The 130,557-nt window shown below is 39.7% G+C and overlaps 3 protein-coding genes and 1 pseudogene across 10 annotated transcripts in view; all 4 read right to left on the bottom strand.

Moving 5' to 3' along the window:
* Positions 1-25,694: 25,694 nt before the first annotated feature.
* Positions 25,695-28,674, bottom strand: LOC140785598 (cation/H(+) antiporter 28). The gene is made up of 4 exons (XM_073133509.1): positions 28,489-28,674; positions 27,349-28,371; positions 26,627-27,223; positions 25,695-26,433 (listed from the first exon to the last, which is right to left on the bottom strand). The coding sequence occupies exons 1-4, from the start codon at positions 28,672-28,674 to the stop codon at positions 25,807-25,809; spliced, it is 2,433 nt and encodes an 810-aa protein (XP_072989610.1). The 3' UTR covers positions 25,695-25,806.
* Positions 28,675-30,234: 1,560 nt separating this feature from the next.
* On the bottom strand, positions 30,235-30,558 carry LOC140785596 (photosystem II 5 kDa protein, chloroplastic-like). Its single transcript, XM_073133508.1, has one exon. The coding sequence runs from the start codon at positions 30,556-30,558 to the stop codon at positions 30,235-30,237; it is 324 nt and encodes a 107-aa protein (XP_072989609.1).
* A 6,936-nt stretch (positions 30,559-37,494) lies between these two features.
* Positions 37,495-76,842, bottom strand: LOC140785583 (uncharacterized; annotated as a pseudogene).
* Positions 76,843-124,844: 48,002 nt separating this feature from the next.
* Positions 124,845-130,557, bottom strand: part of LOC140785824 (nuclear transcription factor Y subunit A-1-like) — an 11,041-nt gene continuing 5,328 nt past the window's right edge. For 3 of the 8 annotated variants that reach the window (XM_073133859.1, XM_073133858.1, XM_073133860.1), the window contains exons 5-7: positions 129,745-129,906; positions 125,254-125,677; positions 124,845-125,153 (exon numbers count right to left, since the gene is read on the bottom strand). In XM_073133859.1, the coding sequence (XP_072989960.1) occupies positions 125,264-125,677; positions 129,745-129,906 (576 nt within the window). In that variant the 3' untranslated portion in view covers positions 124,845-125,153; positions 125,254-125,263. Of the gene's footprint in view, positions 125,173-125,253; positions 125,678-129,744; positions 129,907-130,557 lie in introns of all 8 variants that reach the window. The other 5 variants (XM_073133866.1, XM_073133865.1, XM_073133862.1 and 2 more) reach the window with 3 other exon arrangements.

The following is a 130,557-nucleotide window of genomic DNA, read 5'->3' as shown; positions in this document are numbered from 1 at the left end:
ATAATTAATTCCTTGATGGTCAAAAGTTACAGGATACGGCAGTGAAAATTAAATGGACTAGCAATAGATTTTATTTTTTTATTACTAGAATGAAGGGGCAGAAGTGGTTCCCCAATTAATATAATTGTAATTTCGGGTTTTTTTTACTGACTTAGTTCGAACAAATTTAAAAAAGACCACGCTAAAATAATAGAATTAATATTTATCAAATTACTTCATTTACTAATTTAGGTCTAACAAACTAAAAAAGACTTTTGTGTCTTTTTCTGTTCATATACCTATTTCGTCAATTTTCTTCCTCCTATTTTTTCACCATTTTACTTCCTTTTATTCTTCTACCATGTTCTCCTCTTATTCCTTTTTCATTCTCTATTTTCATCAATAACAATTCAAATAATCTTTTTTTTAATCTAAGATTGTCTTATTTGGCAATCTGAGGAGACAGTTTCTTCGTTCAACATCTCTCATCTTATTCACTGTTTGTCTTTCTCATCTTATTCTTTGGTAATTAAAATATCCTTAAAGACAATCTAGGGATCATTGTAATGTTAGCACAAAGATTTCAAAGGTCTTTGATGTATATTTATGAAATATAAGTAGATTACAAAGGTAGATGATGCACATACATAATGTATACTATATTGTGTTTACCTGAGACTATTAATTTGCAGAAAAATATCTTTATTTTTAATAATAGAAAATTTGGGGTCTAGAAACTTAATATGTTTTTATCTATATACACATCTTTTTGTAATAAAATACATATAAATCATATAATAGATGCGCAAAAAGGCTCATTGTTGATTTAGAAAATTAGAGAGTTGTTATGCAAATGATTGGTCTATTTTCTATAATGGCAGATGCACATGTAATGCATGAAAGTTACTTGGTTCTCTATACGAGCATGCACTTGTTGCTATTCGATTTAGGTGACTTTCATAATATAATTATTGTAATAAATGGTTCACCACAAATTTATTTAGAAATATATTCTGATTACGTGCCAGCTACCACCTCTATGATCGTCCAGTTTTGCCCCTTGCAATAAAGGTGAAGCTTAGATGTAGATAGAAAAAGAGGTGGCCATCACTTAATGAGGCTCATTCTGGTAACAACAAGAAAAAACAGAAATTTTTTTAATTTGTCATGGAATGGACATAATAAAAGATATTGCACCCAAACTACGCCTGTTTAAGAATTGACATAATCACACTTCAATATTTTATCAATAATCTGTAAAGAAAGAAATATTTGAAGTAATGATATTATATATGTGTTGTCTTCATGTATATCATTTTCTGTAATTAAATTAATATTTTGATGACAATATAATCTTGCTCAAAAAATGGTGTATCATCTATGCAAATGTCGTCAATGTTTGTATTTTATTTTGTAACTTTTTTTCACTACTCTAATTTTGCAAATATTTCTCTACTTGAAATTGGTGAAAAAGTTTTATACATCATATATATAAATTCTGCGCACCGTCTATACGAAATGTGCGCTTCTAAATTAGGTAAGGTATGCATTCACAATAGTGAAAAAATATTATGCATAACTATTGTAAATTATATACACCGCCTATACAAGATGTGGGTTTTAAAATTAGACAAAGTACGCATCAAGAATTCATAGAAAATGTCATACATACTTATGTAATTGCAAAATGTGCGCTGCATCATTAAGATATATATCAAGATTTAATAAAAAAATGTCACACATTTCTCTGATGTAATTTATATGCATCGGCTATACAAAATATACGTTGTAAATTTTAATAAGATACGCATTGAAATTTTTAAAAAAAATGCCACACATTACCTATGTAATTTATACATATCGACTATACAAAATGTACGCTACAATTTTTAATAAGGTATGAATCGAGATTTTGAAAAAAATTCTATGCATCACCTATGTAATTTATACATATCGATTCTGCAAAATGTATGCTGCAATTTTTAACAAAGGTAGCTAGATACATATTTTTGGGTTTCTCTTCAGCTTAGTATGAAAAGGTAGCTAGATAATACCAAATCGGTAGCTAGATAATACCGAATCATGAATCAGATTAATCTAAACCTTTCCAGAATTTAGTATATTAATTAAACTTATCTCTTTCCATAAAAACTTAATTCAAAAGCAATCCAATATCACTATTCCTAGTAAAACTGACATCAGAAGTTTTAAATCAATTAAGATATTATAACAAATTATCCAACTTTCGGCTATAATAAATAAATATAACAATCTATTAAAAGAGCCAAATACTACATATCTATTTTAAATCAGTTACGGTAATTGTTAATACTAGTAGTGAAGCTACATGTCTCACTGCCTAATAAGTATCCACCTGAAACACAGTATTTTTATTATATATTCTTCATAGGTGAAAACAAAGTTTTATTAAATTCAGATATGAAACAAGATCTTAGTTTTTCTTTAATCTAATTGCACATGATTAGAATGAAATATAAACTTATGTATTACTTTAACCTCAATGGACAACTCATTTTCTTTATGGATGATGCCTACTATTAGATGGCATTATAAAAATATCACAATAATTACACGTAACACCTTTTAATATCTGCTTAAGGCCAAATCTGTTTTCACAATTGATAAAGGTACTACAATATTAACACGACAAACTTGCAGCTATTTGAGCATTCACTTTCACTATAGATTTGATCCAAAATAATACTATATAGAGATCAACGGTAAGAAGATAAGCTTACTAGATTACAAAATAGTAAAACTGTTGTTATAGCATTTGCAGAGAAGGCCATAAGAGAGATTTCATAAAAAAAAAATACTCATGACTAGAACGCCCTTCAATTACGTTATAACGGTATCAACAATACACTATAGTACCTGAAATGAAGAACAGACATCTTCGACTCATGTTGGAAAAGGCCACAAGAAACAACTACTGACCTTGTTGACAAATCACGAAGTCTGGAAGCAACTTCAATAGCCACATGTTTATATTATATGAAGACGCACATATGATCCCACTTGAGCACAATCATTTGTACTGCCTTGATCTAATTCTAGAACTTTTGCAAGGACATGCTTCTGTGTTCGCATAAAGCTATCGAAAGAAAATTCTAGCATACTCAGGTGGCAATGATTTATGCCATTGATACCATTGATAAAGACAAGGAACAAAGTCGTAATAGTACTTGAACAGTAAAGCTAATAAACATACTCACTTTAGGATCCCATGATGATGTCCTAGAGGACTTCGGACCTCTGTATTTAGCAAAATGTGTATTAACCGGAATATCCAATGGTGTATCTACTTAGTAAAAAAAGCTTAAAATTATAATTCAATAATAGGGAAGCTTATTTTTACCAATTGGAAAACTGAGGGGTTTTTTTGGTGCAAATTGCCAGATGTTTAGAGAAGTTTTGCCAATGAATCATAAATATGCAAGTTTTCTCACAATGAATACATTAAAAATAGGTTTTGGATGCATATAGTTGGCTTTGTATCAAATCCTAACCAAGCAGTGAATTTCATCCTTATTCGGCCATACCAACAAGCACACACTAACTAACTTTAGTAGAATTAGTAAATACATTTTTCATGACTAAGGTCATGTGATTAACTCCAACTCTAAATAATATTATTGTGGAGAAAATTGTTTAGTAGTTGGTGGTGGCTTGGCTCGATTGATAGCTTGGTGGTGCGGTTGGCTTGAAGAGTAACTCGGCAATGCGATGGCTTGGAGTAATGTCTCAATAGCGTTTAGTTCAGAGCACACAGTTTGAAGTCTAAACTAGATGATTTAATATATTGATAAAATACTTGATGGGGCCTTAGTGTCTTTGTATCTTGGGAGGGTTGACTTTTTATCCGGCCCATATCTAGCATTTAGATTCTTGAATGATTAAAAAATAAAATAAGCTCTATGGGCGCCCAACTACACAAAGCCATGCTAGTGGTCGCACTGGGATTCCTCTGATTGCCTTGCTAAAATCTCGTGTTGAAATGCTATCGATATATTACGCGCAACACATTGTATTCTTGCAACCCTTTTGTAGGAAATCTTATTATAGATTATTAAAAAAAGATTCTATAAATAGAGGGATAAAGATAGTGAATAAAATATCTTGAAAACCACTAGAAAAGAGAAAAACAATAGAGAGCGAGGAAAGAAAAAAGAAACAAAGAAAGAGAAAAATATTAAGAAAAAAGAAGAAGAAGGAAGCAACTATGAGTAGCTAATCATACTTTTGTAGCTAAGATATGCCTCCTAGCCTCCCCCGTACCTTAGTTAATTTTCTATTTTATTTTCAATCTTGTAATTATAAAATGCTTACATAATTTTAATGGTTGATTTATTCTATCTCGTGATCTAAATATCTTAATAATTATGTTCTTAATATGCTCAAAGAATTCGTCATGCTTTTTCTATCAATATATTTATAGATAATTATGTGTGGATAAGTTAGTCTTTATTTAGTAGTTTGCTCCTACATTGCATTGTCACCTCTAGGTATGTCGTTGGCCTTAGACTCCGGCTAAATTGAGCCAACTACATGCTTAGTAAATGACAAATCCTTTGATAAAATTATTTTAAATTTTATTTCATATTATAATTCTAAATCATTCGCTTTAGATCTTGGGATGTGAAATCCCCAAATTGAGTTATAAAGGTTGAATTTAAAGTTATTAAATACACTTTACTTCTCATATTTATGCCCCAAATTACTATATTTTAAAAAGTCTTACGACTAAAGCAAGACCGTTAATTTTTTCATCTAAATTAATGCCAAAAAATTTAAAAAATTAAATGAAGGGCCGAATTCCCTCCATTTAAAATTTTTATGGACCAAAATGCCCTTCTCCTCATGTATAAGCATTTCTTCTTCTAATATATATATATATATATTCTTTTCTTGCTTTCTAGATTGTGCCAAATATATAGTAAATTTAAACATAAGTTTTTATGAAGTTTAATAGTTAGTTTACATATAGGAATAAGACAAATATGGACCAAAAATATTAGATAAGAAATTCATCTATCTTAACTAATAAATACAAATGGGCATTTTGGTCATTTAGATGCGCTCCAATAACTTTGATAGAAAAACTGATGATTTTATTTTAATCGTAAGTTTAGGTACTAGTTTGAGACTTTTAATATACAGGGAGGTAAAATAATTTTGAAAATAAGTTAAGGGGGATAAAATGTATTTAACCCAATTAAAAAAATAAAATCTAAATAGTTTGAAAGAACCCTGACGATTAGTCACTCCGTCTTCACAATTTATCTTACTTGCTTAGTATTTTTTTTTTTATAACAATAGTAATTTATTTAGTATTTCTTTGTATCATTTTTAGCATATTCTTCGCCACTATTGCCTTATGAATTCAACAACTCTATTTTGTACTAGAAATAACTATTGTACTTATAGAGTATTTTTTAGTGCGAGTCAAGAGTCGCCTCAGAGTCTTCATATCCCGAATATCCAAATAGGTAGCAAATGGCATTCAAAAACTCATCCCATTCTTAGAACAATCGATCCCGTTGGGCTAATTGGAACCACCGTATAGCAACATCCTCTAGGTGAAAAATAGCTAATAAGACCTTTGAATCTTCTAGTGTGACTTGCTAGGAGAAGAATTTCTTCGCTTGATAGATCCAATCAAGCGAATCACCACTATTGATTTTCATAAATTCCAACCGCGTGTACAACCTTGGATCGTTAGTTTGCATGCATCCTTGTGTCCATCATCCTCTCAACCATGGTAGGGCTCCTTCGTTGTCCTCTAGTTTGACCCCATGGGTCGGTATCCTCCGCTCATGAATCTTGTGTAGGGTTGTGCAACTCCATAGTTGTAGGTAGCAAATCTTTGTTCTTGTGGGTGCACCGGTTGCTTACTGCTCTAGTGTTGACAACGATTTCTAGGGGGTGGGAAAGACTTATCATCCTGCTTGGATAGCAGTTGAGGTGGCGGTATGGCGCTATGAGGCTGCGTGGTCGTGGCAGCCATCATCGATGATCTCATCGTGTGCTTGGATCCACCATTGCTTCTCATCTCAAGGAGGATCCTTGAGTTCTCACCTTAATTGATCTTAGCTCGGTGAAAGCCATATACATCATCGCCATGAGAGAGGAGAGTTCCAGTGCTGATGGGGTTGAGGACATCTCCTTTTGATACTCACTAATATGATTATTAACTAAATATAATGTGTATCATAATTGATTAATTATAATTTTAAATATTGCATATAAATGTATCTATAATTTATGCATTATGATTAGATCAATACATATAGTTATATTGATAATAATCTTATATTTATGTTTATATTCTATCTAATTATTTTTAGTATCTTATTATTTTCTACTATTTGTATAAAAGTAAATACTATCTTATATATTTTATTTTTATATAATTTGGACAATGACTATTTTACATATGATTAGTTAAACAAGAGTCAGAATCACAAAAATTATTATAATTAGATCTTTTATATTTTATTTATATATATATATATAGCCTACTTATTTTAAATTATATATTTAGACTATTTTTATGTAAAAAGAGAGCTCTGTCTTAATGTAACTCGAAAAAAACAGTGGTATACAATGAAGAGATACAAGGACCACCATGCTTATCCACTTTCATAATAAATGAAAAATCATTTATTTTTATGTCATAACTAGCATTTTATAATAATAGTATATTTATAGTATTAAAATTATATTTGTAATGTAAATCTAGTTATTTAATAAAAGTAAAAAGGAGTGATTCTAGATATAATAAACCGTCATATTTTACTTGAATGGACTTTAATAGGATAAACGATTAATTTTATACTACCAATATATTTTTAGATTATAAACTCTTATTTGAGACCCTATGGATCGTGCTACTGACCAGTTGACGTTTAATTGACAGACTGAAATTTGATTGACAGATGGGAGGAATATATAATTTGTGTTTTCTTATTAGATAGTGAGTAGTCTTTTAGCCTCTAGCATGATATTATGATACTATACAAAGATGATTATAGTTGAGTATGTTTTATCATTTATTTGATTAAACTGATTTTGGATATGAATATACTAATGATATATAGAGATGATCGAAAATGATCAGAGATGAATAGCTTATTTGACATTTGATTGATAGATTGATATTTGATTAATAGATGGGAGGAATATATAGTTTGTCTTCTTATGTGATAGTGAGTAGTCTTTTGGCTTCTAGCATGATTATATGATACTAGACAAAGATGATTATAGTTGAGTATAGTTTATCATTCATTTGATTAATCTGACGATATGAATATGCTAATGATATATAGAGATGATCGGAAATGAATAGCTTATTTATGTTTTATGTTGAGTTGGTCTTTAACATGAGTATGCATGTGATAGATATATGATTAAAGACTACATTGCATCATATTTCTCTTGACTTCTTTACCGCTTAAATTTCTTAATTGCATGATTTATTATAGTACTAGATAAATGCACATGATTTGTTATTTCGAAAGAAAGTATAAAATTTGACTAATATAATAGTTGATAGAAAGAGTGAGGATACTCAAGTGGGCACTAGGGATAGGGTTGTGATACACCTTGTTACAGTCCTTTCTTATTGTGTTAGTTATTTTTTTTATTAAAATAAATTTTCTGTAGGTTGCGTTTGAATGCGGAAGGGAGAGCATTCGAACGCCTTTGCAAACACTTGCATCAGGTTCGCAAAAATAGAGAGCGTTCCAATGAGGTCGGGCGCATTTGAACGCCGCGTTCGAACGTCTACATTAGGTTTGCGTCAATAGAGAACATCTTTTGTGCGTTCAAACGCAATCGAGCGCGTTCGAACGCGATCGGTGGGAATCCACTAGAATTAGTGTTAATAATTATTATTTTTGCTTGTTGGCTAGCTTCTATAAAAGTGTGGATGAAAACCAAAATTATAATGCTTAATGAATATTGGTTTCTTGCGTCCTCTATCATCTCTCTAATCTCTCTACCCTAATCTCCCTCCTCCCTCTTCACCAACCAGCCACCTCTACCATTGGCAAGGTCTCTCCTAATTTCTAATCTTCCTCGTCTATCGAGTCTTCCCTCTTCCTTGGGATCTCGACCACTTTTTCCCATCATTTTTATCCCTTAAGCAACATCAACCATCCACCCTCATCTCCTTTATTTTCTATAACCCTAACATCCGCTCCACCCGTCACCACCACCTTCATCCCCACTCTATCGTACTTTAATCCCAGTTTTAGTTCAAATCTGCGAAGAGCATATGAAAATTTTGCTGCCACATTAAGCAAGATAATTCAGAGGACAACCATATTGGAGTACCAAGCAGAATTTAAAAGAGTTACTAGTTGTTGCGAGCCACTTTGGCTCGAATCGACATTGATGAGCATATTCATTTCAGGGCTACGGGAGGAGATATAGGTGGATGTTCGTGCTCTCTGTCCTACCACTCTTGAGGAGGTCTTTGAGAAGGCCGTGACAATGGTGCAAAAGCACAATGCTCTCAAGATGGCAACGAAAACAAGTTAGGGCAACCGAGATGGGCGGTTTGCGCCTAGAATGTCGGCTGAAAATTCTACGAGTTCAAAGATAACGGCTGCTAGTAATAGAGAAAAACCACCTATGAGACCCTCTTCTGATGTTAGAGGAGGCACAAGACCCCCTGTTCAAACTCTCACACCTACCTAGGTGGAGGAGCAAAGAGAGAAGGGTCTTTGCTATCAATGCGATGAACATTTCACCCCCGGTTATAAGTGTTCCAAACCGATCGGGAGTGTGATGCTCATCGACGATCTCAAGGAGGGTAATAAGGTTGTTGATGATGTCCATGAGGAGGCCATGGAGGAGGGTGCAGAGGAAGATATCCAAACTGAATTATCGATGCATGCATATTCGGGTACTTCCACGCCGGGGATATTACGGGTGGATGGACTTGTTAGAAATTATTGTGCACACATCCTCATCGATTTTGGGAGTACACCCAACTTTCTAGATAAAAAGTTAGTGAGAAAGTTGGGCTTGGATGCTGAATCGACTATGGGGTTTGACGTTGCTATTGAAGACGGCACAAAGCTTCAAGCGGAGAGCTTGTGTTGCCAGGTTGGTATACGGGTCAAGAACACGACATCATTGTGGACTTGTATTCGTTGGCACTAAGAGGAACGGACATTGTCCTTGGCACTCAGTGGTTTCAAAGCTTGGGACCCATCACTTTTGATTTCTGGAGCATGTGGATGAAATTTAAGCAAGGAAACAAAGATGTGCGGCTTGATAGCATTCGGTCTCTGTCGATTCCAGCGATGCAGCCGATGGTGGGGCTGCTTTGTGCGAGTGATTTGACTTATCTTCTTCAGTTAAGACTAGCAGGAGATGAGCCTCTAATGAGTCCAGGGACTACAATTGATTTGTCTAATTTATTAGATAAATTTGCTGAACTGTTTGAGAAGCCAAAGGAGTTACCACCAAGGAGAACGACTAACCATCGCATAGAGATTATGCTTGGGGCTGCACCTGCGAACGTGAGGCCGTATAAGTATCCACATGTGCAATAGGAAGTTATCTCTAAGATAGTAGCCGAGATGTTGGAGTAAGGTCTTATACAACCAAGTCATAGCTCTTACTCATTGCTCATGTTATTGGTTAGAAAAAAGGATGGACATGATGTTTTTGTGTCGACTACCGGGAACTAAACGCTGTCACCGTGAAAGACTGGTATCCCATTCCAGTCATAGAGGAGCTGCCGGACGAGCTTGCATGGGCGACCATAATCAGCAGGCTTGACTTGAGGCTCGGGTATCATCAAATTAGAGTTCACTCGGCGGATGTGCATAAAATTGCATTTCAGACTCTAAACGGGCACTACGAGTTCGAGGTGAAGCCCTTTGGTCTCACCAATGCTCCAGCTACTTTTTAAGGCCTCATGAATGATATATTTTGGCCTCTACTATAAAAGTATGTCTTGATATTTTTTATGACATTTTAGTGTACAGCATGACTGAAATGGAGCATTGGCGGCATTTAGAGGATGTGCTGAATTTGTTGAATAAAACCAGCTGAAGATTAAGAAATTCAAGTGCCTCTGGGGAGTACCACAAGTAGAGTATTTAGGCCACATCATCATAGTGGAAGGAGTGGCGACAGATCCTCAAAAGGTGGCGTGCATAATCGCTTGGTCGATCCCTACTTCCACCACAGCTGTGATTGTGGGGATTCTTGGGGTTGACTAGATATTTCCGCTTCATCGATGGGTATGGCAAGATCGCTGCTCCTCTTTCTTCTTTGCTGAGAAAGGACTCTTTTATATGGATGGATAAAGCTACTATGGCCTTTGAAAAACTGAAAACATCAATGACAACGACATCCATTCTAACTCTTCCAAACTTCACCAAAAAGTTTGTTGTGGAATGTGATGCGTCGGGAGTTAGCATAGGAGATGTACTAATGCAAGGAGGACGTCCCATAGCTTTTCTTAGCAAGGCTTTATCACAAAAATCCTAGTAGGTGGTGACAAAGTTGAGGCATTATTCAAACCGATTAAAGGAGCCTTCCATGCTTTATGGGACAACGTATTCACACTCCGGCACAACAGAGATAGGTTACAAAATTACTAGGGTATGATTATTAAATTTAATACAAGAAAGGAATATAAACGTATAGTGATGGATGCACTATCTAATAAGCTCATATACCAATTTGATGAGTTCTTGTACCAAAGATAGGCTACGAAATAATTCCTTCAAGATCTAGATGTATTATAGGAATCAGTCTGTGCAACCATGAGAAAATATTCGTCAAATATTCTCCGGTAGTTATAAAATTAGGAAACTAATTGGGTTAGATCCGTAACTTCCTGATCTATAATGTATTTATGCCCTTTGTAGATTCGAACTATAGCAGGGACGAAAACACAAAATAATGTGGCTGATGGTGGTGGTGACGGGTGGAGTGGATGTTAGGGTTATGGATGGTTAAGGAGATGAAAGTAGATGGTGAATGTGATTAAGGGATATAGACAAAGGGAACGTAGTGGTCGAGATCCCAAAGAAGAGGTGTGACTCGAGAGATAAGGGAGATTAGTAGTTAGGAGAAACCTTGTCAACAGTAGAGGTGGAAGAGAGAGTCTAGAGAGAAGATAGGAAGCAAGAAATTAATAATTCAATTGCATAATAAAGTTGGTTGCCATCCACATATTTATAGAGGCTAGTCAATAAGTCCTAAAATAATATGTAATTCTAATTCTAGAGGATTCCCGCCGATCGCGTTCGAACGCGCCTGATCGCATTCGAACGCATCCGATCGTGTTCGAACACGTCCGATCGCGTTCGAACGCACCAAAAGCTCCATTTTTGTATGTGCAAACGCGATGCAAGCATTCGAAAGCGGGCGTTCGAACTTCCTCGATCGCGTTTGAATGCACAATATGCGTTCTTTGTATTTGCGAACCTGATGTAGGCATTCGCAAGGGCGTTTGAACGCGACCGCTCCTGCGTTCGAACGCGACCTACGTGAATTTTATTTTAAGAAAAATAAATAACTAATATAATAAAAAAAAGATCCTAACTAAGTGTATCACTATCGTGCCAACCCGATACCGCCGAGCCCGTAGCCTATTCTTCTCCTACTTTTCTTTTTTTTGACGAGCTAATGTATGCATGTATATCTGACCCAAAATGTTTTGAGATTATTACAGGAGGTGTTGGATGATCGAAAGCGCCATCCAGAGTTGGAGAATCGAGGCGGTTTACTGCTGGACTGTGGGTGCATTCGGGTGTCCACAAATGATGGATTGCGGTATAAAATTGTTGGAGCACTTCCACCAAACTCCAGAGGCTGGTCATGAGGGTGTCTTGAGGACTTATAGGAGGATATCACAGAGTTGCATGTGGCTAGGAATGAGGCGAGATGTGAGGAGTTTTGTCCGTGCTTGTGAAGTCTGTCAAAGGATTAAGACAACCACATTGAAACTAGTCGTATTACTATAGCCTCTACTGATACCGGACTATGTTTGGGAAGATATTTCTATGGATTTTATAAAAGGTCTTCCACTGGTACATGGTTATTCTGTTAGTTTTGTGGTGGTTGACAGGTTGAGTAACTATGGACACTTTTCTACATTGTCACATCCATTTTCAGCCAAGTTAGTGGTCGAAATTTTAGTTAGAGATGTTGTTCGGTTGCATGGCATGCCACGTACGATTGTCTCGAATCATGATCATGTATTTATGAGCGACTTTTGGATAGAGTTTTTCAGATTATAGGGCACTCGATTGAACTTCAGTTCGGCCTACCATCCAAAGACGGACGACTAAAGGGAGGTGGTCAATCAAGGTTTTGAGCAATACTTGCGGTACTTTATTGGAGAGATGTCGAGATGATGGTTGGAGTTCTTATCATGGGCGGAGTGGTCTTACAACACCGCCTACCACAGCAGCATTGGCATGACTCTGTTTGAGCTGGTGTACGGGCGCACAGCTCCGACATTATGCGGTTATAACCCAATGACATCTACAGATTGGACGGAAGTGGACTTAGCTTTGATGGATAGAGATGCCACATTGAGGAGGTTGTGTGCCCATCTTAAACTTGCTCAAAAGTGCATGAAGCAGGTTTATGTTCGTTGCCATTGGGAGTAGGAGTTCGACATTGATAGTTGGATGTTCGTGAGGGTGTAATCTTATCGACAGGTGACTTTGCGTCCAATGCGAAACTAGAAGTTAGCACATCGCTACTTCCCATTTCGGATGTTAGAGCACATCGGTTCAGTTGCGTATCATTTGGAGCTGCCGAAGGGGTTGAGAGTGTATCCTGTCTTCCATGTTTTATTGCTGAGGGAGTGGATTGAAGATCATGAGGTCATTGGATTAATTCTACCGGAGCCATTGGAGGAGACATAGATCATAGAGCTAGTTCGTGTAATTCCTAAGCGCCGACGATGTCATGGTACCAGATTAGAGATGGAGGTTCTAGTTGACTAGCTTGGCAAGCCATCTGATGAGAAGACATAGGAGTTGGAGACGGACATCTTGGAGCATATCCCCGACTTTACACCTTGAGGACAAGGTGGGGGAAGTGTGGTGAGCTGATACACCTTGTTAGAGTCTTTTCTTATTGCATTAGTTATTTATTTTCATTAAAATAAATTTTTTGTAGGTAGCATTCGAATGCGGAATACTCAAACGCCTTTGCCAGCACTTGCATCAGGTTCACAAAAATAGAGAACACGAAATGTACGTTTGAATGTCTTCATTAGGTTCGCATTGACAAAAAACACCTTTTGTGCATTCGAACGTGATTAGCGGGAGTCCACTAGAATTAGGGTTAATAATTATTATTTTGGCTTGTTGGCTACCCTCTATAAAAGGGTGGATGGCAACCAAAATCATAATGGTTAATGAATATTAGTTTCTTGCCTCCTCTATCCTCTCTCTAGTCTCTCTACCCTAATCTCCTTCCTCCCTCTTCACCAACAAGCCACCTCTACCGTTGGCAAGGTCTCTCCTAACTTCTAATCTCCCTCGTCTTTTAAGTCATCCATCTTTCTTGAGATCTTGACCACTTCTTCCCCTTCGTCTTTACCCTTAAACAACATCAACCATCCACCCCCATCTCCATTATCTTTCATACCCCTAACATCCACTCCACCCATCACCACCACCTTCATCCCCACTCTACATGTTTTCATCCCAGTTGTAGTTCGAGTTTGGTGAATATTTTCCCTCGGTTGCGAGGACTAATTCCTACAATCAATCCAAATTTTAAAGGGATCATTTCGTAGCCTATTAGGTTGCATAGGGATAATTTGATCGCTTGATATATTTGTGATCTTGTGGTCTTAAGTCCGAGGTTGGTAGTCTATTTCCGCTATAGACATTCGAATACATGTCAAACGGTAGGACATATGTGGCGAGTTATTCCCATGTGTGTTTATCATCTAGATGGAGTACTCGGTCTGGATAGATGTGGATATATCCTTTGCGGATGGTAGGGTATGATTATGACTGAGATACCTTTAGAAGATGGTAGGGTATACTTTGAGCCTTCGATTGTGATGATGAGACTAGATACTAAATATTGATCATGTATGATAGTCTAGTATGATAATATTATTCAGAGTTGACATTGATGATTCAAATACTGAGAAATGTATATGATTCTATAATCATATGATATGCATGATTATTAAGTGGATATCATGCATCATTGTGGTATCATCTAATATCATAGTATGGTCATGGTCAAATTTTATCATATATATTATAATTGAGAGAGAGTTATGATGATCGTATGACTAGAAATTTTATGTATTTAATAAGAATTATAAATTTGATCAGTCATGACATGATATTTATTATACATTTATATACTATTAAGGATATGCTTATACATTAGTTTATGAAATAATGCTTCTTTCTGATTCATATTATTTAGTATATGATCTATTCTTTAGTTGGCATCACTAATTCAGGATAAGGTCTATTCATTGAGCCTTTAGTTCATGACTCTCATTATTTTTCTTTTCTAACACCTCAGATGTGAGAAACCTGATAATGTTTGAGATATCGTGAAGAGAAATTAGAGTAAATATGAGGTGAGCTAGACGTGAGATAAAGTAGAAGGTAGCTAATATAGAAATTGAGTTATATTGATGTATATTTTTGTATTCAACTATATTAGACTATATTTTGTATAATAAAAATTATTGTACAAGCTGGACGATATTGTATTAGTTATATTTGTTGTACTTTGATAGTTTTATGTGGCTTATGTAGGTCCTGGCAGATTATATAGTTGTCTATAATGATTATTGTGGATTTGAATATTAATATGTTAACATATTTATTTAGATGATATCATGAATTATGTTGAGATGAATTATGTGAGTATATGTGTATCTCAATCTGATAGCTCGCCTGTCCTGTCATGTGCGCCGCTCATGCTATGTGGGCATGTGGGCGAGCACGTGTGCGTGCCAGCAGGTGTGTTAGAAACTATTATAGTTCATTTATGTAGAATTACTTTTATAATCTAGTAGATCCAATACCACATAGGGATGATTTCAAGATATATGAGGAACCTGATATTTGAAGACAACATGATGTGATCTATATACGTTTTAGATGAGTTAGATCATATATTAGTCTACGAATAATGTAATAATCGTGATGATAATTATTGTATGTCATTATTGCATACTTTTACATGTAGCTATGTAATTGTTAACTACTTACTACGTATCCCTTTATTCATGACAGACTTCGTGCACATATTTATGATACATGGTAATTTTGATGACCATGTTATAAATAATGTGATAGGAGACGTTGCACCACCATGTTATAAATAATTACTCTACCTTGCAAGTGCCTTCTTGATGGACCTTCACAAGCTCCAAAAGGAAGAAACAAAAGGAGAAGAACTAACCGCTATTTTTTGATAAGTTTGGAACTCTATAAACAAATTATGTTAAGATAATTTGCCACACTCAAGAAGGAGAAGGTGAGTGATAAGAATTAATATATTTGCCATTAAACTAGGGTTTAGATAAAGATTTCGTAACTCTTAAGCAAAAGTAATTTTTGAACTGATTTCATATCCATTCCACTTCCAAAATAAACTCTTTTCAAAGGCACAGATTTCATTTCTCAAAACCCGATAAATGGCCACTAAACAACATTAAAGGCTAGCACAACTTACTAAGACAAAAGGAATAAAATAAAAACATAAATAAAAGTGTGCTGGAAGTAAATGATCACTAAATTTATTAAATGACCATCACACTTACTAAGTCAAAGGAACTAAAAAGATACTAAAAGATGAATGAAAATTTACACTTATTCCACGTTCTTTTGGTCCTAAAAGGGGTTGAATAAAGCATAAATATAACCCAAGTTAATTACTCTCACAAATAAGCAAACTGGTTACTTTAGACTTAATCTCCACTTTATTCTTTGCTGAGTCTTCTATACCATCTATTTTCTCAACAAAGGGTTGCTCAAGAGTAGTTTGGAAAGCATTGGACTTAGAACGAGTAATTGGCTCAAAACTAGTAGCCAGCGACCCAACATGAGGCACATCACTTTTACTCACTCAGTCTAAGGTTAAGTGCAATATGTATTAAATTACTTATATTATTATTAGCCCACATTTGAGGTCACATATCTTGTGTGGCTAATAGGTTACGAAACGATTCCTTCAAGATCTGAATTTATTGTAGGAAGCAGTCCAAGCAACCGAGGGAAAATATTCACTAAATATTCTTTCGTAGTTAAACAATTATGAAACTAAGTGAAATCGATCCATAACTCCCTGATCTACGTTTTTCATATTTATGCCCTTAGTAGATTCGAACTACAACTAGGATAAAAATGCGATATAATGCGGATGATGGTGGTGGTGACGGGTGGAGTGGATGTTAGTGTTATGGATGATAATGAAGATGAGGGTGGATTGTTGATGTTGTTTAAAGGATAAAGACGAAAGGAAAGAAGTGGTCAAAATCCCATGGAAGAGGGAGGACTCGACAAACGAGGGAGATTAGAAGTTAGGAGAAACCTTGCCAACGGTAGAGGTGGTAGGTTGGTGAAGAGAGAAGAGGGAGATTAGGTTAGAGAGGCTAGAGAGAGGATAGAGAGGCAAGAAACTAATATTCCATAAGCATTATGATTTTAGTTGCCATCCATAACTTTATAGAGGCTAGCCAACAAGACAAAATAATAATTATTAACCATAATTCTAGTGGACTCCTATCAATTGTGTTCGAGCATGTCCGACCGCGTTCGAACGCACAAAAGGCGTTCTCTATCGATGTGAACCTGATGCTAACGTTCAAATGTGGCATTCAAATGCACCCAACCACATTCGAACATTCATTTCACATTCTCTGTTTGCAAACCTATTGCGAGCGTTTGCAAAGGCATTGGGACGAGCCCCCAACTGTGTTCGAATGCGACCTGTAGAAAATTTATTTTAATAAAAATAAATAACTAATGCAATAAGAAATGACTCTAACAAGGTGTATCAATGGCATTTAGATGATTACATTGCCATGTATAAAGACTAAACACTTAATGATAGTAGAAAGATAATTGTGCAATACTTTAGTGTTACCGATAATAAAGGGTTAGGATGTCCATCTTGAGTTGTTTGATCTTGATTTTATTGTGTGTGATGAAAGGTGGGGAGATAGACTTATGACTAGGGATCCTTAATCTAGTGGCCACAAATAACTAGTTTTATGCAGCATCACCAAGCATGTATGGGTGATATTATTACTAGGTGTCTATTCCTCCTTTGTGTGGAGTTTGTGTGAGCAATATAATATGTGATTTATGGCTTTGTATGAGTATATAATGAATGATCCATTATTTATGACTATTTGAGCAAAAAGAAATTTTATATGATCTTATAGCTCTGTGTGAGCTTATTATCTAGTTTGAGGACTTGATTAATGTTAAGATATTATATGTATCTTGTAACAAAGTGAGAATCTATCAAAACTTATATCAATTATGTTTTATTTTATTATTGTGATACTTACTAGTAGGCATCAGAATGTTTGTAATGCATTTACATCACTCTTAGACTATCTTGGATTATCCTTGCTAGCTGTATAGTCACCACCTTCTAGTGGAATAATATTTTGGAAAATTTGCATATAACACCCTATCTTTTAACAAAAATTATGGTTTATACCTTACATTTTTACTATTTATAAATCGAGCTCTATAATTTAGCGAGTATGTGCAAAAATTACCCTACTACTAGATTTGTTAGTTTAATATAAAAAAACTTCTAAGTTAAGTTAACTATACTAAAAAATTTATGAAAATACTCTCAACCAAGTCATACTAATAACATTTTAGGCATTTTAGAAATAAGGGCATTTTAGTCTTTTAGAAATAAAATACATTTACTTAACAAAATATTTTCATGGTGTTAGTTCAAATAACCTAGGGTATTTTCTACACGTATTCGCTAAATCATAGAGCTCGATTTGCAAATAGTAAAAATATATGGTGTAAATTGTAATTTCATTAAAAAATAGGGTGTTATATGCCAATTTCCCTTTTTCTTCAAGTTTGATGACTTCGATATCGTAGATAATGAGGATTACTTATATTTCAATTAATTTTCTATTTATTATATATGTTGTAAACAGTTCGGATATGGATCAGATAATGCTCAAACCACATCCAGATCTATATTTTTACTCTGGATACGGATACAGATATGGATATTGGACGGATAGCAAAATGCAAAACCATATCCTAACTAAACAGATACGGATATTTTTCGAATATGGATCGGATATTAAACGAATACGAATACGTATCGGATATGGATCGGATATTAATCGGATACGAATACGAATACGTATCGAATATGGATCGGATATTAATCGGATACGAATACGAATTGGATACGAATCGAATCTTAATCAGATAGGAATACGAATCAAATCTTAATCGAATACGAACACAAACTGGATAAAAATTGAATTATAATTGGATACGGATACAAAATGAATCTATTACTAGCATCTATACATAAGATAAAGATCACCATATCCATGAAAAAATATAAGATCACTATGTTCATGCTTAGATATAACAAAAAGGGGATAACACTAAAATTCACTACAAAAGAAGATAACACTATAATTCACTATAAAAAGAGGGATAACACTACAATTCACTATAACATAATACCAGAAATTCCAAAAACATAACAAATTAGCATCTAGTGCAAAAATATAAGATTACCTTGTTCATGCTTAGATACGACACTACCATTCATTAGAAAAAGAGGATAATACTATAATTCACTATAATATAAAAGCACAAATTCTAAAAACATAATAAACTAACATCTAGTGCAAAAACATAAGATCACCCTATTCATGCTTAGATTTAACGCTACAATTCACTATAAAAAAAAGGATAACACTACAATTCATTAGAACATAAGACCACCAATTCCACTACAATTTCACAATATTTCATGACATATATGCTTAGATATAACAAAAAGATGATCAACTTATTCACATAGTAATAATAACTATACTATACCAAGACTTAAAAATTAATGCAAATACAACAAAAAGATCAATATTCCAAAGTGACCACCAATTCCACTACAATTTCATGATATTTTACATTTTTCTAATCTTCAATCAACCCAACTGAGTAGTGATACACTTTGAAGAGGATCTGCAAAAATAAATGAATGACATTAATTTAATTGTTGAACTAAAAATCCATGAATTGAAACATATTAAGTAATACCATTAATTGTTCATACAATTTCATATGCAATTCAAATTCAATTTAAACATAAAAGATTGCATTACCTTTAATCTAGTGAACATGCCATTGATTGTATGTTGGAAACTGAAACGTGCCCGGATACTTCAGATTCTTCAACATCCTTAACAATTGATGCTACTTCTCCTAATAAGAAAAAAAAATCTATTAAAATTAGTATTCAATACTAATTTATAAAATTTAAGAAAATGAAACAACCAGTACCTTTTCTTGTAGATCTTATCCAATCCTAAGTGTATACTAGAGCTTCCATGGCTTTAGGATCCAACCTATTATGATAAGCATTTATTACTCGACCACCTGCTCTAAATGTAGATTCAGAGGCAACTATGGCAACTGGAATTGCTAACACATCACGGGCAATTCGTGATAATATAGGATACTTTGCACCTTTTGTTTTTCACCAAGATAGTATATCAAATTTAGTATTATTACGTTGCTATAAAAGTGAGCCCTCTTCAATATATAGATCCAAATCTGTCTTAGGAGATTGATGTTGAGATTTTTCAATTAAAAATTACTCAAATCTTCTATTTCTATCCTCATCAAACTCATCAAAAATAGCCCCACTACTTTGGAAAATTCACTCGTGCTTACATTCACATAACGTGAAAATTTAGATGCATATTCATCATGCAACTTCTTTATGATTTCAGGAACTTCCTCAAGTTCCTTAATACCACGAAGAGAATTAATTTGAGGAAAGTCAAATTTCATAATACTCATTTTATACCGAGGATTTAGAAATGAAGCCATAACTAATATAAGATTGCATTGCTGCTAATATTTGTCAAATTTCTCTTTCATTGATGTTGTCATAGAAAGAACAAATCCATCCAAACTTCTGCATCATTCTCTAATTTGCAATTGAATATCTCAGAATTCTTTGAAAAATAAGTTAATAGTTGGATATGAAGTTCCTGAAAGCAATTCCGTTATTGTATAGAATGTTTTCAAACATTTGCATAACATTCTAGCATTATCCTATTGCTCATTTGTTGGACATGCAGCAAATTTAATTGGATCAACACAGTGAAGCCTCTTAAATGCATTCATATAATATATAGCATCTATAAACATCAAATAAGTAGAATTCCATCTTATAGGTACATCAATAGAAAAAGCTTTATTTGTAGCTAAATTATATTCCTTTGCTTTCTTTTAAAAATCCTCCCACTCCAAGGGTGAATTTCTGAGAATTAAAATGATATGACGAATATTTTCCATTGCATCCTTTATTTTTTTCAAACCATCTTGCACAACTAAATTGATAATATGCGTGGCACATCTGATATGAAAAAATATGTCACTACAAACAAGAGATTGTTGATCACTGAGCTGACTAACCACATCTCTAACACAAACATCATTAGCACGATTATTATCCTAAGTTAAGGAAAGTAGCTTCCAATCAATATTCCATTCAATCATATTCCTTAGAAATGCTTTGCATAGATTTAACCTTGTATGTCTCCCTTCTAAATACATGAAATTTATAATTCTTTTTTGAATTTTCTAATCATCATCAATGAAATGTACTGTAGCACACAAATAACCGTTGTTCTATCTAGAAGTCCAAAGATCCATAATAGCATTCATACGGCATGAAAGCGAACCAAACATATCATATACGTTCCTTTCTTGCTCAACATATAACTCCAAGATCTCTTTTCTAATAGTAATCTATGACTTTGTTGGAAAAGCAGGTTGTAGAGATTTTATAAATTCAAGAAAATATTCATGTTCTACAATAGAGAAAGGGTATTCATGCATAACTATTGTGGTTAGAAGTTTTTTTACACTTACTTCCTCTTTATATTTGTTTGACTTTAAAATTCCATCTTCTCTGACTCTTGCAAGATTAAGTAACAGTTGTCCTCTTTCTCTACCATACTTATTTTTGTAATGGTTCCTTAAGTGTGTCGTTCCCATAGAACTTTCTCCATTAAATTGCTTCTGACAAAATTTGCATACTGCTTTACACTTGCTCACTGTTTGCCCATTGATTACTTTTATCACTTCAGCTTTATCAAAGTTATCCCAGACATCTAATGTCAATTTTTTTCTCTTTGTTCTATCATCTTGAGTAACATTATTACTGGTGTCATCTTGAACTGACGCATTTGTAGAAGCCATTACAATTTTCTCTACTACATTAAAAAATTACATATGCCATTAAAAAAATTGTCAACTATATTATCTTAGAAATAAATTTCACAAAACATGTTCCAACTACTGTAGAAAATCATAATGTAATAATGTTCCAACTACTACAGAAAATCACCTAAATTTAGTACATGATACAAATAGAGGAGAGTAAAATTAGAACTCCTCCAAAAAATTAGAAATAAGTCCAACCTATGTACAGATGACAAATCGAATTACAACTACTCCTAAAAATTAAAATAGACATCAAAGAAATAATATGTACATTTAAGATATAAATAAAAAAACAAATAAAAATGCGTGCCTGTAATGAGGAAGAGAGATGAGGATGGCGTCGGATGGTCGGAGTCGTCGGAGTTACCGGAGTTGATGATGGTCCAAGGAGCACTGCTAGTGTCGGTGGAGAGCGTAGTTGGGTTTGGAAGGCATTCTTGCCGAAGGGATCGGATCTAAATCACTCGTCGGTGTGTGATGATCCAAGCGACAGAGATCGAGGCGAAGGTACTCGGCGACAATGGTGATGATTGGAGGGTTCAATCCGCTCCAAGATTAGCTGCGAGATGGTGAAGGAGAATCCCAACTTCGTCAGATTAGCTGCGAGGTGGTGCCATCACTGTCGTGGAGTATCCCAACTTCGTTAGAGAGACCGAGACAGGGATGGGGGTTGATGTGGTGAAGAGATGGTGAGAGTGCAGTGGCTTGATGTGGTGAATAGATGAGGGTTGACTGTTGACGAGTTACCGAGTTAGGGTAAGTTCATGGGTTGGGTGTGGGTTTTTTGTTAACGGGTCGGGTTAGTTTTCAAGGGTAGGATGTTTGTTAGTATTATATAGTATACGAGTATTCGGATATCCGATATCCGAATCCGTATCCGAACATATATGATATATCGGTATCTGAATCCAGATTAGGATATTTTAATAAATTGCTATCCGTATACGTATTCGAATCTAGACCAGGTAAAATATTTGGACCCATATCCGATCCGACTCGACTCGATTAGCGGGTCAGATCGGATAAAATCCGATCCGTTTTCACCCCTAGTTGTATGCAATGATAAAGGTGGGGAGATAGACTTACGACTAGGGATCCTTAATCTAGTGGCCACAAATAACTAGTCTTATGCAGCGTCACCAATCATGTATGGGTGATATTATCACTAGGTGTCTATTCCTCCTTGGTGTGTGGAGTTTATGTGAGCAATATTTAATATGTGATTTATGGCTTTATATGAGTATATAATGAATGATCCATTATTTATGACTATTTGAGCAAAAAGAAATTTTATATGATCTTATAGCTCTGTGTGAGCTTATTATCTTGTTTGAGGACTTGATTAATGTTTAGATATTATATGTATCTTGTAACTAGGTGAGAATCTATCAAAATTTATATCAATTATGTTTTATTTTATTATTGTGATACTTACGAGTAGGCAGGCATCAGAATGTTTGTAATTCATTTACATCACTTTTAGACTATCTTGGATTATCCATGCTAGCTGTATGGTCACCACCTTCTAGTGAAATAATTTTTTGAGAAATTTGCATATAACACCCTATCTTTTAACAAAAATTATGGTTTATACCTTACATTTTTACTATTTGTAAATTGAGCTCTATAATTTAGCGAGTATGTGCAAAAAAACCCTACTACTAGATTTGTTAGTTTAATATAAATTTTTTTAAAGTTAAGTTAACTATACTAAAAAATTTATGAAAAATACCCTCAACCAAGTCATACTAATGACATTTTAGGCATTTTAGAAATAAGGGCATTTTAGTCTTTTAGAAATAAAATACATTTACTTAACAAAATATTTTCACGGTGTTAGTTCAAATAACCCAGGGTGTTTTCTACATATATTTGCTAAATCATAGAACTCGATTTGAAAATAATAAAAATATATGGTGTAAATTATAATTTTGTTAAAAATAGGGTGTTATATGCCAATTTCCCTAATTTTTTTCAAATTTGATAACTTCGATATCGCAGATAATGAGGATTAGTTATATTTCAATTATTTTTCTATTTATTATATATGTTGGACTGGATGAGTGGTAGCCCCAGCACGGACATTACTTTTGGTTGTATAGATATGTATTATGGGAACTTATTATGGTCTATGGCATTGCGTATTTTTAGATTTCTTTGCTTAGATTATTTTAGTAAATTTTGGCTCTTATTTTAAATACTTTGTGGAAATATTGTCAAAATATGTCATGTGAAAACTATGTTCCACCCATGTGGGAAGCACGTATATCTGGTGGTTGGTATTTCAGTACTTAGAGAATCCATCAAAAGAAACTCTAAGTACTTAAATTACTTTCATTATCTTATGTCGGCATCTTGACATCTTTAGTCTTGTTGGTTCTAAAATAGTTTGTTGAATTTACTTTTCTTCTCACATTTTCTTTATTTATTTGCACAATCTAATCTTCAAAAACTACGTGACTAGACCATATATTTGAATTACTTTGTACAACTCTAATACATATGATTTTGTTCAAAACTATAAAATAATTGCACTTACAGCTCCAAGAGAGCTCACGAAGCAAGGTGGAGTATTGAAGATATCAAAGTGATGCAATGGTTGTCATGGAAATTTTTGGGTAACAAGCTATTGGGGAATGCAATAGTAGTAGATATTCATGTGATGGTAGAGATATGACAACATGCGAAGGTATTGGCTCTCATCAAAGGGTTGTCAGTGCTCATAAAGCCGGTGCAAGCTGAGAAAGTTAGATGGTGTCTTACTTCTCTAAGTTTCAAAGGTGAACAGATGATAAAGCTTGCAGGTGATGAGGAGATGGTGAATTGGCGAATATGCTATCAAGGTGGAGATTGATAAGTTTGGAATATCATGCTTACCATTCAAATCTTGTACTCATTTGAAACCTATGGAGTGAGTTGTATTGCTTTGGTTTCAATTGACTTACATGGTTTAGGTTAAGTGGAACATATATAAGGGAGCTTAGGTGTACCTAAATATAAAATTGAGTTGCTAGGCAAGAGAGGGGGTTTCTCTTTTGGTTTAGAGAAGAAAGAGACTTAGGGGTTTGGTCTTTAGGTCTCCGTCCAAGTTTTCAAGGTTGGTTGGTGGCGGGAATGGTGACAGACACTCGAGATACAGAATTGCTTATGAAAGTGGAGAAAGAATGTTTTCCTCTTGGAAGTTGTATGCCCATTATAGTCGAATAGCATGGGCGGAGACACGTATATGGTAAGGGAGGACCAAGGGCCCCCCTAAATTTGTTATTTTTTATATTTAGTATCAGATTTTTTTTAAAAAAAATATACTGATAGCACTAAATTAAAAATACTTCTATATAATCTATTTCCAAATAAGTAGATTTTATTATTAAAAATAATTATGTAATAGGAAATTAAAATTTGATTAATTGAAAAACTTTAGATATGTTCTCTTTTTTATACCTAAAATATTTTAATTATATTATTATAACAGATAATATTTTTATAAGTATTTATATATTATTATAGATATTGGCCCTCCCTAATTAAACTTTGTGGTCCACTCCTGTCGAGAAGTGAGATCCCTCAACTTGTATCTTGTATTCTTGGTAGGAGAATCGTTCTTCTTTTGTGTCCATTGACGTAAGCCGATTCTGGGTGAACTAAATATATCTTGCTCTTGCATGGGTTTTCATCTTTTTTTTATGAACTTGTATATCGTGACTGTGGGCGTTGCTAGAGTCAGTGTTGGATTGGAAATATTTACTCGTGGTGTATTGAAATGGGCCTTGCTCCTCTCCTATATTCTCTAAGGTAAGTAATATATGGAGCATCTGCTATGAAAAAGGTGAGAGTTGCTACTAGTATATTGATAATTTTATGTGAGAAATAACTTGAATGACTTCCAAACAATCTCCTCTCATTTCAATATGTGAAAAGTATTTTCTTCTATTCAAATCTTATCGTCACTTTCTTACTTGTTTCCTACTCTTCATATTTTGAAAAGTCACTGTTTAATGGTCCCTTTGGTTTCCGGTAAAGAAAATTCTGGAGTTGCCAAGCTAATTTCTTACTCTTAATATTATACAGATCCCTAAAAGAGGATATCATAACCTGAAACCAAACTTGGATTTGATGATTAAACTACCCACTTTTTGCCACCCATGCATGAGAATGGTTCACGTTGTGGGGTGTTATTTACTTTATTAAGTGTATTGCAAACAAAGGATCTTAAGAATCCAGACTCCAAAATGTTAAACATCCACACGCATCAACAAATATTTGATAAAAAAACAAAACGTAATTTACTTACTCTATTCCTCAACATTTAAAAGGGCATGAATTCCTCGTCAATAACCTTAAATTGCTTCCTGGTATCATGTTGCTGGACGATAAGGACCGACGCTGTGACTGAGAAGTCTGACGAAGCGAGGATGTCACCCACTGGACCAAGTTCCGGCAACTCTGCCCAATCTGCAAGCCCATCTGTGAGTACTGAATTGCGCTCCTTTCCACGACCAACCACTATCAATTGATACTGTCCTTCCAGTGATTGCAACGTCACCACCAACTCCGCACCACCACCCACGTGCTTTTCCATGTACCCTACCTCCTCATTAAGCACGTACCGCTGGTAGAACTTCGTAAAGTACTCGTCATCCGCTTGCATCTGCATCTCCTCTTGTGAGGCAGCCACCAAAATGCGATGGCCTACTTTCATACGAGCACATGCACGTGCGTGTGCTGTGGTGTCAGGGAGGAACCGGATAACCGTGAGGCGGATGCCAGGATGTCGAGACATGCGCACTGCCAATGTAAGCGCCTCACGATCATCAGGGCCGCCGATGAAGAGGACCGCCAAGTTTTGTATTGCATTCGATGTGGAAATTCTGCTCGGTTGTCCTAGACCGCGGTCAATCAAGATGCCAACAGAGCAGGTAGCATGTTGGAAAACCTGCGTGCATGATTTATATATATATATATACACACACACCAGACATGTTTAGAATCTTACAATGAATTAATGTTGATCCAATTATCAACATCTCTCAGCAAGAGGACCTTAGTTCGAAATTTTCAAACCCACTAAAACATCTATATATGTGCATGCAATTGATTAGAACTAACTAATAACACAGCTTAATTACCTTTTGATTGACTTGCCTGAATCCTGCATGCCCTGCATCCATTGAACCATCCGTTCTTTGGCTCTTGTGGAAGGGAAGAATGATGAGCGCCGCCATGACGTCCTCGGCGCATCTGCAGATATCCCGGTGCATGTCAGGGAAGGAGGAGATGGCAAGAAGACGCCGCACCTTCACGCCTTCACCACTCTGTAGCTGGTAGACCTCGAGCGCCTCTTCTATCTGCCTTCGCATTTCAACGATTGACTCATCAGACACTGCCACCACGTCCATCCCCTCCCCTTTCACCAGAGATGCAGCTGCTCTTTCTGTCAGTTCAACCATGTCAGTCGCATACACTATTAGCTCTCCTGGCCCAGTCCCCCACCTTAATGCCTCTATTACGTTGATCATTCTAGGCATGTTGTGTCCACCATGAAGCCCCACTATTATACGCAACTCAGTCTCCTGGTTGTGAAACTGCAACCCCACTAACCGTCGTTGCATCCTCCGTCTAGCCCATGTCGCTATGGTGAATCCCACTAATGGTGTTATCACAGCAGTGCCCAAAATCATAAATAGCAGCACCAAGAATGATTTGTCACTGATAAACTTCATATCCTACAAGAGTAAAATCATTAGGTTGTTGATTGGCCCAAAAGTTTAAGCTATTGGGTAATATATCTTAAATTACACGAAGATATAGAAATCAGATTAACATGAACATTCTCAAGGAATAAGCATACCATGGCCTGGTATGCACAAAAGAGGTGGTAGTGTCCCTTCACATTGAGCAGCAGCCCTATGGCCAATGCCTCCAGCCAATTAAGACCCAATAAGAGCCCGGCAATTAGAGGCCCCATGACCTTCCCAAGGACTGCAATGGTGCTTATAGTGAAAAGACACTGCAACGACAGCGAAGTATCCATTACATAATCTCTATTCAAGCCATCTGAGTAGGCATCCTCTATTTCATCATATCTTAATGAAAGGCAGATGTAGCAGAGGTAGAGAGGAAACATTAAGGAACTAAGGATGACATTGATATTGTTGATAAGAACTCTTGTAACCCTTCCTTCCTTTGGAAGAGCTAGACCAACAAGAAATGCAGTCATGTTAATGTCAAGATTAAACCAGCTGCCTATACTGCATAGAAGGAAGACGGTCAGCATTACTACTAGCGTATCAATGCCTTTCATCTCCTTCCCCTCCGGGTTCCGCTCATTGATCCACATGAACATGGGTCTGATCAGTACCACAGTGAAGAGCATCTCGCCGGAGATGCCGAGGATGTAGAACAGGTGGCTTTGGTTTTTGTCATTGACATGCCAAAGCATCGTCCCAAAGCACATAAAGAAGGTGGAAACAATGTCGATGGTGATGCCGGCATTGATGGCAAGGCGGCCGACCGCTGTCTTGGAGATCTTGAGCTCCGCGATGAGACGGGTGAGGATCGGGGAAGATGTGTTGGCAAGGGCGGCGGTGAGGCCGAGAACCACTGGCAGGGTATCCACCTGGAGGATGCCGACTTTGGGGACCACGAGGATCCGATAGAAAACCGGGGTGATGAACGTAGTCGAAAGCAGGCTGGCGAAGCCGATGAGAGCCTCGGGACCGGGATATTCAAAGACCGAGAGGGGATCCATCTCTAGGCCTAGAGTAAGAAGGTAGGAACCCAAGCAGGAGGTCCCCATAACGTTTAAAATAAATAATATATTGTCACGGAAGCTATCTCGAAGCACATCGACCTTTCCTATCAGCAAAGCAATCTGCAAGAAGCGATTACGTACGCATTGTTAGTTACCAATAAATCTTTTGGAGACAAATGACTTCCCTACTGCCAATTATTTTACATAGACTTAATTAAGTCATTACAAGAAACTAACAAGTAAGTCGCTGACAAAGCGAGGCTGGAAAAGGCGCCGGAGAATCAAATGGAGGAGCTTGCCGGAAATGAGGATAAAGACGAGATGTGCTAGGAAGATAGAGTAAGCTGCCGTTAGGGTGGATCTGCGCATAGCACATTCTTGCTCCTCCTGCTGGGTCAGATTAAATTGCGCCGCCGACGACATTTCCCGCTTGTTGCCCCTTAATTGATTCTCGTCTTTGTCTCGTTGACAGCGGGCCAACTTAACAGTCCTCTCCAATATAGTGATCAGGCATACCTATCTATGATCGATCCGTGAGATGGAAATAGAGGAAGAGCAGCAACATGCATGGCTCGAAATGATATGCCAAATTGGCCTGTGATGATATTATTCCACGGATCGGCCGGAGATTAATTTTCGTTGACGCACTTGCTTTCTTTCGATGCCTCTTCTGAAAGAGAGACCTATGGGTGAGAAAGATGGTTGTCTTGGTACCAGTTGCGTTTCAATGGAAAGGTAAGGCGTGAATTTGTGGTGGAGAAGGTTTGTCGGCCAAACTGCAGAACCTTATTAACAGTGGTTCTTCTATTTTGCTCTGCGGGAGGATGAACAAAAATAGACAAGGGAGCATCGATCGGAAAGAACGAATTAGTCTCAACAAACAAAAGACGACGGGACATGCAGTTTTAGTCTACGTCCGGTACGAAGCCAATAGAAGTATCCTTGTATCTCTTTGACACCGTTCGATGCTACATAGCTCGCCCACGTACCTTTCTGATCTCCATCTCCCGATGCCTCCTAATTGGCGCTCGATCGTTGGTAAATATTGGGATGAGGAAGTACAGGTATCTTTCACTTTTCTATCTCATTAATAGTTTCGATGAAGCGACTGGTGCAGGTAGTTTGAGCTACTACAATGCCTACTGCTGTGGAGGTCGTTTGAGCTACTAGATGCTACTGCTAGGAGTGGCAAAAATTGATAATTTGACAGATAATTCGGCTCTTAATCGGATTTAGATTTAGTCTAATTAGGTTCGGATTATAAACGGGTCAATGGCCTAACCCACTTAATAATCGAGCTGTATTCGGGTTTATACTATTTACCCATTTTGATCCATCTGTCGTTTAAGTATTGGGTCAAATTGGGTCAAATTGGGTCGGGTCAAATCAGCATGCTAAACCACTAACTCATTATATATATATATATATATATATATATATATATATATAAACCCTAATTATACCTACCAAACTTATGCCCTTTCCACTCTCCCTCCCCCTTTCCAGTCGCCTAGTCGCCTATTCAAAAGCTAGAAAGGGAAAAAAATCCCTTTCGACCTGATCTGCTGCCTAGCACCTATCACGGTGTCGCAGTGTTTCCGCCCTCGTTGGATCTCCTCGCTCCATTGGAACTATCTTCCTCACGCCGTTGTTTAGTATTAAATGATATCTCCATAACTAAGGTATAATTATATCTATTACAATCATATCTAAGAGAGAAAATTTTAAATAATCTACAAGTTATAGCTGTTATATTAAGATTATAAAATTTAGAGGAGTAATAAATATTTACTAAAAAAAATAAACCAATACTGAATTACTCATTTTTTTGCCAAATTATCCCAAGTAACTTCACAAAGACTTCATAAATCAGCAAAGAAATGCTAGAGCTCGGTAGACAAATCAACCCACCAATCCATTAAGACCAACAACTAAAGAAGCCCATATCATGATTAACAGATTAAGACATGGAGGAGCCCTCAATTAATTGCGGCAAATCTTGGCAGTCGGCATGGTGACGCAGACGGGAGCGTAGAGTTTCTTCGCCTCTGCAGTCCCTCGTTTCGGCTCCTCCCCTGCGGTCGCCACCCCTTCACCAACGAGGGATATGGCGGCCGCAGCAGCGGCGAACATGACGGCACGCCTTCCGCTATCCTCTCGACTTTCGGCGTTGGGCTTTGCGGCGTCTTGGAATTGCACTTTGGCGGCGGCCTTGGCCACGACGATGCTCCGGCGGTGATTGGTCGATGGCCGGTCGGCGATCCTAGAGCCGCCTAAGAAGGAAGCCATTGTGGTGAGTGATGCCATCTCTGCCTTTGGGTATTGCAACTGTTGCGAGCTTTAGGTAGTTAAGTGGTGAATCCTTGGAAGAGTTGATGCTCCACGCCTGGAATAAGAGTGGGATTCCAGTAGTAGAGGATAGGGATTGGGAGATTGCCATTTGTTATCTTATCCTTTGAATTTATTAGGCCAATAGACTGTTTGCACGTCGCAATTCTCCTTATCGTCCTAAGAATGAGTGGCATCGGAGGGCTGATCACAAGTGAATGGAGGAGATATGGCTTAATACGCCACGTAACAGATTGTCTGAAAATGAGACTAACTTGAACTGCCTTCCGTTCCGAGACTCTCAGATTTGAGAGGTTTTCCCTTTATGATTAGTGTGCTAAGAATTTTTTATTTTTGTTCTGTATTATACTTGTTGACTCCAAATTAATGTACTCCTACTTAGATTAATTAATTAATTATCATTTCAGAGGAATACAAATCTTCTGAAATTTTTATCTATGATTTGATTAAATCTCACCCTAACTTGTTCAGTTTGGGCAGGGACCTAGGCTAACCCTAGCTTGGGGCAAACGTACAACTTCTAGATAGTAGAGATTACTTTTTCAATTCTTTTTATCATTCAAGAGCTCTCTAACTGTTGTAGGTGCATCTCTGGGCCAATTGTTTGTAGGTGCGCAAGGCCTCTTCATGTCCAACAATTGGTGCATCATAAAAGTCAGATATTAAGGTTTGCCTAAGCTTTGGATTAGTGGGCACCTGAATCAACCCGTGCTGGAGCAAGAGTCCTTCACGGTTCTCGAGTTCTGGATGGCTCGATGGGTTCTTGGCCAACTCCTCCACCAATTGGATCAACTCTGGATCATCTTTCTATTACAGTTGCCCTCGAGAAAGATGATCGTCTATCGATTTGTTAATTTGGACAGAAATCAACACGGAACTTGGGAAGGCAATGGGAATCAATCCAATTGTTGGAACGATCTGAGATTTGGATATGTTGTTCCATTGGAAGTTAAAAATTCAACGCAATCAGAATCTCATCGATTAAGCTAGTAGATTGAAAGATATGAAGGAAACAATGGCCAAATGTAAGGAAGTGGCAGGATGGACGTGGATTATGTGGTTAGGTTACGGGAGATGATGATGGCTATGGTGGATGGATTAGTACCTTGAACAAGATGAGGGGTGGGAGAAGGGAGGTATGGCTAGTCACTGGAGTGAGGAGGGAGAAGTGATAGAGGATTAACCTCGGCCGTAGAAGAGAGCACAAGTTGGATTCTACGGGGAGAAAGGAGGAGGGAGAAGTCAGCTCAAGCGTAGATGCAAAATAAGTTCTAATAATCAATAATTGCAAGTTGGCCATTTTTTCACATATTTGGAGGCTAGCCAATCATCGAAAAACCATAAACAAATCAATCCTATTATGACTCAACTTATCTGTCGTGCGTTCTAATGTCGCCCCCCCGTCCAAAATCAAAGCTCTAGATGTGCGAACGCGAATCAGGTGTTTCAATGGCAAAAAATTATGCTTTGGATGTGGAAACATGAATCAAGCACTTGCGTTCAAACGCACCTACCAGAAGTTATCTTATTTTCCTAAAACATAAACAAAAATTGATATAATTTAAAGCGGTTTGATCATGTCCAATATGTATTGAAATTAAGAACTACAATAACCAACCATGCTTTCCTCACCTTGTCCTCAAGGTGAAAAGTGAGGAAAATGATCCATCAAGTCATCCTTCATCTCCCATGTTGCCTCGTCGGTGATCGATCCAAGCTACTCCACTAGAAGCTCCTTCTTCATGCTATGGTGGTAATCTCTTTGTCTCCTCCTCTGTCTCTTCATCAATCAACATCACCGTATCAGTCGGCCGTGCACAACGGTATCCCGAGGTGAACTTCTCGTCACACCTGAAGCACAACCTCTTGGCTCTTCGCTTCTCCACCTGCGTAGGTGTTAGAGTTTGCATAGAAGTTTTTAGGTGCTGTTCTCACATCATTAGAAATGTGAAAAGGTGGCCGCTATCCAGTTGCATGCAAGTAATCCGAGCCATCAAGTGCATGCGTCAGCTTTGGTTGTAGCTTGCTACTCCATGGTTGCCTCAAGTGCCCTCTAAGTTTCAAATGTTGGTCATCTATTAGTAGAGCATCCTCTATGGCTTGCCTTATATCTGTAGGTCGTAGCGCTTGTACATCGGCTTGAATGTCCTCTAGCATAGGCTAGACACTCGTTCAAATTCCTCTTGGTAGGCTTCCACCATCACCTTCTGGACCGACATCATCAAGAGAATATGGAAGTCTTCATAGCCTGACGATCCAAACTGTTTGTAGACCATAGTGTGTTGTAGTTCTTAATTTAGGTGCATATTGAACATGATTAAACCACTTCAATTTGTATCAATTTTGATTTATGTTTTAGAAAATAAAATAGTTTCTAGTAGGTGCGTTCGAATGCCATCCATTTGAACACAATATTCAAATGCTTGATTCGCATTCGCACATACAGAGAATGCATTTTGGCCGTTTGAATGCCTAATCTCGTGGTCGCACATACAAAGAATGCATTTTGGACGTTCGAACACGATTAGAGTGCATTAGGATGCATGACGGGTAAGTTGAGTTGTAATAGGATTTGTTCAGGATTTTTGGATGTTTGGCTAGCCTCCAAATATATGGAAAAGAAGCCTCTTTGGATTATTAGTCATTAGAATTGGTTTTCATCTAGGCTTGAGCCATCTTCTCCCTCATCCTTCCTCTCTCTTGGTATCCAACCTGAATTCTTATCTACGATCGAGGTTTGTTTCTCCCTCCTTCCTCTAGTGACTAGCCAAACCTGGAAGCTACCTTCTTCCGCCTCATCTAGTTCCAAGCACTAATCCATCCACCATACCTATAATCATCTCTCATAACCCAATCCACATATTCCACATCCATCCAGCTACCTCCTAACTTTCGATCATTATTTCATACTCACAGAGGAACAATATATCTAAATCTCAGATCGATCTAACGATTGGATGGATTGAAGTTACCTTCATAAGTTCCAAATCAGATAGAAAATCATCTTCACCAAAGATGACCGTAACAAGTTGGTATTAGAAATAGCTTTCCTTGGCTCGCATCCACAATGACGTAAACCACTAAATCCATGGCGGCTCAAAGAAGAGAAGAAGAAGTGGAGACATCCACGCACACGGGAGAGAGAAATTTTACAAATCCAACATCGGGCAACGAAGGGTAAGAGGACCACACACACAACGTTTCCTCCTCTATCTACCATCGTTGACCTAAACATAGAGATGCTATCAAGGTCCATTAAAGCATTAGGACAAAACTTCTTCACCATCCTTGCCCAAACTATCAGAACCTTGAGTCAAACGATTGCGCAACAAAATGTCAAGTTGCTGCGGTCAATCCAAGAAGGATCAAATTGAGGACCAGAAGTACCCAAGTCTTTCAACCCCGAAACTCCCATGATGGTTCCACCGATTAACCAAGGACCACGGAGGGAAACCACATCCTAACTGAGGAAAGAGGAGCCTCACCAGCGAGCACGGTTTGTCAACAAACAAGATGATGATCCTTGGATTGAGAGGGAAGAACAAGAAGATAACATCATGGGGAGGCCAAGGAGGATGATCCTATTGATGATAATGATGTTGTAGAGAACATGATAGATGAGTAGAGATAGATCAAGGTGGAAGATACTAAGGCGGAGGAGATTAGAGCCAGATTTGCAACACCTCTGAAGACCCTTCGTGTGGACAGTTTGATAAAGAAGCATACAGTGCGTATCCTAATTGACATGGGCATCTACGAGTGCACAATTCAGTTGGAGTTTCTAAATTTTTGAGGTGGTAATCTAGTTGATTGGCTATACCGTGCCGAATAATTCTTCATCTTCCAAGGCATGGATGATGACCAAAAGGTTCTTCTCTCATCCTTCCACCTCAAGGATGCGATGCTATGGTGGTTCCTGTCGACTACCACTCATAGGCCGATCGAAACGTGGCAGAGTTTCATCGTTTGGTCTACCAATGGTTTGGATCGTTTGGCTGTGAAGACTTTCATGTACAAAGATGGTCCAGGAGATGACTGTGAGAGCCCACTAAGACGAATTTGAACGAGTGTCTAACCTATGCACACCACCATGGTCGGATATTTAGCTCAAATCCACATTCATCGCTAGTTTGCGGGAGGACATTTAAGCCAACGTACGAGCGCTAAGACCTACAAATCTAGGGCAAGCCATAGAGGATGTCTGCTCATGGAAGTCAAATATCAAGCACTTAGGGGGCACTCGAGGCAACCATGGAGTAGCAAGCTACAACCAATGCTAATGCAGGCATTTGATGGCTCATATTACATGCATGTAGTAGCACAGTGGCCACCCTTTCACATTTCTAATGATGTGAAAATAGCCCCAAGGATCCATATGAAAACTCTAACACCTAGGTAGAGAAGCGAAAGGCTAAGGGGTTGTGCTTCAAGTGTGACAAGAAGTTCAACTCGGGACACCGTTGTGCACGGCTGTGATAGGTTCAGGAATAATCAGAGTACAAAATATGAAGATCAGCCCACATTCTTCCTAGGGCAAAACTTTTGAGGAGATCTGTGGGAGATTTAACCATCCAATAGATCTGTAAGTTGGAAATATTGTTCCTCTCAAAATAAGGGATCCAACACAACTGAGATCACATTGATTGGACTTATAGATCAAAAGTTATGGGGAAAATACTAACCATGGGTCATATGGTGGTGTGAGGAACACGGGTAATGGAATAGGGAAATAATGATTGGGTTTTATGGAATATGGTGGCTCTGATAGTGGGTAAGAGTGTTAAGCTAGACAAAAGGGGAGAGAGTAGACCGATCCTTGAGAGGCAACGGGGCATAGTCAAATTGAGAGAGAAAGAAGATGACATCCAAAATTGGATGTCGTTGGAGGGGAGAGAGAGAGAGAGAGTTGGGAAGGAAACTTTAATATTTCATCAATAATCCTCAATTACATTGCCTTCCACATATTTAGAGGCTAACCTATCAACAAAATAGTTAAAAGATAACCCTAAGATAATTAAAAGATATCCCTAAGATAATGCAGCTCGCCGATTGCGTTCAAACGTAGCCGAACGCATTCGAACGCAGCCGAACACACGAATGCAGATTTTGCATTCTCTGTCTGTAGGCATTTGAACAACGCATTCGAATACGGTCAAACGCACTAAACATGTTCTCTGCTTTTATGAACGTATGTAGGCGTTCGATAGTTGCGTCCAAACAGAGGAGGTCACGTTCGAACGCGACTGTCAGAAATCCTCCAGAAATCCTATTCTTCCCAAAACAAAAGCTATTTTTAAAATAAAAAATAAACAAAAGTCATAACTAGCTGAATCGTAACAGCCCACAATGCTTCTTCCACCTTGCCCTCAAGGTGTGAAGTCGGAAAATCGATTGACGATCTCAGACTCAAGCTCCCATGACGCTTCATTGAATGGTTTGCCCAACCATTCAACCCAAGATCCCCGTCTCTAGCCTCAAGCCATGTCGCCTCCGTCATCGTGCTAGTATAAGTATCGGCCCCACCTGTTGCAACTCCTCGGGCTCAGGTAGAACCAACCCCGCAACTTGATCTGGCCTAGTCATCGCTTTCATCAACAAAACATAGAACACTAGGTGTACTCTAGACTCCTCTGGTAGCTCAAGCTTGTAAGTGACTGGTGGTCACAAACTCAAAATGGGCCAAAAAATTTGAATGCCAATTTCTGGTTCTGAAAGGGACGCAAGATGATTTGATGATAGGGCTGAGCTCGTACAAACACTATGTCGCCCACACTAAACTTCTTCTCGCGATGATGCGGATCATACATTTGTTTCATCTGATTCTGGGCTGCTCTCATATGTATCTACAACCTCCTAAGAGTAGCATTAAAATCTATCAATGCCATATCAACTTCAGTCCGTTCCGACGAAGCTGCTAAATCATACCCCCATAACGCCGGTACCGCTTGATCATATACTACCTCGAATAGGGTCATGCCGATGCTATTGTGATGAGAAGTGTTATATGACCACTCAGCCCATAAGGTATCCAACTAGCATTTAGGACTATTATCGATGAAACACCGAAGGTATTGCTCAATTCCCCGATTAACCACCTCTATTTGCCCGTCGGTTTGCAAGTGGTATGTCAAACTCAAGTTCAATTTGGTGCCTTGCAACTTGAAGTATTTAGTCCAAAACTCACTAATGAATATACGATTACGATTCGAAATAATTGAGCGAGGCATCCCATGAAGTTTGGCAATATTTTTTATAAAACATTGGGCTACCGATTTAGCGGAAAAAGGGTGTGCCAAGGCTAAAAAATGGGTGTATTTACTCAACCTATCCACCAACACAAAGATAACCAAATACCCATGTACCAATGGCAACCCCTCTATGAAATCCTTAGAGATATCCTCCCAAACATGATCCAATACTGGTAAGGGTTGTATAAGTCTAGCAGGCTTGACATGTCTCGCACACCCTCACGTGTGCCTTGACGTCCTTCTTCATTCTGGCCCAGGTACAGTTATAAGATAGCCTCTTGTAAGTCCTTAGAATACCTTCATGACTTGCTTCATGGGTGTTGTGGAAGTGATCCAGCAGTTTGGACCACAACAATGGATCCGTGGGCACTCGGATACACCCATGGTCAAGCAATAAACCATCTCTGTCTTCCATCTTAGGATGATGCTCTGGATCAGCTCACATCTCTTTCAATAACTCCCTTATGCACAGGTCAGCGGCACTTGCGATTCTCAACTCCTCGAGGAAGGAAAAAGAAGGCATGGAAAAAGTTGCTAATTCAGCTCCAATCGGCTGGTGTGAAAGAGCATCCGCTGCTCGATTCTCCGTTCCCTTTTTGTATTGCATCTTATATTCATACCCCAAAAGCTTTGTCACCCACTGCTGCTATGCCGGTGTGTGTATCTGCTGACTCATAAAGTATGGCAAACTCCTCTGCTCAATGCGAATGATGAAGTGACATCCCACCAAATACGTTCTCCACTTTGACACGGCGTGAATAATTGCCAACATCTCTTTCTCATAAGTTGAGAGTTGTTGTGATCTATCGGACAAAGCTTTACTCAAGAATGCTATAGATCTGCCCCCTTGCATTAGGATAGTGCCTATTCCAACTCCGGATGTGTCACATTCAACAACAAACTCTCTTTGGAAATCTAGCAACACCAAAACTAGGGCTGAAATCATAGCAGATTTTAATTCCTCAAAGGCCGCCGTCACCTTGTCGCTCCACACAAAGGAATCCTTTCTAAAAAGGGCGGTGAGTGGTGCTGCAATTTTACCATACCCAGCAACAAATCTGCGGTAGTAACCTGTTAACCCAAAGAACCCATGCAACTCGCGAACATTCCTCGGAATTGACCAATCGGTCATTGGATCAGCTGCTACACCTTTTGCTGAAATGATATGCCCCAAATATTCCACTTTTCTCTTACACCACAAACATTTAGACATTTTGACTTTCAAAGAGTTTTCTTCAAGCAACTTTACCACTTCATGTAAATGTTTCAAATGATATTCAAAACTTCTATTATACATTAAGATATCATCAAAGAACACCAACATATACCAACATAAGAAGCCCCTGTTGAACTTAGATTTGGTGATATCCAGCTCTACAGTCCAGTTTGCTGGAATAAGAAGCCCCTGTCAATTCGTCCAATAACTCTTCTATCATCGGTATTAGGTATCAGTCCTTGACGATTATAGTGTTGAGTGCTCGGTAGTCGACACAAAAATGCCACGAACTATCCTTCTTGCGCAAAAGCAAAAACGGTGAGGAGTAAACACTATTGCTGGGTTGAATGATTCCTTGTTCGAGCATCTCGGCAACCATCTTTGTTATCTCTTCTTTTTGTATATGAGGATACCAATATGGTCGTACATTAGCCAGCTCAGCTCCTAGTACAATGGCTATCTTGTGGTATGAATTCTTGCATGGTGGTAGTCCTTGTGGCTCTTCAAACAACTAGAAAATTCAGATAGCAATTATAACAATTCTTGGGGTTTTCCCGAGCTTAATGGAAGCTCTGTTCTGATAGAGGCATCTGAAAGAGATAGGCCAACTCCCTTGGCTGTGGTAGCCATGCCATAGGTTGCAATGTGGGGTTGGATTGTGTTTTCACCCCATTTAACTACACCACCTTACTATTTCTCCTAAATGTCACCCACATGTCGCAAAAATCAAATATCACCGATCCTAGGCTTCGTAACCACCGAGTACCTAGGACAAGATCAACACCCCACAAGGCAAGTGGATACAAATCAACAATCAATTCATATCCTTAGACCCGAATTTCTACTTGGCAACACAAACTATTAGCTTTCAATTTTGTTCCATCGCCAATTGCTACCTCAAATGCATTGGTCAACTTGGCATCTAACCCAATTCTCCTCAGCAAGCGCTCATCCATGAAGTTATGCGTGCTTCCCGAATTAGTGAGGATGTGCATGCAATGCTTCTTGACCAACCTGTCTACCTGAAGTGTCTTTGGTGCGGCAGTTCCGGAGTAGGCATGCATTGAAATTTCGGCTTGGATATCCTTCTCTTCATATGCCTTTAGGGCCTCCTCAAGAAGCTCTTCCACAATCTCAAGTACTTAAAATATATATGATGAGGGTATTAGAATATAAATCTAATAATTATAATTTACAAATCTATCTATTAATTTAATAGATATATAAATAAATAAATAAATATAAGTATTACCTATATTTATACCTAATTAATCATTAATTGTAAAAATTATCATTAATAAAATTATATTGGAGAATATATAATATTATTAAAATAGTTAATGTCTAAATAATTTATTTGCATTCATTAAGAAGAAAAATACCTAAATAATTAATTAATTAATTAATTAATTAAATCTCCCATCAGTGCTAGGCTCGGCCCAACATTGCCTGCTACAGCGTTGGGCGAGCCCAGCACTGTGCAGAAAGAAGGAGAAGGAGCTAAGGAAGAAAGAAAGAAAGAAAGAAAGAAAGAAAGAAAGAAAGAAAAAGAAAGAAGAAGAAGAGAAGAAGAAGAGGAGAAGAGGAAGAGAAGAAAGAGAGAAGGTGATGGAGGAGGTTGTGGACCCGGGTCGGCGGGGAGGGCACCGGCCGCTGTTGGCCAGCCAACAACCGGCCTCTCGTCGGCGGCTCGGCTCCGACGAGCCCGAGCTCGGGCAAGAGAGAGAGGGAGAGAGAGAGAGAGAGAGAGAGAGAGAGAGAGAGAGAGAAGAGCTTCTCACCGGCGGTGGCGGCTTTGGGAAGGTGGCGGCGGGCCGACGTCGGCAATGAGAAGAGGAAGGCGTGCGAGAGAGAGTAGTGAGAGAGTGACTGAGAGAGAGATAGAGAGAGAGAGGGAAGGCGATAGGGGGGTTTTGGCGGTGGCTACGGCGGTTGTGGCGGTGCTGGGGCCCGTCGCGACCAGCTAACTACAGCCGATTGGCTGCGGCTAGACGCGAGGGGGTGCGTGGCATCCCCCCCATGCTGCCCCATTGCATGGGCACGAGGCCGGCCACACTGTGGCTAGCCACACTATGGCCGACCACATTGTGGCCAGCCACACTATGGCCGACCACATCATGCCCATGCGAAGAATTATTTTTTTTTTTAAAGTTTGGTTGTTACACCACTCTTCCACCTGGACAAGTGTGAGAGTTCGGATAGGAGCTCTATAGTTCCCCTTCACATCATTGGAGGGTCGGAGTGGAGCTTTTGGTCCTAGATTTCCAGCAACCAACTTTGGAGTTGTTATTGTAGTACCAATTGCTTCAACCGGCCGGTAAGGTTGTCGCGGTTCTCGGATGGGCCATGAGTTTTTGCCTTGGTTCCTCAATCCCTAGTGCTTCCTCACCATAATGATGGCGTCCTCATATGCTTCCTCTATGCTTCTTGGTCGCAAGGCTTCAACATCACCCCGCAATTCACTTCGCAGCCCAGCTAAGAAGATAGATTTTAGTAAGGTGTCCAGCCATGGTTGATCATAACGTGCACTAATCCGATCGAACTCTTCTTGGTACACTATGACTGTAGTTCACTGTACCGTCTTGGTGAGGAAAGCATCAAAATCTTTATACCCAGTAGCCCTAAACCTTTTCACAATGCCCCTTGTAAGGTCAGCCCATGTCCCAAGCTGCTCATTCCTTGCGGTGCCTCGATACCAATGAAGGGCTAGTCCTTCAAAATAGAAGCTTGCTAGCATCACCTTGGATTCTTCCGGCGTTCTTTGGAACTAAAAAGATTGCTTGGCCCTGTATATTCAATTAAGAGAATCGCCACTTTGAAATTTTGGAAAAATCAAGGCCTACCAATCGACCCCGTATTGAAATCGTTGTTAGGATCGTAGCCTTGACCCGGCCTAGCCCTGGAAGGGTGTTGTTGTTGGTATGCATCCCTTCTCCGCTGCATGAAATCACAGCGGTGTTCCGCCTCATCATACTCTACCCACTCCTCATCATCTTCAAGTAAAGTTCGCACCCGAGCCCTAGGGTTCTCCTTGGGTTGCACTGGTCTAGGGATAACTGGGGCCTCTCACACCATGGGGTGTGGAAGAATCGGCTCATGGTGGTGGGTGACGTGTCCATCCATAGAGGTAACCAGACCCGATGTTTGACGACGATGTGTTGAGGTCTCATCGTGTTCCAATGTAGCTGAACACGTTCGAATGCAGATTTTATGTTCTCTGTCGTTGCGAAAGCATGCAGGCGTTCGAACGCACTACACACATTCTCTATTTTTATAAACGTATGCAGGCGCTCGATAGTTGCGTTCGAACACAGGAGGTCGCGTTCGAACGTGACTGCTAGAAATCCTCCAGAATTCCTATTCTTCCCAAAACAAAAGCTATTTCTAAAATAAAAAATAAACAAAAGTTATAACTAGCTGAATTGTAATAGGCCGACCGATACGGTGATGTTGATTGATGGAGAGATCGAGGAGGAGCCGAAGGGATTACCACTAGAGGGTGAAGAAGGATGTTCTAGTGGAGTGGCTTGGACAGATCATCGACGAAGCGACGTGGGAGATGTAGGATCACTTGATGGATCATCGACGAAGTGGCGTACTCTACACCTATTTTTCCTTTTTTAGAGGAGTTGAGACTTGCAAGTATTGCTGACCCTACATATGCAACCAAGTTAAAAGAAATGAAGGTGGATCCAAGGCAGCATGAAGAGACTAAAGAGAGAGATGGGTTGCTGATTTTTCAGGGTTGCATACTTGTACCAGCTGATACCAAGCTCCGATGGCAATTATTGAAGTACTTCCATAATACTCCTATAGCTGGGCATGAAGGAGTGTTGAGAACATATAAGAGGCTGTCCCAAAGTTAAACTTAGCAAGGGATGAAGGCTGAAGTGAGGCGCTATGTTTGCCAAATTTGTCATTGCACCAAAACCAAAGCTATGAAACTAGCTGCACTACTCCAACCTCTTCTTATTCCAGAGCAGATTTGGGAGAGCATGTCTATGGATTTCATTGAGGGACTTCTAGAAGTGAAAGGATATTCTATGGTGTTGGTCGTGGTGGATCGTCTTAGCAAATATGCCAACTTTTCTGCCTTGGCACACCCCGTTTCAGCAAAGAGGGTTGCTGAAATTTTTATTCAGAATGTTGCTAAATTACATGGGATGCAAATGAGGATTGTATCCGACAGAGATCGTATCTTCATCAGCGAATCCTGGTTGAAAATTTTCAGATTGTAGGGTATGCAGTTGATAGTTAGTTCGGCCTACCATTGGCAGATTGACGGCCAAACAGAGGTTGTTAATCGTGGATTGGAGTAGTATTTGATATGTTTTGTAGCGAAAAAGCTAAAAGAGTGGTTGAGGTATCTTCCAAGGGTGGAGTGGTCCTATAACACCGCATACCATCCAGATGACACCTTTTGAGGTCGTGTATGGGATGGACGAACTGACGTTGCAGACATGTGATAGAGCGTTAGTAGCAGATCGATCAGAGGTGGACTTAGAGTTGATTGACAGGGATGAGACATTGAGGAGGTTGAGGGAGCATCTTACAGCAGCTCAAAACCCCATGAAACAGGTTTATGACCAAGGACATCGTGAGCGAGAGTTTGCTATGGGCGATTTGGTTTATGTACAAGCATAATGATAAGCTCTGATACCACTTTGGTAAGCTCTGATACCACTTTGATAAGGCTTTGATACTAAATTGATAAGCTATAATACTAAATGTAAGCTCTGATACCAAATGATAGGTTCTCGTACCAAAAATAGGCTACGCAATGATTCCTTCAAGATTTGAATGTATTACATGAATCAATCCGTGTAACCATGGAAAACTATTTGCCAGATATTCTCCAGTAGTGAGAAAATTACATAACTAATTGGGTTAGATCCATAGTTTCTTGATCTATAACTTTTGTATTTACGCCCTTTGTAGACTCGAACTGTAGCAGGGATGAAAATATGGAATAACGTGGGTGATGGTGGTGGTGACGGGTGGAGTGGATGTTAGGGTTATGGATGGGTATGGAGATGAAGGTGGAGGGTGGATGTGGTTAAGGGACATAGACGAAGGGAACGGAATGGTCGAGATCCCAAAGAAGATGGTGGCTCGACAGTCGAGGGAAATTAGAAGTTAGGAGAAACCTCGCCAACGGTAAAGATGGAAGGATGGTGAAGAGGGAGGAAGGAGAGATATTAGAGAGATGATAAGAGGCAAGAAATCAATAATCAAATTGCATCATCATCATCATCCTCCAATTAGAGTTTTCTCCACAAATATATAGAGGCTCACCCTAGTGACTCATCAACTAAATTAAACAACTCTAACAAATCCTAACAAATCAACAACTAAGTTAAAACCTAAGAAACCAACTAAACTAGTCTTCCTTATCTTCTCATATTAAATCTCGGATTAAGCTTTTGTTTTGTCATAGATAAATTCTGAATCTGGAGAAATCATGAATATCAAAGTTGTAGATCTGGAGGTTGGAAATCTTATCCAATTAGTTTGATATTATTTGGATATATGTAGAATATTCTATGAATCTTTTTCTAAAACTGCGCAGAGTTAGATTTAGCTAATTAAATAAAATCCTAACCTACTAAGACTCTAACTAATCCAAATAACCAAATAAGATAATTAGACTCAATCTATTGAGCCTAATCTCCCTTTAATGTGATCTGATATGATCCAATTTGTATCACATAACCTTATTGGGCCTGTAATAAACCAAAAGCTAACTTTTCAGCATTTTGGACCCTATAGGGTCAAGGCGAGGGGACACAAGTTCATTCGATGTTCTATGTGTCAGTTTTGAAGGTGAAGATTGGACCTGATATCATTGTAGGGACTGACTTGCCCAAGCTGATTGTAGAGTAGGAAATTAATGAGCCAGTTCGAATCTTGGCCAAGCGTTAGGGCGACATGATAGGCGCTTAGAGATAGAAGTTTTGGTGGAGTGGATAGGTCTACTCACTGATGAGGCAACATGGGAACAAGAGGATGAATTGATGGACCATTTTTCTCACTTTGCACCTTGAGGACAAGGTGAGGGAAGTATAGTAGATTGTTGCGGTTCTTAATTTAGGTGCATAGTGAAGAACATTATTAAACCGCTTCAATTTGTATCAATTTCTATTTTTATTTTAGAAAAATAAAATAGTTTCTAACAGGTGCATAATTCATGTTCGCACATATAGAGAATGCATTTTGGTTGTTCGAACACTTGATCTCCCTTTCACACATACAGAGAACTCATTTTGGCCATTTGAATGTGATCGGAGTGCATTCAAACACACGATGGATGAATTGATTTGTAATAGGATTTGTTTATAGTTTTTGGATGTTTGCCTAGCCTCCAAATATGTAGAAAAGCAGCCTCTTTGGATTATTGATCATTGGAATTGGTTTTCATATAGGCTTGAGCCATTTTCTCGCTCCTCCTTCCTCCCTCTCGGTATCCAACCCAAGTTCTCATTTATGACTGAGGTTATTCCTCTATCGCTTCTCCCTCTTCCCTCTAGCAACCAGCCATACTTGGAAGCTCTCTTCTCCCACCTTATCTAGTTCTAAGCACTAATATATTTGCCATAGCCATAATCATCTCCCATAACCCTAACTACAAATTCCACATCCACCTCGCTACCTCTTGACTTTGGTCATTGTTTCATATGTAACTTTCAATCTACTCATTTGGTTGACGAGATTCTAGTATCCAAATCTCAATATCGATCTAATGGTTGGATCGATCCTAGTTACCTTCGCAAGTTCCATACTAAGTTTTGTCCAGATTACCAAATTGGATAGAAAATCTCTTCACCAAAGGTGACTATAACATAGAGCTACATCCTCGAGGTGGAAAGATGCAAGGAGAACTTTTTGGTCCTCATCTGTGCCTTAGAAGATAAATAATTGTTCGACACAGTAGAGCCAATCTAGTAGATCTCCACCTCAAAAAATTGGAAACTCCAATAGAATAGTGTGCCCGCGGATGCTAGTATCGCGGTTGGGATCGAATCTTGCTCCAGCTCTAATTGGAGGTGGGTTCTCTAACCATACATGATTCCTCTGACGTCCTCTATCAGCTTCTCAATTTTCCTCTTCATCCCTCTCAATCCAGGGATCATCATCATCATCGTCTACAAATTATGCTCGTTGACGAGCCCTACCTTGCCTTAGTTTGGGCGTGATCTCTCTCTCTTGTCCTTAGCCGACTAGTGGAACCATGATGGGGGGTTTTAGTGTGGAAAATCTGGTACCTCATGTTCTTAGATCGGCCCTTCTCTAATCGCCCGCAATAAACTAGTGTTTTGTTGTGTGATTGGTTGACTCAAGGTTTCGATGGTTTGGTTGAGGATGGTGGAGAAGGTAGGTCTATCCCAAAGCTTCAATGGATCTTGATACCATCTCCATGCGTGGAGATCTCCTTTCCTTCTCTTCTTTGAGCCGCCATGGATCTAGTGGTTGATGTCATTGCGGATGCATGCCAAAGAAGGCTCACTTTCAAACTAACTTGTTATAGTCGCCCTCGAGGAAGATGATCGTCTATCTGATTTGTTAATTTGAACATAACTCAACATAGAAATTTCAAAGGTAATAGAGATCGATCCAACCATTGGAACGATCTGAGATTTAGATATTGGTTCTAGAGGAAAGAAATCCAACACAACTAGAATCTCATCAATCAAGCTAGTAGATCAAAAGTTACGAAGAAAACAATGACCGAAGATCAAGAGGTGGCGGGATGAATGTGGATTATGTGGTTAGGTTATGGGAGATGATGATGGTTATAGTGAATGGATTAGTGCCTTGAACAAGATGAGGTGGGAGAAGGGAGCTTCCAGGTGTGAGAAGGGAGAAGCGATGGAGGATTAACCTCGGTCATAGATAAGAGCACGGGTTGGAATCTAAAGGGGAGGAAGGAGGAGGGAGAAGTTGGCTCAAACTTAGATGCAAAACAAGTTTCAATAATTAATAATTCAAAGTTGGTTGCTTTTCCACATATTTGGAGGCTAGCAAATCATTCAAAAATCCTAAACAAATCTTATTAGAACTCAATTTATCCGTCGCACGTTCGAATGCCTCCCAATCGCATTCGAACACCAAAAACTAAGCTATAGATGTGAGAATGCAAATCAGGCGTTTAAACAGCCAAAAACCGTGCTCTGGATATGCAAATGCGAATTAGGCGTTCGAACGCCATCCACTGGCATTCGAACGCATCTGCCAGAAGTTATCTTATTTTCCTAAAATATAAACAGAAATTGATACAATTTGAAGTAGTTTGATCCTGTCCAATATGTATCTAAATCAAGAACTACAACACTTTCCTTGCTCTCTTGAGTCTGCAAAAAATGAAAATTATGGAACCGAGAAGGCCTCAAACTAACTTGAGCTCGGTAGATGCGGTTGGTTGCCATCTAGTAGCATAGTTTTCCTACTGTGCTAAAAGATGATTAGGTCCACAAAATTGAAACTAATGGCTCCTAAGCTTTACAACCATTGTATGCCCAACACCAAGTCAGCCCCTCTCAACACCAATGCGTACATGTCGAGGGTGAAGGTGAAGACTTGCACTTGCAGCGGTACTCGTTGGCAAACACTATCGGCTCACAAAGCCGTGCCGTAACTTATTGCCACGTCGAAGCCCATCATCGGCTCCACCTCCAAGCCTATCTTCCTCAAAAGTCTCTTGTCTAAGAAGTTATGAGTACTCCTTGTATCCACCAATATCTGGACAATGATCTATCTTATCACTCCTTCATCCATAGCGTCCTCAGTGCCACTGTGCCTGTGTATGCGTGCAGGGAAATTTTTGCTGCCATCACCCCTTGGCTCTCTTCTTTCTCCACCACCCAATACTCTTTAGGTTCCTCCTCTGGACTCTCTGCGGCAGCAACGCCATCTCCTTCATCCTCTATGTTAGGTTTTTATTTGTTGGCAATTGTGTACAAAATATTCTAAGTGTATTTTTTCATGTATATGAGCTTTACACAAGTCTAGAATATCTCTGATTTGAAGAATTGCAAGATTATTGGAGAAAAGCCGTCGAGTTCACACCGCGTTCACAAACGCATTCGAACGCGGATACTGCATTCACACAGAAAGAGAGCCGCGTTCACAAACGCGTTCGAACGCGGGTACTGCGTTCACACAGACAGAGAGCCGCGTTCACAAACGCGTTCGAACGCGGATACTGCGTTCACAGAGATAGAGAGTTGCGTTCACAAACACGTTCGAATGCGGGTACTGCGTTCACACAGACCGAGAGTTGCGTTCACAAACGCGTTCGAACGCAACCTGAAGAATTCAAGTTGTCGCGTTCGAACGCACTTGGGCCCGTTCGAACGCACCTGAGTTCAAGTCATGCCCGTTCGAACGCACCCGGGCCGCGTTCGAACGCACCAACGAAGTTTGATAAAATTGGACTTTCGTGAGTACGAATAAGACTTGGATTTGTGAGTATGGATAAGACTTAGATTTGGCTCTATCTTGGAGATCATATATAAGGATTGTGATACCCTATCTTGAGTGTGGTTGAAGAAGTATTATTGAAGGAGACTTCTTGAGGCTACATTGGTTCTTCAACTAATAAGGTTCCACTCATCTACAAAAGTTAATCTTTCATCTTAAGGGCTATCTAGACAAAAGATCAATCTCGACGGTTACTGAGATTGGACTTCAATCGCGAGAAGCGGTGAATCGTGGGTTCTAGCGAGCAAGACTGAGAGGAACAAAGTCGTTTGGATCGACGGGTTATTTTGTGAGTCAGTCTTGTAACTGCTACTATTCTAGTGATTGGCTTTGATCCGAGTTTGGATCCGTTGTTTTTTTCCCGTTTGGGTTTTTCCACGTTAAAATCTTGGCGTTCATCTCTGCTTTCGTTCTGAATATTTCTTTGGACTTTTACTTAAGCGAATGAGTGATATCATTGCCTAGTATTTAGATACATACTTGTGTCTAGGGATTTTTTCAATTGGTATCAGAGCAGGTTCTCTCACCCTTTGAGAGAGATCAGATAGGCATGGATTTTCATAGAGATGGACCATCATCTATTAGACCTCCTATCCTAGATAGTTCAAATTATGGATATTGGAAAGCTAGGATGAGAGCTTACTTGAAGTCTATAGATGAACGAGTATGGTTTGTCGTTGTGAACGGTTGGAGTCCACCAATGTACATGGTGGATGATAAACTTGCTGATAAACCGATAGAGTCATGGGATAGGTCAGACTATGAAAAAGTTGGATGGAATAGCAAGGCAATAAATGCAATTTTTAGTTGTGTTTCCTCGGAAGAATTTAGAAGAATTTCTACTTGTGAGATAGCAAAAGAAGCTTGGACGATCTGAGAAACTACTCACGAAGGAACTATGGCTATAAAACTTTTTAAACTTCAGATGTTGACTACTAGTTTTGAAACTCTACGTATGGAGGAGAATGAGACATTTGATTAGTTCTATGCAAAGCTGAGTGATAAGTCAACTCCAGTTTCAACCTAGGAGAGAAAATTCCTGAAAACAGAATTGTCCGTAAGATCCTTAGGTCTCTTCCAGAGAGGTTTCAGGCAAAAGTTACAACTATTGAGGAAAGTAAGGACATCGATTCTATGAAAGTTGAACAATTGGTAGGAAATCTACAAACATTTGAGTCCAGCTTTTCAAAACCGAGGAAGTCCAAAGGGATTGCCCTATCCACAGTTGAACAACGTATAGAGGAGTCTGATGATGAAGGTGATTTAGATGTTGAGATGTTGGCCATGTTCGTTAAAAAGTTCAATAAATTCTTTCGGAAGCCAAACAAGTTGAATGCTAAAAAACTTGAGAAAAGCAAAGCCTTTGTGAAAAAGAAGAATACTGCAAGTTCGAACACAGGTGTGAGCAACAATGGTGTCAAACAGAAAATTAAGAATTCTGAGAAAGTTCGATGCTTTGAATGTTCTGGTTTTGGTCACATAGCACAAGAATGCCCTAATCGCCTCAAGAAAAAGGGTAAAGCTATGAAAGTTACTTGGAATGACTTAGATGAATCTGATGATGATTATGGAAAAGACGAAGAAAATTTTGTAGAAGATAATCAGGATATGTTACCAGCTGAAGAAGATGAATCTAAAATTCAAAATGCATATAATGACCTGTACCTGGAGTCGTTTAAACTCAAGAAAAGCAATCTTAGACTACATCAACGACTCAAGGTAATTGAACTAGAAAGAATTCAATTTGAGGAGAAGTACAAATTGGAGCTTGAATGTGTCAAATACCTTTCTGAACAACTTGACAATGCGAAAAATAAAATGAAGTCTGATGAAATTGAACTAGAGCGATTGAATAAAAAAGTGACATTTTTAAAAGGGAAGAACAAACTTGATGAGATTCTAAAAGCTCAGATCTCTAGAAAAGACAGGTATGGTGTTGGATACACTGGTAATTCAAATAATAACAAAACTGTCTTTGTTTCTGCAGGTATACAAAAGGAAGAATACCTGAAGCCATCAACCGCATTTACAAAGCAATCCTAGATGAATGCTTCTAAACTGAAGTTGAATCTACAAACTAGTGAAACTTCGACGGTACCAAAAATAAACTCTAGTCACACTCCTCGACAAAAGGTGAGTAGAAAAAGGTTTGTTCCGACATGCTATCATTGCGGCATTCTAGGGCATATTCGACCTCATTGCAAACTTTTGCAAAAACCTAGAAGTGCTTTTTTTTATAGGATGAAAACTGATACGATTCGGACTTCACCGATGTCGTCTCGAGCATGGATTCACTTTAGGAGTGTTTTTATTTCATGTTTTAGTGTTTAATTTCTATTAAAATAAGTTTTCTATAAGTCGCGTTCGAACGTGGGTGGAGTGAGTTCGAACGCGGTTTGTGAACGGGGTTGTGAACGTGGTGAAGAGAATGTACTGTGCGTTCGAACGCACTGTGAACGCCTGCATCGCGTTCGCAAATACCGACAGGCGCGTTCGATTGTGCGTTCGAATGCCTGCATCGCGTTCGCAAATCCAGAAGAGCGAACTCGGTGCGTTCGAAAGCGGTCGGGGGAGTTCGAACGCGGTCGACGAAAATTGTGTTTTTAGGGTTAATTTGAGTTGTTGGTTAGCATATAAAAGGATGTGGTAGGCAACTAAATTAAGGATTGATTATTGAGATTGAGTTTTGCCTTGCCTCCTTCGTCTTCTTCGCTCCCGTTCTCTCAATCCCCGGCGACGCCGCTTCTAACCTCCCTCGTCCGGCTAATCACCCTAGTCCCTTAGGAGTGGCCCTCTTCTCCCCCTTCGTCCAATCTATCCCACACTTGCCCTAATCCTTTCATCAACCACAACCCTTCCACCATCACTTTTCACTGGTGCCACCACATTAATGCTGGTCCTCCACCAACCATCATTACCTAGGATTTCGTGCCTCCATCCACGAATCCAAAACAGAGCATCCTGATGTTCATCCACTAATCGGACGGTATCTCGAGATCCACAACTCCGCTTTGCCTGAAACTTAATTTGTTGGAAAGCTCTTTTCTAGGGCGACAACATATCAAAATTTCACATCGATCCAACGATGGAATAATTTAGGATCTTATTTCAAAGTTCCGTGCCAGATCTAGTCCAGATCAAGAATTGGAAGAGATCGACCCTTTACCAAAAAGGCGTGATCGTATAAAAAACAAAGGCCATATGGGTCAAGAAAAGTGATTTGAAATGTTATGTTGTACATACTGCCTTGAAAGCTTTAAATTCTGACTTGTGGTATTTAGACAGTGGCTGTTCAAGACATATGTCAGGCGACAAATCCTTATTTTGTAATCTCGAAGAATATGAACGGGGAGTTGTGACATTTGGAGATGGTAACTCATCCAAGGTAATAGGTAAAGGAAAGGTAAGTACTCCAGGTATTCCTAGTCTCAAAAATGTTCTTTATGTTAATGGCTTGAAAGCAAATTTATTAAGCATCATTCAATTTTGTGATGAAGGTTATGAGGTAAAATTCTCTAAAAATGATTGTACTATTCTAGATCATGATGGTAATGTTATACGTTTTGGATCTAGAACATCTGATAATTGATATGTTGTTAGAACTTCACATAATCTGAAATGTAACAAGACAAAACAATAGCACTAGAACATGTTGAGACGGAGAAATAGTTGGGTGATTTGTTTACAAAATCTTTGGATTTATAGAGATTTGAGTATCTTCGTACTTCTTTAGGCATTTGTGCTTTGGATTGATTTTCTTTTTGTTTTGGTTTGCGTGTTTTGGTTTGCATGTTTCATTTTTTACTATTTTCTTTTCGTTTTGTTTTAGGTTTTCTTTACTCTGAAATTTTCTTTTGTTTTTAGTTTCAGATTTGTCGAGAGTGTTTGTCATAAAAAAAAATTGATGCACTCCTAGATTCAATAATATACTCTTGACATAAAAATATGATTTTTCTCTTCATTATGAGTTATTATAGTCAATTTTGTCATCTTGTAGTATATTGTTTCAATTTTAATTTTGTGACTCCCTCGACTTCTATAATAATAAAAAATTGAATGCACTCATAACGTATGTGTATTCTTGTGTGAGCATGATATTTTGAATATTTTTTTTAAATAGCTCACTATTAACTTTGATTTGCACAGTTTGACCTCATGCTTAGTCATAAAAAATATGTTCATAAAAGATCAATGAAAAAGGCTACAATGAGTTAGTGTGAAAGCCGTCTTGTTTCGAGTCCACTTTGACTTAGTACATTATATGCAAATTCAAAAAAATATATGTGAATTTCTTCTTGCACTTTGTTTGATTTGTATTACAAGAAAAGGGCTACCTACTCATGTGTGAAAGTCATCGTTGCACCTATATGGTTTATTTATATATAAAAAAATATACAGGAAAAATTCCTGTTCGGTTATGGAGAATAAGTCGAAAAGTGCAAATTTCAATACTAAGTCGGTTTGACTACTGTGTAGTATCATTGTTTAAATAGGAAAGTTTATTTAAGAAGAATGTTTCATGTTATCTATACTCACTTTGCATATGCATATTGTTATGATCAATCAAGATTAATTTAATTTTGAGTGATGCATTAGAATTAATTATAATATGCTTTTGATGATTTGGTTGATCTGCGTATGACTTGAATCTATTTTGAATTAGAATATTATAATATTTCATTAGAATTAGAATATTATAATATTATAATATTTCATTAGAATTTGGTTGATTTGCGTATGACTTGAATCTATTTTGATGATTATAATATGCATTAGAATTGATTATAATATTTCATTCGATTGTCATATTTTCTATGTCTTGAATCTATTTTGAATTTCTAGAAGTGCATCTCCAAAATGATTTTTTGATTTTTTTAGACTTTTTACTTAAAAAAAAAAGGGCATTCGAACGCAGATTTTTGAGTTCGAACGTGGTGACTGGTGCGTTCGAACGCGCAGACTGGTGCGTTCGAACGCGCAGACTGGTGCGTTCGAACGCGCAGACTGGTGCGTTCGAACGCGCAGACTGGTGCGTTCGAACGCGCAGACTGGTGTGTTCGAACGCACTCGAGGATTCTTTAAATATTGCGTCCGAACCCAAGGGTTTTCATCTTCCATCTTCCAAACCCTAGAAACCCATCATTTCCTCCCTCTCAAATCTTCAAGATCTTGGTACTTTTCATCAAATTTCTCACTACAAACCCTTTTAGAGGGGAGTTCTCTGGATCTTGCATCTTTCGGCCGAATTTCTGAGTTTTTCTTCACTTTTGCGAGGCATGATCATCCATCAATTTTCCTATTTTTTTATTCAATTAACTCTTTTGATCTTGATTGATTTCATGCGTTTTCAAGTTTTGATCACGTTAAAGTTACTATCTTGATATTTCTTGTGTGATTGAACGTGAAATCTTAGCATTTTCAAGTGGATGATGGATTTTATTTAGGGCCTTCATGGTTTCTTGATTTCTTTTTGATTTCTTGTTTTTTTCTTTTTTTTGGTTGCTTTGGGCATGTATTGAAACTTGCATCTTGTTTCTTCCTCAAGAATGCCTAGAAAAGCTGCAGTTTCCAAGAAACCTAGGCCGCCTTCGTCACCATCTTCAGCCCCAAAGTTTTCTACTTTGATACGATTCGGACTTCACCGACGTCGTCTCGAGCATGGATTCACTTTAGGAGTGTTTTTATTTCATGTTTTAGTATTTAATTTCCATTAAAATAAGTTTTCTGTAAGTCGCGTTCGAACGCGGGTGGAGTGAGTTCGAATGCGGTTTGTGAACGGGGTTGTGAACGTGGAGAAGAGAATGTACTGTGCGTTCGCGTTCGAACGCACTGTGAACGCCTGCATCGCGTTCGCAAATACCGACAGGCGCGTTCGATCACGCGTTCGAACGCCTGCATCGCGTTCGCAAATCCAGAAGAGCTAATTCGGTGCGTTCGAACGCGGTCGGGCGAGTTCGAACGCGGTCGGCGAAAATTGTGTTTTAGGGTTAATGTGAGTTGTTGGTTAGCCTATAAAAGGATGTGTAGGGCAACCAAAATCATTATTGATTATTGAGATTGAGCTTTGCCTTGCCTCCTTCGTCTTCTTCGCTCCCGTTCTCTCAATCCCCGGCGACGCCGCTTCTAACCTCCCTCGTCCGGCTAATCACCCTAGTCCCTTATAGGTGGCCCTCTTCTCCCCCTTCGTCCAATCTATCCAACACTTGCCCTAATCCTTCCATCAACCACAACCGTTCCACCATCACTTTTCACCGGTGCCACCCCATTAACGCCGGTCCACCACCATCCACCATTACCCAGGATCTCGTGCCTCCATCCACGAATCCAAATCCAAAATAGAGCATCCTGACGTTTGTCCACTAAATAAACGATATCTCGAGATCCCCATTGCCGATTCGCCTGTAACTAGATTTGTTGGAAAGCTCTTTTACGAGGCTACAACATATAAAAATCTCACGTCGATCCGACGACAGCATATTTTGGGATCTAATTTCAAAGTTCCGTGCCAGATCGTATCAAGCAGGTATCAGAGCCTTAGCCCCAAAGAGAAGATCGTATCAATCTGGTATCAGAGCCACCGTTCCTCGGACAAGCGCTTCCAATGACGACAACCAGATCCATGGCTGCACGGCGAGATGATGATGAAGAGATTCTCCCAATAGAGGAGGGAGAAACGATTGCAAGGACTTCCACCCGTGGAACCGCCCGATCTAATCAGAATACGGAAGAACCTAGCGTTCAAGCCATGTTGGGGTCTATTTCAGAGCAATTGGCCATCAACAACCATATGATGATGGAGATGATGCGGGAACTACGGGCGAACGGGAAAGCACCATCGACCCCACGACGCGAGTCCACCCCCTTGAACCCACCGCCACCGGTTCAGCCTTTGCAACCACAAGAGCCGCTGCTACCACCACCCTATGGGCAGAGGCAAGCAAGGATGGTTACACCAGGTCCAGTTGAAGGTGAACCCATCCAACGGGTGAACCACTATGGAGACCGCCTTGGAGATCAAGATCCGTGGGCGGGTCAATACGATCCGGAACCACAACTAGTTAATCAAAACCGAAGGAGGGATCATCAACCCTTCATGGTGCATCCTCCCCCGGTTAGACAAGGACATGATCCGGAACGAGACAATGGCATCCGTGGGCAAGTTGTGCGTCTCGAATTCCCCAAGTTCAAAGGTGGCGACCCGATCGATTGGTTGTATAGGGCGGAGCAATTCTTTGCATACCAAGGAACGGTGGAAGAGTACAAGGTGACGCTTGCGAGCTTCCACCTTGAGGATGTGGCGCTTCATTGGTTTCGAGCAGCCAATGCCACTTAGGCTATCGAAACTTGGGCTGAATTTTGCGCCGATATCACACGGCGATTTGGAGCATCGGGATATGAAGACTTTGATGCTCTCCTCTCAAAGACGGTGCAAAAGACCACGGTTGGGTCATACCAAGAAGAATTTGAGAGGATTAGTAGCCGATGTCATCCACCATGGACGGATTAGCAACTTCGCAGCACCTTCATCTCCGGGCTGCAGGGTGACATACAAGCCGATGTGAGGGCTTTAAGGCCTAGAACCTTAAAGGAGGCCTTCGAAGATGCGGTGCTTATGGAAGACAAACATAGGGCCATGAAGATACACTTGAAACAGAGTTGGATGAGCCAAGGAAGCCGCAATCAAGCTCAACCAAACATAGCGGCGGGAAATACTATCAGAGTACCAAGGGTTGCTGCTACAGTGGTACCTCCTCGAGCACCCTTGAAGCCATCCCAAGATGTGAAGTATGCACCTAGAGGTCCGGGACGAGCACTCACCCCAGCCCAAGTAGAAGAAAGAAGAGCCAAGGGCCTATGCTTCCGTTGTGATGAGAAGTTTGTACCCGGGCATCGTTGCGCTAAACCGATGGGATCGGTGATGCTAATCGATGGATTGGAGGAAGCGGAGGACAAGTTTGCAGCTGAAGGTGCAGATGTGGCTGGACATCAAGGAGAAGAAACTGAGGAGCAAATCATGGAGGACATGATAGCCGAAATCTCCCTCCACGCCTATTCGGGCACAGCTGTGCCAAAAACCTTGCGGGTAAACGGGGTAGTCAAGAAAACCACAGTGAGAATCTTGATTGACACCGGGTCCACCCACAACTTCATTGACAAGAGGCTCCTTAGGAAGATTGGGCTCGAGTCGGAACCCACGGAAGGGTTCGATGTGACGATCGGAGATGGCACCACATTGCGAGCGGATTCTATTTGTGGAGCTCGCTTCTTTCTCGGCGCCCACCTTTCCTTTTTTCTCAGATCTGCGGAGAGCTAGTGCAAAGGATAGTGAGCTGGTCCAACTCATGGAGGAGTTGAGAGAGAACCCCTCAAGCCACCCCGAGCACGAGGAGCACGATGGGTTAGTACTAGAGTGCGGGCGAATCAAGGTACCCCGGAACGAAGAGCTACGGAGACTATTGATGGCACACTTCCATGATACTCCTATAGCAGGGCATGAAGGGGTATTACGTACCTACAAGCGGCTGGCCCAAAACTGTACATGGACAGCGATGAAGACGGACGTGAAGAAGTATGTGCGTGAATGTCAAATCTGCCAACGAGTCAAATCGGAGGCACTCAAGCCTAGCGGGCTGCTACAACCACTACCTATACCAGAGCGTATTTGGGAGGATATCTCCATGGACTTCATCGAGGGGCTGCCGGAGGTTCGGGGACAATCGGTGGTGTTGGTTTGTGGTGGATAGACTGAGCAAATATCCTCATTTCATAACATTGTCTCACCCATTTTTAGCAAAAAAGGTTGCTGAAATTTTTGTTCGGGAAGTGGCACGCTTGAATGGGATGCCTAGGACGATCGTGTCAGACCGGGATCGCATCTTCATCAGTGAGTTTTGGTCCGAGTTCTTCAGATTGTAAGGGACTCAAATCAACCTGAGTTCAGCTTATCACCCCGAGACAGATGGCCAAACCGAGGTGGTGAATCGTGGACTGGAGCAATACTTGCGATGCTTTGTGGCGGAACGACCAAAGGATTGGGTCAAATTCCTTCCATGGGCTGAGTGGTCATACAATACGGCTCATCACTCTAGCATCGGCATGACCCCCTTTGAGGTGGTTTATGGGCGCACTCCCCCTGTCTTGCGTGCCTATGATAGACTCGCGGCGGCGGATAGGACCGAGCTTGACTTGGAGCTTGCTGATCGAGATGAAACATTGAGACTACTCAAGACTCACCTAGCCACAGCCCAAAACCGCATGAAGCAAACTCATGACAAAGGCCGACGTGAGCGAGAAGGAACCAGTACTACGGTCCGTACCGAGTGCTACAACGAATCGGTCCAGTAGCTTACCGGTTGGACCTACCTGAAGGAACCAGGATACATCCGGTCTTCCATGTATCAGCATTGAAGGCCCAGATCGGGCCTAACCAGGTGGTGGGTTCGGCCTTACCCGAACTAATGAAGGAGGATGACCCCACTGAACCGGTCCGAGTATTAGACTGTAGGAGAAGACGCCATGGGACCAGATTAGAGACGGAAGTGCTAATTGAGTGGTGGGCAAATCTGCGACGAGTCTACTGGGGAGCTAGCGTCGATATCATGGATCGCTTTCCAAACTTCAAACCTTGAGGACAAGGTTGCGGAAGCGTGGTGGATTGATACGATTCGAGACTTCACCGACGTCGTCTCGAGCATGGATTCACTTTAGGAGTGTTTTTATTTCATGTTTTAGTGTTTAATTTCCATTAAAATAAGTTTTACGTAAGTCGCGTTCGAACGCGGGTGGAGTGAGTTCGAACGCGGTTTGTGAACGGGGTTGTGAACGTGGAGAAGAGAATGTACTGTGCATTCGAACGCACTGTGAACGCCTGCATCACGTTCGCAAATACCGACAGGCACGTTCGATCACACGTTCGAACGCCTGCATCGCGTTCGCAAATCCAGAAGAGCTAATTCGGTGCGTTCGAACGCGGTCGGGCGAGTTCGAACGCGGTCGGCGAAAATTATGTTTTAGGGTTAATGTGAGTTGTTGGTTAGCCTATAAAAGGATGTGTAGGGCAACCAAAATCATTATTGATTATTGAGATTGAGCTTTGCCTTGCCTCCTTCGTCTTCTTCGCTCCCGTTCTCTCAATCCCCGGCGACGCCGCTTCTAACCTCCCTCGTCCGGCTAATCACCCTAGTCCCTTAGGGGTGGCCCTCTTCTCCCCCTTCGTCCAATCTATCCAACACTTGCCCTAATCCTTCCATCAACCACAACCGTTCTACCATCACTTTTCACCGGTGCCACCCCATTAACGCCGGTCCACCACCATCCACCATTACCTAGGATCTCGTGCCTCCATCCACGAATCCAAAACAGAGCATCCTGACGTTCGTCCACTAAACGAACGATATCTCGAGATCCCTAATGCCGATTTGCCTGTAACTAGATTTTTTGGAAAGCTCCTTTACGAGGCTACAACATATCAAAATCTCACGTCGATCCGACGACAGCATATTTTGGGATCTAATTTGAAAGTTCCGTGCCAAATCGTATCAAGCAGGTATCAGAGCCTTAGCCCCAAAGAGAAGATCGTATCAATCTGGTATCAGAGCCTTAGCCCCAAAGAGAAGATCGTATCATACTTCAACGGCTGCAGGACGTTACAAACATAATTTTGGCACCCGTCCTATTATTTGTGAATGACCCGTGGTCATTTTTGATTTTTCATCTTTTGGGATCGAATAGATATTTACTGAGCGAGGATGATTATCGGTGTGTCGGATGAGCGGGACTGCTTATGTGGAAGTTGTTCGCGAATTCTTTTGTAATGCCACAGTTTTAGAACGCCGTATTCGATCTTCTGTTCGTGGGCTGTCTGTATACTTGGACTCTGATGTTATTCGCGCTGAACTTCGTCTTCCTGATGGTGAGTTCCAGTATCCCACGTCTGCTCCACTTCCTGATGTCGATGAATATGCTTTGCACGATGCGATCAAAGGGGAACGTTGGAAGGGAAACATGATGCCGCATGCGAAACTAACACCAGTGGCTCGCATGCTTCACCTGTTTTGTTTGTCCAACATTACTCCCAAGACTCAACATTCCAGTATCAGTCTGGATCGTGCATTCCTTCTTCATGCAATGTTATCTGGAGTCTCTGTTGATTTGGCTGCGGTGATCTATGATTCGATTCTCACAGCTGCACAGAAAGAAGCACCTCGTGAAGGGTTACCGTTTGGCATCTTTATTACAAATTTGTGCACTCAGAGTGGGGTACGTGTGGATGCTTCGGAACCTTCCATTACTTCGCACAAACCGTTGGATCGGATTACTCTTAAGCGGAGTCAAGCTCACGACCAGTCGTCTCCTCTCAAGCTGTCCTCTTTCACCGCTGGTCGCTCATCACACCCTGACAGTTATGATGATAGCTCTGACGGTGACACATCTCACTCTGAGGGGAGTTACCATAGTACTCTAATCGTTTCGATCAGCTTAGTACTCAAGTGCGGGATCTCCATTCGGCAGTGACTGATTTACGAGCTGAGCAAGCTCGTCAGGGGATTGTACTTGACTCTGTGTTGACGATTCTTCAGCGTCAGTTTCCTCCGAGTTCCTAGTCTTTGGCATTTGTGGCAAAAAGGGGGAGAGTGTCTAGGTGTCTAGGTGTGTAGGGGGGAGTATGGAAATAAGGGGAGTTTATTAGAGTCTTTATGTCTTTCTAATCTTGCTTATAACTTTGCTTGGAGAAATTGTGAACTTTGTCTATTTAAGTACTTTTGAACTTATGCTCCATTGATAACTTGTGGTTGGATTGTTTATTCATTTCAAGTTATTTTCACTTGATCTTGGATTGGTATATGTTTATTTGCAGGGATTGATGTGCAAAATATTCTAGTCTTGTTGATTGCTTATTTGAAGTCTTTGTAATAACTTGTAACCTAGGTGTTTTGTCACAAATTGCCAAAGGGGGGAGATTGTTAGGTTTTTATTTGTTGGCAATTGTGTACAAAATATTCTAAGTGTATTTTTTTCATGTATATGAGCTTTACACAAGTCTAGAATATCTCTGGTTTGAAGAATAGCAAGATTATTAGAGAAAAGCCGTCGAGTTCACATCGCGTTCACAAACGCGTTCGAACACGGATACTGCATTCACACAGACAGAGAGCCGCGTTCACAAACGCGTTCGAACGCGGTGCACGTTCACACACACCGAGAGCTGCGTTCACAAACGCGTTCGACGCAACGAAGAATTCTGCGTTCACACACTCGGGCCCGTTCGAACGCACCTAAGTTCAAGTCATGCCGTTCGAACGCACCCGGGCAGCGTTCGAACGCACCAACGAATTTTGATAAAATTGGACTTTCGTGAGTACGGATAAGACTTGGATTTGTGAGTACGGATAAGACTTGGATTTGGCTCTATCTTGGAGATCATATATAAGGATTGTGATACCCTATCTTGAGTATGGTTGAAGAAGCATTATTGAAGGAGACTTCTTGAGGCTACATTGGTTCTTCAACTAACAAGGTTCCACTCATCTACAAAAGTTAATCTTTCATCTTAAGGGCTATCTAGACGAAAGATCAATCTCGAGGATTACTGAGATTGGACTTCAATCACGAGAAGCAGTGAATCGTGGGTTCTAGTGATCAAGACTGAGAGGAACAAAGTCGTTTGGATCGACGAGTTATTTTGTGAGTCAGTCTTGTAACTGCTACTATTCTAGTGATTGGTTTTGATTCGAGTTTGGATCCGTGGTTTTTTTTCCCGTTTGGGTTTTTCCACGTTAAAATCTTGGCGTTCATCTTTGCTTTCGTTCTGAATATTTCTTCGGACTTTTACTTAACCGAACGAGTGATATTATTGCCTAGTATTTAGATACATACTTGTGTCTAGGGATTTTTTAACTCTAGACGATTAAGTAGTGGAATCGTGTCCTTTGGTTGTGAGCAGTGATGATTGGGCACATACTTCTCGTCACAACGAAAGCATAGCCCTTTGGAGTGTCCCTCCTCTACCTAAGTAGGTGTGAGAGCCTATCCAATAGGCCTAAGTGGATGCTTCATGTCGTTAGAGAGCTTTAATGGTGCTCTTAGTCCAGCACTAACCATTAGTGCTCTCTAATTCGGCACGGGTGTCCCAACGAGTGTCGAATGGGTTGGCGCAAGTCCCGTCCGGTCCATGCTCGCTGGTGCATCATCCTTAACTTACTATGCTTCTCCTCCATGAGTAGCGTGTCCTCCACTATCTCCTCCATAGTGCTCAACCTGAGGACCTTGCCGTCAGCTTGGATGTCGCCGCAAAGACCTGAAGGAAGGCACTCTATTGGTGAAGATTAGAGCATAATGGATCACATGGGCTATGGATGTGCTCAAACTCTTCCCCATATGCCTTCATCATCACCTTTTGGCACACCTCTCGAGCATAGAAAGGAAGTTGTTGTACCCAGTTAGAACAGATCGCTTGCACAAGACATTGGTGATCTTAGCTTATGTCCAAAATCGATGGTAGAAGCTTATCGAGTGGTGCAACTTTTCAAGGATCTGCGATCGAATGCACACCATAAATGCATGTGGCTAGCTCCATAAGAAGCTAATCCGAATAAAGACCACAACGGGTTATCCTCAAGATGGAATGACACCATGATTACCATGTGTTCTTCGAGCATCCCTTTAAACTAAAAGATCTGCCCGACCTTGAAAATCCACTCGAGTGGATCATCTTCATTGGATTTGGGAAAGTCGAGCCTTGTGATCTGACCCTTGAGTGCGTTCTCCCAATTTGGCTTGAACCCAAACCCAACTGGTGCAGGGGTTGGGTACACCATAAGGTGAGGTGATCTCCAAACCGGTCCGTGCCTTCGTAGTTCCTTTGACTCATACTTTGACTCAAACAAGAGTCCAACTCATTGGTCAATGTCCTAGTTTATCTTATGGCCCTCATCCTCCTCGTGCAACCCTAGCAATGCCCAAAGGGCTAGGTACGATCAGCAATTTTGGCATTAGGGTGTGATCACAGTGGTTCATCATCAAATGCGAAGAAATATGTGCACGAGTGCCAAATTTGCCATCAAGTCAAATTGGAGATGCTTAAACTAAGCGAGTTGATGCAACCATTACCTATACCGGAGCAGATTTTGGATCAATAGACTTTGTTGAGGGGCTGCCGGAGGTCAGAAGACAATTGGTGGTGTTTGTGGTGATGGATAAGTTGAACAAATATGCTCATTTATAGCCTTGGCATACTCGTTTTCAGCGAAGAAAGTTGCTAAAATTTTTGTTTCAGAGGTGGTGCACGTCTACATGGAATGCCTAGGACAATCATGTTGGATCAAGATTGCATCTTTGTTAATGAGTTCTGGTCTGAGCTTTTCAGATTGTAAGGGACCCGAGTCACTCTTAGTTCGGCCTACTACTATGAGATGGATGGCTAATCGAGGTGATGAATCAAAGACTCAAGCAATACTTTCATTGCTTTATGGTAGATCAACCGAGAGATTGGGTCAAGTTCCTTCCATTGGTTGAGTGCTCTTACAACACAGCTCATCTTTCCAACGTTGGCATGACCCCATTTGAGGTAGTCTATGGGCACACACCACCCATCTTGTGCATCTATGATCAACTTGCGGTGATAGATCGGATTGAGGTCGAGGTGCTTGCAAACCTTGATGCGACCTTGCAAAAGCTCAAGGCCCACATAGCAGCAACACAAAACCTATGACAATGGTTGGTGTGAGCACGATTTCTAGGTGGGCTAGTTGGTGTTTGTTTGAGCCTAATCCTATTGGCAGTCCACATTGAGGTCGATCCTGAGCCAGAAGTTGGGACACAATTACTACGGGTCATTTCAAGTGCTACAATGAATTAGTCTAGTGGCCTACCACTTGGACTTACCTGAAGACCCAAATCGGGCCTAATCAAGTGGTGAGCTCAATTTTGCTCGAGCCATTGGAGGAAGACAACCCAGCTGAATTGGTTCGAGTCTTAGGCCGCAAGAGACGATGACATGGGTCCAGATTAGAGATCGAAGTCTTGATTGAATGGCTAGGCAAGCCCACAAATGAGTCCATCCAACTAGGAGCTTGAGTCGAACATTATGGGCCGCTTCCCTAATTTCACACCTTGAGGACAAGGTTGCAGAGTGGTGGATTGATATGGCTTGGGTCAAGCCAAGTTGCCTCGGGCCGAGCGCATGGGGATTGGATCCCTATTTTAATTTATTCTAATTTCTAGTATTTTCTTATTGAATTTTAGTCCTTGCATTAGTACTATTTACTTTTAAGTATTTGTGACTCCAATTCAGATGAGCTAGTCGAACTAGCTCGACGTAGTCACCTTGTGGTGTGCATCGTATTGAATTATTGAAGGAATTGCCCTAGCTCTCTCTGTCTCCTTCTCCCTTGTTCTCTCCTCCCACGACACCAACCATCCTACTCCCTTAAGGGTGGCCCACTCCTTTTTTTTCTATTCTCTATGATATTGCCCTAACCACCACCACCACCTCCAATATTCCACTACCACCAACCTATCGGTGCCACCCTATCATCACCGGCTTACCACCACCATCCCTCACCTAGGAGTTTATGCCTCCACCTGTGGATCCCAAAACTAGTTTGCCCTTTATCTCGCAAGTCTGTCTCTCCAACCTCCGTCCACTGATTCAATGATATCTTCATCTAAATCTCGATATATCGGATTCACTAGAATATCTTTTAGGGCTACAATATCCAAATTTTAAGAGCATCTAACTAACAAAACTTGGACAATATTTCTCAAAAGTTCTACCCTTATTTCTGTCCAAAAATTGGTTGTGAGTTGAATCAAACCTCTTCGAGGGGAGATCATATTATAATTAATTCCTTTAGCTACATAAATGAGAGTGGGAGAGATTGAGAAGTGGGGAAATTTAAGAGTAATTAACAATCATTAGTTTGAGACTATGAAAATAAATGTCGTTAGTGGGAAGAAGTGACGGGTTTAGGGTTTTGATGGTTTGAGAGTGTAACAACCTATCCTTTTTTTAAAAAAAAATATAGTGCATGGCATGAGGTGGCCAGCCACAGCTGGCATGGTGGGCCCCGCCGCTGCTGCCGTCACTAAGCCTCCCCCCACTGCCTCTCTCTCTTCTCTCGCTTTAAATCTCTCTCTCTCTCTTCTCTCTCTCTCTCAATCATTTTCTACTCCCCATCAACCTCTCTCTCTCTCTATCCTTAGATTGTCGGCCTGTTGTTGCTGCCGCCACCACCACCACCGCCGCCACCTCCACTAATACAGATGTGCCTCCTCCCTCCTCTCTCTCTCTCTCTCTCTCTCTCTCTCTCTCTCTCTCTTTCTCTCTCTCCCTTTCTTCCTCTTTCTCTCTCAGGTTCGCCAAAATCGAGCCGTCGGCGAGAGACAAGCCGCTGGTTGGCCAGCATCGGCCGAGCCCCTCCGTATCGGCTCGGCTCCTCCCCTCCCCTTTATCTCCTTCCTTGTTCTTCTTCTTCCTCTCCTCCTCCACTTCTTCTCTCAAGCAACCTTGGCTGTAGTGGTGTTAGGTTCGGCCTAGCACCTTGCAGCGCAAGGTTGCGCTTGGGTGCTGGGCTCGGCCCAGCGTCTATTGAGCCTGGGTGCTGGGCTCAAGCCCAACACTCTAGCAGTGGAGTTCTTATTTTATTTTATTTTATTTATTTCCTTTTTATCTATGTATTTATTTTTAGTTAATATAACTAGATTATTTTAGACATTGATTACTTTAATTAATATATACATATATTTATTAACATGATTATTCTTAATAAACTTGTACAATTAATGATTCTTTATGTTTTAAATTATTGCATATAAATATTGGCGTTACTTAATATATATATATATATATGTTTTGTTAGATTAATAAATAGTTTCCTTAATTATAATCATAAGACTTATAGATATATACTAATATTCATAATATATACATTTTAAGTAATTTTAATAATTTCTTATATACTATTGTGTCTAGAATAAGATACTATTCTTGTTTTAGTAATTAATTAATTTTATTATTTTGTATAATTAAGTAATGACTATATAGTTTCTGATTAATCAATATAGAGTAAGAATTATACAAATAGATCATGTGTATAATTATATATTTAGAATATTTTTATATAAAAAAAGCAAACCTCTTCTCCTTATATTATAACTAGCATTTTATGATAATAGTATAATTATGGTATTTGAATCATATCTATATTGTAGATCTAGTTATGTAATCAAAAATAAAAGAAGTGATTCTAAACCTAATAAATATTTATATTTTATTTAAATTAATTCTAATTGGATAAATGACTAACTTCATGCAACTTAAATATTTTTAGACCCCGAACCCCTTATTTGAGACCCCATGGACCTTACTAGTAATGAGTGACGGTTGATCGATAGACGTGAGGGATATGTGTATTGGGTCTTATGATCAGATGTGAGTAGTCTTATCTTCTAAATGTCTTTCTCAAATTAGGATTTATTATATAATTATATATATGCATATTTTGGCCTTCAGCATAATTATATGGCTTATCTAGAGATAATTTCAGTTGAGCATATTTTATCATGCATTTGATTAGACCAATCTAGGATATATGAGTATGCTGATGATATACATAGAGATGAATATATTGTTATGACTTTATGTTGAGATGATCTATAGTATGAATATGCATGTGATAGACTAGCATGAGTATGCATGTGATAGATGCATTAATTGTGACACCCACACTCTAAACACGTGCATAGCACGAGCCCACACAGCACGTGCATAGTACCTGACCATTCAGTTTGTTACTAACAATCAAATAACCTATAACAACATCATAATTTTATCCACAATATCTAAATTAAGAATAACTCAAGTCTAACTATCAACAGCATACAGATAACATTACTTGGGCCCCACACAGGCCACAACACATCATCAAGAGCTTTTCACAACTACATATACACAATAGAGGTATATACATAATTATACAAGTACAAAGTCACCTGCTAAAATATAAGACAAGGATATAGATACACTTTGGAGGATGTCAACTATTACATCAGATAGGATAACTCAACTGGCATACAACACTAACCACACTCTACTCCTCACTCACCAGCAAGACCTCTAAGGAATATCCTGCTCCTCTCGTTCACCTGGGTTTTTGGAAAGGAGAAAACAAGAGAGTCATGAGCTAAAGGCTCAATGAATAGACCTTACCCCGAATTAGTGATGCCAAACAGAGAGTAAATCAAGTACTGGATAATATGAATCAGAAAGAGTATCATGTCATTAATGAGTAAATGAATGTGTCCTCAATACTACATAAATAAAATATAGATAACATGTCATGTCATAAATGATAAAAATACATAATCATCGACAATGAATAAACAGATCACCACGTCATATGATCATCATAACTCTCTCTCAAATATGACACATGATGCATGCCGACCATGACAATGCTATGATATCAGATACAATTATATATGATGTATATTGACCACTCAATAATCAGGTATGTCAGATAATAATGAAATCATATGCATTTCTTAACATCAGGATCATCACCGATATCTCGGTATAATATCATCATACTAGACCACTGTGCACAGTCAACACTCGGTATCCGGTCTCAACATCATGCCCGAAGGCTCAGAGCATACTCTGCCATCCGCAAGGAGTATCTCAACTATAATCATACCCTGCCATCCGCTAATAGAAATCTCGTGAGGATAACTCGCCACATATGCCCTGGCGAACGGTATGTGTCCAAATGTCTGCTGCGCACACAGACTAATGACCTCAGACGTAAGGCCAACAGGATCGCGACCATGTCGAGCGATCAATCATCCACCAAGCGCGTCCTAACCCTCGCGCCCACTCGGGTATCCTCACGCTTTCTATCAACTATCCTATCAATCACATTTCATGTTTTCCTTCTAAATGACAGATCATATGCATATATCTAGTACGATAACGAGTCAATGCATAACAGGAATTTAGGTGGAATAGGAATCAAGAGAAAAATGCTGCAATGTAGTCTCCAACTGTATCGTCAACACATGCATACTCATGCTACAGATCAACTCGGTAAACAATCATAATAGTAGAATCATCTCTAATCATCTCTATATATGTCACCAATGTACTCATATTCAAAATCAGCATAATCGAATGCATGATAAAATATACTCGACTATAATCATCTCTAGATAAAATCATATAATCATGCTGGAGGCGAAAACATGCATGTACATAAATGTATAATATAACCTAATTTAAGAAAGGCGTCTAAGGGATAAGACTACTCACACCACTGAAATACCAAACCACCACTCGTTCACGCTGCTACGATAACGATCAGGCCTCAATAGCTAGGTCCACAGGGTCTTGAACAGGGGGGTCGGGATCTGAAATTATTTATAACAAATATGTCAGTCTTTCTATTAATTAAAATTAACCAGACAAAAGAATAGTTTCTTATTGTAATTATGTACTCTTCATTTCTATATTTGTTTTTGTTATTTATTAATCATAATTATATTATTTATTTGTGTATTTAGAATATATTTTATGTATCTATTATTCTCTTTGATAATTAATAAAAATAAGAATATACGTACATAACCCTAAAAATTTCTTAGGATTAAAATAGTAATTTATATTGCATGCATTTTGCTAAACATGGTATAATTAGAACTATATACTAACTATGATATAATCATATTTAATTTGTATAACTTAATTACATTAAATTAACTAAGCTAAACTAATTGTGCATATCTATATATAGAAAGAGAAAAAAAACAAAATATAGAATTGTATATAGTGCTGGGCTCAACCCAGCACCATGCACAGCAAGGCGCTGGGCCGAGCCCAGCACCACTTGTAGGGTGCAGTCAGAGGAGAGAAGGGAAGGAGGAGGAGGAGAGGAAGAAGAAAGAGAAGAAGAAGAAGAAGAAGAAGAAAGAAGAAAGGAAGAAGAAGGTTGGGCCATGGGGGAGGGGTGCGGCCGCTGGTGGCCACTCAGCGGCCGACCTCTCGCCGACGGCTCAATCCTCCGGCGGTTCCGAGAGGAAGCCGACAAGGAGAAAAAGAGAAATAGAGAGAGAGAGAGAGGTAGAGAGAGAGAGAGGGAGGGAGGCTCACCGGAGCTAGTGGAGGTGGCGGCGGCAGTGGGTAGAGGGAGAGAGTGTTTGAGAGAGAGAGAAAGAGAGAAAGGTCAGGGAGAGTTTGAAAAAGAGAGAGAGAGAGAGAGAGAGAGAGAGAGAGAGAAGAAAAGGGAGAGAGAGGCGGTGGGGAGGGAGGCTGTGGCTGCGGCGGCGGGAGCGGGGGCCCACCGCGCCAGCTTGCTCGGCCAGGTTGGCCGGGCCAGCGCTTGGGGCGCGTGGCGCCCAACTCCGCTGCCACTGCATGGCACGAGCTGTTGTGCCATGCAGTGTAGGAAATTTTTTTTTAACCTTGGGTTATTACATTTTTCCTTCCCCCCTTATAAAAATTTCGACCTCGAAATTTACATACCTCTAAACAATTCTGGATATTTGAATCGTATCTCATCTTCACGTTCCCAATAAGCCTCTTCTACTGCATGGTTCCTCCACAGGATTTTTACTAAGGGTATAACTTTTGTTCTTAGTACTTTATCTCTTCTAGCAAGGACCTTCACAGGTTGTTCTTCATATGATAAATTTTGCTGCAGCTGGACCGGTTCATAATGAATCACATGCGAAGGATCTGATATATATTTCCTTATTACTGACACATGAAACACATCATGAATTTGAGCTAAATCAGGGGGTAAAGCTACTCTATAAGCTACAGGCCCCACTCGTCCAAGAATCTCATAAGGTCTTATATACCTAGGACTTAACTTTCCTTTCTTTCCAAAGCGAAACACACCCTTCCAAGGTGAAACTCTTAAGAATACTTTGTCCCCAACCTGAAACTCCAAATCACGCCTCCTATTATCAGCATAACTTTTCTGTCTACTTTGTGCCACCTTCATATGTTCTCTAATTGTCTTTATCTTCTCAACTGTAGCTTGCACTAGTACTGAGTTTTCAACCTTCTTTTCTCCAACTTCTTCCCAATCGATTGGTGATCTGCATTTCCTGCCATATAATGCTTCATAGGGAGGCATACCAATACTAGAATGATAACTGTTATTATAAGCAAACTCTATCAACGGTAAGTATTTGTCCCAGCCCAATCCAAAATCAATTATACATGCTCTCAACATATCCTCTAATGATTGAATAGTACGCTCAGATTGACCATTTGTCTCAGGATGATAAGCTGTACTAAACTATAGTTTTGTTCCAAAAGACTAATGAAACTGCTTCCAAAATCTAGACACAAAACGAGGATCTCTATCTGAAGTGATACTAACAGGAATTCCATGGTGAGCAAAAGTTTCATCTCTAAACAAGAGAGCTAACTTTTCCATTTGAAAAACCCCTAGACACACGTATATATCTAAACACTAGGCAATGATCACGTTTGTTCGCTTAAGTAAAAATTGGAAGAAATATTAAAAACGAAAGCAAAGATGAACACCAAGATTTTAACGTGGAAAAACCCAAACGGGAAAAAACCACGGATCCAAACTCGGATCAAAACCAATCACTAGAATAGTAGCAGTTACAAGACTGACTCACAAAACAACTCGTCGATCCAAACGACTTTGTTCCTCTCAATCTTGATCACTAGAACCCACGATTCACTGCTTCTTATGATTGAAGTCCAATCTCAATAGCCCTCGAGATTGATCTTTAGTCTAGATCGCCCTTAAGACGAAAGATTAAATTCTTGTAGATGAGTGGAACCTTGTTCGTTGAAGAGCCGATGTAGCTCAAGAAATCTCCTTCAATAATACTTCTTCAACCCCCCCAAGATAGGGCATCACAATCCTTATATATGATCTCCAAGATAGAGCCAAATCAAAGTCTTATCCGTACTCATGAAAGTACAAGATAGAGCCAAATCCAAATCTTATCCGTACTCACGAAAGTACAAGATAGAGCCAAATCCTAATCTTATCCGTACTCACGAAAGTACAAGATAGAGCCAAATCCAAATCTTATCCGTACTCACAAAAGTCCAATATTCTTAAACTTTGTTAGTGCGTTCGAACGGGCTCGAGTGCGTTCGAACGCGACAGCTTGAATTCTTCAGGTTGCGTTCGAACGCGTTTGTGAACGCAGCTCTCGGTCTGTGTGAACGCAGTGTCCGCGTTCGAACATGTTTGTGAACGCGCTCTCTGTCTGTGTGAACGCAGATTTCGCGTTCGAACTCGTTTGTGAATGCACCGCGTTCGAACGCGTTTGTGAACGCGGCTCTCTGTCTGTGTGAACGCAGTACCCGCGTTCAAACGCGTTTGTGAACGCAGTGTGAACTCGACGGGTTTTCTCCAATAATCTTGCAATTCTTCAAACCAGAGATATTCTAGACTTGTGTAAAGCTCATATACATGAAAAAAATATACTTAGAATATTTTGTACACAATTGCTAACAAATAAAAACCTAACAATCTCCCCCTTTGGCAATTTGTGACAAAACACCTAGGTTACAAGATATTACACAGACTTCAAATGAGCAATCAACAAGACTAGAATATTTTGCACATCAATCCCTGCAAATAAACATATACCAATCCAAGATCAAGTGAAAATAACTTGAAATGAATAAACAATCCAACCACAAGTTATCAATGGAGCATAAGTTCAAAAGTACTTAATCAGACAAAGTTCACAATTTCTCCAAGCAAAGTTATAAGCAAGATTAGAAAGACAGAAAGACTCTAATAAACTCCCCCTATTGCCATGCTCCCCCTACACACGTAAACTCTAAAACTTTAAACTCGCACCACACACGACACACTAGACACTCTCCCCCTTTTTGACACAAATGCCAAAGACTAGGAACTCGGAGGGAACTGACGATGAAGAAACCATGAAGGCCCTAAATGAAACCCATCTTTCACTTGAAAACGCTAATATATCACATTCAATCGCACAAGAAACATCAAGATATTAACTTTAACGTGATCAAAACTCGAAACCGCACGAAATCAATCAAGATCAAGAAACTTAATTGAATAAAAAACAAGAAAATTGATGAATGATCATACCTCGCATAAAGTGAAGAAAATCTTGAAGTTTCGGCCAAAAGACTTTAAAAGGGTTTGAAGTGAAAATTTTGATGAAATAGATGAAGATCTTGAGGATTTGGATTTTTTTTTTAAATTTAAACTAAAACAAATCAAAAATCTTTTTAGAGATACACTTCTAGAAAATTCAAAATAGATTCAAGATATAGAGTATGACAATCAAATGAAATAAGTCATACACAAATCAATCAAATCATTAAGAGCATATTATAATCAATTCTAATGCATCACTCAAAATTAAATTAATCTTGATTGATCATAACAATATACATATGCAAGGTGAGCATAGATAACATGAAACATTCTTCTTAAATAAACTTTCCTATTTAAACAATGATACAACATAGTAGTCAAACCGACTTAGTATTTAAATTTGCACTTTTCGACTTATTCGCCATAACCGAACAGGAATTTTTCCTGTATTATTTTTTATACATAAACTATATAGGTGCAATGATGGCTTTCGCACATGAGTAGGTAGCCCTTTTCTTATAGTACAAATCAAACAATGTGCGAGAATATATACACAAGTAGCAAAAATTTTATTTAATTTGCAATCAATGTACTGAGTCAAACTGGACTCTCAACAAGATGGCTTTCACACTAACTCATTGTAGCCCTTTTCATTGATCTTTTATAAACACGTTTGTGACTAAGCATGAGGTCAAACTGTGCAAATCAAAGTTAATAGTGAGCTAATTAAAAAAATATTCATGATATCATGCTCACACAAGAATACACATACGTTATGAATGCATTAAAATTTTTATTATTATAGAAGTCGAGGGAGTGACAAAATCAAAATTGAAACAATATACTACAAGATGACAAAATTGACTATAATAACTCATAATTAAGAGAAAAATCATATTTTTATGTCAAGAGTATATTATTGAATCTAGGAGTGCATCAATTTTTTTTATAGCAAAAACTCTCGACAAATCTAAAACTAAAACCAAAGAAAATTTCAAAGTAAAATAAAACCTAAAAAAAATGAAACGAAATAATAAGAAACTGGCAAACTAAAACACAAATCAATCCAAAGCACAAATCCCTAAAGAAGTACGAAGATACTGAAATCTCTGTAAATCTAAAGGTTTTGTAAACAAATCACCCAACTGTTTCTCCGTCTCAACATGTTCTAGTGCTATTGTTTTGTCTTGTTACATTTCAGATTATGTGAAGTTCTAACAACATATCAATTATCATATGTTCTAGATCCAAAACATATAACATTACCATCATGATCTAGAATAGTACAATCATTTTTAGAGAATTTTACCTCATAACCTTCATCACAAAATTGAATGATGCTTAATAAATTTGCTTTCAAGCCATTAACATAAAGAACATTTTTGAGACTAGGAATACCTAGAGTACTTACCTTTCCTTTACCTATTACCTTGGATGAATTACCATCTCCGTATGTCACAACTCCCCTTTCATGTTTTTTGAGATTAGAAAATAAGGATTTGTCGCCTGACATATGTCTTGAACAGCCACTGTCTAAATACCACAAGTCAGAATTTAAAGCTTTCAAGGCAGTATGTACAACATAACATTTCATATACATTTTCTTGACCCATATGGCCTTTGTTTTCATCCCATAAATAAAAGCACTTCTAGGTTTTTGCAAAAGTTTGCAATGAGGTCGAATATGCCCTAGAATGCCGCAATGATAGCATGTCGGAACAAACCTTTTTCTACTCACCTTTTGTCGAGGAGTGTGACTAGAGTTTACTTTTGGTACCGTCGAAGTTTCACTAGTTTGTAGATTCAACTTTAGTTTAGAAGCCTTCATCTAGGATTGCTTTGTAAATGCGGTTGATGGCTTCAAGTATTCTTCCTTTTGTATACCTGCAGAAACAAAGACAGTTTTGTTATTATTTGAATTACTAGTGTATCCAACACCATACCTGTCTTTTCCAGAGATCTGAGCTTTTAGAATCTCATCAAGTTTGTTCTTCTCTTTTAGAAATGTCACTTCCTTATTCAATCGCTCTTAGTTCAATTTCATCAGACTTCATTTTATTTTTCGCATTGTCAAGTTGTTCAGAAAAGTCTTTGACACGTTCAAGCTCCAATTTGTACTTCTCCTCAAATTGAATTATTTCTAGTTCAATTACCTTGAGTCGTTGATGTAGTCTAAGATTGTTTTTCTTGAGTTTAAACGACTCTAGGTACAGGTCATTATATGCCTTTTGAATTTCAGATTCATCTTCCTTAGATGGTAACATATCAAAATCATCTGTACTATCAATATCAACAACATAGTCAGTATTAAGTAGAGGAGAGGTAAAAGCTACAAAGTTTTCTTCGTCTTTTTCAGAATCAATATTAGATTCATCTGAGTCATCCCAAGTAACTTTCATAGCTTTGCCCATCCTCTTAAGACGATTAGGGCATTCTTGTGTGATGTGTCCAAAACTAGAACATTCAAAACATTGAACTTTATTCTCAGAACTCTTATTTTTCTGTTTGACATTGTTATTGGTACCACCTGTATTTGAATTCACAGTATTCTTCTTTCTCACAAAGGCTTTAATTTTCTCAAATTTTTTAGCATTCAACTTGTTTGGCTTCCGAAAGAATTTATTAAACTTTTTGACAAACATAGTCAACATCTCAACATCTAAATCATCTTCATCATCAGACTCCTCTAAATTTTGTTCAACTGTGGATAGGGCCATCCCTTTGGATTTCCTTGGTTTTGAAAGACTGGACTCAAATGTTTGTAGATTTCCTACCAATTGTTCAACTTTCATAGAATCGATATCCTTACTTTCCTCAATAGCTGTAACTTTTGCCTGAAACCTTTCTGGAAGAGACCTAAGGATCTTACGAATAATTCTATTTTCAGGAATTTTCTCTCCTAGGTTGAAACTGGAGTTGACTATATCACTCAACTTTGCATAGAACTCATCAAATGTCTCATTCTCTTCCATACGTAGAGTTTCAAAACTAGTAGTCAACCTCTGAAGTTTAGAAAGTTTGACAGCCATAGTTCCTTCGTGAGTAGTTTCTAAGATCGTCCAAGGTTCTTTTGCTATCGCACAAGTATAAATTCTTCTAAATTCTTCCGAAGAAACACAACTAAAAATTGCATTTATTGCTTTGCTATTCCAGCCAACTTTTTCATAGTCGGACCTATCCCATGACTCTATCGGTTTATCAGCAAGTTTATCATCCACCATGTACATTGGTGGACTCCAACCGTTCACAACGGCAAACCATACTCGTTCATCTATAGACTTCAAGTAAGCTCTCATCCTAGCTTTGTAATATCCATAATTTGATCCATCTAGGATAGGAGGTCTAATAGTTGATGGTCCATCTCTATGAAAATCCATGCCTATCTGATCTCTCTCAAAGGGTGAGAGAACCTGCTCTGATACCAATTGAAAAACCCCTAGACACACGTATGTATCTAAACACTAGGCAATGATCACGCTCGTTCGCTTTAAGTAAAAATTGGAAGAAATATTAAAAACGAAAACAGAGATGAACACCAAGATTTTAACATGGAAAAACCCAAACGGGAAAAAACCACGGATCCAAACTCGGATCGAAACCAATCACCGATAAAAAGTGTGCTGATTTGGTTAGTCTATCAATAATCACTCAAATTGCATTCTTCTCTTTCTGTGTCTTTGGTAACCCTATCACAAAATCCATATTAATATGTTCCCATTTCCAATCAAGAATCTGCAAAGGTTGTAATGCGCCTGCAGCCCTCTGATGCTCAATCTTGACTTGCTGACAAGTCAAACACCTAGCTACAAATTTCCCAATATTTCTTTTCATCCCTTTCCACCAAAATTTCCTTTTCAACTCATGATACATTTTTGTTCCCCCGAGGTGCATAGCATAAGCAGAAGTATGAGCTTTATTTAAAATTTCATTTCTAAGTCCTTCACAATTAGGAACATATAATCTGCCTCTAAAACGCAGTATCTCGGTAGAGTCTATAGAGAAATCTGGTTTATCGGAATTCTGTACTTGTTTCACAATTTGCATAGCCTTAATATCTGTCTTCTGAGATGCACCAATTCTATCTATCAATGTAGGTTTGACAGTAAATTGTGCAAGTAAACCAACTCCACCACCCTTGGCCACAATTGGAACTTCTAGCCTTTGCAGATCCTTAAGTATCATAGTTTGTTGGGTAATTAAAAATGCTAGACTCCCAGCTGACTTCCTACTTAAGGCATCTATAACAACATTTGCTTTACTTGGATGATAATTTATGGTACAATCATAATCCTTCACTAATTCCAACCATCTCCTTTGCCGCAAATTAAGTTCTTTCTGAGTAAACAAATATTTAAGACTTTTATGATCTGTAAAAATTTCACATTTTTCCCCATATAGATAGTGTCGCCAAATCTTTAAAGAAAACACTACAGTAGCCAACTCCAAATCATGAGTAGGATAATTATGTTCATAATCTTTTAACTGCTTGGATGCATAAGCCACTACATTACCATTCTGCATTAAAACACAACCTAATCCTTTACGTGAGGCATCACAATACACTTGAAATCCTATTCCACTGGAAGGAATAATCAGAATTGGTGCACGAGTCAATCTTCTTTTTAATTCTTGAAAACTATTTTCACACTCTTCATTCCACTCAAACCTTTGATTCTTCCGAGTCAACCTGGTAAGGGGCATAGCTATCTTTGCATATCCTTCTACAAACCTCCTATAATATCTAGCCAGACCAAGAAAACTACGCACTTCCGTGATATTAGTTGGTTGACTCCATTTCAATACAGCATCTATTTTGGACTGATCCACACTGATCCTTTCCTGTGATACATGTCCTAGGAAGACCACCTGATCTAGCCAGAACTCACATTTTGAAAATTTGGCAAATAACTTCTTTTCTCTCAAGATCTGGAGAATTAACCTCAAGTGATACTCATGTTCTTCCTCACTAGCTAAATATATTAGTATATCATCAATGAAAACTATTACAAACTGATCCAAATAAGGTTGAAAAACTCTATTCATCAGATCCATGAAGACAGCTGGAGCATTGGTCAATCCAAATGGCATGACCAAAAACTCATAATGCCCATACCTAGTACGAAAGGCAGTTTTAGAAATATCCTTCTCACGAATTTTAACTGATGGAAACCAGTCCTCAAGTCTATTTTAGAGAATACTCTAACTCCCTTTAACTGATCAAACAAATCATCAATGCGAGGTAAAGGATATTTATTTTTTATTATCACTTAGTTCAGCTGTCTATAGTCTATACACAGCCTGAGTGTCCCATCCTTCTTCTTAACAAAAAGAACAGGTGCTCCCCAAAGAGAGACACTAGGTCTTATGAAGCCTTTCAGTAGTAGTTCTTCCAACTGTACCTTAAGTTCCTTCAATTCTATTGGTGCCATTCTATAGGGAGCTTTAGAAATAGTGAGGTATCAGGAGCTAGATCAATTGAAAAGTTTATGTCCCTGTCCGGGGGTAATCCGGGGAGATCATCTGGGAAAACATCAGGAAAATCTCTAACAACTCGGACATCTTCTAATTTAATCTGCTTATCAGTATCCCCTGACAGACTAGCTAAAACACTTGTACATCTTTTCTTCTTTAGTAACCTATAGGCTTCAAATGCAGAGATTATCTTCATAGGGTTGCTGGATTTATTGCCCTTAATTCTATATTCTGCTCCATCAGCCAAATTCATTACAATTTCCTTTCTATAGCAATCTATGTTGGTATGATATGCAGCTAACCAATCCATCCCCAAGATAACGTCAAAATCTATCAGCTATAGTGGCAAAAGATCTACTTTGAACTCTCTATCACCAAAACTAACTATGCAAGATTTATAAGCCGAATCAATAACAACTGTCTCTCCTACTGGTGTGGCAATCAACATAATATCCTCTAAAGGTTCCATTTGAATATCAGAATGGCAAGCAAAAGAAGTAGAAATAAAAGAATGTGTGGCACCCGGATCAAACAAAACTCTTGCCGTATGAGAAAATAAATTCAGAGTACCTGTGGCCACATCATTAGATGCCAAAGCATCGTGCTCCGTCATCGCGAAGATCCGACCACCTCTAGACTTTCGACCAGACTGAAAGGAAGCTGCCCCGCTAACTCCTCTGCCTCGGCCAGCCATAGCAGATACCCCAAAAGGTGCATGTTAGGTTTTTATTTGTTGGCAATTGTGTACAAAATATTCTAAATATATTTTTTCATGTATATGAGATTTACACAAGTCTAGAATATCTCTGGTTTGAAGTATTGCAAGATTATTGGAGAAAAGCCGTCGAGTTCACACCGTGTTCACAAACGCGTTCGAACATGGATACTGCGTTCACACAGACAGAGAGGTGCGTTCACAAACGCGTTCGAACACGAGTACTGCGTTCACACAGACAGAGAGCCTCGTTCACAAACGCGTTCGAACGCAGGTACTGTGTTCACACAGACCGAGAGCTGCGTTCACAAACGTGTTTGAACGCAACATGAAGAATTCAAGCTGTCGCATTCGAACGCACTCGAGCCCGTTCGAACGCACCAACAAAGTTTAAGAATATTGGACTTTCGTGAGTACGGATGAGACTCGGATTTGGCTCTATCTTGAATATCATGAGTACGGATAAGACTCAGATTTGGCTCTATCTTGTACTTTCGTGAGTACAAATAAGATTATGATTTGGCTCTATATTGTACTTTCGTGAGTACGGATAAGACTTGGATTTGCCTCTATCTTGGAGATCATATATAAGGATTGTGATGCCCTATCTCTAGAGGGGTTGAAGAAGCGTTATTGAAAGAGACTTCTTGAGACTACATCGGTTCTTCAACTAACAAGGTTCAACTCGTCTACAAAAGTTAATCTTTCGTCTTAAGGGCTATCTAGACGAAAGATCAATCTCAAGGGTTGCTGAGATTGGACTTCAATCACGAGAAGCGCTGAATCGTGGGTTCTAGCGAGCAAGACTAAGAGGAACAATGTCGTTTGGATCGACGAGTTGTTTTGTGAGTCAGTCTTGTAACTGCTACTATTCTAGTGATTGGTTTTTGATCCGAGTTTGGATCCGTGGTTTTTTCCCGTTTGGGTTTTTCCACGTTAAAATCTTAGTGTTCATCTCTGCTTTCGTTTTTAATATTTCTTCCAATTTTTACTTAAAGCGAACGAGCGTGATCATTGCCTAGTGTTTAGATACATACGTGTGTGTAGGGTTTTTCAATTGGTATTAGAGCAGGTTCTCTCACCCTTTGAGAGAGATCAGATAGGCATGGATTTTCATAGAGATGGACCATCATCTATTAGACCTCCTATCCTAGATCGATCAAATTATGGATATTTGAAAGCTAGGATGAGAGCTTACTTGAAGTCTATAGATGAACGAGTATGGTTTGCCGTTGTGAACGGTTGGAGTCCACCAATGTACATGGTGGATGATAAACTTGCTGATAAACCGATAGAGTCATGGGATAGGTCAGACTATGAAAAAGTTGGCTAGAATAGCAAAGCAATAAATGCAATTTTTAGTTGTGTTTCCTCGGAAGAATTTAGAAGAATTTCTACTTGTGCAATAGCAAAATAAGCTTCGACGATCTTAGAAACTACTCACGAAGGAACTATGGCTATAAAACTTTCTAAACTTTAGAGGTTGACTACTAGTTTTGAAACTCTACGTATGGAGGAGAATGAGACATTTGATGAGTTCTATGCAAAGCTGAGTGATATAGTCAACTCCAGTTTCAAACTAGGAGAGAAAATTCCTAAAAATAGAATTGTCCGTAAGATCCTTAGGTCTCTTCCAGAGAGGTTTCAAGCAAAAGTTACAGCTATTGAGGAAAGTAAGGACATCGATTCTATGAAAATTGAACAATTGGTAGGAAATCTACAAACATTTAAGTCCAGCCTTTCAAAACCGAGGAAGTCCAAAGGGATTGCCCTATCCATAGTTGAACAAAGTATAGAGGAGTCTTATGATGAAGGTGATTCAGATGTTGAGATGTTGGCCATGTTCGTTTAAAAGTTCAAAAAATTCTTTCGGAAGCCAAACAAGTTGAATGCTGAAAAATTTGAAAAAAGCAAAGCCTTTGTGAAAAAGAAGAATACTTTGAGTTCAAATACAGGTGGTACCAACAACAATGTCAAACAGAAAAATAAGAGTTCTGAGAATAAAGTTCAATGTTTTGAATGTTCTGGTTTTGGACACATCGCACAAGAATGCCCTAATCGTCTTAAGAGGAAGGGCAAAGCTATGAAAGTTACTTGGGATGACTCAGATGAATCTAATGTTGATTCTAAAAAAGACGAAGAAAACTTTGTAGCTTTTACCTCTTCTCTACTTAATCTGACTCTGTTGTTGATACTGATAGTACAGATGATTTTGATATGTTACCAGCTGAGGAAGATGAATATGAAATTCAAAAGGTATATAATGACTTGTACCTAGAGTCGTTTAAACTCAAGAAAAGCAATCTTAGACTACTTCAATGACTCAAGGTAATCGAATCTGAAAGAATTCAATTTGAGGAGAAGTGCAAATTGTAACTTGAACGTGTTAAAGACCTTTCTGAACAACTTGACAATGCGAAAAATAAAATGAAGGCTGATGAAATTGAACTAGAGCGAGTGAATAAGGAAGTGACATTTCTAAAAGGGAAGAACAAACTTGATGAGATTCTAAAAGCTCAGATCTCTGGAAAAGACAGGTATGGTGTTGGATACACTAGTAATTCAAATAATAACAAAACTGTCTTTGTTTCTGCAAGTATACAAAAGGAAGAATACTTAAAGCCATCAACCGCATTTACAAAGCAATCCTGGATGAACCCTTCTAAACAGAACTTGAATCTACAAACTAGTGAAACTTCGACGGCACCAAAGGTAAACTTTAGTCATACTCCTCGACAAAAGGTGAGTAGAAAAAGGTTTGTTCCGACATGCTATCATTGCGGCATTCTAGGGCATATTCGACCTCATTGCAAACTTTTGCAAAAACCTAGAAGTGTTTTTATTTATGGGATGAAAACAAAGGCCAAGAGGGTCAAGAAAAGTGATTTGAAATGTTATGTTGTACATACTGCCTTGAAAGCTTTAAATTCTGACTTGTGGTATTTAGACAGTGGCTGTTCAAGACATATGTTAGGCAACAAATCCTTATTTTCTAATCTCGAAGAATATGAAAGGGGAGTTGTGACATTTGGAGATGGTAACTCATCCAAGGTAATAGGTAAAGGAAAGGTAAGTACTCCACGTATTCCTAGTCTCAAAAATGTTCTTTATGTTAATGGCTTGAAAGCAAATTTATTAAGCATCATTCAATTTTGTGATGAAGGTTATGAGATAAAATTCTCTAAAAATAATTGTACTATTCTAGATCATGATGGTAATGTTATATGTTTTGGATCTAGAACATCTAATAATTGATATGTTGTTAGAACTTCACATAATCTGAAATGTAACAAGACAAAACGATAGCACTAGAACATGTTGATACGGAGAAACAGTTGGGTGATTTGTTTACAAAACCTTTGGATTTACAGAGATTTCAGTATCTTCGTACTTCTTTAGGGATTTGTGTTTTAGATTGATTTGTGTTTTAGTTTGCCAGTTTCTTATAATTTCATTTTTTTAGGTTTTATTTTACTCTGAAATTTTCTTTGGTTTTAGTTTTCGATTTGTCGAGAGTTTTTTTTTGTAATAAAATAAAAAAAATGCACTCCTAGATTCAATAATATACTCTTGACATATAAATATGATTTTTCTTTTGATTATGAGTTATTATAGTCAATTTTGTCATCTTGTAGTATATTGTATCATTTTAGATTTATTAATTCTCTCGACTTCTATGATAATTATACTGAAATTAATGCACCCATAACGTGTGTATATTCTTGTGTGAGCATGACATCAGGAAATTTTTTTTTAAATAGCTTACTATTGACCTTGATTTGCACAGTTTGACCTCATGCTTAGTCATCAGAAACGTGTTTATAAAAGATCAATGAAAAGCGCTATAATGAGTTAGTGTGAAAGCCATCTTGTTGAGAGTCCAGTTTGACTCAGTACATTGATTGCAAATTAAATAAAATTTTTGCTACTTGTGTATATATTCTCGCACATTGTTTGATTTGTACTATAAGAAAAGGGTTACCTACTCATGTGTGAAAGCCATCATTGCACCTATATAGTTTATGTATAAAAAATAATACATGAAAAATTCCTGTTCGGTTATGGTGAATAAGTCGAAAAGTGCAAATTTAAATACTAAGTCGGTTTGACTACTGTGTTGTATCATTGTTTAAATAGGAAAGTTTATTTAAGAAGAATGTTTCATGTTATCTATGCTCACCTTGCATAAGTATATTGTTATGATCAATAAAGATTAATTTAATTTTGAGTGATGCATTAGAATTGATTATAATATGCTCTTGATGATTTGATTGATCTGTGTATGACTTATTTCATTTGATTGTCATATTCTATGTCTTGAATCTATTTTGAATTTTCTAGAAGTGCATCTCCAAAAAGATTTTTGATTTGTTTTAGTTTAAATTTTAAAAAAAATCCAAATCCTCAAGATCTTCATCTTTTTCATCAAAATTTTCACTTCAAACCCTTTTAAAGTCTTTTGGCTAAAACTTCAAGATTTTCTTCACTTTTTGCGAGGTATGATCCTTCATCAATTTTCTTATTTTTTATTCAATTAAGTCTATTTATCTTGATTGATTTCGTGCGGTTTCGAGTTTTGATCACGTTAAAGTTAATATCTTGATGTTTCTTGTGCGATTGAATGTGATATCTTAGCATTTTCAAGTGAAAGATGGGTTTCATTTAGGGCCTTCATGGTTTCTAAAAACCATACTTGACTCTGTGTTGACGATTCTTCATCGTTAGTTCCCTCCGAGTTCCTAGTCTTTGGCATTTGTGTCAAAAAGGGGGAGAGTGTCTAGTGTGTCGTGTGTGGTGCGAGTTTAAAGTTTTAGAGTTTACGTGTATAGGGGGAGCATGGCAATAGGGGGAGTTTATTAGAGTCTTTCTGTCTTTCTAATCTTGCTTATAATTTTGCTTGGAGAAATTGTGAACTTTGTCTATTTAAGTACTTTTGAACTTATGCTCCATTGATAACTTGTGGTTGGATTGTTTATTCATTTCAAGTTATTTTCACTTGATCTTGGATTGGTATATGTTTATTTGCAGGGATTGATGTGCAAAATGTTCTAGTCTTATTGATTGCTCATTTGAAGTCTGTGTAATATCTTGTAACCTAGGTGTTTTGTCACAAATTGCAAAAGCGGGAGATTGTTAGGTTTTTATTTGTTGGCAATTGTGTACAAAATATTCTAAGTATATTTTTTCATGTATATGAGCTTTACACAAGTCTAGAATATCTCTAGTTTGAAGAATTGCAAGATTATTGGAGAAAATCCGTCGAGTTCACACCGTGTTCACAAACGCGTTCGAACGCGGGTACTACGTTCACACAGACAGAGAGCCGCGTTCACAAACGCGTTCGAATGCGGGTACTGCGTTCACACAGACAGAGAGCCTCTTTCACAAACGCGTTCGAACGCGGGTACTGTGTTCACACAGACCGAGAGCTGCGTTCACAAATGCGTTCGAACTTAACTTGAAGAATTCAAGCTGTCGCGTTCGAACGCACTCGAGCCCGTTCGAATGCACCAACAAAGTTTAAGAATATTGGACTTTCGTGAGTATGGATAAGACTCGGATTTGGCTCTATCTTGAAGATCATGAGTACGGATAAGACTTAAATTTGTCTCTATCTTGTACTTTCGTGAGTACGAATAAGATTAGGATTTGGCTCTATCTAGTACTTTCGTGAGTACAGATAAGACTTGGATTTGGCTCTATCTTGGAGATCATATATAAGGATTGTGATGCCCTATTTTTAGAGGGGTTGAAGAAGCATTATTGAAAGAGACTTCTTGAGGCTACATCGGTTCTTCAACTAACAAGGTTCCACTCATTTTCAAAAGTTAATCTTTCATCTTAAGAGCTATCTAGACGAAAGATCAATCTTGAGAGTTACTGAGATTAGACTTCAATCACGAGAAGCGGTGAATCGTGGGTTCTAGCGAGCAAGACTGAGAGGAACAAAGTCGTTTGGATTGACGGGATGTTTTGTGAGTTAGTCATGTAACTGCTACTATTCTAGTGATTGGTTTTTGATCCGAGTTTGGATCCGTGGTTTTTTCCCATTTGGGTTTTTCCACGTTAAAATCTTATTGTTCATCTCTGCTTTCGTTTTTAATATTTCTTCCAATTTTTACTTAAGCGAACGAGCGAGATCATTGCCTAGTGTTTAGATACATACGTGTGTCTAGGGGTTTTTCAGTGCAGTTCTAGAAGATGCTGCAGCAGCAGAAATTGGGGCGGTGGCGGCGCATGGACAATCATGACGGATATGACTAGGCTGCCCACACTCATAGCATAAACGTGGGTTGGGGCAATCTCGAAGATGATGCCCAAACTTCCCACACCCGAAAGAGGTACGACTCCTCACTGGTGACCCACTAACCAATCCACTTCCTCTGCCCCCATAAAGTGGTCCAGTCACACTAACCTGAGACACTGCTTGGCTAAGTCCTCCAGATCCCCGTGAATCAGATTTGTTAGTAGATGAACCAGCACCGGAACTTCCCCGATAAGGATGGTAAGAAAGGCGACGCTGTGACTGCGAAGCCAATAGGCTCTGGCTAGTAGAAGGAACTCTAGAACTCCCGCCTTGCCCAGACTGTGTCCCAGATTGCCGAGCTTCCATAAACCTCTTCTCCTGAATCACCCCCTCAAGTGCCATCGCCCTCTCTACTGTATCAGCAAAAGGGATGAGGCCTGGTGCCTCCAAGCTCTGACGTATAGCATAATTCAGCCCATGCTTGAAGCGTCGAGTTCTGGCTGCTTCATTTGGAACTTGATGGGGTACAAAACGGGCTAAAGCATTAAATTTGACCTCGTACTCTGCTACCATCATAGGACCCTGACGTAAATGTAGAAGTTCTTCTTCCATTTTTTCTTTCCTCCAAGCTGGAAAGTGCTTTTGATCAAAGGCATCCAGAAATAACTCCCAAGTGATGACAGTGTCCCCTATCCTTGATTTTATCAGTCTTTCTGTAGCTTTCCACCATTATTCTGCCTCACCTCTGAGCATAAAGGCAGCAAAGGCTACCTTCTACTGATCATTACATCCTAAAGTATCCAACATTTTCTCTATGTCCGATAACCATCCACTGGCCTCCAGTGGATCAACACCTCCACTGTAAATCGGGGGGTTCAACTGCATAAACTTATTTAAGGTGATGCCCGCTGTTGGAGGCGGCTTAGAACTTTCTACTGATATGCCAGCTCCTCTACCTCGAAGGATTTCCTCAATAAGTCTTTCTTGACTGTCTAGGAGGCGTGAAATAGGATCACGCTCATCTACAGATGGAGGAACTTCTGGGGTCTCAGTAGGGGCCTCGGCTGTGGAGGTCACCCTAGACTGTGAACCTCTACGACGGGGTGGCATCTTTCTGTAGAAATGATCAAATTCATCAACTGATTAGTGATCAAGTAAAATTCTAAAATTTATCTCTTGCGTAACCCTAAGACCGCAGTATTTTCCTAGACTCAAGGTGACAATGTACAAAAGCTCTTGATGATATGCCGGATACTTAACAAACCTAGGCTCTGATACCACTCTAAAATGTGACACCCACACTCTAAACACGTGCATAGCACGAGCCCACATGGCACGTGCATAGTACCTGACCATTCAGTTTGTTACTAACAATCAAATAAACCTGTAGCAACATCAAAATTTTATCCACAATATCTAAACTAAGAATAACTCAAGTCTAACTGTCAACAGCATACAAATAACCTTACTTGGGCCCCACACAGGCCACAACACATCATCAAGAGCTTTTCACAACTACATATACACAACAGAGGTATATACATAATTATACAAGTACAAAGTCACCTACTAAAATATAAGACAAGGATATAGATACATTTTGGAGGATGTTAACTATTACATCAGATAAGATAACTCAACTGGCATACAACACTAACCACACTCTACTCCTCACTCACCAGCAAGACCTCTAAGGGAGTATCCTGCTCCTCTCGTTCACCTGGGTTTTTGGAAAGGAGAAAACAAGAGAGTCATGAGCTAAATGCTCAGTGAATAGACTTTACCCCGTATCAGTGATGCCAAACAGAGAGTAAATCAAGTACTGGATAATATGAATCAGAAAGAGTATCATGTCATGAATGAGTAAATGAATGTGTCATCAATACTACATAAATAAAATATAGATAACATGTCATGTCATAAATGATAAAAATACACGATCCTCGACAATGAATAAACAGATCACCACGTCATATGATCATCATAACTCTCTCTCAAATATGACACATGATGCATGCCGACCATGACAATGCTATAATATCAGATACAATTATATATGATGTATATTGACCACTCAATAATCAGGTATGTTAGATAATAATGAAAACATATGCATTTCTTAACATCACGATCATCACCGACATCTCGGTATAATATCATCATACTAGACCACTGTGCACAGTCAACACTCGGTATCCGGTCTCAACATCATGCCCGAAGGCTCAGAGCATACTCTGCCATCCGCAAGGAGTATCTCAACTATAATCATACCCTGCCATCCGCTAAGGGTATCAACATCCATCCAGACCGGGCACCCTTCTAGCTGATAGAAATCTCGTGAGGATAACTCGCCACATATGCCCTGGCGAACGGCATGTGTCTGAATGTCTGCTACGCACACAGACTAATGACCTCAGACGTAAGGCCAACAGGATCGCGACCATGTCGAGCGATCAATCATCCACCAAGCGCGTCCTAACCCTCGCGCCCACTCGGGTATCCTCACGCTTTCTATCAACTATCCTATCAATAACATTTCATGTTTTCCTTCTAAATGACAGATCATATGCATATATCTAGTACGATAACGAGTCAATGCATAACAGGAATTTAGGTGGAATAGGAATCAAGAGAAAATGATGCAATGTAGTCTCCAACAGTATCGTCAACACATGCATACTCATGCTACAAATCAACTCGGTAAACAATCATAACAGTAGAATCATCTCTAATCATCTCTATATATGCCACCAATGTACTCATATTCTAAATCAGCATAATCGACTGCATGATAAAATATGCTCGACTATAATCATCTCTAGATAAAATCATATAATCATGCTGGAGGCCAAAACATGCATGTACATAAATGTATAATATAACATAATTTGAAAAAGGCGTCTAAGGGATAAGACTACTCACACCACTGAAATAACAAACCACCACTCGTTCACGCTGCTACAATAACGATCAGGCCTCAATAGCTAGGTCCATGGGGTCTTGAACAGGGGGGTCGAGATCTGAAATTATTTATAACAAATATGTCAATCTTTCTATTAATTAAAATTAACGAGACAAAAGAATAGGTTCTTATTGTAATTATGTACTCTTCATTTCTATATTTGTTTTTGTTATTTATTAATCATAATTATATTATTTATTTGTGTATTTAGAATATATTTTATCTATCTATTATTCTCTTTGATAATTAAGAAAATAAGAATTAAATTACTGCAATTAATTACGTAAGAATATACGTACATAACCCTAAAAATTTCTTAGGATTAAAATAGTAATTTATATTGCATGCATTTAAACATGGTATAATTAGAACTATATACTAACTACGATATAATTATATTTAATTTGTATAACTTAATTACATTAAATTAACTAAGGTAAACTAATTGTGCATATCTATATATATATATATATATATATATATATAGAAAGAGAAAAAAAAGACAAAATATAGAATTGTATATAGTGCTTGGGCTCGGCCCAAAGACCATGCACAAGAAGGCGCTCGGGCCGAGCCCAAACCCACTTGCGGGTGGTGTAGTCAGAGGAGAGAAGGGAAGAAGGAGGAGGAGGAGAGGAAGAAGAAAGAGAAGAAGAAGAAGAAGAAGAAGAAGAAAGAAAAAAGGAAGAAGAAGGTTGGGCCATGGGGGAGGGGTGCGGCCGCTGGTGGCCACTCAGCGGCCGGCCTCTCGCCGACGACTCAATTCTCCGGCGGTTCCGAGAGGAAGCCAACAAGGAGAAAAAGAGAAATAGAGAGAGAGAGAGGGAGGGAGGCTCACCGGAGCTAGAGGAGGTGGCGGCGGCAGTGGGTAGAGGGAGAGAGTGTTTGAGAGAGAGAGAAACAGAGAAAGGTTAGAGAGAGTTTGAAAGAGAAAAAGAGAGAGAGAGGAAGAAAAGGGAGAGAGAGGCGGTGGGGAGGGAGGCTGCGGCTGCGGCGGCGGCAGCGGGGGCCCACCGCGCCAGCTGGCTCGACCAGGTTGGCCGGGCCAGCGTTTGGGGCGCGTGGCGCCGAACTCCGCTGCCACTACATGGCACGAGCTGTCGTGCCATGCAGTGCAGGAAATTTTTTTTTTTTTAACCTTGGGTTATTACATTAATGGTTGGAGATGGCATAGCATCCTATCTATCTCTTTTGACTCCTCTTCCACCTAAATTCCTGATTTGCATTGACTTGATTATAGTACTGGATATATGCATGTGATCTTTTCTACATAAATTTTATTGATAGAAAAGTTAATAGAAAAAGCATGAGGGTACTCGAGTAGGCTCTAGGGTTACGAGTGCCTAGAGTGATGATTATGGTTGCTAATATGCGATATCTCGTTGCCCATGTTCGAGGTCAATTGATTCTGTGCGCACAAACAATCAGACACCTAGTGGGGTACCCGATCTGGATGGATTTTGATATACCCTTAGCATATCGCAGGGTATGATTATGACTGAGATACCCTTAGCGTATGTCAGGGTATGCTTTGAGCCTATGGGCAGGATGTTGAGATCGGGTACTGGATGTTGATCGTGCACAATGGTCTAGTATGATGATATTATACCGAGATGTCACTAATGATCGTGATGTTGAGAAATGTATATGATTTCATTATCATCTTATATACTTAATTTTCGAGTGGTCATTATGCATCACATGCGAGTGTATTTGGTATCATAATATGATCATGATCGGCATGCATCATATGTGTCATATTGAGAGAGTTATGATGATGGTATGACATGGAGATTTGTTTATTTATTGTTGAGAATTATATACTTTAATTAGTTATAACATGATATCTACCTTTCATTTATATATTATTGAGGACACATTTATATAATCATTCATGATATGATTCTCTTTATGATTTATATTATCCAATACATGATTTACTCTGTGTTTAGCATCATTGATTCAAAGTAAGGTCTATTCACTAAGCCTTTTGCTCTTGACTCTCTTTATTTCTTTTCTAATCCCACAAGATATTATGGTACGTGATAACGACTTGAGATATCCTGAAGAGATATTTTAGAGCAAAGATAAGGTAAGCTATAGACAAGAGATGGTATAGAAGATAGTTTATCTAAATATTGAGTTATACCATTATTTAATATTTATAATCCATTGTATAGACGATGAATTATATAATACAAGTCGGATTATGGTGTACTCGTATGTTAGTGATTTTAAGTTATAATACAGGTTGAATTATAGTGTACTCGTATACTTTTATTAGTTGTATCTTAATATTTGTAATCCAACACTACTAGATTATGTAGCTATCAAGTATGATTATTGTGGATTTAGATATGGATATATTACACATTTATCTTGATGATGTCATGATTTATTTTATGGTCTAATGTATATTATTGTAGACTTAGATATTCATATGTTAATGGATTTATTTGGATTAATATATGATTTGTTTGGTGATGAATTATGTGTGCAAAGGTGTATCTGTTGCATGACGGCCCCGCCTGTCTTGTCGCATGAGCCGCGCGTGCCAGGTAGGGGTGTTATAAAGAGAGAGAAAGAGAGAGAGAGAGAGTGTGTGTTTGTGTTTGTGTGTTACTATTTTTTCTTTATATTTACAATGGCTATTAGTTAGACAATCAAATTCAATCCATTAAACCAAATTTGACCTATTTTCAACCCGATAAAATTTATTAAGCAGGTCGAACTGCCAACTTGTGTTGACGACCGACCCGTTAGACTGCATTTTAGCAACTAGGCAACTCGCTAATGCGACAAGCCACCTACCACTGGCACCCCTAATGGTGAGGTAGCCAGTATGCCACCCCGACATGGCGGCCACCATGAATGCCATTAAAATCATTGATTTTCATAAGGGGGAAAGAAAATGTAACAACTTATCTGTAAAAAAAAGAAAAAGAAAAAGAAAAAAAGAAAAAAAATTAATTAATTAATTTCATGGCATGACATAGTTGGCCAAAGTGTGGCCAGCCTCCTGCCATGTAGGGTGGGAGCTTACGAGGACGCGGGATGCAGCCGCAGCATCGATGCCCCCTCCCACCTCTCTCTCTCTCTCTCTCTCTCTCTCTCTCTCTCTATCTTTCTGTCGTTCCCCATCTCTCTCTCTTTCTCTCGTTCCCCCTCTCTCTCTCCCTCAAACTCTCCTTCTCGATTGCTACCTCGACCCATCCCGGTCGATCTACCTCCTCGGCCTATCGAGTTCGTTGCCAGAAGCACTAAGAGTGAGCTTCTTCTCTCTTCTTCATCTGTTTTTTTCTCTTCTCTCTCTTGTTCTCTCTATCACTCAAGATCGAGCTCTTAATGGAACCAAGCTGCTGGCACTAGCCCCTCTTCCCCTCCCTTCCCTTCTCTTTTCTTCCCATTTCTCCTTCTTTCGCTTCTTTATTTCTTCCTCTTCTTTCTCGGTTTCTCTTTTCCTCTACTACATAGTACTTGGCACCAGGGTTAGGAGTGTCTTTAGAGAGATTGATTGTGAGATATGCGATCCTATGACCCACACGTGAGGTTAGTAGTCTATGTGTGTAGTAAATATTCAAAAACATATCATTCTTTAAAGCATTTGTGATAAGTAATCCTCATATAATTTTTATTAACTAGGTGGGTACTTAGTATGGATGGATATTGATGTATCCTTAACGGATGTCAGAGTGGTCTAGTATGATTTCTGTTAGGTTTTTATTTGTTGGCAATTGTGTACAAAATATTCTAAGTATATTTTTTCATATATATGAGCTTTACACAAGTCTAGAATATCTTTGGTTTGAAGAATTGCAAGATTATTGGAGAAAAGCTGTCGAGTTCACACCGCGTTCACAAACGCGTTCGAACGCGGATACTGCGTTCACACAGACAGAGAGCCACATTCACAAACGCGTTCCAATGCGGGTACTGCGTTCACACAGACCGAGAGCTGCGTTCATAAACGCGTTCGAACGCAACCTGAAGAATTCAAGCTGTCGCGTTCGAACGCACTCGAGCCCGTTCGAATGCACCAACAAAGTTTAAGAATATTGTACTTTCGTGAGTACGGATAAGATTAGGATTTGGCTCTATCTTGTACTTCCATGAGTGCGGATAAGATTTGGATTTTGCTCTATCTTGAAGATCGTGAGTACGGATAAGATTTGGATTTGGCTCTATCTTGCACTTTCGTGAGTACAGATAAGATTATGATTTGGCTCTATCTTGTACTTTCGTGAGTACGGATAAGATTTGGATTTTGCTCTATCTTGGAGATCATATATAAGGATTGTGAAACCCTATCTCTAGGGTGGTTGAAGAAGCATTATTGAAGGAGACTTCTTGAGGCTACATCGGTTCTTCAACTAACAAAGCTCTTCTCATCTAAAAATCTTAATCTTTCGTCTTAAAGGCTATCTAGACGAAAGATCAATCTCGAGGGTTACTGAGATTGGACTTCAATCACGAGAAGCGGTGAATCTGGGTTCTAGCGAGCAAGACTGAGAGGAACAAAGTCGTTTGGTTCGACGGGTTGTTTTGAGAGTTTGGATTTGATCCGAGTTTGGATCTGTGGTTTTTTTCCCGTTTGGGTTTTTCCACGTTAAAATCTTGGCGTTCATCTCTGCTTTCGTTCTTAATATTTCTACGGACTTTTACTTAAGCGAACAAGTGATATCATTGCCTAATATTTAGATACATACTTGTGTCTAGGGGTTTTTCAATTGATATCAGAGCAGGTTCTCTCCCCCTTTGAGAGAGATCAGATAGGCATGGATTTTCATAGAGATGGACCATCATCTATTAGACCTCCTATTCTAGATGGATCAAATTATGGATATTGGAAAGCTAGGATGAGAGCTTACTTGAAGTCTATAGATGAACGAGTATGGTTTGCCGTTGTGAACGGTTGGAGTCCACCAATGTACATGGTGGATGATGAACTTGCTGATAAACCGATAGAGTCATTGGATAGGTCAGACTATGAAAAAGTTGGATGGAATAACAAGGCAATAAATGCAATTTTTAGTTGTGTTTCCTCGGAAGAATTTAGAAGAATTTCTACTTGTGAGATAGCAAAAGAAGCTTGGACGATCTTAGAAATAACTCATCAAGGAACAATGGCTGTAAAACTTTTAAAACTTCAGAGATTGACTACTAGTTTTGAAACCCTGCGTATGAAGAAGAATGAGACGTTTGATGAGTTCTATGCAAAGCTGGGTGATATAGTCAACTCCAGTTTCAACCTAGGAGAGAAAATTCCTAAAAACAGAATTGTCCGTAAGATCTTAGGTCTCTTCCAGAAAGGTTTCAGGCAAAAGTTACAGCTATTGAGGAAAGTAAGGACATCGATTCTATGAAAGTTGAACAATTGGTAGGAAATCTACAAACATTTGAGTCTAGTCTTTCAAAACCAAGGAAGTCCAAAGGGATGGCCCTATCCACAGTTGAACAAAATTTAGAGGAGTCTGATGATGAAGGTGATTTAGATGTTGAGATGTTGACCAAGTTTGTCAAAAAGTTCAATAAATTCTTTCGGAAGGCAAACAAGTTGAATGCTGAAAAACTTGATAAAAGCAAAGCCTTTGTGAAAAAAAGAATACTGTGAGTTCAAATACAGGTGGAATCAACAACAATGTCAAACAGAAAAATAAGAATTCTGAGAATAAAGTTCAATGTTTTGAATGTACTGGTTTTGGACACATCGCACAAGAATGCCCTAATCGCCTTAAGAAGAAGGGTAAAGCTATGAAAGTTGCTTGGGATGACTCAGATGAATCTGATGATGATTCTCAAAAAGACGAAGAAAACTTTGTAGCTTTTGCCTCTTCTCTACTTAATATTGATTCCGTTATTGATATTGATAGTACAGATGATCAGGATATGTTACCAGCTGAAGTAGATGAATCTGAAATTCAAAAGGCATATAATGACCTATACCTGGAGTCGTTTAAACTCAAGAAAAGCAATCTTAGACTACATCAACGACTCAAGGTAATTGAACCAGAAAGAATTAAATTTGAGGAGAAGTACAAATTGGAGCTTGAACGTGTCAAAGACCTTTCTAAACAACTTGACAATGCGAAAAATAAAATGAAGGCTGATGAAATTGAACTAGAGCGATTGAATAAGGAAGTGACATTTCTAAAAGGGAAGAACAAACTTGATGAGATTCTAAAAGCTCAAATCTCTGGAAAAGACAGGTATGGTGTTGGATACACTAGTAATTCAAATAATAACAAAACTGTATTTGTTTCTGCAGGTATACAAAAGGAGGAATACCTGAAGCCAACAACCGCATTTACAAAGCAATCCTGGATGAACCCTTCTAAACAGAACTTGAATATACAAGCTGGTGAATCTTCGATGGTACCAAAGGCAAACTCTAGTCACACTCCTCGACAAAAGGTGAGTAGAAAAAGGTTTGTTCCGACATGCTATCATTGCGGCATTCTAGGGCATATTCGACCTCATTGCAAACTTTTGCAAAAACCTAGAAGTGCTTTTATTTATGGGATGAAAACAAAGGCCATATGGGTCAAGAAAGGTGATTTGTTTACAAAACCTTTGGATTTACAGAGATTTGAGTATCTTCGTACTTCTTTAGGAATTTGTGTTTTGGATTGATTTTCTTTTTGTTTTGGTTTGCATGTTTCATTTTTATGAGTTTTTTTCGTTTCTTTTTAGGTTTTATTTTACTCTGAAATTTTTTCTTTGCTTTTAGTTTGAGATTTGTCGAGAGTTTTTGCAACAAAAAAAAATATTGATGCACTCCTAGATTCAATAATATACTCTTGACATAAAAATATAATTTTTCTGTTGATTATGAGTTATTATAGTTAATTTTGTCATCTTGTAGTATATTGTTTCAATTTTGATTTTGTCACTCCCTCAACTTCTATAATAATAAATAGTTTAATGCACTCATAACGTATGTGTATTATTGTGTGAGCATGATATTATGAATATTTTTTTAAATAGCTCACTATTAACTTTGATTTGCACAGTTTGACCTCATGCTTAGTCATAAAAAATATGTTCATAAAAAATCAATGAAAAGGGCTACGATGAGTTAGTGTGAAAGCCGTCTTGTTTCGAGTCCAGTTTGACTCAGTACATTATATGCAAATTCAAAAAACTATATATATATATGTGAATTTCTTCTTGCACTTTGTTTGATTTGTATTACAAGAAAAGGGCTACCTACTCATGTGTGAAAGTCATCATTGCACCTATATTGGTTTATTTATAAAAAATAATACAGGAAAATTCCTGTTATGTTATGGAGAATAAGTCGAAAAGTGTAAAATTTCAATACTAAGTCAGTTTGACTACTGTGTTGCATCATTGTTTATATAGAAAAGTTTGTTTAAAAAGATTGGTTCATGTTATCTATGCTCATCTTGCATATGCATATCGTTATGATCAATCAAGATTAATTTAATTTTGAGTGATGCATTAGAATTGATTAAAATATGCTCTTGATGATTTGATTGATCTATGTATGACTTTTTCATTTGATTGTCATATTCTATGTCTTGAATCTATTTTGAATTTTCTAGAAGTGCATCTCCAAAAAGATTTTTGATTTGTTTTAGTTTAAATTTTAAAAAAAAATCCAAATCCTCAAGATTTTCATCTTTTGGCCGAAACTTCAAGATTTTCTTCACTTTTTGCGAGGTATGATCATTCATCAATTTTCTTATTTTCTATTCAATTAAGTCTCTTGATCTTGATTGATTTCATGCGGTTTCGAGTTTTGATCATGTTAAAGTTAATATCTTGATGTTTCTTGTGCGATTGAAGGTGATATCTTAGTGTTTTCAAGTGAAAGATGGGTTTCAATTAGGGCCTTCATAGTTTCTTCATCGTCAGTTCCCTTTGAGTTCCTAGTCTTTGGCATTTGTGTCAAAAAGGGGGAGAGTGTCTAGTGTGTCGTGTGTGATGCGAGTTTAAAGTTTTAGAGTTTACGTGTGTAGGGGGAGCATGGCAATAGGGGGAGTTTATTAGAGTCTTTCTGTCTTTCTAATCATGCTTATAACTTTGCTTGGAAAAATTGTGAACTTTGTCTGTTTAAGTATTTTTGAACTTATGCTCCATTGATAACTTGTGGTTGGATTGTTTATTCATTTCAAGTTATTTTCACTTGATCTTGGATTGGTATATGTTTATTTGCAAGGATTGATGTGCAAAATATTCTAGTCTTGTTGATTGCTCATTTGAAGTCTTTGTAATAACTTGTAACCTAGGTGTTTTGTCACAAATTGCCAAAGGGGGAGATTGTTAGGTTTTTATTTGTTGGCAATTGTGTACAAAATATTCTAAGTATATTTTTTTCATGTATATGAGCTTTACACAAGTCTAGAATATCTCTGGTTTGAAGAATTGCAAGATTATTGGAGAAAAGCCGTCGAGTTCACACCGCGTTCACAAACGCGTTCGAATGTGGATACTGCGTTGACACAGACAGAGAGCCACGTTCACAAACGCGTTCGAACGCAGGTACTGCGTTCACACAGACCGAGAGCTGCGTTCATAAACGCGTTCGAACGCAACCTGAAGAATTCAAGCTGTCGCGTTCGAACGCACTCGAGCCCGTTCGAACGCACCAACAAAGTTTAAGAATATTGTACTTTCGTGAGTACAGATAAGATTTGGATTTGGCTCTATCTTGAAGATCGTGAGTATGGATAAGATTAGGATTTGGCTCTATCTTGTACTTTCATGAGTGCGGATAAGATTTGGATTTTGCTCTATCTTGAAGATCGTGAGTACGGATAAGATTTGGATTTGGCTCTATCTTGTACTTTTGTGAGTACGGATAAGATTATGATTTGGCTCTATCTTGTATTTTCGTGAGTACGGATAAGATTTAGATTTGGCTCTATTTTGGAGATCATATATAAGGATTGTGAAACCCTATCTCTAGGGTGGTTGAAGAAGCATTATTGAAGGAGACTTCTTGAGGCTACATCGGTTCTTCAACTAACAAGGCTCTTCTCATCTAAAAATCTTAATATTTCGTCTTAAAGGCTATCTAGACGAAAGATCAATCTCGAGGGTTACTGAGATTGGACTTCAATCACGAGAAGCGGTGAATCGTGGGTTTTAGTGAGCAAGACTGAGAGGAACAAAGTCGTTTGGTTCGACGGATTGTTTTGAGAGTTAGTCTTGTAACTGCTACTATTCTAGTGATCGGTTTTGATCCGAGTTTGGATCTGTGGTTTTTTTCTCGTTTGGGTTTTTCCACGTTAAAATCTTGGCGTTCATCTCTGCTTTCGTTCTTAATATTTCTACGGACTTTTACTTAAGCGAACGAGTGATATCATTGCCTAGTATTTAGATACATACTTGTGTCTAGGGGTTTTTCAATTTCGCTTAACAAAGTGTGCTACGAGCCTTTGCTAGAATAATGAGATCAAGTACTAGGTGCGGCCATGCATAGTGGTCTAGTATGATTGTGTCATTCAAAGTTGACATTGATAATTGAGATATTGTTCTTTCATATTAATATTCATGATTATCGAGTGGTTGTCATGCATTATATGTGCTTGCATTTGAAATTATCATAGTATGGTAATGGTCTCCATGCATCATATGTTGATATGTTTGAGAAAGTTATAGTATAGTTGTATCACTAAAGATATATATATGTTGTTGATATATATACATACTCATTTATGACATAAGATTTATTTATTTTCTATTTATATATTATTGATCATACATTTATATACTCATTAATGATATGATGCTCTTTTCTAATTTATATTACCTAATAGAAATTTATTCTTTATTTGACATTACTAATTTAGTAATGTGATCCGGGTCTGATCGGATCAATTCATAGGGGCATTGGGCTCGATTGATCGAGTCTATTTATCTTTTAATTATTTCATGATGTAAGCCTTTTAGGCAAGTTTAGTTTAGTCATATGAGCTATTATGACAAGTCCAAATAAGTCATAACAGTCCTTAAAGTAGGTCTAGTTAAGTCAAGTAAGTCTTTAAGGCAAGTCCAATTAAGTCATATAATCCATTAAGGCAAATCCTATTTTGAGTCGTGTCAGCCTTTAGGGCTAATCCTAGTGGGACTCGTTATAACCGACCTCTATATATAGAGGGGTTGGGCTCCTTGTTAAGCATCCAAGCATTGAGAAAGTATTATAGCCTTTAGTTTATCTTAGGAGTAAGAGTAAGATAACCTAATAGTAGAAGTAAATTAGTCATTACCACCATCGCTGCCCATCATCTTCCTCACCATCACCACCACCATCTATTAGGCTTTGATACCAAATGATAAGATCTGATACCAAATTGATAGGATTTGGAACCAAAAGATTACCTACGGAACAATTCTTTAAGATATGAATTTATTATATGAAGCAATCCGCGCAACCATGGGAAAATATTCGTTAGATATTCTCTGGTAGTCAAAAAATTATGAAACTAATTGGGTTGGACGAAAATCTACAACTTTTGTATTTATGCCCTTCGCAGATTCAAACTATAACAGGGACGAAAACACGGAATATGGAGATGAGGGTGATGGTGATGGTGGTGGTGATGAGTGAAGTGGATGTTAGGGTTATGGATGGGTATGGAGATGAGGGTGGATTGTGGAAGTGATTAAGAGAAGTAGATGAAGGGAACAAAGTGGTCGAGATCCCAAAGAAGAAGGGTGGCTCAATAGTCGAGGGAGATTAGAAGTTAGGAGAAACCTTGCCAGCGGTAGAGATGGAAAGATGGTGAAGAGGGAGGAGGGAGAAGTCTTGAGAGAAGATAGGAGGCAAGAAATCAATAATCCAATTGCATAATGAAGTTGGCTGCCATCCACATATTTATAGAGGCTAGCCAACAAGTCCTAAAACAATATAAAACCTTAACAAACCAACTAAACCAGTATTGCTTATCTTCTCCGATTACCTTTCGGAGAAGTCATAAATATTAAAGTTGTAAATTTGGAGGTTGGCGACCTTATCCAACTAGTTTGATATTATTTGGATATGTGTAGATTATTCTACAAATATTTTCCCAAAACTGTGCAAAGGTTGATTTAGCTAATTAAATAAAATCCTAACCTACTAAGACTCTAACTAAATCAAATAACCAGATAAGATAATTAGACTCAATCCATTGAGCCTAATCTCCCTTTGAAGTGATCCGATTTGTATCAATCCACCTCGCTTCCCCCACCTTGCCCTCAAGGTGAAAAGTCAGAGAAACACTCCAAGATATCAGTCTTCAACTCCCATGTCGCCTCATCGAATTGCTTGGCAAGCCTGTTAACTAGAATCTCCATCTCCAATATGGTACCATGTTGTTGGCGACGCCTAGCAAGTACACGAACTGGCTCTACAATCTTTATCTCCTCCAATGGCTCTGATAGAACTAATACAACGATCTCATGATCTCCAATGCGCTCCCTCAGCAATGAAACATGGAAGACAGGATGCACTCTCGACCTCTCCGGCAATTCCAAACGATATGCAACCAGACCAGTATGCTCCAACACTCGAATGCATCTGTGCTCCAACAGCAACCCGCCTCGATTTTGCAACTCTGGATGGCACTCCGAATCATCCAACACCTTCTGCATCAATCTCAAAACATTTGAGTCAGAAGTACTTGCATACTTCAGCTCGTCAAGGAAGGAAAATGTAGGAGAAAAATGAGCTGCAAGCTCGGCGATATCGGGTTGGCGCGATAGTGCATCCGCCACTCTATTTTCGTTCCCTTCTTGTATTCGATTTCATAATCATATCCCAGCAATTTTGTGACCCATCTCTGCTGTGCCGAAGTGTGTATGTGCTGTCCTATAAAGTATCGAAGGCTTCTTTGATCGGTTCAGATAATGAATCGTCTACCGATTAAATAAGGCCTCCACTTTATCACCACATGCAGAATTTTCCAACATCTCTCCTTCATAAGTCGATAATTGCTGAGATTTTTGTGATAAAGCCTTACTAAGATAGACAATGGGACGTCCTTCTTGCATTAGTACAACTCCTATGCCAACACCCGACGCATCACATTCCATAATAAATTCTTTGGAAAAGTCCGGTAGCGCTAGAACGGGTGCCGTCATCATTGTTGTTTTCAATTTTTTAAAGGCTTAAATGGCTTCATCCATCCATCTAAAAGGGTCCTTCTTCAACAAAGAAGTGAGAAGAGTAGCGATCTTGCCATATCCGGCAATGAATCGACGATAATAATTAGCCAGCCACAAAATCCTCTCAATCTGATGGTAGTACATGCAACCTTTTGAGGATCCACCGCTACACTATCCGCTGAAATGATGTGGCCTAAATACTCCACCTTTGGTACTCCCCATAGGCACTTGGACTTCTTGATCTTCAATTGGTTTTGCTCCAACAAATTCAACACGTCCTCCAAATGCCGTCAATGCTCCAATTCAGTCCTCCTATACACTAAAATATCGTTAAAAAATACCAAGACATACCTTCACAAGAGAGGCCGAAACATATCATTCATGAGGCCTTGAAAGGTAGCTGGAGCATTGGTGAGACCAAAAGGCATCACTTGGAACTCATATTGCCTATCCGGAGTCTGAAATACAGTTTTGTGCATATCCACTGGGTGAACTCTAATTTGATGATACCCAGCCCTCAAGTCAAGCTTACTAAATATATTCGCTCCTGCTAGCTCGTCCAACAACTCCTCGATAACTGGAATAGGATACCGGTCCTTGACGGTAAAAGCGTTTAGTGCTCGATAGTCAACACAAAAATGCCATGCTCCGTCCTTTTTTCGTACCAAAAGTACGGGGGATGAGTATGAGCTATGACTTGGTTGTATGAGGCCTTGCCCCAACATCTCGGCTACCATCTTTGAGATAACTTCTTTTTGCACATGTGGATACCGATATGACCTCACGATCGCCGGTGCAGCCTCGGGTACAATCTCTATACGATGGTCCGCCGCTCTCCTCGGTGGCAACTCCTAAAACTCCTCAAACAGTCCAGAAAAACTTATCTAATAAATTAGACAATTTAATGATTGTACCTGAACTCATTTGAAGCTCATCTCCTTCTGGTCCTAACTGAAGGAAATAGGCTAAATCATACGCACCAAGCAATCCCACCATAGACTGCATCGCAGAAATCGACGAAGTCTGAACACCATCAAGCCACACATCTTTGTTTCCTTGTTTATATTTCATCCACATGCTTTGGAAATCAAATGTGACGGATCCCAAACTCTATAACCATTGAGCACCAAGGACAATGTCCGCTCCTCGTAGCACCAACAGATACAAGTCCACAATGATGTCGTGTCCTTGCACCCGTATACCGACTCGGTGACACAAGCTCTCCGCCCTAAGCTTCGTGCCGTCTCTAATAGCAACGTCAAACCCCGTAGTCACTTCGGCATCCAAACCTAATCTCCTCACTAGCCTCTCATCTAGAAAGTTGTGTGTACTCCCCAAACCTAATCTCCTAACGAGTCCATCAAGTCGTAATATCCTTGGCGCGGAAGTACCCGAATATGCATGCATCGATATTTCAGCTTGGATATCTTTCTCAATGCCCTCCACAACAACCTCCTCATGGGTCTCCTCTAAACACTCTCCATCATCATCAATCTCATCATCCTCCTCAAAACCATCGATAAGCATCACACTCCCGATCAATTTAGAACATCGATTACCGGGGGTGAAACGCTCATCACATTAAAAGCAAAGGCCCTTCACTCTTCGCTCCTCCACCTAGGCAAGTGTGAGAGTTTGAATGGGGGGTCTTGTGCCTCCTCTAACGTTGGAAGAAGGTTTCAAAGGTGGTCATAGTCTAGTAGTCGCAGCTGCTATTTTTGAAATCGCAGAATTTCCAGCCGGCGTTCTAGGTGCAAACCGCCCATCTCGGTTGCCCCAATTATTTTTCGGTGCCATCCTTAAAGCCCTATGCTTTTATTCCATCCTCACAGCCTTCTCAAAGGCCTCCTCAAGAGTAGTATGACATAGAGCACGAACATCCGCTTATATCTCCTCTCGCAGCCCTGAAATAAATGTACTCATCAATGTACGTTTGGGCTACGGTGCCTCAAAACGACTACTAACTCTTCCAAACTCAACTTAGTACTCCAATATGGTAGTCCTTTGAACCATCTTGGTTAATGTGGCAGCAAAATCTTCATATGTTGCTGTCCCAAATCTATGTATAATCCTCCTACAAAAATCAGCCCATCCGATAAATCCACCACCATGAATTACCGATCTATACTAATGCAATGCCATTCCTTGGAGGTGAAAGCCATTTAGATTTTTGTATCTTCCGCTGTACTTTGACAATCAAAATATTATTCAACTTGAAACACCCAATCCGTTGGATCACCGCCTTGGAATTTTGGAAAGTCCAACCGTGCAGTTCTCGCCCGAATAGCGTTGTTAGGTTCGCGAAAGATCCTTGGTTCAGATCTAAACCTTTATATATTTTGATCACCTTCTCTAATACCAATTATTAGGCTCTGATACCAAATGATAGGCTCTAATACTACTTTGTTAGGCTCTGATACCAAATGATAAGATCTGATACCAAATTGATTGGATCTGGAACCAAAAGATCGGCTACGGAATAATTCCGTAAGATCTGAATTTATTGTAGGAAGTAGTCCGCGCAACCGTGGAAAAATATTTGTCAGATATTCTCCGGTAGTCAAAAAATTATGAAACCAATTGGGTTGGATCTGTAACTTCCTGATCTACACATTCATATTTATGATCTTCACAGATTCAAACTATAGCAAGGACAAAAAAAGGAAATATGGAGATGAGGGTGATGGTGGAGGTGACGGGTGACGTGGATGTTAGGGTTATGGATGGGTATGGAGATGAGGGTGGATTATGGAAGTGATTAAGGGAAGTAGACGAAGAGAACGAAGTGATCGAGATCCCAAAGAAGAGAGGTGGCTCAACAGTCGAGGGAGATTAGAAGTTAGGAGAAACCTTGGAAGCGGTAGAGGTGGAAGGATGGTGAAGAAGGAGAAGGGAAAAGTTTTGAGAGAAGATAGGAGGCAAGAAATCAATAATCCAATTGCATAATAAAGTTGGCTACCATCCACATATTTATAGAGGCTAGCCAACAAGTACTAAAACAATATAAAAGCCTAACAAACCAACTAAATCAGTATTCCTTATCTTCTCTGGATTATCTTTCAAATTAAGCATTTCATTTGTCATAGATAAATTTTGAATCTGGAGAAGTCATGAATATCAAAGTTGTAGATCCTGAGGTTGGCGACCTTATCTAACTGTTTGATATTATTTAGATATGTGTAGATTATTCGACGAATATTTTTCCGAAATTACGCAAAGTTGAATTTAGCTAATTAAATAAAATCCTAACCTACTAAGACTCTAACTAAATTAAATAACCAGATTAGATAATTAGACTCAATCCATTGAGCCTAATTTCTCTTTGATGTGATCCGATTTTATCACCATCATCCCTCCTTCCACGCTCTCCCTCTACCATCATTCACCCTAATCAAAGCATACACTCCTTTGTTGCGAATCATCTCTAGTCGGTCAATAACAATTTGGTATCAGAGCCATTGTTATCCTTGGACCAGATGACAATCACATGAGGGATGACAGCAAGAGTAACTGGGAAGACTTCTATGGTCAGGGATCCACCATCGGCGACGACTACCCGACTACTTGAGAACACAAGTCCATTGCCGAAACCACCAACCCCACCACCCTCAATATCTCAGCCAGAGGTGCTTCAATCCTTACAATTAGTACAAGCATTCATGGCTGAGATGGTGTCCGTGATGAACGAACTTCACGAGCACAAATAGAGAGGAGTGTTGCGGCTCCCGAACCTATGAATGCTGAACCAGTTGAAGAGGAGGATGTCGTAGGGTTTGGGGTGGACCCATCCCTTGGGTGTTTGCACACCAATGGACAAACCCGCCAAGGTTAGGCGCACAAGATGGAGTTTGGCGCACTGAAACTTCAACCCATCCAACGGCTAAGGCTTGGTCTGACTCGACAGCGCCTAGGGCTTGGCCTGAACCACTTGCGCCTAGGGCTTGGACCGAATCACTAGTAGCTAGAGTTTGGCCCAAAATAGAGTGGGGGTAGACCCTGGCATGAACTACCTACACCAAGACCAGGGCTTGAGTGACCTGTGACTAGAGATTGGCTTGAGCTACCTACGACTAGGGAAGGCAATGGTCCGAACCAACGGGTCATAGAGCCGATGCCATAGTGGGGCCCTTCTCCATGTGGCAGAAGGGACCAATGTGGGGAACGAGGGCATGCCATCCATGAAGATGACCCATTTGTAGGGGCTCAAGTTCGGACCATACAACTCAATTTCCCCAAGTTTGCTGGAGGCGATCCACTAGATTGACTCTATCGAGGGACCCCAAACCACCATAAGGTCCTAATAGCCTCATTCCACCTGGAGGATGTCGCGATCAGATGGTTCCAAGGCACAACAAACTCAACTGTTTCTGTCTTGGGATGAGCTTGCGTCCGCCCTATGTACTCCATTCAGTCCGACTGAGTATGAAGACATCCAAGCAATCTTAACTAAGCTAACTCAACGGACCATGGTCCGAGCTTATCAAGAAGAGTTTGAGAGAATTTGCAACCGCGTACCAGGTTGGTCAGACTCAGCCCTCCGCAGCACCTTCATTAGTGGACTCAAGTCCGACATACAAGCGGAGGTCAAGGCCATGAAGCCTAGGATATTGTTGGAGGCCTTTTCTATAGCGTTCATGGAGGAGAAGGTGAATGAGCTATGAAGAAGCTAGCCAGGGAGCCCTATGGATTGGAGAGGATCCCAATCGGCTCCATCGAGCAATGTTGGATTCCTCCCACTCGACCTCAAAGGAGGAATTCCCTACCCCTAGTGCTCCTCTCACCAACTTCGGAGGGCAACAGAAGAGCTTCTACCGATGGCTAACCCCATCACAAATCAAGGAAAGGAGGGCCAAGGGTTTGTACCTCTACTATGGTGAGAAGTTTGCTTCAAGCTATACGTGTGGAAAACAACCTGCGACGATCATGTTCCTTAAAGGAGATGAGGGCAAAATGGAGCCATGGGGCAATGAAGAGGAGGTAGCGGATATGGAGGCCATAGACCACGAGAATGAGGTGGATGCTGAGTTGACCTTACATGCCTATTTGGGCTCGCGAGCACCCGGAACCCTACTAATTGACTCGGGCAGCACACATAATTTCATGGATGAGAAGTTGGTGTGACAAATTGGGTTGGGGGTGACTCCAACCATTGGATTCGATGTAGCCATTGGAGATGGCACAATCTTGCGGACCGATAGTAGGTGCTATGGAGTTGAGGTGAAGATCCAAGGTGAGATGTTCCAATTGGACCTGCACCCATTGGCACTCAAGGGGGCAACCTGGTCGTAGGAGTTCAATGGCTTCAAGGCTTAGGCCCAATCCTAGTTGATTTTGGCATGATGCAGATGGACTTCGAGTATGAGGGGAGACCAATTCGACTCGAAGGGTTGCAGCCGAACCGTTTGGCTAGCCTTGAAGCCCTAACTAGGTTACCACAAGCTGGCTGCCATGGCTTGTTGATGCGGTTGGTCTCAACTACAGAGGAACCGAACTCGAGAAACACAATAGCCACAAATTTGGACTCACTTCTCCAAGGGTTTGATCAAGTCTTCGAAGAGCCGCATGGACTACTACCGAACTGAGATCACGATCATCGGATCGAGATCACACCGAGAGCCGACCCAGCAAACATGAGGCCTTACCGATATCCACATGCCCAAAAGGATGAGATCACATGGCTAGTACGAGAGATGTTCGACCAAGGCATCATCCAGCCAAGTCATAGCGCCTACCCTTCGTCGGTTCTACTAGTGCGGAAGAAAGATAAATCATGGCGATTATGTGTGGATTACTGAGCACTAAATGCCATCACCATCAAGGAACGGTATCCGATATCAGTTATCGAGGAATTGTTGGACGAGTTAACCAAGGCCACCATCTTCACCAAGCTAGATTTGCGAGCCCCGCCTAACATCAGATCAAGGTCCGACAGCCAATGTTCACAAGATAGCCTTTCGAACCCATGACGGGCATTACAAGTTCCTTGTAATGCCCTTTTGCCTGACTAATGGCCCGGCAACTTTTCAAGGGCTGATGAACGATGTATTTCACCTACTCCTTCGAGGTATGTTTTGGTGTTCTTTGACAACATCCTCGTTTACAGCCGATCGAGAGAGGAGCACCTACACCACCTACTAACAGTCATAGAGATATTGCAGGCACACGGCTAAAGGTGAAGAAAAGCAAATGCCTTTGGGGGCGACCACAAGTTGAGTACCTAGGGCACTTCATCTCTTCCGTAGGTGTGGAGGCCGATCCCACAAAGGAGCTAGCAAGGTGCGCTGGCCACAATCGAAGTCACCCAAGGAGCTCTGAGGTTTCCTCGGCCTCACTGGCTACTATTGTCAATTCATCTAGGGCTACAAGAAAATTGTAGCCCCACTGACCACCCTACTCCGCAAAGGTGGATTCAAGTGGGATGACAAGGCGGAATGCACATTTGAAGAACTCAAGAAAGCAATGATCGAGGCGCCTGTGTCAGCCCTACTAGATTTCACCAAGACCTTTGTTGTTGAGTGGTACACATCTAGGTCAGGGCTCGGCGCAATTTTGATGCAAGAAGGGCGACTTGTAGCCTACATGAGCAAGGCCCTCTCACAACAGTCCCGCCAATTGTCAAGTATGAGCGAGAGATGTTAGTTGTGGTCCACGCTGTTAGCAAGTGGCGCCCATACCTGATCGAAAGGCGGTTCATAGTTTGCATTGATCAAAGGAGTCTACCCTACTTACTCAGGCAAAGGATCCACACTCCAACGCAACAAAGGTGGCTCTCCAAGTTGCTCGGGTATGATTATGACTTGGTTTACAAAAAAAATTGGAGAACGGCGTAGCCGATGCACTCTCGCGCCAACCTGATGCTGCCGAGCTGGCCATCCTGTTGATTCCATCCCTCCCTTTGTTGGACGGAATCAGGGATGTCACCTTAAAGGACCCAAGCCTAGTGGAACTTGCAGCTCAGGTGACTCAAGACCCATCAAGTTAGATCAAGTACAGCATGAGAGACAGACTAGTGCTCAAGGGGTACCGGATCCTAATCCCAACTAATGCAAACTTGCGAACTGCCTTGATTAGCCAGTTCCATGACTCACCCTTTGCGGCCCACAAGGGCATCTTTCGGACCCCCAAACGACTATGTCTCACTAGCTGGTGGATCGGCATGAAGAAAGACGTGCGCAACTGCATCCGCACATGTGAAGTTTGCCAACGAACCAAAGTAGATTCAACTCGAACAATCAATTTTATCCAACCCCTTCTCGTGCCCAAGCAATCTAGAAAGAAATTTCAATGGACTTCATTGAAGGCCTACCGACAATCCAATGGCGATCGATTATCATGGAGATGGTCGACTGCCTCTCCAAGTATGCACACTTCTCAACGCTCGCCCGTCCCTACATCGCACGGAAGGTTGTAGAAGTCTTTGTTCGCAATGTGGCTAAACTTCACGGGATACCACGATCTATTGTGTCCGACTGAGATTGGTGTTTGAGGCAGTTTATGGTAGGCTACCTCCTACTGTGGTCTCGTACACACCGACTCGATAGACGGAATGCACGGACATCAAGGAAACCCTTGTGGATAGGGATGCTCATATTTGATAGCTAAAGGCCAACTTGGCGGTTGCACAAAACTGGATAAAGCAAATCTATAATCGACAACACCAGGATCGGACATTCGTAGTAGGAGATGGGTCTACATCAAGCTCTAGCCCTATCGCCAAACCTTGGTTCGACCTATCATGAACCAAAAGCTGGCACATAGGTACTTTGGGCCATACCAAATGATTGAACGAGTAGGCTAGGTGGACTATCAACTTGATCTTCCAGATGACTCGCAGGTGCACCCAATGTTCCATGTTTTAGATTTGCAAGGAGTTGTAGCCAAGACAACTATTGCAGCCAACATACTCGATCCAGCCACACATGACCAAGAGCCCATGCCACTTCGGGTTCTAGCTAAGAGAAGGATCCGGGTAGATGGAAGATTGATCACATAAATATAAGTGGAGTGGTCCAATGGACCAACGGGAGATCCAACTTGAGAGTGAGTTTGAGTTGATGTAGTGCTTCCCAGACTTCTCACCTTGAGGATAAGGTGGTCGAAAGCGTGGTGGAGTGATGTGATCCGGGTCTGATCAGATCAATTCACGGGGACATTGGGCTCGATTGATCAAGTCTATTTATCTTTTAATTATTTCATGATGTAAGCCTTTTAGGCAAGTCTAGTTTAGTCATACGAGCCATTATGGCAAATCCAAATAAGTCATAACAACCCTTAAGGTAAGTCTAGTTAAGTCAAGTAAGTCTTTAAGGCAAGTCCAATTAAGTCATGTAAGCTTTTAAGGCAAATCCGAATTCAAGTTGTGTCAGCCTTTAGGGCTAAGTCTTAGTGAGACTCATTGTAACTGGCCTCTATATATAAAGGGGTTGGGTTCCTTGTTAAGCATCCAAGCATTGAGAAAGTATTTTAGCCTTGAGTTTATCTTAAGAGTAAGAGTAAGATAACTAGGAGTAGAAGTAAATTAATCATCACCACCATCGCTGCCCATCATCTTCCTCACCATCACCACCCATCATCCCTCCTTCCACCCTCTCCATCTACCATCATTCACCCTAATCAAAGCATACACTCCCTTGTTGTGGATCATCTCTAGTCGGTCTGTAACATTCGGAGTAAGGTCTATTCACTAAGCATTTAGCTCATAACTCTCTTTATTTCTTTTTAACCCTCTCCATCTACCCTCTCCATCTACCATCATTCACCCTAATCAAAGCATACACTCCCTTATTGTGGATCATCTCCAGTCGATCCGAAACATTCGAAGTAAGGTCTATTTACTAAGCATTTAGCTCATAACTCTCTTTATTTCTTTTTAACCCTAAATATGTGGTACATGATAGCAATTTGAGATACTATAAAGAGATATTTAGAGCAAAATGGAGGTGAGTTACATGTGAAATATTTGTTTATATTTCACATGTAAATGTTGTGTATATTTTGTTTTCCATTATGTTCAAAGGTAATTTATGGTTGGATTATATTTTACTTGTATATTAGTTGTAATTTAATGGTTTGTCATCACTTATGTAGGTCGTGCCAAATTATGTCATGATCTAGTATGATTAATGTGGATTTAGATATTTATTACGCTAACATGTTTATTTGAATGATAACATGATTTATCTTTAAAATTATCTTGAGTTAAAGTTTATCTTCATATGGTAGCCCCATCTATATTGTCACATGCGCTGCACATGCCGTGTGGGCGCATGGGCATGCAAATGGCTTTTGGGCAGGGGCATTACATGAAGAAAAGGGAAGAGGAAAGAGTGAGAGAATGATACGATTCGGACTTCACCAATGAGGTCTCGAGCATGGATATATATTTTAGGGGTCTTTTATTCTTGTTCTAGTATTTATTTTATAGAAAAATAAGTTTTCTATATGTCGCGTTCGAACAGGAGTGCGTTTGAACACGAATGGAGTACGTTCGAATGAGCTTGTGAATGCCTGCCATCGATTCACAAAAATAGAGAATGCAAAATGTGCGTTCGGACGTGATCTAGCGCGTTCGAACGCGGATGGAGTGCGTTCGAACGTGCTTGTGAATGCCTGCATCAGGTTCACAAATACAGAGAATGCAAAATATGCGTTCGAATGCGATCGGGCGCATTTGAATATGATCGAGCGCCTTCGGACATGGTCGGCGAAAATATATTGTTTTAGGGTTAATAATTACTATTTTTGAATTGTTTTGTTAGCCTCTAAAGGTGTGGATGGCAACCATGGAATTATTATTGAATGAATTGAGGTTTGCCTTTGTCTCCTTTGTCTTCTTCTCTCTCTTCTCTCGTTCCCCGGCAACGCCGCTTCTAACCCCCTCGACCGGCCACTCACCCTAGTCCCTTAAAGGATGCCACTCCTCCCCCTTCTTCCAGTCTATCTATCACTTACCCTAACCCCTACCATCACCCATAACCCTTCCACCTCCACATATTCACCGATGCCATCCCATTACCACCAGTCCACCACCATCCATCATCACCTAGGATCTCGTGCCTCTATCCACGGATCGAAAGACGACATCTGTCTTGACTCAGCCTGCGCCAACAGCTCATCCTAACCAACAGATGATCACACACCGCTTTATACCCAACGACTTGGAAGAGCGCTGAAGAAAAGGCTTATGTTTTTATTATGATAACCGATTTACCCCCGATCATAATGATACGATTCGGGCTTCACCGATGTTGTCTCAAGCATGGATATATTTTAGGGATGTCTTTTATTCTTGTTTTAGTGTTTAATTCAGAGAAAAATAAGTTTTTTGTATGTCGCATTCGAACGCGGGTGGAGTGCATCCGAACGCGCTTGTGAATGCCTACATCAGGTTCACACATATAGAGAGTGTGAACGCCGTGTTCGAACGCGCGTGCGAACACCTGCATCACGTTCGCACATACAGAGAATGCAAAATGTGCGTTCGAACGCGGTCGGCGAAAATCTACTATTTTAGGGTTAATAATTGCCATTTTTGAATGGTTTAGTTAGCCTCTAAAGGTGTGGATGGCAACCATGAAATCATTATTGAATGAATTGAGTTTTGCCTTGTCTACTTCGTCTTCTTCTCTCCCATTCTCTCATTCCCTAGCGTCGCCGCTTCTAGCCTCCCTCGACCGGGCTAATCACCCTAGTCCCTTAGGGCAGCCCACTCCTCCTCCTTCTTCCAATCTATCTATCAATTTTCCCTAACCCTTCCATCTCCTTGTACTCACTGGTGCCACTCCATTAACGCCAGTTCACCAACCTTCACCAACACCAAGGATCTCGTGCCTCCATCCACGGATCCTAAGACGGACTCCATGATGTTCGTCCACTAATCGGACGATATCTGATATGATCACGCCTCTGGCTATGGAGCTCTGATACCAGCTTGATACGATCTCGCCGTTTTGGTGAAGGGTCGATCTCTTCCAATTCTTGATCTGGACTAGATCTGGCACGGAATTTTGAAATAAGATCCCGAAATATACCGCCGTCGGATCGACGTGAAACTTTGATATGTTGTAGCCCCAGAAAAGATCTTTCCAACAAATCTAGTTGCAGGCGAATCAGAACTGTGGATCTCGAGATATCGTCCGTTTAGTGGATGAACGTCAGGATGCTCTATTTTGGATTCGTGGATGGAGGCACGAGATCCTAGGTAATGATGGTTGGTGGAGGACCGACGTTAATGGGGTGGCACCGGTGAAAAGTGATGGTGGAAGGGTTGTGGTTGATGGAAGTATTAGGACAAGTGTTGGATAGATTGGACGAAGGGGGAGAAGAGGGCCACCCCTAAGGGACTAGGGTGATTAGCCGGACAAGGGAGGTTAGAAGCGGCGTCGCCGGGGACTGAGAGAACGGGAGCGAAGAAGACGAAGGAGGCAAGGCAAAACTCAATCTCAATAATCCATAATCAATTTTGTTTACCTACCACATCCTTTTATAGGCTAACCAACAACTCAAATTAACCCTAAAAACACAATTTTCGTCGACCGCGTTCGAACTCGCCCGACCACATTCCAACGCACCGAGTTCGCTCTTCTAGATTTGCGAACGCGATGCAGGCATTCACAGTGTGTTCGAACGCACCGCATTCGAACGCATAGTACATTCTCTTCACCACGTTCACAACCCCGTTCACAAACCGCGTTCGAACTCACTCCACCCGCGTTCGAACGCGACTTACAAAAAACTTATTTTAATAGAAATTAAACACTAAAACATGAAATAAAAACATTCCTAAAGTGAATCCATGCGCGAGACGATGTCGGTGAAGTCTGAATCTTATCAATCCACCACGCTTCCGCAACCTTGTCCTCAAGGTTTGAAGTTTGTGAAGCGATCTTTGAACTCTGGCTTAAGTTCCTCCATGGTATGATCTTCTGCATTGGTTCCCCACATATCTGAAGATATAGGAATTGCTGGTGCTGAAAAAGAGGCAAGCTCACTTGTGTCCGGTTGGCGCGAAAGAGCATCGGCGGCTCGATTTTCAATCCCCTTTTTGTAGACTAATTCGTAGCCATACCCGAGGAGTTTTGTGACCCACCGTTGTTGGGCTGGGGTGTGCACACGTTGCTCCATGAAGTAGGGTAAGCTACGCTGGTCCGTGCGGATAGTAAACCGTTGGCCAATCAAGTAGGGTCGCCATTTGGTGACGGCGTGTAGAATCGCTAGCATTTTGCGCTCGTAGGTGGATAGCTGTCGCGACTGACTTGACAATGCTTTGCTCATATATGCCATGGGTTTGCCCTCGCGCTCGTAGGTGGATAGCTGTCGCACTCCACCACAAAGGGCTTGCCGAAATCTGGTAGTGCTATAACCGGAGCTGTAGACATAGCTGTCTTCAAGGCTTCGAAGACCTCCGTTGCTTTGCCCGTCCATTGAAACCCACCTTTTCTGAGTAAGGAGGTTAGCGGGGCAGCAATTTTGCCATAGTTGGCAACAAATCGCCGGTAGTACCCTGTCAATCCAAGCAATCCCCTCAATTCCCTCCGATTAGTAGGAATCGGCCAATCCACCATATTCTTGATCTTGCTTGGGTCGGCTTCCACTCCTTTTACAGAGATTATATGCCCCAAGTACTCCACTCTTGACTCTCCCCAAAGACACTTGCTCATCTTAACTTTTAGCTGGTTTTGTCGCAAGATATTTAATACCTCCCGCACGTGCCGCAAGTGCTCACTCCAATTCCTGCTGTATACTAGAATATCGTCAAAGAAGACGAGCACGTACCGACGCAAGAGTGGGCGGAAGAGGTCATTCATCAGCCCTTGGAAGGTGGCCGGTGTATTGGTGAGCCCAAACGGCATGACTCGAAACTCATAGTAGCCATCGTGAGTTCGGAACGCCGTTTTGTGTACATCTTCAGGGTCGACTCGGATTTGATGGTATCCCGCTCTTAAGTCAAGTTTGCTGAAGTAGGCCGACCCTGTGAGCTCATCCAGCAACTCCTCGATCAGCGGTATTGGATATTGGTCCTTGATAGTAATTACATTCAAGGCTCGGTAGTCGACGCAAAACCGCCAACTCCGGTCTTTCTTCCGAACCAGCAGCACCGGCGATGAGTAGGCACTTCTACTCGATTGAATAATCCCTTGCTCGAGCATTTCCTCCACCAATTTACTGATCTCTTCCTTCTGAACATGCGGGTACCGATAGGGTCGGACATTTGCAGGTTCAGCCCCTGGAATGATTTGGATGCGATGGTCATGACGACGGTTCGGCGGTAGTCCTCGGGGTTCCTTGAAGAGATCATGAAACTCCTGCAGCAGCTCTTCCATGTCAGAGGCTACTTCCCTTGGTGGTGGATGTTCTGGTTCAACAACAGCCATTTGCAATAGTAGAGCTCGGTCCCCTGCACAAGGAAAACCCACAAGTGGTTGCAATGTTGGCCCTTGCCGCGGTTGATTTCCATCCAGCAGCACTCTTCTTCCATTCCTCCGAAATGTCAGTGTGAGGTTTGAGAAATCAAATGTTACGGGCCCCAAGCTTTGAAGCCATTGAGTCCCCAAAACAATGTTCGCACCTCGCAAGGCCAACGGATAAAGGTCTAATGTGAAAGTTTGGCCTTGCACCTTCAATTCCACACCTCCACAAATAAAACTTGCTCGCAATGTGGTTCCATCTCCAATCGTCACATCGAACCCTTCCGTGGGTTCCGACTCGAGCCCAATCTTCCTAAGGAGCCTCTTGTCAATGAAGTTGTGGGTGGACCCGATGTCAATCAAGATTCTCACTGTGGTTTTCTTGACTACCCTGTTCACCCGCAAGGTCTTTGGCGCAGCTGTCCCTGAATAGGCGTGGAGGGAGATTTTGGCTATCATGTCCTCCATGGGTTGCTCGTCAGCTTCTTCTCCTTGATGTCCAGCCACATCTGCACCTTCAGCTGCAAACTCGTCCTCCGCTTCCTCCAATCCATCGATTAGCATCACCGATCCCATCGGTTTAGCGCAGCGATGCCCGAGTACAAACTTCTCATCACAACGGAAGCATAGGCCCTTGGCTCTTCTTTCTTCTACTTGGGCTAGTGTGAGTGCTCGTCCCGGACCTCTAGGTGCATACTTCACATCTTGGGATGGCTTCAAGGGTGCTCGAGGAGGTACCACTGTAGCAGCAACCCTTGGTACTCCGATAGTATTTCCCGCCGCTATGTTTGGTTGAGCTTGATTGCGGCTTCCTTGGCTTGTCCAACTCTGCTTCAGGTGTATCTTCATGGCCCTATATTTGTCTTCCATAAGCACCGCATCTTCGAAGGCCTCCTTTAAGGTTCTAGGCCTTAAAGCCCTCACATCGGCTTGTATGTCACCCCGCAGCCCGGAGATGAAGGTGCTGCGAAGTTGTTGATCCGTCCATGGTGGATGACATCGGCTACTAATCCTCTCAAATTCTTCTTGGTATGACCCAACCGTGGTCTTTTGCACCGTCTTTGAGAGGAGAGCATCAAAGTCTTCATATCCCGATGCTCCAAATCGTCGTGTGATATTGGCGCAAAATTCAGCCCAAGTTTCGATAGCCTCAGTGGCATTGGCTGCTCGAAACCAATGAAGCGCCGCATCCTCAAGGTGGAAGCTCGCAAGCGTCACCTTGTACTCTTCCGCCGTTCCTTGGTATGCAAAGAATTGCTCCGCCCTATACAACCAATCGATCGGGTCGCCACCTTTGAACTTGGGGAATTCGAGACGCACGACTTGTCCACGAATGCCATTGTCTCGTTCCGGATCATGTCCTTGTCTAACTGGGGGAGGATGCACCATGAAGGGTTGATGATTCCTCCTTCGGTTTTGATTAACTTGCCGTGGTTCCGGATCGTATTGACCCGCCCACGGATCTTGATCTCCAAGGCGGTCTCCATAGTGGTTCACCCGTCGGATGGGTTCGCCTGCAACTAGACTTGGTGTAACCATCCTTGCTTGCCTCTGCCCATAGGGTGGTGGTAGCAGCGGCTCTTGTGGTTGCAAAGGCTGAACCGGTGGCGGTGGGTTCAAGGGGGTGGACTCGCGTCGTGGGGTCGATGATGCTTTCCCGTTCGCCATTGCTTCCCTTGTCGCCCGTAGTTCCCGCATCATCTCCATCATCATCTAGTTGTTGATGGCCATTTGCTCTGAAAGAGACCCCAACACGGCTTGAACGCTAGGTTCTTCCGTATTCTGATTAGATCGGGCGGTTCCACGAGTGGAAGTCCCTGCAATCGTTTCTCCCTCCTCTATTAGGAGAATCTCTTCTTCATCATCTCGCCGTGCAGCCATGGATCTGGTTGTCGTCATTGGAAGCGCTTGTCCGAGGAACGGTGGCTCTGATACCAGCTTGATATGATCACGCCTCTGGCTATGGAGCTCTGATACCAGCTTGATACGATCTCGCCGTTTTGGTGAAGGGTCGATCTCTTCCAATTCTTGATCTGGACTAGATCTGGCACGGAACTTTAAAATAAGATCTCGAAATATGCCGCCGTTGGATCGACGTGAAACTTTGATATGTTGTAGCCCCAGAAAAGCACTTTCCAACAAATCTAGTTTCAGGCGAATCAGAGTTGTGGATATTGAGATATCGTCCGTTTAGTGGACAAAACTCAATCTCAATAATCCATAATCAATTTGGTTGCCTACCACATCCTTTTATAGGCTAACCAACAACTCAAATTAACCCTAAAAACAATTTTCGTCGACCGCGTTCGAACTCGCCCGACCGCGTTCGAACGCACCGAGTTCGCTCTTCTAGATTTGCGAACGCGATGTAGGCGTTCGAACGCGCGATCGAACGCGCCTGTCGGTATTTGCGAACGCGATGCAGGCGTTCACATTGCGTTCGAACGCACCGCGTTCGAACGCACAGTACATTCTCTTCACCACGTTCACAACCCCGTTCACAAACTACGTTCGAACTCACTCCACCCGCGTTCGAACGCGACTTACAGAAAAATTATTTTAATGAAAATTAAACACTAAAACATGAAATAAAAACACTCCTAAAGTGAATCCATGCTCGAGACGACGTCGATGAAGTCCGAATCGTATCAATATCTCGAGATCCCACCGTCCAATTCGCCTGAACATAATTTGTTGGAAAGCTCTTTTCCGGAGCTACAACATATCAAAATCTCACATTGATCCAATGACTGAATCTTTCGGGATCTATTTTCAAATTTCTATGTCAGATCCTGTCCAGATCTGAAAATCGGAATAGATCAAGCCTTGGCCAAAAAGGGAGATCGTATCACATAAATGCAAGCGTCAGCCAGCCCACGTCTTATTCCTAGGCAGACTCGAGGAAGATGAACCTGAATCCACTAATTGGCACAAGTTGTATGAATACAAGTACGTGAGAAACTAGTCACGTCGAGGATAAGGTGTTAGAAGCATGGTGGATTGTTACGATCCGACTCCATAGGTTAAGTCGAGTCGAGTCAAGTTAGTTACTTATTGAATAATTCGGATGTGGATTCGATCCGCTAGGGATTTGTTAGGTTTTTATTTGTTGGCAATTGTGTACAAAATATTCCAAGTATATTTTTTCATGTATATGAGCTTTACACAATTCTAGAATATCTCTGGTTTGAAGAATTGCAAGATTATTGGAGAAAAGCCATCGAGTTCACACCACGTTCACAAACGCGTTCGAACGCAGAATCGCATTCACACCAGACAGAGAGCCACGTTCACAAACGCGTTCGAACGCGGGCACTGCGTTCACACAGGCAGAGAGCTACGTTCAAAAATGCGTTCGAACGCAGGTACTGCGTTCACAAAGACCGAGAGCTGCGTTCACAAATGCGTTTGAACGCAACCTGAAGAATTCAAGTTGTCGCATTCGAACGCACTCGGGCCCGTTCGAACGCACCTGAGTTCAAGTCATGCCGTTCGAACGCACCCGGGCTGCGTTCGAACGCACCAACGAAGTTTGATAAAATTGGACTTTCGTGAGTACGGATAAGACTTAGATTTGGCTCTATCTTGGAGATCATATATAAAGATTGTGATGCCCTATCTTGAGGGTGGTTGAAGAATCATTATCGAAGGAGACTTCTTGAGGCTACATCGGTTCTTTAACTATCAAGGTTCCACTCATCTACAAAACTTAATCTTTCATCTTAAGGGCTATCTAGACGAAAGATCAATCTCGAGGGTTACTGAGGTTGGACTTCAATCACGAGAAGCAGTGAATCGTAGGTTTTAGCGAGCAAGACTGAGAGGAACAAAGTCATCTGGATCGACGGGTTGTTTTGTGAGTCAGTTTTGTAACTGCTACTATTCTAGTGATTGGTTTTGATCCGAGTTTGGATCCGTGGTTTTTTTCCCGTTTGAGTTTTTCCACGTTAAAATCTTGACGTTCATCTCTGCTTTCGTTCTTAATATTTCTATGGACTTTTACTTAAGCGAACGAGTGATATCATTGCCTAGTATTTAGATACATACTTGTGTCTATGGTTTTTTCAATTGGTATCAGAGCAGGTTCTCTCACCTTTGAGAGAGATCAGATAGGCATTGATTTTCATAGAGATGGACCATCATCTATTAGACCTCCTATCCTAGATGGATCAAATTATGGATATTGGAAAGCTAGGATGAGCGCTTACTTGATGTCTATAGATGAACAAGTATGGTTTGCCGTTGTGAACGGTTGGAGTCCACCAATGTACATGGTGGATGATAAACTTGCTGATAAATCGATAGAGTCATGGGATAGGTCAGACTATGAAAAAGTTGGATGGAATAGCAAGGCAATAAATGTAATTTTTAGTTGTGTTTCCTCGGAAGAATTTAGAATAATCTCTACTTGTGAGATAGCAAAAGAAGCTTGGACGATCTTAGAAACTACTCATGAAGGAACTATGGCTGTAAAACTTTCTAAACTTCAGAGGTTGACTACTAGTTTTGAAACTCTACGTATGGAGGAGAATGAGTCATTTGATGAGTTTTATGCAAAGCTGAGTGATATAGTCAACTCCAGTTTCAACTTAAGAGAGAAAATTCCTGAAAGTAGAATTGTCCGTAAGATCCTTAGGTCTCTTCTAGAGAGGTTTTAGGCGAAAGTTACAGCTATTGAGGAAAGTAAGGACATCGATTATATGAAAGTTGAACAATTGGTAGGAAATCTATAAACATTTGAGTCAAGCCTTTCAAAATCGAGGAAGTCCAAAGGGATTTCCCTATCCACAGTTGAACAAAGTATAGAGGAGTCTGATGATGAAGGTGATCTAGATGTTGAGATGTTGGCCATGTTCGTCAAAAAGTTCAATAAATTCTTTCAGAAGCCAAACAATTTGAATGCTGAAAAACTTGAGAAAAGCAAAGCATTTGTGAAAAAGAAGAATACTGTGAGTTCGAACACAGGTGTGAGCAACAACGGTGTCAAACAGAAAAATAAGAATTCTGAGAATAAAGTTTGATGTTTTGGACACATAGCTCAAGAATGCCCTAATCGTCTTAAAAAGAAGGGTAAAGCTATGAATGTTAATTGGGATGAATCAGATGAATCTGATGATGATTCTGAAAAAGACGAAGAAAACTTTGTTATTTTTGCCTCTTCTCTACTCAATATTGATTCTGTTGTTGATACTGATAGTACATCAGGATATGTTACCAGCTGAAGAAGATGAATCTGAAATACAAAAGGCATATAATGACCTGTACCTGGAGCCGTTTAAACTCAAGAAAAGCAATCTTAGACTACATCAACGACTCAAGGTAATCGAATTTGAAAGAATTCAATTTGAGGAGAAGTACAAATTGGAACTTGAACGTGTCAAAGACCTTTCTGAACAACTTGACAATGCAAAAAATAAAATGAAGGCTGATGAAATTGAACTAGAGTGACTGAATAAGGAAGTGACATTTCTAAAAGGGAAGAACAAACTTGACGAGATCCTAAAGGCTATCTCTGGAAAAGAGAGGTATGGTGTTGGATACACTAGTAATTCAAATAATAATAAAACTGTCTTCATTTCTGCAAGTATACAAAAGGAAGAATATCTGAAGTCATCAACCGCATTTACAAAGCAATCCTAGATGAATACTTCTAAACTGAAAGTGAATCTACAAACTGGTGAATCATCAACGGCACAAAAGGTAAACTTTAGTCATACTCCTCGACAAAAGGTGAGTAAAAAATGGTTTGTTCCGACATGCTATCATTGCGGCATTCTAGGGCATATTCGACCTCATTGCAAATTTTTGCAAAAATCTAGAATTGTTTTTATTTATGGGATAAAAACAAAGGCCATATGGGTAAAAAAGTGATTTGAAATGTTATGTTGTGCATACAGCTTTGAAAGCTTTAAATTCTAATTTGTGGTATTTAGACAGTGGCTGTTCAAGACATATGTCGGGTGACAAGTCGTTATTTTCTAATCTTGAAAAACATGAAGGGGGAGTTGTGACATTCGGAGATGGTAATTCATCCAAGGTAATAGGTAAAGGAAAGGTAAGTTCTCCGGGGGGTTCCTATTCTTGAAAATGTTCTTTATGTTAAGGGTTTAAAAGCAAATCTTCTGAGTATCAATCAATTTTGTGATGAAGATTATGAGATAAAATTCTCCAAAAATGATTGTACTATTCTAGATCATGGTGGTAATGTTATATGTTATGGATCTAAAACATCTAATAATTGCTATATTGTTGGAATGTCACATAAACTAAAATGTAACAGTGCCTCTTTTGACATTGCAGATCTTTGGCATCAACCTCTTAAACATGTGAATCACAAGGAATTATTTACTCTGTCCAAACAAGAAGTGGTAAGAGAAATACCTAAGATGAAAGAAATGTCAAAAAGAGTGTGCAGTTCGTGTCAAATTGGAAAACAAACTAGGATTTCACACAAGGTAAATGCAGCTACCACCGACCGTGTGCTATAATTTGTTCACATGGACTTGATGGGTCCAACAAAAATGGAAAGTCTTGGAGGTAAACACTATATATTCTTAATGGTCGATGATTACTCCAGATATACCTGGGTTGCCTTTCTACGTGAGAAGTCTAAAACCTTTGAAGTTTTTAAATCACCATGCTTAAAATTGTAGAATGAAAAATCTATTACCCTAGTTAGGATTTGTTCTGATCATGGTAGAGAATTTGAAAATGAAAATTTTTCCATATTTTGTGATTCTCTTGGTATTCAATATGAATTTTCAGCTCCTATAACTCCACAACAGAACGGGATTGTGGAAAAAAGAACCGAGTTGTGCAGGAAATGGCTAGGGTTATGCTTCACGCTAAAAAGGTTCCTTAAAGGTTTTGGGCAGAGGCGGTCAATACAGCGGTACATGTGATAAATCGTGTTTATCTAAGACCAGGTACAAAAATGACTGCATATGAAATCTAAAAATATACATATGACGAAGAAATAGAAAAGGAGCTTGATCTGGAAATTGAGAATCAAGACGAGGACAAAGTTGAAATGAACAAAGATGACTGCAACGTATCAGAACCATCTGCTAGAGTGAAATCAGATCATCCACTGTCAAAAGTGATCGGAGACGTAAATGAACCAATTAAGACAAGACGACAAATCCAAAGTGAGGTATCATTTACTTGTTATACATCTTCTAAAAATGTGAAGGAAGCATTGTTAGACAATTCTTGGGTTAATGCTATGCATGAGGAATTAGAGCAATTTTCTAGGAATGATGTTTGGTATTTAGTTCCTAGACCTAAGAATGTGAACGTCATTGGAACAAAATGGATTTTACAAGAATAAAAGTGATGAACATGGCAATATATTTCGAAATAAAGCTAGACTCGTAGCACAGAGATATACTCAGGTTGAGGGTATAAATTTTGATGAGACATTTGCTCCTATTGCTAGATTATAATCTATTCGTATACTGCTTGCTATTGCTTGTCACTTAAAATTTAAATTGTTTCAAATGGATGTGAAAGTGCTTTCTTGAATGGTACTCTGAATGAAGATGTTTATGTAGAACAACCGAAAGGGTTCGAAGATCAAAAATTTCCTTCTCATGTGTTAAACTGAAAAAGGCCCTCTATGGGCTAAAACAAGCTCCAAGAGCTTGGTATGAGAAGTTGGCCACTTTTTTAGTGGATGCGGGCTTCACTCGAGGGGGAGTGGACAAGACATTGTTCATTACACGGTCAAACAAGAGTTTAGTTATGGCACAAATTTATGTGGATGACATTGTCTTCGGGGCAACGAGTCGATCATTAGCTAAGGAGTTTGCAGATCTTATGCATAGTCATTTTGAGATGAGCATGATGGGTGAGTTGAAGTTCTTTTTGGGACTTCAAATTACTCAGTTAGAAAGAGGGATATTTATCGCTCAAACCAAATATGCTAAGGATCTTGTGACTAAATTCGATTTAGAAAATGCAAAACATGCTAGAACTCCTATGAGTACAACTACCAAACTAGGTAAGAATATTTCAGGAAAAAGTGTCGATCAGACACTATATAGAAGCATGATTGGTAGTCTTTTGTACTTAACTACTAGTAGACCAGACATTGCATTTAGTGTCGGTGTGTGTGCTAGGTTTCAGTCTAAACCTAAAGAGACACATTTATTTGCTATGAAACGTATTATAAAATATGTCGGTGGCACAGTTGACTTAGGTATCTGGTTTACATATGACTCGGGAGCTATCATATCTGGATACACGGATTCTGATTGGGCAGGTTCATGTGATGATAGAAAAAGTACTTTAAGTGGATGTTTTTATATTGGAAACAATCTGGTTGCTTGGCACAGTAAGAAACAAAACTCGATATCTTTATCTACACTCGCGTAATAAACATATTGATATCTTCGTACAAAACATGTTGAGACGGAGAAACAGTTGGGTGATCTATTTACAAAACCTTTGGATTTACAGAGATTTGAGTATCTTCGTACTTCTTTAGGGATTTGTGCTTTGGATTGATTTTTTTTGTTTTAGTCTGCGTGTTTTGGTTTGCATGTTTCATTTTTATTATTTCTTTTCGTTTCTTTTTAGGTTTTCTTTATTCTGAAATTTTCTTTAGTTTTAGTTTCAGATTTGTTGAGAATTTTTGTCATATAAAAAAATAAAATTTGATGCACTCTTAGATTCAATAATATACTCTTGACATATAAATATGATTTTTCTCTTGATTATGAGTTATGATAGTCAATTCTGTTATCTTGCAATATATTATATCATTTCTGATTTGTTCACTCTCAACTTCATGACAATTAAACTAAATTTAATGCACTCATAACGTGTGTATATTCTTGAGTGAGCATGTTTTCATGAATTTTTTTTTAAATAGTTCACTATTGACGTTGATTTGCACAGTTTGACCTCATGCTTAGTCATCACAAATGTGTTCATAAAATATCAATGAAAAGGGCTACAATGAGTTTGTGTGAAAGCTATCTTGTTTAGAGTCCACTTTGACTCAGTACATTGCTTGCAAATTAAATAAATTTTTTTTTGATGTTTGTGAATATCTTCTTGCACATTGTTTGATATGTACTACAAGAAAAGGGCTACCTACTCATATGTGAAAGCCATCATTGCACCTATATGGTTAATATATTAAAAAATAATACCGGAAAAATTCCTGTTCGGTTATGGAGAATAAGTCGAAAAGTGCAAATTTAAATACTAAATCGGTTTGACTACTGTGTTGTATCATTGTTTAAATAGGAAAGTTTATTTAAGAAGAATGTTTCATGTTATCTATGCTCACCTTGCATATGTATATTGTTATGATTAATCAAGATTAATTTAATTTTGAGTTATGCATTAGAATTGATTATAATATGCTTTTGATGATTTGATTGACCTGTGTATGAGTTATTTCATTCGATTGTCATATTCTATGTCTTGAATTTATTTTGAATTTTTAGAGGTGCATCTCCAAAAAGATTTTTTATTTATTTTTTCTTAGATTTTTTACTTAAAAAAAAAGGCATTCGAACGCAAATTTTTGAGTTCGAACGCGGTGACTGGCGTGTTCGAACGCGCAGACTGGTGCATTCGAACGCACTCGAGGATTCTTTATATATTGCGTCCGAACCCAAGGGTTTTCATCTTCCATCTTCCAAACCCTAGAAACCCTTCATTTTCTCCCTCTCAAATCTTCAAGATCTTGGTATTTTTCATCAAATTTCTCACTACAAACCCTTTTAAAGGGTTGTTCTCCTCCGGATCTAGCATCTTTCGGCCGAATTTCTGAGTTTTTATTCACTTTTGCGAGGTATGATCATCCATCAATTTTCCTATTTTTTATTCAATTAAGTCTCTTGATCTTGACTGATTTCGTGCGTTTTCGAGTTTTGATCACGTTAAAGTTACTATCTTGATGTTTTTTGTGTGATTGAACATGATATCTTAGCGTTTTCAAGTGGATGATGGATTTCATTTAGGGCCTTCATGGTTTCTTGGATTTTTTTTTTAATTTCTTGCTATCTTTTTGTTTGCTTTTGGCATGTATTGAATCTTGCATCTTGTTTCTTTCTCAAGAATGCCTAGAAAAGCTGCAGTTTCCAAGAAACCTAGGCCGCCATCATCACCTACTTCGGCTCCAAAGTTTTCTACTTCAACGGCTGCCGGGCGGTACAAACATAATTTTGAGACTCGTCCTGTTATCTGTGAACGACCCGTGGTCATTTCCGATTTTTCTTCTTTGGGGATAGAACAGATATTTACTGAGCGAGGATGGTTATCGGTGTGTCGGATGAGCGGGACTGCTTATGTGGAAGTTGTTCGGAAATTTTTTTGTAATGCCACTGTTTTAGAATGCTGTATTCGTTCTACTGTTTGTGGGGTGTCTGTATACTTGGACTCAGATATTATTCGCGCTGAACTTCGTCTTCCTGATGGTGAGTTCCATTACCCCACGTCTGCTCCACTTCCTGATGTCGATGAATATGCTAGCATTGTATTGATCAAAGGGGAACGTTGGAAGGGAAACATGATGCCGCATGCGAAGCTGACACCAGTGGCTCACATGCTTCACCTATTTTGTCTGTACAACGTCACCCCCAAGACTCGACATTCCAGTATTAGTCTGGATCGTGCATTCTTTCTTCATGCAATGTTAACTGAAGTTTCTATTGATTTGGCTGCGGTGATCTATAACTCGATTCTCACAGCTGCCCAGAAAGAAGCACCTCGTGAGGGGTTACCATTTGGCATCTTTATTACAAATTTGTGCTCTCAGAGTGGGGTGCGTGTGGATGCTTCGAAACCTTCTCTTACTTCGAACAAACTGTTGGATCGGATTACACTTAAGCGGAGTCAAGCTCACGACCAGTTGTCTCCTCTCAAGCCGTCTTCTTCCGCCGCTAGTCGCTCATTGCACCTCGACAGTTCTGATGATAGCTCTGACGGTGACACATCTCACTCTGAGGGGGAGTTACCACGGTACTCTAACCGTTTTGATCAGCTTAGTACTCAAGTGCAGGATCTCCATTCGGCCGTGAATGATTTACGAGCTAAGCAAGCTCGTCAGGGGACTGTCCTTGACTCTGTGTTGACGATTCTTCAGCGTCAGTTTCCTCCGAGTTCCTAGTCTTTGGCATTTGTGGCAAAAAGGGAGAGATGTCTAGGTGTCTAGGTGTGTAGAGGGAGCATGGTAATAGGGGGAGTTTATTAGAGTCTTTCTGTCTTTCTAATCTTGCTTATAACTTTGCTTGGAGAAATTGTGATCTTTGTCTATTTAAGTACTTTTGAACTTATGCTCCATTGATAACTTGTGTTTGAATTGGATTGTTTATTCATTTCAAGTTATTTTCACTTGATCTTGGATTGGTATATGTTTATTTGCAGGGACTGATGTGCAAAATATTCTAGTCTTGTTGATTGCTCAATTTGAAGTCTTTGTAATATCTTGTAACCTAGGTGTTTTGTCACAAATTGCCAAAGGGGGAGATTGTTAGGTTTTTATTTGTTGGCAATTATGTATAAAATATTCTAAGTATATTTTTTCATGTATATGAGCTTTACACAAGTCTAGAATATCTCTGGTTTGAAGAATTGCAAGATTATTGGAGAAAAGCCGTCGAGTTCACACCGCGTTCACAAATGCGTTCGAACGCGAAATCTGCGTTCACACAGACAGAGAGCTGCGTTCACAAACGCGTTCGAAAGCGGGCATTCACACAAACAGAGAGCCGCGTTCACAAACGCGTTCGAACGCGGGTACTGCGTTCACACAGACCGAGAGCTGCGTTCACAAATGCGTTCGAACGCAACCTGAAGAATTCAAATTGTCGCGTTCGAACGCACTCGGACCCGTTCGAACGCACCTGAGTTCAAATCATGTCGTTCGAACGCACCCGGGCCGCGTTCGAATGCACCAACGAAGTTTGATAAAATTGGACTTTCGTGAGTACGGATAAGACTTGGATTTGGCTCTATCTTAGAGATCATATATAAAGATTGTGATGCCCTATCTTGAGGGTGATTGAAGAAGCATTATCGAAGGAGACTTCTTGAGGCTACATTGGTTCTTTAACTATCAAGGTTCCACTCATCTACAAAACCTAATCTTTCGTCTTAAGGGCTATCCAGACGAAAGATCAATCTCGAGGGTTACTGAGGTTGGACTTCAATCACGAGAAGCAGTGAATCATGGGTTCTAGCGAGCAAGACTGAGAGGAACAGAGTCGTTTGGATCGACGGGTTGTTTTGTGAGTCAATTTTGTAACTACTACTATTCTAGTGATTGGTTTTGATCCGAGTTTGGATCCGTGGTTTTTTTCCCGTTTGAGTTTTTTCACGTTAAAATCTTGGCGTTCATCTCTGCTTTCGTTTTTAATATTTCTATGGACTTTTACTTAAGCGAACGAGTGATATCATTGCCTAATATTTAGATACATACTTGTGTCTATAATTATTTTAGATTTCACTTCTATAAATAGGGATGAACATGTGTTGATAATTATCATTGGAAGAAATCTAAATTTAGCCAATTATTATTTTCGTCCTTATCTTTTATCTAGCAATTAAATCTCTTTATCTTTCTAGAAGTAGATCATAGCCATAGAAACACCCCAACCTTCAAAACTCTAGCCATCTCCTATCTCCAGCAGCCCCCCTACAATACGGCCATCCACCACCATTCTTGGCTGTCCGTCACCCTCCGACGACTGCCACAATATCAAATAATTATCTTTCTGTCCTCTCTGACATATTTCTACTATTTTATTTTTATCTTTTCATTCCAACCTCCAATTTAGGTGAAACCAGAGCCATTAGAACCATATCTCATGAGACTATCTCCACCTAAATTTTCATAATTTTCTTATATCTGAATCGGTCCAGATCTAGTTCATAACACATATTTAACACCTGCAACCACTGACCCTGTCATATCATTTATTAAGCACCGCTAAACACTTAACTAGGCGCAAAAAACCAACCAGATTGACCCAGTGGATAAATCAGGAATACAGAAACAAAAACAACGATTAGCCCAAAGAATGCGATTGCATTATAAGGTCGCAATTGAACAGATCGAGCAAGTTTGAATTGACGTAAGTAATGCATAAGATAAATGCCACTTTAAAGTACCAAATGTTAGAGAAATTCATGAGCATGAGCACATAAACCACTCAGGGGTAGTTTTGCGTAATGCTAACAAGTTGAACACTAATTTTGAATACCAAAAGCTTCATGTTCAGACTAGTAAACAATGTGCAGTCCGAATCCATCTTGTTAATTGCTGCTTCAGCTTACTCAATTCTGTTGTTTCATTTTCACATATGTTACACAGTACAATAGGTCAAGTACAATAGGTCAAAGTGTTACATCGAACAGACCAATACAGTTATCTCCTGTTTGTTTCTCCCAACAAACAAGAAAAGAACAAAGAAAAAGATAAAAGCCAAGAATGAATTGCCTGAAACCATAAGATGCACCAAACATGCCTCCGAATCGAACGACGTGCCTCCAAATTGCCCACCTGCTGCCACCCATCTCAGTGGGCGTCACATGTGATAAAAGCCTTGCAAAGATTACATCAACTAAAATGTGTAAGAAATTCAAAAATACGAAACAGACATATATAACAAAGCAAGGAACAACCCTGGAAGCACCGGTCATACTTTAGGATTATTACTGGATTGCGACAGTCCTATTAGGTGGTCGATCCACCAGGATGCCACTATGCCGTTGTCCCAAGTGGTCGTCTTCTTCCACCAACTCACTAGGTTTGGACTGGAATGATGATAGCTGGAAACCAGGACGCTCATGGTAGATGCCATTGTTGCCTGTACCAGTTTGTTTAATGTTCTTACCTTTTTTAGCTTCTGTACTTACTTTGCCAACAGAACTAGCTGGTTCTCCTAATGTTTCAGAAGGATGCACCTCAGAAATGGAAGAACCAGCTGATTGCATCGGAAAAGATTCACCAGAGGTACCCCCTTCATTGGAAGCATTACCATCAGCCTTCTTTGTGTTTAGAAATCGACCGCCAGAACCCCTTGCCCTCCTCATTGCATGTTGATGTCGAGATTCATGAAGATATGGCTGCAAAAACACAAACAAAAGCTTGAAATATTCCTCAAGTTCGCTACTATCCTCAGTGATAATTTATGCACATTCATGATATTAAATGAGTCCACACTAATCTATTTTTAACCATGGTTCAAAGTTCTGGTTCCTATTTTGACCCCAAGAGGGGTCCGTAAAATTTGTGCCAAAATACTTTTAGTCGATAACGGTCCATAAGGAAAATCAAAACCAGTAATCTTGCAGGTTCCGACTTCGATTAATGAGTTTCTGCCTTAATTTTAAGTGAGTTCCAAATAATATCGTTCCATCTGAGGAGAAATTTCAGACAGTGATCTAACTAAACGCGATAATTTCTCTACTTATGGAATCCATAATTGCTTCACCAAGTTTCATTGAACAAGAAACTGGAAACATCATAATTAATCTATAATGTCAAAGGCCACAAGTATTCTTTTTTAATGCCTTAAAAGAGAAAGGTCTAAAAGGAACCGTCAAAAAACCACCTATGCACCACATACAAGATCCACAAAAGCAAGATGGTCCAAGCCATCTCAAACGAAGAAAATGAGAAAGAGGATTTCACACTACGAGGCAGCCAATTTGCAAGTAGGTTGGCTTCACAAGATACAATGATACATGAGAGAGGCAAGTAGAAGATAACTTGCATCAGATTGCCAGTAACTATGGCACCATGGCACAACAGATGACCTCTCAATGACATGTTGCAAGGTGGTGTGGTGGAATCACATTCTATCCAAAGCTTGGTTAGGTCAAAGTGGTTGCACACCATGATATCCTACTAAAGCATAAATTTCTTGGGCCTCTAAATCAAACATGTTTCTCCTTGTGAGAATTTGTCTTTCCCTTATCCTTTGTTCCTCACACATTTTGATCTGTGGATTTCCTTCCCTTCTTTATCTTAACTAACCTTATTCCTCCATTTGCTCTCTAGTGTCTCTCTATATGACTGTTGATATTCCAGACCACAGACTTTATTTTTAATAGCCATAGTGTCTCTCTATCACTGCTTGTACTCCACACCACCAGACTGCAATATTCTCTTGCTAATTCCTGACACCTCCTCATGAATGCACAAAGCTATCCATTCTATCTACCAAGTGTTCTTTCTTGGGTTAGCTATTACCACAACTGCTATTAGTGACTCATCATACTCGCATAGCTCCACATGTGCTCCTTATTGATGATATTCCTAATAACTTTTTCGAGTCCCACACTCTTTTCTTGATACTCATTTTTGAGCCCTTTGTATTAAATTATAACTCATCACCAGCTTTTGCTACAATATTACTCATTCATCATCTACAATTTATAACATGACCAAATATGTAATCAGTAATCTCACAATTTTCTCTAAAAGCTAAAGCTGATCGAGAGAGGTTTAATCATATAATCTAATAATCCTAATTTTATATCCCCAAGAGAAAAAATTTAATAGGCTCAAGACATGAATTTTTATATAGTAAAAGTTCTATATTTTAAACAACCAATAAGCCACACAGGATTCGAACTCAATGAATGCACCTGCTCTAGTAGCATGTGAATTCACCATCTTATGTAAGGTTTAAGTTGCTAAAAACAATGATTTAATCTTTTACATTATAAGATTCTAGCTTCCATTCTTCTCTTATTATTTGCTTGTAGAATCATTTTATCTTTCCTTTAAAATTCCAATATCTAGTTCTAAGCATCTCCATCCTTTATTTTCTAAAGCATAAACTTTGACTATTGACATGTTCCTACTATAATTTTGCAATCTATAAATATCATCCGCTTACTAGCATAGTATTGAAAAGCAAAAACAGCGGCCGCCATGGCAGGGTGGCACACCGGCCGCCCCACTATTCTGCCTAGCGCTCGTGGAAGGTGTTCTGCCGCCTTGGCTGGCCGCCTGAGTGCCAAAAGGCAAGAGGCGAGTGGCCGCCCACTATTCTTGCCTAGCGCTCGTGGAAGGCAGTCAGCCGCCTTGGTGGGCCGCCTAAGCGCCAAAAGGCGCCTGGCGGGCCGTGCAGCCCGATAAGGCGGGGCTGGCGTTTCGGCCTGCCAATCAACCTTATCGGGTTTTTATAACGGATCAAATATCCACTAAAAGTAACTAACCCATTAACCATTATATAAAAAGTTAAAACTCTCCTCTCTCTCGCTACTCTCCTATCTAAATCCATAAATCCCTAAATCCCTAATCCCATCATCTCCTGCTCTCCATTCCACGATCGGTGGCAGCGAGCGACGAGGCAGCTAAGGCGGTGGCTTGCGGCAACGGTAATGAAGCGCAACTAGCCTTATCGGGTTTTTATAACGGATCAAATATCCACTAAAAGTAACTAACCCATTAACCATTATATAAAAAGTTAAAACTCTCCTCTCTCTCGCTACGCCCCTCTCTCTCGCTACTCTCCTATCTAAATCCCTAAATTCCTAAATCCCTAATCCCATCATCTCCTGCTCTCCCTTCCACGATCGGTGGCAACGAGCGACGAGGCAGCTAAGGCAGTGGCTTGCGACAACGTCCTCTCCAGCTTCCCCCTTCCATGGGGTAAAGGTATGGGCCACTATCCTCTTTCCCTCTCTCTCACACAATCACTCTCTCACAATCTCACACTCTCTTTCACTCTCTCCCTCTCTCTCTTCTCTCATAGTCTCACTCTCTGTCTGATTGTCTCTGTTTCTAACATTTCAATTAGAGAAGTAATTATCTGCTAATCTGTTGAATATTTTTATTTTTGTTGAATGTTAATTAAGATTGTTTATTACTTAATTTTCTTTGTTTCTATTGAATGTTTTTTAAAGAAAAATGTGTTACTGTTAAATGTTAATCACTTAATTTGTCGATTAACAGTGAGTTAACTTTTAGTGTTAATCTTTTTCTCACATTTCTGTTGAATTACTCTTATTTAGTATTTTGGTTTAGTGCACTATTAAATTTTTTGTATATACTATATTAGTTACAACTTACATATAAGTATATAATGTATATTATATATATGTATTATATATATTTATTTATTTTATATTAAAAATGCTAGACCGTCTTTGTCACCCGCCTTGTCATCAGCCTTGTCGCCACCTAGGCGCTAGGCAGTGGGGTGACCGCCCACCACCCGCGGCCGCCTTTTAAAATATTGCTTACACTAATAGAGTTTATTGAACTATGATTTCATTCTCTTATGGAGGTAATTCTCCATAAATTTTCCATAGTTGCACCAACCTAGATCAAAGTTCCTAACACAAATCTAAAAGGTTGTGCAATCTTTTCCTCATTTATCACCAATTTCAACACTCATCTATCCTGTGCTTCCATCACATTTTTAAGTTCAAAAAATTCCACCTAACATCACCAGTGTTCCATTCTACTTTTTCTGCATCCAACACAGATGATTAGAGTTATCTTCTGTCAAGTGCAATGGAAAATTTTCTCATCTCAATTCTTAAAGTCAAAGCCAACAACAAAGTTTGATCCAAATAAGAGGGGACTACCAATTTTGAATGATTAAAACTTGTATCTATGTATCTAGAAAAAGAAGAGCTAAAGTACATGTAATGATTCACATTGCTATATTCATAACTCATAAGTTATTACTTTGCAGGTTTCGTATTAGTTGATGACATGATTCTCGCTATAATAAATTGACCACAAATATCTTGACACTATTGCCCATGAAAGGATGAATTAAGAGGCATAAATTACTTATCATCATACGTAATAAAAAACTATGGACCTGTGAAATCAAGAAAGAATTTTTTTTCACCTATTTTTTGAGATTTCAAAGATGATCACAGTATGCAAGGAATATATACAAAGAATCACATGTTTTGAATTGCAGAAACAGATCTATCTTTTCTCTTATTAAATTATCCTCAGTAATTATATCACACACCAATTACACCGGCAGATGTCCAATGAGGTTAGTAAATTATGTTCAAAATAAAGAAGATACTTGAAATTCTTTTCATTTTAGAAGATCATAACATATATAATCATTCACATTGTTATTATAAAAACCATTTTACTGTATCTGTAAGTGTAATTATGAGCAAAAGAATATCAAATAGGTTGCATTTACCTTCCTAGCTTTTATGGCTTTCTTCTCAAGTTCAGCCCTCGCACGTGACTGTCTCCGCCGCAGAATCCCATGATACTGCTTTGCATTTACATACACAGGCTCTTCAGTCATTTCAAGAGGCAATGGCATACGTGTGTGAGGCAATCCAGGCAACTGATGCACCTGAAACAACTCAGGCATATTCTGCTTACTAAATGTTGATACTTAGATAAGAAAGAGTGCTGAACTCTAAACTAGGACTACACCTTCGACAGACGGTGCTCTATAATAGCTAGAAGACAGATATCAAGAATGAATTAAAGACATAGGACCAATATTTGTAATTGTAACGCCATTTATGACAAACCTTCCCCAATTGTACTGGTATTTTAAGAAAAGCATAAAAAGACAGTTGTAATTAAGAAAATCTTAAAGTCTGATAAAATTCAACAAAAGACAATATTAAAGAACTGCTAAAATAGCTAAATGGGAGATATTAAGAAGATCCCTGAAGCAAATGACAAAAGAAATTATATCAAGCCATAATACAAAATCAGAATAAACCTACGAGACTACAAAGTTGATTGAGGATATTGGAGTTGTAGGACCCATTATTGCAGTATTTCACTATTTCCTGTTAGCCATTCTTGATGTCCTTTCTGCATTTCTTGCTGTACCATCTAATAGTAAGAACACTTGTTAATCTCAAGTTTCGCATCTCTACTAGACAACTTTTGCAATTCTCACTTACCCACTACCCTGAGATCCATAAAGCATTAGCATGACTAATTGTTTTTCTTGCCTAAATAATTTTTTCCCATAACGGTTACATGC

The sequence above is a fragment of the Typha latifolia genome, chromosome 4 (assembly GCF_019914945.1).
Source record: "Typha latifolia isolate L0001 chromosome 4, TyphaL0001v2, whole genome shotgun sequence".
NCBI classification, from domain to species: domain Eukaryota; kingdom Viridiplantae; phylum Streptophyta; class Magnoliopsida; order Poales; family Typhaceae; genus Typha; species Typha latifolia.
The sequence above is the reverse complement of the archived record's forward strand: the minus strand, read 5'-3'. Positions and strand labels throughout refer to the sequence as shown.

Coding starts and splice junctions, on each gene's coding strand:
- LOC140785598 (XM_073133509.1), bottom strand. CDS start 28,674: ATGTCGTCGGCGGCGCAATTTAATCTGACCCAGCAGGAGGAGCAAGAA. Junction 27,224..27,348: donor TTTGTGCATACCAGGCCATG/GTATGCTTATTC, acceptor TTACTCTTGTAG/GATATGAAGTTTATCAGTGA. Junction 26,434..26,626: donor TCAGGCAAGTCAATCAAAAG/GTAATTAAGCTG, acceptor TCATGCACGCAG/GTTTTCCAACATGCTACCTG.
- LOC140785596 (XM_073133508.1), bottom strand. CDS start 30,558: ATGGCATCACTCACCACAATGGCTTCCTTCTTAGGCGGCTCTAGGATC.